The 144179-nt window shown below is 42.2% G+C and overlaps 2 protein-coding genes across 4 annotated transcripts; one reads left to right on the plus strand and one right to left on the minus strand.

Moving 5' to 3' along the window:
• Positions 1–628: 628 nt before the first annotated feature.
• LOC139460727 (centrosomal protein of 112 kDa-like) lies at positions 629–64851 on the minus strand. 3 transcript variants are annotated; one of them, XM_071242204.1, is made up of 13 exons: positions 64693–64851; positions 32653–32808; positions 31742–31864; positions 31004–31185; positions 29243–29339; positions 21801–21957; positions 18215–18413; positions 16609–16876; positions 14571–14712; positions 13170–13187; positions 5943–6025; positions 4086–4179; positions 629–2085 (listed from the first exon to the last, which is right to left on the minus strand). In XM_071242204.1, exons 2-13 carry the CDS (start codon positions 32794–32796, stop codon positions 1919–1921), a joined length of 1674 nt encoding a protein of 557 aa, XP_071098305.1. In that variant the 5' UTR covers positions 32797–32808; positions 64693–64851; the 3' UTR covers positions 629–1918. The 3 variants fall into 3 exon arrangements, with proteins under 3 accessions (XP_071098305.1, XP_071098306.1, XP_071098307.1); XM_071242205.1 differs by having other exon boundaries at positions 64689–64851; XM_071242206.1 differs by lacking the exon at positions 13170–13187 and having other exon boundaries at positions 630–2085.
• A 9389-nt stretch (positions 64852–74240) lies between these two features.
• On the plus strand, positions 74241–135137 carry LOC139460729 (alpha-1,3-mannosyl-glycoprotein 2-beta-N-acetylglucosaminyltransferase-like). Its single transcript, XM_071242207.1, has 12 exons — positions 74241–74387; positions 115364–115516; positions 124570–124696; positions 125726–125846; positions 126124–126238; positions 126612–126750; positions 127889–128023; positions 128926–129016; positions 130237–130341; positions 131639–131729; positions 132466–132636; positions 133338–135137. The coding sequence occupies exons 2-12, from the start codon at positions 115415–115417 to the stop codon at positions 133449–133451; spliced, it is 1311 nt and encodes a 436-aa protein (XP_071098308.1). The 5' UTR covers positions 74241–74387; positions 115364–115414; the 3' UTR covers positions 133452–135137.
• The last annotated feature ends 9042 nt before the right edge of the window (positions 135138–144179 follow it).

A 144179-nucleotide genomic window follows, 5' to 3' on the forward strand; every position in this document is an offset into this window, starting at 1 on the left:
CTTCCAGGCTCGATCGTAGCGCCACCAGTGGAAACTGGACTTTTATATTCAGTTAATTCCCTTGCCTCGGGAAGATGTCCCAGGACAGCGGGCTGCGGAATTTGTGGTGATAAATGGGTTATAACAGTGAGCAAATATTTCAATAAGCAAATGACTTCAAGCATGTAGAGTTAGAACTCGTACACAATATAAACAAGATATACAAAACAGTCAAATAAAAACTTTTAAGGAAAGACATTGCATTCCACGGACGGACTTATGATATGATATGAATTGATAGTTTAGGCATCTATGACGTGTTTCAAACAGAATACTGTGTTTCTGATAGCATAAAGAAGATAACATAAATGCTTGTTGAATTGGGCCTCAATAGTAAACAAGACGCATCAGCGGTAAACAAGACGCATCAATGGTAAACAAGACGCATCAATAGTAAACAAGACGCAACAATGGTAAACAAGACGCATCAATGGTAAACAAGATGCATCAATGGTACACAAGACGCATCAATGGTAAACAAGACGCATCAATGGTAAACAAGACGCATCAATGGTACACAAGACGCATCAATGGTAAACAAGACGCATCAATGGTAAACAAGACGCAACAATGGTAAACAAGACGCATCAATGGTAAACAAGACGCATCAATGGAAAACAAGACGCAGAGAATGAAATAACTTAGGGGGAGGGGAGTTAGATATTTCATTACAACTTCAATCTTAACAACAGTAAAAAAAATAAATAAAATGTAATGTTTAAGATAAAAAAATTCTCTCTCACTACTGGTGTTATTCAACCTTGTATATATCGTATCACATAAAATCGTATACACATATATATATATATGTATATACAGTAAACTACGGTTATAACTCAAATATCACACACACACATACACGCACACACACCAGGATATGAAATCACTTAAGATATCAGCCGTGTCTTCAAACTGTGCTTAATAAAAATGACCCTCTTTTCATAAAATAACGTATCATTGCTATACACTGTTAGAATTCAAGATTTAATTAATATTATTAACACACACAATAGAAATACGCAGTAAATATAAAATAAAACGCAGAAAAATCAATATAACATCCGTGTCAGCAGCTATTTCAAACTGTGCTTACAGAGGTGACCCCGCTCTTGTATAACGTATCAGTGCCAGGCATTGGTGAACTCATTCTCACAACACGCGAAGGTATGAAACTACTTAAAGGCATTCGTATCAGCAGTTTCTTCAGTCTGGGCCAATAAGCGTGACAGAAAGAAAACAAAAAGGGCAATCATCACAAAGCTACAATGGCAAACATCACAAACATCATCTCATCTACACACCTTTATTTTGACTGTCTTAATCTTTGTGTCCAGATGGCGCCACTCAGCCATGATAAGAAAACACTGGATAGTGAGTGAGTTGGGTTTAATGCCGCTTTTAACAGTATTCCAGTTATATCACATCGTGTCAGCTTAATGTGGGAGGAAAGCCCGAAGTGATGCAGGTCTCAGACGTTTACCACTTCGGTGAAACCAACGAGCACGGGTATGGTGCTGACAAACCTAGAAACATAATCGGGGCGAACCGGGATTCGAACCCACAATCATAGGTTTCTGGCGTGCCCAAGGGACGCAACTCTGCCCAGCTAATCGCGGCGCCTTAGACATCTGGGCCACCCGTGCCCCCACGAGACGTCTCAATTGCCAAGGCATTAGCCCAGAAGGAATTACTACACGGGGACTCAGATAGGACAGACAGGCACAGGTTATAGGATACTTGTTGTCTTCCATTATTCAAACCTTAAACTGCATCCCAGCTAAAAATGGAAACCCGTTTCGTCTTGGTTTTATCACAGAACTACCAAATCAAGATAAAACAAATGTGAATATGTCAATGATTTGTCAACGGCTAGTCTTTTTTAGTTCTCCTCTTGTGCATGCTGGGCCTCCAACCGCCTGCGGCGACTCCTGCGGGCCTGCAACTTTTCCTGCAAGCCCTGTTCCATCCGGGCTTTGTTCGTCTGTTGAGCCTTTGTAAACTCAGTCATTTCCTGTTCGTGCTGTTTCTTCAGCTCAGTGATGTTACCTAGGCAACAGATGCGAGAGTTAAGACATATACTGGTTAACATAGAAAGAGTGATTGAGTATAATTTTACAACGTTTTAGCAATATTCCAGCAACATCACCAGAAATGTGTTTAACAAATTGTAGCCATGTAGGGAATTGAACCCTGGTCTTCGGCGTGACGAGCGAACGCTTTAACCACGTGCCTACCCTACCGCTTAGAAAAGAAATAGCAAACAGTCGGCCTGACTATCGAGTTCATGTAGGCGTTGTCTTTCAGCAGAGATTACTCAGGATTAAGGAAAGGGCTTCGTCGCTTTTGTTTCCAGGGATAGGGCCTTGATCAAGGCTCGTGGTTAAAGCGTTTGCTCGTCACGAAGGCCTGGGTACAATGTACGAGTCCATTTATGGTGCACCGCACCGAGATGATGGAATATTGCTCAAAGGTGAGTAAAGCTATACTCACGCACCCACCCACTCACTCACTCACGCACTCACTCACTCACTCACGCACTCACTCACTCACTCACTCACTCACTCACGCACTCACTCACTCACTCACTCACTCACGCACTCACTCACTCACTCACTCACTCACTCACTCACGCACCCACTTACTCACTCACTCACGCACCCACTTACTCACTCACTCACTAACTCACGCACTAACTCACTCACGCACTCAATCACTCACTCACTCACGCACTCACTCACTCACGCACTCACTCAATCACGCACTCACTCAATCACTCACTCACTCACTCACTCACTCACTCACTCACTCACGCACTCAATCACTCACTCACTCACGCACTCAATCACTCATTCACTCACTCACCCACTCACCCACTCACCCACCCACCCATCCACCCACCCACTCACTCACTCACTCGGTGGAGGGTTAGGGTGAGCATAGTATGTCACAACTGTTACATGTAAACGGTTGAATATGGTCTCATGTCCATTATATCTGATAATGTTGGAATTTGTTTCCCATGTACCATGTAGGGAATCGAACCCGGACCTTCGGCTGACGAGCGAATGATTAAACCGTTATCCTAACCGGTCTCCACGTGACTGACATACGTAAACACAGCCAGTTCCGACGCTATTCACGTGCATATTGCACGCAACCTCGCATTCTTAAGTTAACTCGACAAAGCACGTCTTACGCCTAGCGATAGATTCCCTAATCACGTACTGATTAAACACTTTTGTTTTGCCATTCAAAGATCTAGGCCCGTGTAAAAAAATAACCTTAGCGCTGAGCCGATCGTAACGCCAATACTTTAACACAGATTTAAAATAATCCCTGGGTCCGTTCCACAAAGTTATCGCAGTGCTTAGGTGATCGTAACTTTAACATAGACTTACGACTGTCGTTGAGCGTCGATCGCTTTGAGAAAACGGAGCCCAGTCTCGTTAAAATCAGATCTTTTACTCTGACACGATACCTCTCAATTAAAATTAGATCCCGCCACCCTGAGCAACCTTTGAATACCCAATCAAAATGAAGGTCGCGTGAGTTCTTGAGCCAATCAGATGGCAGCTTTCTAACTCGGCTTTCTTTCGTTACAGCCTCGATTCAGAATGTCGATTTTAGCACAAGAAAACCACCACAGAACACAAATATACCCCAAAAGTAACCCTTTTGGGTGGAGATACCTCGGCGCTCAGAAATAACAGGATGCGTAACATACTCATAATGTAATTGCGCGGTTTTATTGTTTTTTGCATTCGGAAAACCCCGATTATATTCGTTTTCGAGATACAGAAATCAGATAAGTTCGTCTGAAGGCTTCGCTCTGTAGTACAGAGAATTCACAAGCATCGACGCTGATTGGCTAATGAGAAAGTTTCCCTGACACGACCCCCTACAGAGTTGTCCCCAGTTCTTTGTAAAACAGAGTGAGGCATCCTATAATTGTTACCGAGTTCGATCGCTTTTGGTTCATAGGCTGACCTGATTTGGCAGAAATTCTGCCAATTGGATTTTTTAATTGCAACCAACAACGTACTTACCGAACAGTTCATCTTCAGATGGAAGAGGGGCGAGTTCATTCAGTGGCAGAGGGGTGGGAGGTGGAGCCTGGTCAGTCGCAACGCCAAGATTGTCCTGAAACAAGAGTAACAATTGGTACCGAAGATCTGAAAGTTATTAGACACTTCTGAAGAAGGATGACAGACTGAGCGTTGCCCCATCACCCGTGAATACATACATCCACTTTGCGATGTCATCACTAGTAACCAACCAATCACACCAAGACTAATGAGTGAGTGTGTTTGGTTTAAAACCGCTTTGAACAGTAATCCAGTTATATCACGGCGTGTTAGCTTGTCATTACTCGACAAATTCAAAATAATTATATATTGTATTGAGTTTCAACAAAATCAGTAAATGCGCTATTTTGTGGCTGGATTTCGGGTCCATCACTTGATTGTTGCCTGGCAAGTGTACCACCAGACAATTCAGACTCGATTATTTACAGACCGCCTTCATACAGCTGCAATATTGCTGAGCACGGAGTTAATCAACAAAGAAATATAAATCCAAGATACATTCTACATCAGTCTGCCCGACAAGATCCAATCTACATACGCAAAAATATAGGACCACCCTGTCCTCCACGATACAATCTACATGTTCTCAGATGTAGGACCACCCTCTCCTCCACGATACAATCTACATGTTCTCAGATATAGGACATGCCTGTCCTCCACGATACAGCTACATGTTCTCAGATATAGGACCACCCTCTCCTCCACGATACAATCTTCATGTTCCCAGATATAGGACCACTCTCTCCCCCGCGATACAATCTACATGTTCTCAGATATAGGACCAGCCTGTCCTCCATGATACAATCTACATGTTCCCAGATATAGGACCACCCTCTCCTCCACGATACAATCTACATGTTCTCAGATGTAGGACCACCCTCTCCTCCACGATACAATCTACATGTTCTCAGATGTAGGACCACCCTCTCCTCCACGATACAATCTACATGTTCTCAGATATAGGACCACCCTCTCCTCCACGATACAATCTACTTGTTCTCAGATGTAGGACTACCCTCTCCTCCACGATACAATCTACATGTTCCCAGATATAGGACCATCCTCTCCTCCACGATACAATCTACATGTTCTCAGATATAGGACCACCCTCTCCTCCACGATACAATCTACATGTTCTCAGATATAGGACCACACTCTCCTCAACGATACAATCTACATGTTCTCAGATATAGGGCCAGCCTGTCCTCCAAGATACAATCTACATGTTCTCAGATATAGGACCACACTCTCCGCAACGATACAATCTACATGTTCTCAGATGTAGGACCACCCTCTCCTCCACGATACAATCTACATGTTCTCAGATATAGGACCACACTCTCCTCAACGATACAATCTACATGTTCTCAGATATAGGACCACACTCTCCTCAACGATACAATCTACATGTTCTCAGATATAGGACCATCCTCTCCTCCACGATACAATCTCCATGTTCTCAGATATAGGACCACACTCTCCTCAACGATACAATCTACATGTTCTCAGATATAGGACCACACTCTCCTCAACGATACAATCTACATGTTCTCAGATATAGGACCATCCTCTCCTCCACGATACAATCTCCATGTTCACAGATGTAGGACCACCCTTTCCTCCACGATACAATCTACATGTTCTCAGATATAGGACCACCCTGATATCAAAGATGCAATCTATATGTGCCCAGGTATAAGCTCAGCCTGTCCTCCAAGATACCATTTACATGTGCCCAGATATACGACCACCCTCTCCTCCAAGATACAATCGGCCCGTGCCCAGAAATAGGCCCAGTCTGTCCTCCAGTGTCCTCACCTTATCCCCGCCGACCACCTCATCAGGCTGACTGACGGCTGTCTGTAGCTCGGGTTCAGGGCCGTCGTCAAGCATCTGCAGATCTGTGGGATGAAACATACACTTAACACACTGAATCTGCAGATCTGTGGGATGAAACGTACACTTAACACACTGAATCTGCAGATCTGTGGGATGAAACCATACACTTAACAAACTGAATCTGCAGATCTGTGGGATGAAACGTACACTTAACACACTGAATCTGCAGATCTGTGGGATGAAACCATACACTTAACACACTGAATCTGCAGATCTGTGGGATGAAACATACACTTAACACACTGAATCTGCAGATCTGTGGGATGAAACGTACACTTAACACACTGAATCTGCAGATCTGTGGGATGAAACGTACACTTAACACACTGAATCTGCAGATCTGTGAGATGAAACGTACACTTAACACACTGAATCTGCAGATCTGTGGGATGAAACGTACACTTAACACACTGAATCTGCAGATCTGTGGGATGAAACATACACTTAACACACTGAATCTGCAGTTCTGTGGGATGAAACATACACTTAACACACTGAATCTGCAGATCTGTGGGATGAAACATACACTTAACACACTGAATCTGCAGATCTGTGGGATGAAACATACACTTAACACACTGAATCTGCAGATCTGTGAGATGAAACATACACTTAACACTTAACACACTGAATCTGCAGATCTGTGGGATGAAACGTACACTTAACACACTGAATCTGCAGTTCTGTGGGATGAAACATACACTTAACACACTGAATCTGCAGATCTGTGAGATGAAACATACACTTAACACACTGAATCTGCAGATCTGTGGGATAAACGTACACTTAACACTCGTTGATAAAAGTGGCAAAAATCCTCGGCAAGCCTCGGAATTTTTCCACTTTTATCAATTCGTGTTGATATATTTGATATCAAAAGACACTCGGGTGAGATTCTCTATGTACCACTAGACATAAACTCGTGGTTTACAAATGCAAACACGAACACACAATGCCATTTTGAAAGTGGTCAAATGTAACACATGTTATATTTTGGGGATAACACTTTCTTAGCAAAGTACAGATTCTTGTGGAGGCCTCGGCGGCTCAGTGGGACTTTACGTGCAGTTGAGTAGGTGCCTCACTCTGTGAGTGTGGGTTATTTACATTTCTCCCTTAATCTTGAAAAGTCAATTCAAGTCACAATGCGTGGTTCAATTTGAGTACGTAAACACCACACTGGTTAGTGTGTTGGTTGTGATGTGGACCAAGGCGTATTTAGGACAATGATGGAAGGATTTTCAAACACAAATGGTTTCAACATAAAAAGACGGAATCTGATGTGGTAAATTTTCTCTCCAGAATGACCATCGTCGAGCCCTGTCTAATGGTTTGGAAGGAACACGGCTGCTGCTTCATGACTCGAGACTCGTTAATTGCTAATAAAGAATAATAATATTACACATATTTCTAAATCATACAAACAAGTTGCATCTGCAGGCCTGCATTTGAAGCAGGTAGCCGCACCCGCATTACAAGCAGGCAGACGCACTCAGTTTCTGGAACATGCATGCCATGTAGACAGGCGAAAGTGAACAGAACCAAATGCGGACATTCAATAAAACAAATAGGTTTGTGAAACAGCACTCAATAAAACTTAAGCACGTGGACATCCTGACAAACAAGACGCACTCATTGTAGTACAAACGACACTGAACCAAATGCGGACACTCAATAAAACAAATAGGTTTGTGAAACAGCACTCAATAAAACTTAAGCACGTGGACATCCTGACAAACAAAACGCACTCATTGTAGTACAAACGACACTGAACCAAATGCGGACACTCAATAAAACAAATAGGTTTGTGAAACAGCACTCAATAAAACTTAAGCACGTGGACATCCTGACAAACAAGACGCACTCATTGTAGTACAGACAACACTGAACCAAATGCGGACATTCAATAAAACAAATAGGTTTGTGAAACAGCACTCAATAAAACTTAAGCACGTGGACATCCTGACAAACAAGACGCACTCATTGTAGTACAGACAACACTGAACCAAATGCGGACATTCAATAAAACAAATAGGTTTGTGAAACAGCACTCAATAAAACTTAAGCACGTGGACCTCCTGACAAACAAGACGCACTCATTGTAGTACAGACAACACTGAACCAAATGCGGACATTCAATAAACAAATAGGTTTGTGAAACAGCACTCAATAAAACTTAAGCACGTGGACATCCTGACAAACAAGACGCACTCATTGTAGTACAGACAACACTGAACCAAATGCGGACATTCAATAAAACAAACAGGTTTGTGAAACAGCACTCAATAAAACTTAAGCACGTGGACATCCTGACAAACAAGACGCACTCATGTAGTACAAACAACATTGAACCAAATGCGGACATTCAATAAAACAAATAGGTTTGTGAAACAGCACTCAATAAAACTTAAGCACGTGAACATCCTGACAAACAAGACGCACTCATTGTAGTACAAACAACACTATATTACGGTGGAACAGCTCATCGTCATGTTGAACAGCATTCAAACACAGACGCAAGCGAATAATCAAAGATCACTCGACCAAACGGACGTATGTGAAACAGCACTCAATCAAACACACACGAAAATCAAACAGCACCCAATCAAACCCACATGGCACTCAATCAAACACAGACGTATGTGAAACAGCACTCAATCAAACACACATGACACTCAATCAAACAGTGCATATCAAACAACACTCAATCAAACACAGACGTATGTGAAACAACACTCAATCAAACACACACGAAAATCAAACAGCACTCAATCAAACCTGAATGGCACTCAATCAAACAGTGCATATCAAACAACACTCAATCAAACACAGACGTATGTGAAACAGCACTCAATCAAACAGTGTATATCAAACAGCACTCAATCAAACAGTGACGTATGTGAAACAACACTCAATCAAACACACACGAAAATCAAACAGCACTCAATCAAACCCAAATGGCACTGAATCAAACAGTGTATATCAAACAGCACTCAATCAAACACAGACGTATGTGAAACAGCACTCAATCAAATAGTGTATATCAAACAGCACTCTATCAAAACAGTGACGTATGTGAAACAGCACTCAATCAAACAGGCGTAAGTAAAACAGCACTCTATCAAACATCACTTCGTGTACCTACCACTCTCTATGCCTGTAGGAGAGAAATGACACCGAGACGATCAATACAACTGTTACAACAACTAAACTCCACCTCCATATCAATGGGAGTATTTAATCATCATTGTCAAACGCATGCGCTTTTTGCACAAATAACCATACAACAGAGAACAAATCTCTCGATTAACCCATCCCGAAGAATCTCAATGCAACAAACAACAAAATCAAAGGCACTGTAAGCGTGTTCATGCAGGGGAATAATTTGAAATTCTACAAATGAATAATATCTCCAGATTCTGAAATGAAAAGACTAAAAACGCATACAGCACAATAAGGGCTCGCGGCTGATGCACTTGCCTTGCAAAGGTCAAGCTCACCTTCCGCGAACGCCTGCTCTTATTACTATTTGATAGTGGTTCATAAACACATATGTATGTTACAGACAGAATCGCACAATTGAGAGTAATTTAGCAGGGATTACTTATGAATCATCTTTCTTAATTCTAAAACAATTTTCATTCGGGGAAGATTTACAAGAAAACAAAAAGTGTAATATAAACAAAGTGTAATTCAAACGAAAAATGACAACTACGTTTAAATGTGAAGTCCAGAGCTCGCGATAAGCTGCGTATTTGCGTAAAATACGCATTCAATAAACTGAAATACGCAGACAAATCAAGTCCTTGTGTATCAAATACGCAACAAAAAACTATATACACTATATTGAAATAAAATTAATGCGTATATTACAACTTTTAGATAAAACAATTGCGTATCAGGTGGGTAAATAAACATTAAATACCCTTAAAAACTTGTGGATACCCAATCAAAATGAAATCCCTGGTAAAAAAAAAAAAATAACCAAAAGTTTATCTATAGCTCTGGAAATCAAAGGGTTATTTCTGCTGACTATGCTGATGTACACAGGAGGTGTCTTATTTACTGAAATTTCATCGGAAGAAGAAACCTGTCCTCCATACTTTAATTTACCTCCTCATTTGTGCTATTTTGGATCGGAGGATCAAAAACCAAGTAATTAAGAACTGCCTTGGTATATTTCACCAAACACCACCACTAGAAAACGTTTTAATACATTTACGCCCAACAAGAACGAAAGTAACACATAATATGTCATCTGTTGTGTAAATATTATGGAGACAAGACATGCAGGCGTACATCGAGGATGTGGCAATGCTTTGAATATATTGACATAAAATGGAAAAGTGGGTGTCGACAGGACAAAGGTGGGCGTCGACAGGACAAAGGTGGGCGTCGACAGGACAAAGGTGGGCATTGATAGGACAAAGGTGGACGTCGACAAGACAAAGGTTGACGTCGATAAGACAAAGGTGGGCATCGACAGGGCAAAGATGGGCATCGACAGGGCAAAGATGGGCATCGACAGGGCAAAGATGGGCATCGACAGGACATAGGTGGGCATCAACAGGGCAAAGCAGGGCAAAGGTGGACGTCGACAAGACAAAGGTGGACGTCGACAAGACAAAGGTGGACGTCGACAGGACAAAGGTGGACGTCGACAGGACATAGGTGGACGTCGACAGGGCAAAAGTGGGCGTCGACAGGACAAAGGTGGGTATCAACAGGGCAAAAATGGGCATCGACAGGACAAAGGTGGGCATCGACAGGGCAAAGATGGGCATCGACAGGGCAAGGCAGGGCAAAGGTGGACGTCGACAAGACAAAGGTGGGTATCAACAGGGCAAAAATGGGCATCGACAGGACAAAGGTGGGCATCGACAGGGCAAAGATGGGCATCGACAGGGCAAAGATGGGCATCGACAGGGCAAGGCAGGGCAAAGGTGGACGTCGACAAGACAAAGGTGGGTATCAACAGGGCAAAGGTGGGCATCAACAGGACATAGGTGGGCATCAACAGGACATAGGTGGACGTCGACAGGGCAAAGATGGGCATCGACAGGACATAGGTGGGCATCAACAGGACATAGGTGGACGTCGACAGGGCAAAGGTGGGCATCAACAGGACATAGGTGGGCATCAACAGGACATAGGTGGACGTCGACAGGGCAAAGATGGGCATCGACAGGACATAGGTGGGCATCAACAGGACAAAGGTGGGCATCAACAGGACATAGATGGGCATCGACAGGGCAAAGATGGGCATCGACAGGACATAGGTGGGCATCGACAGGGCAAAGATGGGCATCGACAGGACATAGGTGGGCATCAACAGGACAAAGGTGGGCATCAACAGGACATAGGTGGGCATCGACAGGGCAAAGATGGGCATCAACTGGACATAGGTGGACGTCGACAGGGCAAAGATGGGCATCGACAGGACATAGGTGGGCATCAACAGGACAAAGGTGGGCATCAACAGGACATAGGTGGACGTCGACAGGGCAAAGATGGGCATCGACAGGACATAGGTGGGCATCAACAGGACAAAGGTGGGCATCAACAGGACATAGGTGGGCATCGACAGGGCAAAGATGGGCATCGACAGGACATAGGTGGGCATCGACAGGGCAAAGATGGGCATCGACAGGACATAGGTGGGCATCGACAGGGCAAAGATGGGCATCGACAGGACAAAGGTGGGCATCAACAGGACAAAGGTGGGCATCAACAGGACAAAGGTGGGCATCAACAGGACAAAGGTGGGCATCAACAGGGCAAAGATGGGCATCGACAGGACATAGGTGGACGTCGACAGGACAAAGGTGGGCGTCGACAGGGCAAAGGTGGGCGTTGACAGGACAAAGGTGGGCATCAACAGCGCAAAGATGGGCACTGATAGGACAAAGGTGGGCATTGATAGGACATAGGTGGACGTCGACAGGACAAAGGTGGGCGTCGACAGGACAAAGTTTGGTGTTGACAGGACAAAGTTGGGCGCCGACAGGACAAAGGTTGTCGTCAACAGGACAAAGGTTGGCATCAACAGAACCAAATTTTGGCGTTGACAGGGCAAAGCAGGGCAAAGGTGGGCATTGATAGGACAAAGGTGGTCGTCAACAGGACAAAGGTGGTCGTCAACAGGACAAAGGTTGGCATCAACAGAACAAAGGTGGGCGTTGACAGGACAAAGGTGGGCGTCAACAGGACAAAGATGGCGTCAACAGGACAGAGGTGGGCGTCAACGGGACAAAGGTGGGCGTCTACAGGAAAAAGTGCGTGTCGACAGGACAAAGGCACCACCCATCCCTCCGGATCCATCGGTGCGTATGATACAAGTCGTTGATATGGTACTGGGTGACAGGAGATGGCGTGTTGTAAGGAACAGGTGCGCTGGAGAGACTGTACAACATGTGAAATAAACGATTGCATAGAATATGAGAAACGGCCATTGTCATTTCGACATTTTCTGGGACATTTTTAACAAATTTTGCGGGAACTACTTGAAAATAGTAAATTTGTTAGGTTTTACAAACACCATTGTTCGTTGGGCATCCTGGATGTCCTGACATTTGATATTCCATGCAATTGTTTCGTGAAGACAACGTGATGCACCATGCAGATATTCCATGCAAATATTTCGTGAAGGCAACGTGATGCACCATGCAGATATTCTATGCAAATGTTTCGTGAAAACAACGTGATGTACCCTGCAGATATTCCATGCAAATGTTTCGTGAAGGCAACGTGATGCACCATGCAGATATTCTATGCAAATGTTTCGTGAAAACAACGTGATGTACCCTGCAGATATTCTATGCAAATATTTCGTGAATACAACGTGATGCACCAGGCAGATATTCTATGCAATTGTTTCGTGAAAACAACATGATGCACCATGCAGATATTCTTTGCAAATGTTTCGTGAAGACAACGTGAAAGACCATGCAGATATTCTGTGGAAATGTTTCGTGAAAACAACGTGATGCACCATGCAGATATTCCATGCAAATGTTTCGTGAAAACAACGTGATGCACCAGGCAGATATTCCATGCAAATGCTTCGTGAAAACAACGTGATGCACCATGCAGATATTCCATGCAAATGCTTCGTGAAAACAACGTGATGCACCATGTAATACATACCTTCCAGCTCTTTCAAATCTGTTGTCAAATGTAATGAAGCCAGTCAAATAATGCCAGTGTGTACACTTGTGTCATGCATTGTACACTCCTAATGCGTGCCTGACTATATCACAGTTGGAAAAATGAAAACATTTACGGAACACATGCCAAGTGTTTGCATATTGACATTCCGCTGACTCGGTGTTCAAAACTAGTAAGTGATACTATCCCCGTGAATACACATCCAGTAATAATAAGCTATGCATACCAGAGCTCATGTTCACTTTTCTTGATGGAACATCTGACACGCACAAGATTTTGATATTTACATGACAGAAATTACAACCGTAGTTTAGAAATTACTCATTATTAAACAATGGTAAAGACATTTACGTTGGGAGAGGATTTGTGTCATACTTTTGTAACTTTTGATATTTGCATGACAGGAATCCAAAAAGATATGCAGGCGATTGAATACTGTATTGGTATTTAACCGTCTTTCCAATTTAAACTGGGGCGGTCGGGTAGCCCAGTGGTTAAAGCATTCGCTCGTCACGCCGAAGACCCGGGTTCGATTCCCGACATGGGTACAATATGTGAAGCCCATTTCTGGTGTCCAGGCCTTGATATTGCTGGAATATTGCTAAAAGCGGCGTAAACCCATACTCACTCACTCCAATTTAAACGGATTTTGTTGGGCTGTGTTTGAACACAGTGGCCTCTTTGCGTGACAGAGCATTGCTAAAACAGTTGACAGTACGGGACTTCGTGCTCACTTAATCACGTGATTCTACCACGAATTTTGAAAATATTATATTCTGATTGGTCAACTAGAGTTTTCAAATCACAAGGGCCTCCCCTGATTGTAGAAGTTAATTTTACGGCCGCACCTCCACCAAAGCTAACACATATCGCTAAAAATCTCTTTCTAACTGTCAGTAGGAATTTTAAAATAATGGTTTCTACAAAATAGGCTGCAACTAAATTCACAGTATGTGTGGCAAGACATTCTTGGCAGAAGGTGCGTTTCGTTCCAAATTTATATTACCACCGTCGAACTACAGATACCCCAGCATAATCTTGTGTAAACAATTTAAAATGATATTAAATTTCAAATGAAAATGACAAATATAAAAATGTAAATGTCATAAAATCATAACAAATAAAAAATATAAATGTTCTCTGGGACGGAAACACGTTAATGTCTCTCTTTTTTTTCTTGAAATCGAAACTTTTAATCATCGCATTGGTCAATGATAACTAATGACAAAGCATTAACCGAAAACAGAATTATATAAGAATTATGTTTTTTTAAACCAAAGCACATATAATGTTTTTGAACACGGAGAAGCATGTATGACTGTAATATGATAATACATCCTTAAATCTAAATAACAAAGGTGTTGCTAAGGGTATATTTACCTCCTTCACTGAGTTGATCACCCATCTGGTTACCGACCATTTCTTTTATGAGTCGAAGACGTTCCCGACGCAGCTCGGAGCGTTTATCATTCAGCTGTTTCCGCGTCACTTCAAGATCTCTATTTATTGTGTTCTTAATAACCTGAAAAATGAGACAATTACCGATAATGTACGTCAAGAACTACATCAATTATTGACAACGTTTTCTATGTTGTACTCGCGTTGTAACATAAACTGAAATATGATGAGGCTGTTTGGTTGTCTTCTCCTTGTTATATCAGAGGGATGATATGTTCAAGAGGGGCGCAGTTACCACAAACAATATTGTTGTCAGATTATAGGATAATCAAATGTCCAAGGTATTTTAACTATGTCTTCAACCTTGACAAAAAAATAGCGGAAAAGCTTTTCCATGCCGACCCGACGGTTATGACAACTTGTTCACTCTGATGCATTTCTCCCCTTCATGGTGAGGTGACTGAACATTTCATTTGATTCTTTAGAAATGAATTTGTACGATCACTCTCAAACATCTGTATTTCGGAATCAAGTTAAGAAACAAATGAGATGTGACAATACAGCTTTAAACTGCCAGGCAAAAGAAAATATGGCTAAAAATTAAACAAAACAAGAAATGGCTATTCGATTGTGATGTACTTGATACGGGTATCGTAGTTGTGTATTGGACCTTACGTCTGCAGTATCTGGCGACTGTTTTCATCCCAGTAAGTTAGGATAATGAAACAATGAAAATTAAACAAAACAAGAAATGGCTATTCGATTGTGATGTACTTGATACGGGTATCGTAGTTGTGTATTGGACCTTACGTCTGCAGTATCTGGCGACTGTTTTCATCCCAGTAAGTTAGGATAATGATTGTAACATTTTGGTTAAATTCAATTTTCAATTTGTCTTTTGCCCGGCAGTTTATCTCAATATTGGGCCGGGAGCAAGAGAGTACAAAGTGTAACAGACCAAGTATCATAATCGGGGTGAATCTGGGATTCGAACAACGACCATCGGATCCAGACATGGCTAAGGGAAGCGACTCTTTTGTGACGTACAAGTGTGATTTAGCTTAGACTTTAACGTCACGTAGGCATTGTTTCAGCCAACTAGCGACCTACACTACCCGGCAAAAGAAAGTACACACATGGAAATCAGATTTGACAAAACAATTACAAACGTTATCAAAACGTTACTTGGCTGAAAACAGTCGCCGAAACACTGCAAACATAAGGTCCAAAACACAACTATCATATACCATATAACCATTTTCTTGTTTGTTTCGTTTTAGCCACCGTCAAACGTGGGTGTATACTTACTTTTGCCCAGCAGTGTATATAGCAACCTACGGAATGAATACAACGCTCCTTAACGTCCATTGGGTCATTGAGTCAATGTATTATTTCTGAAGTTCTCGTTTATTGGACATAAACTGCCGGGCTAAAGAAAGTATACACTTGAAAATTGACACAGCTCATTAGTGTGTACTGTGAAATTGCAACCCCCATTAGGTGTCGTGTGCACGTCACCTGTTGTGAAATTCTCATCGATATAATTGATGCATGTATTATCGCCTATGATACCCATATCAAATACATCACCATCGAATAACCATTTGTTGTTCGTTTCATTTTAACCACCATGAAACATGGGTGTATAGGTGTCATATCTATACTTTCTTTGCTCGGCAGTGTATTTTAAAATAGAATTGTACCATGCACCGAAATTTCAATCTGTCTTTAAACCCATGATGATCCGGGGTAGAATAGGTCTTCAGCAACCCACCCTTGCCGTAAACGACGACTATGCTTGTCGTAAGAGGCGACGAACGGGATCGGGAGGTCAGGCTCGCTGACTTGGTTGATGAATGTCATCGATTCCAAATGCGTGGAATGATACTCATTATGTCAGTCACTGGGTTGTGTGGTCCAGACTCGATTATTTACAGACCGCCGTCATATAGCTGGAATGTTGCTGAGTGCGACGTTAAACAACAAACAAACAAACAATCTGTTTTTAGCATCTACTCACGCTCTCAAACCACTGCAGGAGGGCCGCTGCTCTCTTGTGGGTCGTACTGTAGCACTGATACGCATGTTCGTGACGATCGTGCGACATCATGTCGACGTAGATGTTGACGTAGGCTCGCTTCATCGTCTGCATTTCTTGCTGGTCGCAGTAGGGGAACTTGATGTTGCTGAGGTAGCGCTGAGCGTTCTCGATGTTCTGGGTGGCGGCGATGAGGTTGTTCCGGCATTCCGTCACCATGTCGTATTTCTTCTTGTTGCCATTTTGGTCGCTGGAGATAAGAAACGTCCAACTCATTGGAACTGGTGAGTGAGTGAGTGAGTGAGTGAGTGAGTGAGTGAGTGAGAGTGAGTGAGAGTGAGAGAGTGAGGGTCAGCTTAATGTGGGTGACGGTGTAACTCGCATTCAACATTATTGCACTTATTTTATAGTGTGTGCGTGCGTGCGTGTTATTCCGGACTGATGCCGATTTCATAGTGATAACCCGTGCTGCAGTTGAACATGGATAACAACAAGTACCATATTTTAACGTCTTTTGATATGACGCGGGGCGGGGTTGGAAACACGACCTTCCGTTCTATTCACTGGACCACGGGAGCGGTCGCTTGATGTGGCAAGACAGTCCAAAGTGATGTAGACTTTGACTACTTTTGTGAAATTTACGAGTACCAGAGTTACACCGACAGGTCAAGGATTATAATCGGGGCTAATTTGGGACCGAAAGCTACATCTAGCACCCTTGAAGCTCAGAGACGCAACTCTATACATCGTTTAAGGGCGCCTGTGACGAGTACCTCCAAGATCTACAACGGAAAACTCGTGCTTAACTGTAGGGGGTTCTCCATTGGCAAGGATCAAAATCGGGTTCAATCTGAGACTTGATCCTACAACTCGCACCCTTGATGCCTTCTAGATCTACAACGACATATTTACTCGTACTTACTTTCAGGGTGTCTTCGGTATAGACAAGGATCAGAATCGGGGTAAACGAGGATTCGAACCTGAGTTTCACGGAAGGGACTTACTTCACGGGCATCTTCGGTATAGACGAGGATCTTTGGGTAAAACCAGCGTTCGAACCTTAAGGTTCACGGGAGGATACTTTACTGGTATCTTGGTCATAGACAAGGAATCGGGGTAAAACCAGGATTCGACCCTTGAGGTTCACGGTAGGGACTTACTTTACAAGTATATTCGGTATAGACAAGGAATCCAGGTAAAACCAGGATTATTATTAGAAGGATTCGAAACTTGAGGTTCAAGGGAGCGGCTTTCTTATTGGGTATCTTCGGTATTGACCAGGATCTCAGGGTAAAATCAGGATTCGAACCTTAAGGTTCACGGTAGGGGCTTATTTTACGGATATTTTCGGTATAGACAAGCAATCGGGGTAAAACCAGGATTATTATAAGAAGGATTCGAAACTTGAGGTTCAAGGGAGGGGCTTACTTATTGGGTACCTTCGGTATTGACCAGGATCTCAAGGTAAAATCAGCATTCGAACCTTAAGGTTCACGGTAGGGGCTTATTTTACGGGTATCTTTGGTATTGACAAGGAATCGGGATAAAACCAGGATTCGAACCTTGGGGTTTTACGGTAAGGGCTTACTTTACAGGTATCTTGGGCACCTCCGTCCACCTGCGGACAGCGAAGGCCATCTGGTTACAGGCATGCTGCAGGAGGACCTGGCCGTTCTTCCACTTGTACTGCGCCACCTGGATCCTTCGGGTGCGGTCATCCAGCTGGTCCACCTCCTTCTCCAGGACGTTCTCCTTGTCACTGCCGTACGCCCCGTTGAACATCTTCTCTGTAGGGGCACGCAATGAACGAGGCAAGTGAGTGAGTGAGTGAGTTGGGTTTAACGCCGCTTTTAACAGTATTCCAGTTATATCACGCGTGTTAGCTTAATGTGGAAGGAAAGCCCGAAGTGATGCAGGTCTCAGACGTTTACCACTTCGGTGAAACCCACGAGCAGGGGTATGGTGCTGGCAAACCTAGAAGCATAATCGGGGTGAACAGGGATTCGAACCCACGATCATAGGTTTCTGGCTTGCCCAAGGGACGCAACTTTGTGAAACATAGGAGTTATCAATGGAGGGAGTATTGTGTTATGCCGCGTTTAGCAATATGCCAGCAAAATCAAGGCGCGGGTTACCAGAGATGGACTTCACACAATTTGCTCGTGAACCTGGACCTTTGGCGTGGCGAGCCGCCGGTTTAACCACTAGGCTACCCCTACGCCCCGAGAAATAAGTTTGTTTGTTTGTTTGTTTGTTTTTCAACGCCGCACGCAGCAAAATTCCAGCTGTGTGACGGTGGTCTGTAATCGAGTCTGGACAAGACAATTTCAGTGATTGGCATCCTGAGCATCGATCCACGCAATTGGGATACATTGACATGCATCAACCAAGTCAACGCGTCTGACCATCCGATCCCGTTAGTCGCCTTTTACGGCAAGCATTGGTTACTGAAGACCTGAACGTTATAGAGTTTTCAGTAGGAGTATGGATTTACGCCGCTTTTATCAGTATTCCATCAATATCAAGGCGGGGGACTCCAGAAATGGACTTGACACAATTTACTCTTGTGGGGAATTGAACCTGGTCCTTGTGCGTGGCGAGCGAACGCTTTAACCACTGGGATACCCCGTCGCCCCCTGTCAGTGAGAATGTATGGTTCAAACTCCATCGTATTATTGAAACATGCTGATCTAGATATGTGTAAAACATCGAAACATTGTTGCAAACGCACTAACGTAAGGGTGTAATGCATTCACCCCGCTCACCCTACTACACCCCCTTCACCTCGCTACACCCCGCTACTCCACGCTACACCACGGTCACCCCGCTCAACCTGCTACATGCCGCTACACCTCGCTCACCCCGCTCACCCCGCTACACCACGCTCACCTCGCTACACCCCGCTACTCCACGCTACACCACGGTCACCCCGCTCACCTCGCTACACCCCTCTCACCTCGCTACACACCGCTACACCCCGCTCACCTCGCTACACCCCGCTACACCACGCTCACCTCGCTACACCACCTTCACCTCGCTACACCCCGCTACTCCACGCTACACCACGGTCACCTCGCTACACCACGGTCACCCCGCTCACCTCGCTACACCACGGTCACCCCGCTCACCTCGCTACACCCCGCTACTCCACGCTACACCACGGTCACCCCGCTACTCCACGCTACACCACGGTCACCACGCTCACCTCGCTACACCACGCTACACCACGGTCACCCCGCTACTCCACGCTACACCACGGTCACCCCGCTCACCTCGCTACACCCCGCTACTCCACGCTACACCACGGTCACCCCGCTCACCTCGCTACACCACGCTACACCCCGCTCACCTCGCTACTCCACGCTACACCACGGTCACCCCGCTCACCTCGCTACACCCCGCTACTCCACGCTACACCACGGTCACCCCGCTACTCCACGCTACACCACGGTCACCCCGCTACTCCACGCTACACCACGGTCACCCCGCTCACCTCGCTACACCCCGCTACTCCACGCTACACCACGGTCACCCGCTCACCTCGCTACACCCCGCTACTCCACGCTACACCACGGTCACCCGCTCACCTCGCTACACCCCGCTACTCCACGCTACACCACGGTCACCCCGCTCACCTCGCTACACCACGGTCACCCCGCTACTCCACGCTACACCACGGTCTCCCCGCTCACCTCGCTACACCCCGCTACTCCACGCTACACCACGGTCACCCCGCTCACCTCGCTACACCCCTCTCACCTCGCTACACACCGCTACACCCCGCTCACCTCGCTACACCCCGCTACACCACGCTCACCTCGCTACACCACCTTCACCTCGCTACACCCCGCTACTCCACGCTACACCACGGTCACCTCGCTACACCACGGTCACCCCGCTCACCTCGCTACACCACGGTCACCCCGCTACTCCACGCTACACCACGGTCACCCCGCTCACCTCGCTACACCCCGCTACTCCACGCTACACCACGGTCACCCCGCTCACCTCGCTACACCACGGTCACCCCGCTACTCCACGCTACACCACGGTCTCCCCGCTCACCTCGCTACACCCCGCTACTCCACGCTACACCACGGTCACCCCGCTCACCTCGCTACACCCCGCTACTCCACGCTACACCACGGTCACCACGCTCACCTCGCTACACCCCGCTACTCCACGCTACACCACGGTCACCCCGCTCAACCTGCTACATGCCGCTACACCTCACTCACCCCGCCTCACCCCGCTACACCCCGCTCACCTCGCTACACCCCGCTCACCTCGCTACACCACGGTCACCCCGCTCACCTCGCTACACCCCGCTCACCTCGCTACACCCCGCTACTCCACGCTACACCACGGTCACCCCGCTCAACCTGCTACACCCCGCTCACCTCGCTACACCCCGCTACTCCACGCTACACCACGGTCACCCCGCTCACCCTACTACACCCCGCTCACCCCGCTACACCCCGCTACTCCACGCTACACCACGGTCACCCCGCTCACCCTACTACACCCCGCTCACCTCGCTACACCCCGCTACTCCACGCTACACCACGGTCACCCCGCTCAACCTGCTACACCCCGCTCACCTCGCTACACCCAGCTACTCCACGCTACACCACGGTCACCCCGCTCAACCTGCTACACCCTGCTACATGCCGCTAAACACCGCTACACCCTGCTACATGCCGCTAAACACCGCTCATCCCGCTACACCACGGTCGCCCCGCTACACACCGCTACATGCCGCTAAACACCGCTACACACTGCTACATGCCGCTAAACACCGCCTCACCCCGCTACATGCCGCTACACCCGCTACACCCCACTACATGCCGCTAAACACCGACTAACCCCGCTACACTTCGCTACACCCAGCTCAACCGCTACACCCCACTCACCCCGCTACACCCCGCTACACCCAGCTCACCCAGAAGGTCGTCCTGCTCGCCGTACAGTCCGTTGATACCCTGGACATCCTTCTCCAGCTGCTGCACCTCGCTACACCTCGCTACACCCCGGTACACCCAGCTCACCCAGAAGGTCATCCTGCTCTCCGTACAGCCCATTGATACCCTGGACATCCATCTCCAGTTGCTGCACCTCGCTACACCCCGCCCCACCTCGCTACACCCCGCTACACCCCGCTACACCCAGCTCACCCAGAAGGTCGTCCTGATCGCCGTACAGTCCGTTGATACCCTGGACATCCTTCTCAAGCTGCTGGACCTCCTTCTCCAGTGTCGCCGCCTGGAACCTGATTCCCTCCAGCTGCTTCTGGGCGACCTCCTGCTCGTTGACGGCCTCCAGATACTCCTCCTGCACACACGACACGACGACAGTGTTATACTCAGTTATACAGCACGGATATCGGTGTAGAACCCTCTGGGTATACGAGTTACTCCTCACTGATTGGCTAATACTCTATTTTGGCTGAACGCTTATCAAATTCGCGTAACGACACCCGGTTCGTAAACAACATGGCATTTTGTTCGAAGCAAATGTAAGTGATTTGAGTGATTTGAGAGATGGACCTGATTGGTCAGTAGTAGGGACATAGAAGGGACATAACTCGTAAGCAATAGCAATTGGATACGCCACGATCGGGCCACGACGTTCTTGCCTAGTTCGGCAATGGTGGAAACTCAACTTTTACAGTCAGTTAACTCCCTTGCTTCGGGAAAATGATACCATGGTGAATAAGCGGTTCACAAGTGTACAGCATGCAGCTGAACGTGCTCACGTGCTCTTGAACATGCTGACTGATTCATGTGTTGTTTGTTTGGTGTTTAACGTCGCACTCAGCAATATCCCAGCTATATGACAGCGGTCTGTAAATACTCGAGTCTGGACCAGACAATCCAGTGACTGACATCATGAGCATCCATCCACGCAATCGGGACCGATGACATGTTTGAACCCAGACAGCGAGCCTGACTACCCGATCCGGTTAGTCGCCTCTTCCGACAAGCATAGTCGCCTTTTAGGGCAAGCATTGGTTGCTGAAGACCTATTCTACCCCGGATCTTCACGGGTCTGATTCATGTGTACGGCCAGCAGTATCTATGACGTTGGACAAAAGATCGGAACGTCCTTAACACTGATGTATTCTATGACAAACAAAATGACGACATTCGTATTTACGACAGTTCACAGTACACCAGTCGATTCCATATGTCTATGATTGTAATTGCAAAGAGTGAGTAAGTTGGGTTTAACGCCGTTCTCAACAGTATTCCAGTTATATCACGAAGCGATGCAAGTCTCAGACGTTAGCCCTTTGGTGAAACCCAAGAGCACAGGTTTGGTGCTGACAAACCTGGAAACATAATCGGGGCGAACCGGGATTCGATCCCACGATCACTGATTTCTGGCGTGTCCAAGGGACGCAACTCCGCACAGCGAATTGTGGCACCTTAGACAACTGGGCGACCCGCCTCCCCGTAATTGTAAAGAACATTATAAAACGAAACTTTCACTGAAATGAAACTCGTAGGTAAACATGTGTCCTATTTATTTAACGTCTGGTCCCACTTGACTAAAGCTACGTAAGCCTGTGTATAAATAACGACGAAAGCCATGGTGGCTTTCTGAATGATGGCCTATAAATGATTTCAAAGGAACAAGTTTTCACAATAAACGTTGCTATGGCTCTTTATTTAAAAGCAAAGATGACAGCCTGTGTGCCATATTGAATTTCTAATTCAAAGGCTTTGTTTGTACAAGGAGGGGAGAGAGCGTCTAAGATTATTGCACTTAAAAAGCGACGTGCATTCACGTTTGTTTGGCTGCTTGTACTAGACCGGACTGATGCCGAATTATAGTGCTAGATCACTGAGATACCATGCCGCCGTTTAACATGACTCCGAGGCGACCAGTCTTTGCTTTAGACCCTTAAAGCCGAGCGCAAGCAGAGTAACAACAAGTACCATCTTTTAACGTATTTTGGTATTTTGGGATCGAACCCCGGACCTTCCGCTCTCCGGTCGGACGTTCTACCACTAGACCGCGGAGGCGGTCTCTACAATAAGAGGAGAGTTTGAGGGAAGTTTTATGTGGTTTAACCTCGCAGTAAAGAATATTTCACTTACATAGCGACGTGCATGTGTGTAGCTGCTTGAACTGTAGTTAGGACCTTTACCGGTTTTACAGTGCCAGCCCACTGAGATGCTATGCCGCAGTTTAACATGGATACCCTACGCCGAGCCGACCAATCCTTGACTCAATCCCTGCCGCCTAGTGGTTAAAGCGTTAGCTCGTCACGCCGAAGATCCGGGTTCGATTCCCGACATGGAATATTGCTAAAAGCGGCGTAAAATCTCACTCACTCACTCACTCACTCAATCCCTGCCAAGCAGCAGGCATATTTTGACATCTCTTGTTATGACGCGGCAACTTTCGCCCCTTCCGACAGACGGTCTATCAACTACACCATGAAGGCGGTTCGTGAACGACAACGACGACTACCGCGGGGAAAGACAAGTGAGCTCAACACTATAACAGGATAATCTTGATGCAAGACATCAACACGGCGGCAAGAAATTATCTTAATTAAAATAGCCAAGAAATTAAATTTAAAATAAAACAATGTTCCTTAAACCAATACAGGCATGTTCAAAACAATATGAACGATATCGGTTTTAATGACGCCCTCTTCACATCTTACACAATGTCTTTGACCACTATGCGATTACCTCCCTTTCATACTGAATTTGATGAACACGGTCTATCGACAGTAAATGAGTGCATTAGTCTATTCAGGTCAACTGTTCGAATGAACTGGTACGTGGGATGTCTCCATCCAATTATTGCCATAATCTTGGTAATAAACGTCATGCATTTCAAGGCTTCAATCAAAATAAACCTGAACAAGCATCAACATATTTGGAATTTTAAGATAAGGAAGATCAATTATGTACGGAAACCTTTTGGGGCCAATTGTTTGGGTTTTTTGTTGTTGTTTTTTCTTGAAATTTCAAAATATTAACTTGAAATTTTCACTTATTATCTTGAAATTTTCACTTATTATCTTGAAATTTCCACTTAATAACTTGAAATTTCAAGAAAAAACAAACAAAACAAACAAATGGCCCTAAAAGATATCCGTAGCTATGAAAAGTTATAAAGAATTGTTTAAAAATAGCGTGTACTTTTTTATTTAGTTACCCATAAGCCACAGAGACATTTCAGAAAACTCTTACACATAGACCACTGCTTACTAAGGCTGGTGAGCCAGGTTCACAGTATTCTATGTTGTGTAGGGTGAGGTAGGTAAGGTGAAATGGGGTTTAACGTCGCGTCCAAGATTATTGCACTTATATAGCGACGTGCATGCACGTGTGAGTGTGTGGCTGCTTGTACTAGTCCGGACTGATGCCGATTAATAGTGCTAGCTCACTGAGATACCATGCGGGAGTTTAACATGCATACCCTACTCAGACACAGTATACTGACTCCGAGCCGACCAGTCCTTGTTTTAGCCCCTTAATGCCGAGCGCGGCCGGGTATCGAACCCCGGACCTTCCGCTCTCCGGGCGGACGCTCTACCACTAGACCACGGAGGCGGTCGTAGAGTGAGGACAAGCAGCCATAGGTAACTATAAGGTGAAGTGCCCAGTACGGTTGTAATTCATGCAGATCTACCCTTGTTGGTTGAAACGTAAAAGAAGTATCATCCTAGGGTACCCAGTGTGTCATATCTCCATTCTATAATGATAAACACATTCGTTTCGGAAGTGACGTCACCAGCTACATCTCTCGTCACTAACTTATCACAACCTTTATCTCGAACATCGGCTTATTAGCAACCTTTATCTCGAACATCAGCTTATTACCAACCTTCATCTGAAACATCGGCTTATTACCAACCTTTATCTCGAACATCGGCTTATTAGCAACCTTTATCTCGAACATCGGCTTATTGGCAACCTTTATCTCGAACATCGGCTTATTAGCAACCTTTATCTCGAACATCGGCTTATTAGCAACAACCAACATTTTGCCTCTTCTGAACGCAAGTTCGACATAGACCAACATTCGAAATTGCAGTCTCGTCCGACTGAACACCCATTGAATGCATTTTATATTTAAATTATCTTTTAGATTGAGAAAATGTTTTTTTGAGTTGTTAGACACGTCTGCTACAAGACGTCCGGGCTGTATCTGAGACGCAATAGCGAGTCGGGAAGGGAGTCGAATGATGATATCGCCGATTCTTTCAAACATGAGTGAGTGAGCGATTATTGTTTTACGCCGCATCAGCAACCTTGCACCTATTCGCGGCAATCTTTCAAACGTGAAGAAACGACGTAGTGTGATTCTTTGTCTATTTTTATCTTTTAATGTTTGTTGTTTGTTTGTTGTTTAACTCCGACCTCAGCAATATTCCAGCTATATGACGGCGGCCCGTCAATAATCAATTCTGGACCAGACAATTCAGTGATTGACAGTATGAGCATCGGTCTACGCAACAGGGATACGATGACATGCATCAACCAAGTCAGCGCGCCTGACCACCCGATTCCGTTAGTCGCCTCTTACGACAAGCATAGTCGACCTTAAAGTGAGTAATAGCAATATTCCAGCAATGTCACTCGGGGGACTGAAGAAATGGGCTTCACACATTGTACCTGTGCCGGGAATCGAACCCAGGTGACGAACGAACGATTTAACCACTAGGCTACCAGACCATCCCAGCCGACTCTAAAGACAAGCATGGGTTGCTGAAAACCAATTTTACCCCGGGTCTTTACGAGGGTGGGCGCGACTGTGTCCACGCACATGCACACGCACGCACGCACGCACATATATAAAATAATAATAGAATGAAGATATAATACCCTGACCAACCGAGGATGAGTAACCACATTCGTTACGCCATGCATTAAACATGTGCTGTGGAACATAGCAAAGAGTGTCACTTTGTTGACAAATATAGCGAAAGTCTACTTAACAGGTCTGGGTTGCTTTGGCTGTGTTGGAAATATAAATATAATATTAAAGTAATACAACATGAGGGTGTTGAAGACAAGGACCTGTTATGATAACATCTTCATTTTTGGCATCTACACCATTCAGCTGACGCTATGGTTGCCAAGGTAATCCTGAGTGAGTGAGTTGGGTTTAACGCCGCTTTTAACAATATTCCAGTTATATCGCGGTGTGTCAGCTTAATGTGGGAGGAAAGCCTGAAGTGATGCAGGTCTCAGACGTTTACCACTTCGGTGAAACCCACGAGCACGGGTATGGTGCTGACAAACCTAGAAACATAATCTGGGCGAACCGGGATTCGAACCCACAATCATAGGTTTCTGGCGTGCCAAAGGGACGCAACTCTGCACAGCGAATCGCGGCGCCTCAGACGACTGGGCCACCCGTGCCCCCTGGTAATCCTGAACATCAACAAGAAATAATACAGTCAAACACCGTTGTGTCGAAGTTGAAAGGACCTACGTAAATACTTCGAGTTATCCGAAGTTTGACAAAACCGAAAATGATAAAGAAAGAAGCAATACGCAGAAACTAAGCTTTTACTTCGAGATATCCATAAGTTCGACACAACGGTGTATGATTGTATTTGCCTTTCCTGTCTGGTAAACATATAGTCATACAAACACAACTATTGATACTGTGTCGCTGTGTACTGAAACATGTTTCATTCGTATCATCTGGTAGAAAGAAGTGACATTGATTATGACGAAGTAAACCACATATTCAGGGTTCTTTTGTTTAAAAGTTAGATAATTGGACTGTACAGTGTTCTTCCAAGCTCTAAATGCCTAAAAACATTACATCAGGGAGCAGTGTGAAATTTGCTTTCGTATAAAAATCTTAATTCCTTGAGTTTTGGTTGGTTTCTTGTTTAACGCTGCACTCAACAGTATTCCAGCCATATCACGGCGGTCTGTAAATAATCGAGTCTGGACATGACAATCCAGTGATTAATATCATGAGCATCTATCCACGCAATTGGGATCGATGACATGCATCAACCAAGTCAGCGAGCCTGACCACCCGATCCCGTTAGTTGCCTTTTACGACAAGCATAGTCACCTTTTACGGCAAGCACGGGTTGATGAAGACCTATTCTACCCTTGAGTTTTGGAGTGTGCTGGCAGAGGTAACAGGCCTGCAAGTTTTCAGCTCGTCAAAATCAAATTTTCAAAGTCCTCGAGTCTGTCGCACCACAAACATTGTGAAGTAAGATTCGCGATACCAAAGAATTTCTGAACGGATGTCAACCGTTTCACTCATTATTGGTTTTTCATTTCCTTGGGAGTTGGGTCGAGGGATCAAACACTTACGGAATTAAGTTTCATATGCTAGATAATCTTTGAACTGCTCCCTAATGTATACACAGTTTGAAGACAAGTCTGACTATGTATACTGCACGTTCATCTGGACCTATCACAATTCTGATTGTGCCCCGTGAAGATCCGGGTTAGAATATGTCTTCTGCAACCCATGCTTGTGGTAAGAGACGACTAACGGGATCGCTGACTAACGGGATCGCTCTCTTGGTTGATGCATGTCATTGTATCTTGATTATTTACAGGTGACGTGAGGTGAAATGGGGTTTAACGTCGCGTCCAAGATTATTGCACTTATATAGCGACGTGCATGCACGTGACTGTGTGGCTGCTTGTACTAGTCCGGACTAATGCCGATTCATAGTGCTAGCGCACTGAGGTACCATGCCGCAGTTTAACATAATGACCCCATTTAGACACAGTGTACTGACTCCGAGCCGACAAGGCTTTGTTGAAGCCCCTTAATGCCGATGATCAGACAGGGTAACAACAAGTACCATGTTTTAACGTCTTTTTCGTATGACGCGGCCGGGAATCGAAACCACGGAGACGGTCGATTATTTACAGACCGCTGTCATTTAGATGGAATATTGGTGAGCGTTAAACAACAAACAAACAAACACATAATCCGCCTGTAACCAGAGGCTCTGGGGTTGCATCCTGCTCCGAATCCCAAAGGGATAACACCAGGGAGTGGGGGTTAAAATGTTGTGTATTTAACTCGACAGGCAGTTATGTCGAACACTGGTATGGGTGAGTTAGTGAGTGAGTTTGGATTAACCCCACTAAAAATAATGTATTATAGTTCAGTTACAGTAAACTACCTTTATAACGAACACGCTTATAACGAACTGACGGATATAACGAACTAACTTTTTTGTCCCGACTATTTGCTGTAGTTATGCTGTATATATGCTTATAACGAACTACGGTTATAACGAACTAAAATTAGTGGTCCCTTTGAGTTCGTTATAACCGTAGTTTACTGTATATCACGGCGTGTTACATTTATGTTGAAGGGAAAGCCGGTAGTGATGCAGGGCTTAGACGTTTACCACGTTGGTGAAACCCACGAGCACGGGTATGATACTTATAAACATAGAAACATTATAAGGTTGAATATGGGATTCGAACCCAAGATCATAAGCTGTGGCGCCTTAGACGTTTGTGCTTTCAGTGTGTGCCCCAGCACTATGGCTGATGTGTGTACCAATGTTCGACAGATGGCAGACTTGACATGACACAACAGAGTCATCTATTTAACACTATTATTAAACAGCAACAATGTATTTTACCTGTTCCTTGGACATTTTGGCATCGAATGTGGTCTGGTCCATGATCGCCTTAACGCTGGGTTGGTTCATGTTGTCCACATCAGCCTTCTCCTTCTCCCTGTACACCAACATGGCGGGTATGTGTTATAAAATCAACACGACATCCGTCAATATTCATCGATTATCCACATTAATAACTTGATCCTGCACAGTATGACAACCATTGTTGTGATTCTCTTTCCATACACAGGGGCGGTCGGGTAGCCTAGTGGTTAAAGCGTTCGCTCGTCACGCTGAAGACCCGGGTTCGATTCCCGACATGGGTACAATGTGTGAAGCCCATTTCTGGTGTCCCCCGCCGTGATATTGCTGGAATATTGCTAAAAGCGGCGTAAAACCATACTCACTCACTCACTTTCCATACACAAACGAAACTACATCATCTACACTGCCGGACAAAATAATGTACACTATTGAAAATTTGATGTGGCCCAAAAAATTATAAACGTTATCAAAACGTTACTTGGATGAAACTGGTCGTCGAAACAGCGCAAAATTTAGGTCCAAAACATGGCTATGCTACCCGCATTATACCCAAATACATCACCATCTAATAACCATTTCTTGTTTGTTTCATTTAAGCTACCATCAAATATGGTGTATACTTTCGTATGCCCGGTAGTTTACCTTTCAACAATGTTTCCTGTTTGGGTGAGTGAGTTTGGTTTAACGCCGCTTTTAACATTATTCCAGTTTTATCGCGTCGTGTCAGCTTAATGTGAGAGGAAAGCCCCAAGTGATGCAGGTCTAAGACCTTTACCACTTCGGTGAAACCCACGAGCACGGAAGGTGCTGACAAACCTAGAGACATAATCGGGGTGAACCGGGATTCGAACCCACAATCATAGGTTTCTGGCTTGAACAAGGGACGCAACTCTGCACAGCGAAACGTGTCGCCTTAGACGACTGGGCCACCCGTGCCCCCGTTTCCTCTTTTGAGGAGTGCATGAGATGTATGGTGGCCGAGAGGGGACATCGCTTTCTCGCCGTCAATTATGGCCGCGAGAAGGCGAGAAAGCCATAACACGAGAAGAGAAAACGATAACATGAGACGTGAAAGCGACACCACGAGGCGAGAAAGCGACACCATGAGAAGAGAAAGCTATACCAAGAGATGAGAATATCGCTTACTCGTCTCGTGCTGTCGCTTTCTCGCGGCCATAATTGAAAGCAATATCCCAATAGGCCTCCACAGCGATGCACAGTATTTCAGTCATGTGAGAGGAGAGCTGGGTGCACGTCTCAGACGTTTACGACTTTGATGACACCGACCAGCATGTAATAGTGCGTACAAACCAAGAAACATAATCAGAACGATTCTTGCATTCGAACCCACCACTATCAAACAATTCTGGCAAGTCCAAGGGACGTACACCTTCTGATAAGCCTCATGAAGTGAGCACGGGTGGCCCAGTCGTCTAAGGCGCCGCTATTCGCTGTGCAGAGTTGCGTCCCTTAGGCACACCAGAAACTTATGATCGTGGGTTCGAATCCCGGTTCACCCCGATTATGTTTCTAGGTTTGTCAGCACCATACCCGTGCTCGTGGGTTTCACCGAAGTGGTAAACGTCTGAGACCTGCATCACTTCGGGCTTTCCTCCCACATTAAGCTGACACGCCGGGATATGACTGGAATACTGTTAAAAGCGGCGTCAAACCAAACTCACTCACTCACTCATGAAGTGTTTCTCCACGCGACGTCCTCCAGGATATATTACTCACACTTTCTGACAAGCCTCTTTGTAGTGTTTCTCCATCTGCTCTACCGTGACCTTGATATCTACCAGTTGGTCCCGCTTTATCTGGAAAGTGCCTACAGAGTTCATGGACTCGTGTTCCCGGATCCTTTTCTCCAGGTCGATATATTTCCTGAACATAGCCATAATGTCCTCTTTAGAGTTAGCCTGAAACATTAAAAAACAGGATATACTCGTACCTCTATCCGCTGAATGGTTTACCGAATACATGATTTAGTTGATCCAAAATGCCCCGGAAAACGAATTCAAGGATTTAATCAGTCTTGATTATCCGACGAAACAAGTTCCAAATCAAAATAGAGGTGAAAATTATATGAATGGATCACTGAAAATCAGTGATGACACCAGGTGTTCGCGAAACAAATGTGTGCTATAAGGTTCTTGAAATGCAGAAATTCAAATTTTCGTATCCCAGACCGCTATCCCATACTCAATATCACCATTTTATCCATTAAAAAAAACGTCAATGCAAGAGAGTAACCCGTCTTAATTATCCGTAAAATCAGATTCCATTTGGAGTAAAATAGCTGTAAAAATTATGTGAATAGATCGCTGAAAATCAGTCATGACACCAGGTGTCACACTAGGTTCTTTGAGGTTAAGATGACATTTTTGTTCATTACGACCGGTACAAACACACAACACCGAAATTTACGCGGAACACATTTTCGTTTGTTATTTTTGCAGGGTTGCGCAGGCTGACCTGTTGTTGCTGTTGTTCTTGCTGCTGCTGCTGCTGTTGTTGTTGTTGTTGTTGTTGTTGGAATGCTGCTTGTTGTTGCTGCTGTTCCAGACGACGGCGCTCTTCCTCTTGCTGTGCAGCCAACTGTATTGATAAAAATATCATTACATTACTAACACAGGTTTACATAAAAGACATCCTCGATTATCCAGGGATTTACATTCCCATTAAGGGGCGGTTGGATAGCCTAGTGGTTAAAGCGTTCGCTCGTAACACCGAAGACCCAGGTTCGATTCCCCACATGGGTACAATGTGTGAAGTCCATTGTTGGTTCTCCTTCGCTGTGATATTGCTCATATATTGCAAAAAGCGGTGTAAAACAATACTCACTCACTCATCTCCATTCTGGTGTGATAAATACCTTGAACACATTCACGACCAAACTTTAGTCTCGGAATTGACGTCACTATCTCAATCTCTTTCATCACTAACTTAGCACACAATTTCTCTCGCTCATGAGTGTCATTTGATTGGACGGCTGTTCTTGACGTCACGTAATTTAAATCGGGCTCAAAACGTAGCTGTAGTATCGAGCGGACCGAGAGTGGTGAGTGTATGTCGCCTGACCTTGCCTTGATGGTCGAAGGGCGGTCGGGTAGTCTAGTGGTTCAAGCGTTCGCTCGTCACGCCGAAGACCCGGGTTCGATTCCCGACATGGGTACCATGTGTGAAGCCCATTTCTGGTGTCCCCCTCCGTGAAATTGCTGGAATATTGCTAAAAGCGGCGTAAAACCATACTCACTCACTCACTTGATGGTCGAAGTAATGAGTTCAATGGCATGGGAATTCTGGGAGTAAATATAAGGCCACCGGTGAGGCCGTTTGCCTTATGGTATTTTATGAGACACGGAACGGGTGTACATTGTACTTACAATTTTAGGGTCGTGTGCCGGCGTCTGTTGCTGTTGCTGCTGTTGTTGCTGTGGTGGGACGTTGGCGACGGGTCTGTGGGCTTGCCTCGGATACCCTTGGGTCGGAGGGGCGTGGCTGGCTGGCGATGATGTGCTGCACCCCATAGTAAATCGGTTCTGGAACACACAAACCACCGGTTAAGTTACGTAGAACTGGCCTAAGGCGCCCGTAATCGTGCAGAATTCATTTAGCGTATCCCCGTGGCATAGATCGAAGCTCATGATTTCAATCACTGGATTGTCTGGTTCAGATTAGATTATTTACAGACAGGCGTCATATAGCTGCAATATTGCTGACTGCGGAGTTGAACAACAAACAAAAACGAAAAATAAGCTGCAAATGGCATGGTCACCTAACTGACCCAGATATTTCTTCTTGTTTTTGAAATACCTACGTGTATTATCAAGCAGATAAAATACAAAAATTGAAAAGACGCCCACGCCCACGCCCACGCCCACGCCCACGCCCACGCCATCGCCCACGCACACGCCCACGCACACGCAAACACACACACACTGATTTATTTGACACCCATCCACTCAAGCACTGTGTGCAGAAATTCAAATATTCGTCTCCCATACCGCCAATCCCATACTCAATATTACCATTTTATCAATTCCAAATACATACAACGTCAATGCAAGAGAATAACCAGTTTTGAGTATCCGCCAAACAGATTCCATTTGGCGGAGGGGCGGTCGGGTAGAAGTGGTTAAAGCGTTCGCTCGTCGCGCCGAAGACCCGGGTTTTAGATTCCCGACATGGGTACAATGTGTGAAGCCAATTTCTGGTGTCCCCCGCCGTGATATTGCTGGAATATTGCTAAAAACGGAGTAAAACCATACTCACTCACCCCCATTTGGCGGAACGGGCGAAATTAGGTATGAAAATTATATGACCACAGAAAGTCACCAGGAGGACATTAACGCATATATGTAAGATTTTAGGCACATGGCTCCGTATATTATCGTGTCTAATGTGACTACCAGAATTGCAGGCACACAGCTCCGAATATACTCCTGCCCATCAGGGGGCAAGGTTGGCCCAGTCGTCTAAGGCGCCGTGATTCGCTGTGCAGAGTTGCGTCCCTTGGGCACGCCAGAAACCTATGATTGTGGGTTCGAATCCCGGTTCGCCCAGATTATGTTTCTAGGTTTGTCAGCACCATACCCGTGCTCGTGGGTTTTACCAAGTGGTAAACGTCTGAGACCTGCATCACTGCGGGATTTCCTCCCATATTAAGCTGACACGCCGTGATATAACTGGAATACTGTTAAAAGCGGCGTTAAACACAACTCACTAACTCACTCCTGCTCATGATGCTTGCGCGGTGATAGCATTAACTCTTCCCAGGGTGCCATCCCAAAGTGTAGATTGACGCGTTAATTCTTCGTTTACATAGTCTGATATACAGCCCCTGACTGACACGTACATCGGAACTCTAGCTTAAGAATTGATTGGAAACAGACAGGGGATAAGATACCCCCACCTCTGACCCCAGTCGGCAGGAAATGCTGACAGTGCAGTTTTGTCAGATTTTATTATTCGTGTCTAGTATGTTTGAACTGTATCTCGATCCCAGGCAGTGTAATCAGAGAGGGGGCAGCTTTGATATGGACCTCTATGGTTGTAACAGTCTGCGGAGTACCGGGGGCCGTCATTAGATCTGGCGCGCTGGGAACACTCGTACACTATATTGTATTACTGAAATCAATATTTCGGTTTTATATTGCACTTCCTGGTGTACGGCCTGGTCGTTGGGATCTTGTTCCATAACAATTTTTATAAAATGGCATAAAATGTCGTCGTTATCATCATCGTCATCATCTTTATTATTGTTTTAACCAACATCATCGTCGTCGTCATCATCAGCGTCGTCAACAACATCATAAGCATCATCATCGTCATTTCAGATTTTGATTATCATTATAATCATCATCATTACAAAACACCATCGTCATAATAAGATAAACCAGACGAACCAGTGATTGATATTATGAGTAACGATCCACGTCGCTGGTGTACGATCACACACAAGGTGCTGGACAATCTTTTAACTATTTTTTGCAACTTTGGTTCTACATAACTGTGCGTGGTATATATACATGGCATTTTTTGCACTATTAATTTATCTAGATTTTTAAACAATTGTCGGAATTTCACAAGATTTGGATCATTAAAGTAGTACATGTATACATACATGCATACATACATACATACATACATACATACATACATACATACATACATACATACATACATACATACATACATACATACATACAGTAAAAAGCAACTATGCTTGTCCTAAGAGGCGACTAACGGGATCGGGCTCGCTGACTTGGTTGATGGATGTCATCTCATCCCAACTGAGTGGATCGATGCTCATGATGTCAATCACTTGATTGTCTGGTCAAGACTCCATTATTTACAAACCGCCGTCATATAGCTGGAATATTGCTGAGTGCGGCGTGAAGCAACAACCAACAACAGTGCAGTACATATAAGTAAAAAGTGGTATTCATCCTCTCTATCTTGGCTGTTACACATTTTACATAATCGATCTGAATTTGGAGCCAATTTAATAACTTTATTCAAATAATATCAGTTCAGTTGAGTGTACCGATGCTCTGTGATTATAGTTACCCAGGCATCTCACATTCCATACAAGGTGTGCAGACAGAAATAGAGTATGTTGGAAGGCAAGCACTTCCACTTTACTCCCTCCCCCCCCCCCCCCCCCCCCCCCTTCCACGAGTCAAGGACAGGCCATGGCTGTGTGTGAGTACACTGGGTATAGTAGGCAAACACGAGTCATTCAAAGCCTTCTCACGGGAGAAGGACTACACCCATGACTACATTGAACAATGACCCGTACAGCCTCATCCGAGTTGACACACCCACAAGACTTCAGGTGATGAATTTGTCATCCTCATCGTCTCTGAAGGCAAAATGAGGGACTGTCTGGAGGAATTGCGATTGTGTCGCGTTGGGGTCTGTGGAGTGTCTGATGTAATTCAGGGAGCATTTGATGGGGGAAGTGAGATTGTGGCTGGTATCAGCGGGTTATTTTACCGCTTTCACAAAAGAGCTCTCTGTCTTAGCACAATTTGTGTCGTAAGTAAGATAGCGTCGCGAAAGGTTTACGGCAGTTTCAAGAATAGCTCTTATAGCAGTCGTATTTTTGTCGTACATGGCTAAGATTTGTCTTATCTTAGACAGCTTCGTGAATAGGCCGTCAGGTTTTCAACAAAGACAGTCGTAGCGCTATGGCGAGCGTAACTCAAAGACTTTAGCATAGACTTACGACAGTCGTAGCGCTAAGGCGAGCGTAACTCCAAGGCTTTAACATAGACTTACGACAGTCGTAGCGCTAAGGCGAGCGTAGCTAGAAGATTTTAACATAGATTTACGACAGTCGTAGCGCTAAGGCGAGCGTAACTCCAAGGCTTTAACATAGACTTACGACAGTCGTAGCGCTAAGGCGAGCGTAGCTAGAAGATTTTAACATAGATTTACGACAGTCGTAGCGCTAAGGCGAGCGTAACTCCAAGGCTTTAACATAGACTTACGACAGTCGTAGCGCTAAGGCGAGCGTAACTCCAAGGCTTTAACATAGACTTACGACAGTCGTAGCGCTAAGGCGATCGTAACTAGAAAATTTTAACATAGACTTACGACAATCGTAGCGCTAAGGCGTAAGTCTATGTTAAAGCATGGGAGTTACGATCACCTTAGCGCTAGACTGTCGTAAGTCTATGTTAAAGCATGGGAGTTACGATCACCTTAGCGCTAGACTGTCGTAAGTCTATGTTAAAGCATGGGAGTTACGATCGCCTTAGTGCTACGACTGCCACAAGTGTATGTTAACGTATTGGAGTAACGATCGCCTTAGGGCTACGACTGTCGCAAGTGTATGTTAACGTATTGGAGTTATGATCACCTTAGCGCTAGACTGTCGTAAGTCTATGTTAAAGCATGGGCGTTATGATCATCTTAGCGCTAGGCTGTTGTATGTCTATGTTAAAGCATGGGAGTTATGATCATCTTAGCGCTAGACTGTCGTAAGTCTATGTTAACGTATTGGAGTAACGATCGCCTTAGGGCTACGACTGTCGCAAGTGTATGTTAACGTATTGGAGTAACGATCGCCTTAGGGCTACGATGAGACGTGGCCCTTGTGTCAGGTTAAGAAGGTATTTGTTGGAGACTCTTACAATGTCTCAGGTACGACTTGTATCTGGCCAAACTTGGCGACGTATACATTTGGCCGAGTGTTTGTTAGCGACAGCAGAACCGCTGCTGGCTAGGCACTGCTCGATAATACAACACAGACAACATGATCATTGCCGGGGTAATGTTATAATGACCGACGTGAGAGATTTATGGCACATTCGATATTTAGTTTAATGTCCAATAGATAGGATTACTAATAGTGAGCGACGTGATTTTATTATAAATCATTAATCAGTGTCGGGTTGGGGAGTCGTATGTCGTCCATTGTATTAAGAGCGATTGGATATACCCTAGGCTGAATCCATTACTCAAATCCACGTTGAATGTGAATCCACCGTTATAGGTATGTGAAATTCACAAAATAATCAACGAGACGGTGAATAAACATATACTTACTTACATACATACATACATACATACATACATACATACATACATACATGCATACATGCATACATATATTCACCGTTTCGTTTATTATTTTGTGGTGTGTGAGGTGAAATTCGGTTTAACGTCGCGTCCAAGATTTTTGCACTTATATAGCGACGTGCATGCACGTGTGTGTGTGTGTGGCTGCTTGTACTAGTCGGACTGATGCCGATTTATAGTGCTAGCACACTGAGATACCATGCCGCAGTTTAACATGAATACCCCACTCAGACACAGTATACTGACTCCGAGTCGACCAGTCCTTGTTTTAGCCCCTTAATGCCGAGCGCCAGACAGGGTAACAACAAGTACCATCTTTTAACGTCTTTTGGTATGACGTGGCCGGGGATCAAACCCCTGACCTTCCGCTCTCCGGGCGGACGCTCTACCACTTATTTTTTTGAGAATGTCCTATATATATATTCTGCTTACTCCCGTTTCCCTAATAACAATGATCTCAGTCTTACAGTTACATATGTCGTCTGTCTAAAGAATTCAGGTTTCAAATAAAATAATCTGAATTCAGACAGTTCCTTGCCTTGAGAAGTGATTGGTATTTATGTAGCGTCTGCTGATTTGATTTTCAAAACTGGTATTTAGAGATAACAATATAATATGAAATATACAATTTCTGATGTAGCTAACGATATGTGCACGTGTACAAACTAAAGTTTGAAGTCAACGAGTGAGTTGGGTTTAAGGCCGCTTTTAACAGTATTCCAGTTATATCGCGGCGTGTCAGCTTAATTTGGGAGGAAAGTGATGCAGGTCTCATATGTTTACCACTTGGTGAAACCCGCGGGGGCGGGTTTGGCACTGACAAACCTAGAAACATAATCCTGGAGAACCGGGATTCGAACCCATAATCATAGGTTTCTGGCGTGCCCAAGGGACGCAACTCTGCACAGCGAATCACGGCGCCTTAGACGACTGGGCAACCCGTGTCCCCGTGCCACTCATGCCCCTTGTAGTCAACTATAAAGATCTTCAGCACCTTTTATTGCATATTTTTTTAAATGTCTCGCCAAATGATGTTGTTGCTTGTTGTTTTAACGTCGCACTCAGCCAGATTCCAGCCATATGACGGCGGTCTATAAATAATCGAGTCTGGACCAGACAATCCAGTGATTGACATCATGAGCATCGATCAACGCAATTGGGATATGATGACATGCATCAACCAAGTCATGCAGCCTGACCACCCGATCCCGTTAGTCGCCTCTTACGACAAGCATAGTCGCCTTTTTACGGCAAGCAATGGATGCTGAAGACCAATTATACCCCGGATCTTCACGGGTCTCTCGCCTAGTGAACACGTTCATCATGGCAATATCGCATTCAGTTCCACACTGTCAGCAATGTTGCGTAGTAAAAGACGTGTTATTTTAAAAGGAGATATGAATATTTAGTGGTCTGGTCAGGTAACTAATTTTAACTATTGTTTCCTGAATACAATATTATTAAAACCACATCAGCTGACCTCTTGTTGAAATGTGTGGCCCGGTCAATATCAAATATCCATGTCAAACAAACCCCAGAAATTACAGATATTCAGTTGATACCAACCAATACTCACGTCATAAGTAGCCATTCTTGCAGAAATATATAACATCATTGCTAGAGCATAACTAGTCTCGATTTCCCACCGAAACACATTCCATTGAGCGTAAAATCCAAAATATGAAAATTATGTGAATGGATGACTGAGTGATTTGAGCGTGGATTGAGTTGGGCGTCCCACACTGACGTTTAATCGAAACTCGTCATTTATTCGAGGAAATAGGATAATAAGACATAAATAACTAATTAAAATTACTGACAATAGTGAAACAAGCAAAGAAGATGGAGGTTAAGTTACAGCAACATAAATCGTCTCTCAATATGTCAAATGTGACGAATACTGTTAAGCTGTACAGCAATATGTCAAATGTGACGAATACTGTTAAGCTGTACAGCAATATGTCAAATGTGACGAATACTGTTAAGCTGTACAGCAATTTGTCAAATGTGACGAATACTGTTAAACGTTAAAATCAGTCAGTGGAGGATAATTTGCTTTTCTTGTCAAATTTCTTTTTCTCATCGATTTTCTCATCACAACATAATTTAATATTTTTTTGAGTGGCGCAGCCTCGTGCAGATCGTCATTTTTTTCACGTCAGGCATTTGATTGGCATTTAGGAGTTGGAATGACATGAAGACATGAAACATTAATGGACAGTAACTTCGATATTGTTTGTAACGACGTATCATGTTGCTCTCTCTCTCTCTCTCTCTCTCTCTCTCTCTCTCTCTCTCTCTCTCTCTCTCTCTCTCTCTCTCTCTCTCTCTCTCTCACATACACAAACTACCAGTTGTCGGACTTTCATTTTTGTGGAAGCCTCGGTGGCTGAGTGGGTTAGATCGCTGACTTTGAGTGCTGGCGATTAGGTGCCTCACCCTGGCAGGTGTGGGTTCGAATCCCGGACGGGACTCAACCCATGAAAGTACTAGAATCTGTACTTTACTAAGAAAGTGTTAACCCAAATATAACATTAGTTATATATTCCATAAGCCTATCAAATTGTCCCCTGGACATAACTGGTTCCACTGTTGATTCGCGCAATGTTTAGCGCGCTTAGGTAGACAATATCCCAGTCAACCTGGAACAGGACCTACGCCAACTCCTAGCTATGCATAAGTAATGACAACGCACATTCCCCTAAACTAACTGTGGGTCACGTCCATATGACGATACGACAATGCACATTCAGGGCGCGCGGTATGAGAATCATCCAAGGTCAGCATTAATGAAATAATCACTTTCATTTGGTTGACACTGAATACAATGAGGCAAGACATAAAACCACATACTTCTCGTAAAGAGTCTGTGGAGATGGGACACCATTGCTTTAAAGTGCAACTCGGCTGTTAAGCGTGATATCGATCCGGCCATCATACAGCAATACGGCGGTATTATAACATGTTTTTCACAAAGCCTGTGAGTGTTCCTTGCATAACAAGTATGGAGAGCAATGGTCGGGCCATGCAGACTGGGACACACAGCAGATCTGGAGAAGGCCGGTCATTAATTACTGTAAATCTTGAAATTAACGCGAGCGTGAATTAAATGCGAAAAATGAGAGGATTGTCCTGTAAACCTGACAGAGGACATTTCTTTAGATATAAATGCACTGATGCTTGAGAGGAGGGGAGTGTCGCATTCATATTGAGTCGCATTATTTGACTCATGGCCAGCGGTCGCATTCTTTTGGAGACGCATTAATTTCACGATTTACAGTATTACAGGGGTGGGTGGGGGTTGGGGGTGACAGTGGGGTCGGGTGTATATGATGGGTTAAAAGATATTTTTTTATGTACCAATGAACTGAAAATATTTCCCCTCCGCTAATGCATGTCTTATTTTTGGACGATCCTACCCGAAAAGACAAAATACAAAAACACTGTTGTATTATAAAATGTGCATTTTTCATAACCTTTCCCAAATATATTTTTTTTCTGTGACCCTCCCATAGTGACTGCCATATGTTTGGTGACCCTCCCCTGAATCCCTCTGACCCATCCCCATAATATATTACGGGTCACTGGGAGTGAGTGAGTGAGTTGTGTTTAACGCCGCATTTAACAGTATTCCAGTTATATCACAGCGTGTCAGCTTAATGTGGGAGGAAAGCCCGAAGTGATGCAGGTCTCAGACGTTTACCACTTCGGTGAAACCCACGAGCACGGGTATGGTGCTGACAAACCTAGAAACATAATCTGGGCGAACCGGGATTCGAACCCATAATCACAGGCGTCTGGCGTGCCTAAGGGACGCAACTCTGCACAGCTAATCGCGGCGCCTTAGACGACTGGGCCACCCGTGCCCCGGGTCACTAGGAATACAGACCTATTGTGTAGATTTTTTCTCGATTCAGATTATCGTATCAGTTGTCTTTTAAAGGAGAGAATGATGTTTAGTATCTGCCTTATTCCAGTTATATCACGGATAACGGTAAATAATCGAGACAAAACAGACAGACCCCGGACAGAAAGCGTGAAGTGAGTGAGTGAGTGAGTGAGTGAATGAGTAAGTTGGTTTAATGCAGCTTTAAACGGCATTCGAGTTACTTCACAGGTGATTGTGATGACAAATCGAGATCAGGGCGAACCGGGATTCGAACCCATGATCATAGGTTTCTTGCTTGCCCAGGTCCCGTGAAGATTCCGGGCTAGATTTGGTCTTCCGCAACCCATGCTTGTCGTAAGAGGCGACTTACGGGGTGGGGTGGTCAGGCTCATTGATGCATGTCATCGTATCCCAATTGCGTGATCGATGCTCATGATCACTGGATTGTCTGGTCCAGCCTAGTGGTTAAAGCGTTCGCTCGTCACGCTGAAGACGCGGGTTCGAACTCCCACATGTGTGAAGCCCATTTCGGGTGTCCCCCGCCGTGATATTACTGGAATATTCCTAAAAGCGGCGTAAAACCAAACTCACTAATTTTTTTTATATGATAATCGGCGTGTGTAGCAGTGAAAATTGAATTAGGATCACACAAAAAAAGGAAAAACCTCATCGAGTTTCATACTTGTCTAAGAGTACCTGTACATTGATCGAGTAATACATCAGGGCCCAGTTAAAAGACGTCGCTACTATGCCGCTGTAATGGCTCATCGACCCAGGACAGCATCGTTATGCAAGGGAACATAAAGGCTTAGTCTGCTTCCGTGTTGAAATACCGATAAACGTCACGATGAGGCGCCGGCAAAAGTCCGTAGTCTATTATGATACACATATGCAGACCGCCTCCGTGGTCTAGTGGTAGAGCGTCCGCCCGAAGAGTCGGTGTCAGTATACTGTGTCTGAGTGGGGTATTCATGTTAAACTGCGGCATGGTATTTCAGTGGGTTAGCACTATGAAACCGGCATTATATTAGTCCGGACTAGTACAAGCACATACACACACACACACATGCATACATGCATGCACGAAGCAACTTAAGTACACCACTTTAAAAAGACCCATTTCACCTCACCTCACGTCTTACATAAAACAATCGTATGTCATGTCTTGCTGATAAAACAATCCATCTCAAACAACTATACAGTTTTCCCCACAATATTAAATGATCGGCCCCCAAAACCAGACACACGCTGCTGTTGAACGACACATCAATTCGCAGTCGCCCTTTATATCAACGCCGGTAACTGAACACAGCGGGGGAACATTCTCTATTGAGAAATTAGCGCAGGCGTATTAAGCCGGGTTATTGGAGGTAAAGTATCACGTCTGGTGCACTGCCGTTACAACGTCTGGTTTGGTGTGAAGGCTAGAGCAATAAAGGGATATGTCACTTTAATCAATACGAAGCTAATGTATGACTGTCCATACAGCTGACGGCCCGAGGAAACTTTACCCACTTAAAAATAAAATTGCAAAATTTAAAAACACAAGTTAAAAAAATCAATGCAAAACAAATCGTCCAAACACAACAATGCTCTTTGCAGAAAGTGGTGCACGTCCACGACACCGTTTAGTAGAAAATGCGAAAAAGTGACAAACATACCGCTTGAGCAGCCGAAACTACACGTGCAATAAGGGTATATTTATTACACTCACACTGATGAAACGCCACAGAAATACCACAACTGACACCCGAACAACGCGAGCGGGGTCTGGGTATGGTACAGATGGGAGCCACCTATGCCTACATTACTGGAGCTTTAGTTGCTCCTGTGTTGATGCAACGTTACAGACAGATCGGGCAGACATCAAACATGTCAAGAACAGGCAGACCCAGGGTAACTACGCCCAATGAAGACAGGTACTTGCGTACTTTGTATCTCCGGATTTGACTCATAACAGTGACGTCTTCAACGACGAATGCCTTAGGGCATATATTTAGTAAACAGACAGTGTCCAGGCGACTCAAGGCGCAAGGAATTGTGGCTTACAGACCTTACACAGGACAGTTTTTGACAGCGTAATATCGTCGTCTGAGACTGAGATAGGCCCGGGCTGTACTCTGACAGCTACGTGACTGCAAAGTCAGTAAATCTGATCACCTAAACCTGTTAGTCGCCTCCTCTAAGCGTGGATTGCTGAAGATTCTGACTCGGATCTTCACGGAGAGATTCTCATAGGAGGAACCGATCATTCTCCAGAACGTTCGACAATGAAGATTCATGCATAATATTTAAAATAGTGGCTCAGCATTAACGGATAAAAATTTCGAAAATCGAACGACCATCGGTATATTACCCTGCTAAGTCCAAGGATTGGGCACCTGCAATAGAATGTAAATTCTTAATACATTTCGTCGCTTTTCAACCAAATTGATTCGCTGTTGCGTAACTAGGTTTGATTGCCTCGCAGTGCTTAACCTAGATACAATTGGTCCGGTTCACATGTACTCGGAGAAGAATATATAAATTGTATTAAACTAAATTTCTGTCCTCCGTAACCACCTTTATAATCTAAAGAATAGACAGAGCCTCTTCTGTTAATAAGCTTTCTGCACATGACTGGTTCTCCAAGTATGTCACGTCACTCAACATTGGCAGCAAGACATACAAGACGTGTTATAAATAAAGTATATTGATTCACGGTAGGTTCAAGCACAAGCACACATACAGCTATATTTAAACGGGGTGCAGAGCCCGATGAATGCAAATAATCTATTCGGGAAGTAAGTAACATATGTATGCCAATATTTGGTCAAATAATTGTTATTTTTGTTGAAACGTGTCACCGAAGGATTCATTTATATGATATTCGTTTCTTCTAAATCTGGACACGTAGAATATAAATGGAAAGCGCCTGTTGATATCAGTGGCCGTCCGTGGGAAAGGGGAGAGATGAGGTGTTAATAAAAACAATTGTTCCAGAAAATGATGTTAAAACCTAATTTCATCCAACACCCAACCCAAAGAAAATTCGCCTCGGGTTGTAAAAAGTAACTGAAATATTTTCACCAAATGCCTTGAATGTCTTGTCGTTCCCCTAAAGTTGACTGCCTTGAAGCAGTAAGAGATAAACATGTGGCTTTGACAAATCTCCAAACACCAAACACAACCCCATCACACAACATCACCACACACAACCCTACCACGCACAACCCCATGATACACAACCACCCCACACACAACGCCACCACACACAACCCTACCACGCACAACCCCATCATACACAACCACCCCACACACAACGCCACCACACACAACGCCACCACACACAACCCTACCACCCACAACACCACCATACATGCACAACCACACCACGCACAACGCCACCACACACAACGCCACCATACACAACCACCCGATACACAACGCCACCACACACAACCCTACCACCCACAACACCACCATACATGCACAACCACACCACGCACAACGCCACCACACACAACCCTACCACACACAACGCCACCACACACAACCACCCCACACACAACGCCACCACCCACAACACCACCATACATGCACAACCACACCACGCACAACGCCACCACACACAACGCCACCATACACAACCACTCGATACACAACGCCACCACACACAACCCTACCACGCATAACCCCACCATACACAACCACACCACACACAACGCAACCACACACAACCCTACCAGGCATAACCCCACCATAAACACCCACCCCACACACAACGCCACCACACACAACCCTACCACGCATAACCCCACCATACACAAACCACACCACACCACACACAACGCCACCACACAACACCAAACACAACCCCACCACACAACAACACCACACAACAACACCACACACAAACTATTTGTCTGTGTTCTCCATACTTACACAATGCGTCCCACCAACAGTACATTATCATATATACAAATGGGCATTGTTATCGACGCGAGATACCATTCCGAGAAACTTCGCGTAAGGGTCCGATAAATATGCAAATGAGGCCAACTAGCAGGACCTACTTTAAGAAACGGTATAGATGCGGCGCCAACTTAATCCAAAAGCATTGCATAACTTTACACAACAGTTAATCAAGGTTTCTGCAAGACGCTTGGCACTATCTTGTCGGTTCACTCAGGCAAAGCAGTCCCCTAATTAAAAACTTTTGTAAATGGCAATATGTTTTAAACATGGATTATTTTACGAAAGACATGACATGATAAAAATCTTAGTATCCTCGTGTTTCCGTATCGTAAATATCATTTATTATATACTGAGAAAGTGTGAACGACTGAGTTTTCTGAAGTTGAGAAAAGTGATATTTTCAGTGCAGTGAACATAACACTTGATATTTCACTGCAGTGAACATAACGCTTGATATTTCACTACAGTGAACATAACGCTTGATATTTCACTGCAGTGAACATAACGCTTGATATCACTGCAGTGAACATAACACTTGATATTTTACTGCAGTGAACATAACACTTGATATTTCACTGCAGTGAACATAACACTTTGACGGAAATATTGTCATATAAGAGCCACCTCCACGCAAATTGTCTCCCTTTATCTTAAGTGTCCAGCCCCTATACAAATTGTTGACCTCCTTTTGACGTTAGTCCCACATCGACAAGGCAAAATAATGAAAGATGGTCATTTATGGAGTTAATATCCCTTCTTGCCGTTTTTTTATTCTCTCGAAACTGTTTCTTATTAAACAAGAAGTATGTATTATGTTCGCCAAAGATCGCATAATACAATTTTATTCCTAATATGATATTTACGACACGGAAACATACTTGGCTGACAGTCTCCTTATCCCTACAACGACCAACGATAATCCTGTACGATCTAATTTCCGTACAGAATATTCAGTCAAAATATTCCATTTGATTAAGTCGCGATCTTAAATTGTATGGATCCACTCGCGCCACATTCCTGGATAGTGAAGACAAGGGGGCCGTGGAGAGAGAGAGAGAGAGAGAGAGAGAGAGAGAGAGAGAGAGAGAGAGAGAGAGAGAGAGAGAGAGAGAGAGAGAGAGAGAGAGAGAGAGAGAGAGAGAGACTTGGTTGTTGCATGTCATCGTATCCAAGTTACGTAGATCGATGCTCATGGTGTCAATCACTGGGTTGTCTGGTCCAGACGCATTTATTTACAGACCGCCGTCATGTAGAGCGGCTTTAAACAACAAAATACCAAATAGTATGTATATACTAGCTCCTTCATCATATGAACACCTAAGTATATAATCCCAAACGTTGTGTTGCTCATAATAAAGAGGTTGACATCCATAAATTCTCTCCCGTAATATTGACTTTGCTGTATCTGTAAGTATACAACGATAACGCCTGGGATTAACTAGTCTCGATTATCCACCGAAACCGATTGAACGGAGCAAAATAGCGGTGAAAATTATATGAATGGATCACTTAAAATCAGTGATGAGACCAGGTTTTCGTGAAAAAAAGTAAGTATGTAGCAACCGCCAACAACTCAATTTGCATAAAAAGAAAGTATTCCTGGCACATGGTGGCGGTCTGTAAACAAACCAGACAATCAAGTGATTGATGGACCAGAACACCCAGTGACGACGCATATAAACATGTTCCTGATAATGATGACTCGTCATCAACTCAGGTGCCTGGGCAGCCAGCATCAGGTGTGTTCGTCACCAACTTATGTGGCCTGTCAACAATGTTCCATTTCTCTCTGAAAACTCTGAGTTTTTAGCATCATTCTTATCGGGTGTGTTCGTCACCAACTTATGTGGCTTGTCAACAATGTTCCATTTCTCTCTGAAAACTCTGAGTTTTTAGCATCATTCTTATCGGGTGTGTTCGTCACCAACTTATGTGGCCTGTCAACAATGTTCCATTTCTCTCTGAAAACTCTGAGTTTTTAGCATCATTCTTATCGGGTGTGTTCGTCACGAACTTATGTGGCTTGTCAACAATGTTCCATTTCTCTCTGAAAACTCTGAGTTTTTAGCATCATTCTTATCGGGTGTGTTTGTCACCAACTTATGTGGCTTGTCAACAATGTTCCATTTCTCTCTGAAAACTCTGAGTTTTTAGCATCATTCTTATCGGGTGTGTTCGTCACCAACTTATGTGGCCTGTCAACAATGTTCCATTTCTCTCTGAAAACTCTGAGTTTTTAGCATCATTCTTATCGGGTGTGTTCGTCACGAACTTATGTGGCTTGTCAACAATGTTCCATTTCTCTCTGAAAACTCTGAGTTTTTAGCATCATTCTTATCGGGTGTGTTTGTCACCAACTTATGTGGCCTGTCAACAATGTTCCATTTCTCTCTGAAAACTCTGAGTTTTTAGCATCATTCTTATCGGGTGTGTTCGTCACCAACTTATGTGGCCTGTCAACAATGTTCCATTTCTCTCTGAAAACTCTGAGTTTTTAGCATCATTCTTATAGGGTGTGTTCGTCACCAACTTATGTGGCCTGTCAACAATGTTCCATTTCTCTCTGAAAACTCTGAGTTTTTAGCATTATTCTTATAGGGTGTGTTCGTCACCAACTTATGTGGCCTGTCAACAATGTTCCATTTCTCTCTGAAAACTCTGAGTTTTTAGCATCATTCTTATCGGGTGTGTTCGTCACCAACTTATGTGGCCTGTCAACAATGTTCCATTTCTCTCTGAAAAACTCTGAGTTTTTAGCATCATTCTTATAGGGTGTGTTCGTCACCAACTTATGTGGCTTGTCAACAATGTTCCATTTCTCTCTGAAAACTCTGAGTTTTTAGCATCATTCTTATAGGGTGTGTTCGTCACCAATTTATGTGGCCTGTCAACAATGTTCCATTTCTCTCTGAAAACTCTGAGTTTTTAGCATCAGTCTTATAGTCGCTTTCAGCAATAGTCCAGCGATATCATGTCGGGGGATACCAGAAATAGCCTTGATACATTGAATCTTAAGGTTTTTTTCTCCATAAAGGTCTCCACAGGTGGTACAAGAGCAAATAACAAAATATATCATTATTATTCATTTGCCTGACATAAGAATGGCTATTATGATTTATGAATATATATTTATGATTTAACATTTTAATTCTTTAAAATTCAAAGTACAAAATAGCGTTAAAATGTAAATATGTGTTTAAATTTTTTAATATTTTTGTGGTACAATAATCTGTAATAATGAAATGCTTCACAGCGAAAATATAATGAAACTCGTCTGCAGCGGCGGAAGAGTCATATAAAATACACAATGGGGAATAGAACCCGGGCCGTCGGCCTGAGAGCGAACGCTTTAACCACTAGGCTACCCCATGCCACCACAGACTTGTCAGCGTACCCCGACGGCGTAGATCATTGCTCATGTCAATCATTGGTTTATTTGGCCCTTGATTATTTACAGGCTGCCGTCATATAGTGCCGTGTCATACAACAAAACATTCGTCACCACTCGACCCTTTCCGTAACCTGCAAGAAGACTCGCCCCCCTATCGATGAATGTCATCTGCGAAAATACGACAAAGCAATCACAATGCGCGTATGATTTCGAGTTCTTTGTCAAATAATCCCTCAGAAATAATTATTGATTTTACATATGTCTTGCATCTAAAAATATACCCAAGACACAGTTAAATGTGTTCAATCATACTGTATAATTCCGCACGACCCGATGTGCTTTAAATTGCACCTGAAATATATATAATATATGGGGAAATGCATGAACCATTACGCAACGAGTTGACAATTGTTTTAGGTATGCCCGATTGCGCTAAGACGGAACCCGGGCGCAAAAATGGCCATGAGAGGGGCACGAGTCGCTATTCGGCTTGTCCCGGAATAACACGAGTTGGTCACGAGTTATGACGTTAATAATTGCGTTGCCAAACCTACATAATTGCAAATGGTAATTTCGAAAGGACGTGAAGAGTTGTAGCCAAATATTTATATGTCCTTATGGAGCCCTGTGCAGAAACCAAAACCATTCTGTGTTCATTTCACAATAGGAAATCTTGAAAGGAATTTGGCGGCCATCTTGGATCGTGACTAAAGTTGTTTTCTTAGTTATGACAAAGCGTCCGACCATGCTCAATTCTGTGTTTATGTCATCTGTTGAACAATATAACCTGTTATATCCCCCACTACTTAGCGATCAGCGAATAATATCACTCGACCCCAGTGTCCCTACCATCGTTTGATCCATACTCGATTATGTACACTCTGACATCAAATAATTCAGAGAGCGGCGTGAAACAACCAACAATCAAAAACCATTCTGTGTAATATACCAATCAATACCAGTTCTGCGTGTTCGCGCCACTAATGAAGACCCGTCTGCTATAAGATACATCATTTATAGCACGGGCCTGCAAAACCGCTACCTCCTTACCTTAAGTGCTTTAACCCTGCATGTCGCAATGTCCACCACCAGTCGTGATACAGAGGATGTTTACAGAGAGACGACGGCGGAATGAGGGGCATGGTTATCATCGTCAGCCATAGCAACATAAGTGGACAAAACGACTATAATGTGCTCTTAAATCTGGTGATGGGACTGTAGCGATGAATTACTTAGCTGATGTATTTGTTCCTGTGTAATCAATGAGTTGCCCTTTGATGCCAATGCAAGGGAATGGTTGGTTGGTTGTTTTTTTGTTTAACGCCGCTCTTAGCAATATTCCAGCTATATGACGGCGGTCTGTAAATAATCGATTCTGGACCAGACAATTCAGTGATTGACGCCATAACCATCGATCCAAGCAATTGGGATCGATGACATGCATCAACCAAGTCAGCGAGCCTGACCACCCGATCCCGTTAGTCGCCTCTTACGAGAAGCATAGTCGCCTTTAAAGACCAAGCATGGGTTGCTGAAGACCTATTCTGCCACGGATCTTCACGGGTCGCCAGGGAATGCATGTAGGAATAAGGCTTTATTCCGATTATATTCAATTCCTGTGGTGAAGACGAGCACCAGATTAAACATCTGATATCGGAATTACTTTTTTTATGATGCTGAATTGCGTTCTGTCTAGACATACGTTTTTTTATTGAGTGAACTGGATTCAGAAGCTGCTCTTTATCACAATCTTACAGATATTGTATCGGCCCTGTGGGAACTGGGGCAGAATAGGTCTTCAACAGCCCATGCTTGCCGTTAAAGGCGACTATGCTTGTTGTAAGAGGCGAATTACTGGATCGCGTGGTCAGACTCGCTGACTTGCTTGTGTCAGCTGTTGTTTGTTTGTTTGTTTGTTGTTTAACGCCGCACTCAGCAATGTTCCAGCTATATGACGGCGGTCTGTCAATAATCGTGTCTGGACCAGACAAATCAGTGATTGATGTCATGAGCATCGATGTGTCACCCTGGGATATCGCAAAGCAGAAAACATATGTTCTATCAATAGATTCATTAGAATGTTTATTATTTTTAACGAACACGTCACTTGGAGGATGCTAACCAGAGCACCGCACCCCAGAGGTTCAGTAGGTATGGACTCAGGTCAACCGACGTATAACGTAAATCAGTGACTTGTGCTAACATTGGTCAACCAAGCTTATCTTGGATTATACCTCATCAACAGGGGTTCACCAGGATCATCTAGGGTTTTGAGGTGAGGTGAGGTGAAATGACGTTTAACGTCGCGTCCAAGATTACACTTATATAGCGACGTGCATGTACGTGTGTGTGTTTGTGTGGCTGCTTGTACTAGTCCGGACCGATGCCGATTTATAGTGCTATCTCACTGAGATACCATGCCTCAGTTTAACATGAATACCCCACTTAGACACAATATACTGACTCCGAGCCGACCAGTCCTTGTTTAGCCCCTTAATGCCGAGCGCCAGACAGGGTAACAATAAGTACCATCTTTTAACGTCTTTTGGTATGATGCGGCCGGGGATCGAACCCCGGACCTTCCGCTCTCCGGGCGGACGCTCTACCACTAGACCACGGAGGCGGTCTCTAGGTTTTTGAAATCGAAAGAAAGCAGTATGTATCCGATATTCTTCAATGAAATTTATCTTTTGATTGTCGGTATTGATACAGAACTTCGGTGACTTGGTTGATTGCGTATCACTGTACCCTGTAGCCCGATAAATGAGGGATTTGCTAGGACGTCGTTAGTTCATGATAAAGACCACTTTAACATATTCTAGCTTCGTGCAGCGCGTAGGTATTCCGACTCCGAGCAGACCAGTACTTGTTTTATCTCCTTAATGCTGAGCGCCAGGCAAGGTAACAACAAGTACTATCTTTTAACGTCTTTTGGTATGATGCAGGATCGAACCCCGGACCTTCCGCTCTCCTTGCGGCCGCTCTACAACCAGACTAGCCGCACACGCACGCACGCACACACACACGCGCGCGTGCATTCATTCGAAACATAAGCGCAACAATTTTGAACGCGCCGTTTAACCCCACTTCACCTTACCTCCTTTCACAGAAAAATTGTTTTGAAACATTGAAAACATTCTGTCTCTTCGTTTGTGTTGAAGAATGATGTTCACGATAGTTGTAGAGCGGAGATCTCTGGATAGTACGATGACCGGGACCGAAATCACGGAACGTATGTAATTCAATAACAGGGCGGACAGTATACAACATTGCGCAACTCTTTATAGTAACCGCGTATAGTTACCGCATGTAGTTAACGAATGTAGTGGTAAATATACACATATTGCAACATACATCAACGCACCACTGTCGTCCTGATTTGAAGGGCTCCTATCACCCCACAGTGTGTAGGCTGTTGTTTGTTCGTTTTTGTTTGTTTGTTGTTTAACGCCGCACTCAGCAATATGCCAGCTATATGACGGCGGTCTGTAAATAATCGAGTCTGGACCAGACAAACCAGTGACTGACATCATGAGCATCGATCCATGCTGATGTTGAGGGGGAAATTGCAATTGTTATTACCGTTAATCCTCCACCTACTATATATGCTGTACCATGTTTATTATTCAGCCTTATTTGACAACGGTAATTGTAAATAAAAGTCGCCATTACAGTAAATAACAAGAGTTTGCCACTAACGTGGCTATATCCCCGGCCCCTGTGGCAGAATTTATGACATAATTAAATCTAAACAAACCCTAACCTTTTTTTAACCGAGGTGGAACTTGTCATGGAAATTGTAAAAAAAGAAGAGTTTGGAACCTAAGTCCATCTTGTTGCCATGGAAACGTAAATAATACAAATTTCTTAAAATTCTAAATAGCAAAAGGCACCAGTTCAGCATGTAACTGACAAACCTGCAGAGTTTCGTGAAAACATATTGAACGGTTTATGAGTTAAACTCCGGAAACGAACACTACCTCACAGAACCTAAGTCCATCTTGTTGCCATGGAAACGTAAAAAATAAGAATTTCTAAATAGCAAAAGGCACCAGTTCAGCATGTACCTGACAGACCTGCAAAGTTTCATGAAAACATATAGAACGGTTTCTGAGTTATGCTCCGGAAACGAAACGTGACGGACGGACGGACGGACGGAGCCCGTTTCTATATTTCCCCGCCAACTTTGTTGGGCGGGGGATAATAAAGACGTTGTTATCCATAAATTGTGTCTACTTTGTCATCCGTCAACTTGTAGTAATGACTGTCATATAATTTAACCCAGCATTCTTACAGGGCTGTAAGAAGCTCAATTATGCACATATAACGTGACCTTCCACTGTGATCAGCATGTTCAAAAGTAAATCCCTCATATATTAAACAAAAGAACAAGTATCCATTTAGAAAGACGTTAATCAATAAAGATTCGAATCGTCTCAGGTCCCATTACATAAAGTATGGGCGAAAGTAATAGGATGACGTCATAGAAGGATATAAATCCTGATAATGCACTGTCATATACCCATCCTGTATCGATCACTAAACCTGAATGAAATGTGACACCTGCTCTTTTGGTACCTGCGTTTGCTTTTATCAATTGTTATAGTTAATTCACAGCTTGACTGTGTTCGCCATCTGTGTTCACCATCTGTCGTACATTGATACACAGCAGGAAACAGGCTTATGTTCTGTCTCACTCGTACAATAAATGGCCTGTTTCTGTTACACCCAAAATGCAGTGTGACGTTGCATTATTGTCTGTCATTTTGACAAATATATCCAATATAGACCATGAAAGTCTAATACTTGGCAAGTCCAGATAACTGCAGTATCTGAAAATGAAAAGAGTCCCTGGGCTCCTTTCTATATTTTAAATAACAAAATTTATCAACAGTTTTTTTCTTTCTGTTAAATGTTTCATTTGAGAGACTAGATGTTAGTATAGTTGCATTACCATTGGAAGGTAATTGTGACTTGAATATTGCTGACATCAGCTTCAACATCTGAAGCATTGTGCACAGCCCATTGGCGCCACTTTTGTCTGGTAATTAATGAAGGCACAGACTGAATTTTGAGCCGCTCCATCAGTATAGCAGCTACAGTAAACTACGTTTATAACGAACACGCTTATAACGAACTGACGGATATAACGAACTTACTTTTTTGTCCCGACTATTTGCTGTAGTTATGCTGTATATATATGCTTATAACGAACTACGGTTATAACGAACTAAAATTAGTGGTCCCTTTGAGTTCGTTATAACCGTAGTTCGTTATAACCGTAGTTTACTGTATATCATAGCGGTCTCTAAATATTGTAGAGATGAAATGGAGTTTTAAGAATAAGAGATTATTGCACTTAAACTGCGACGTGCATGCATGTGCGTGCGTGCGTGCGTGCGTGCGTGCTAGCGTGCGTGCTAGCGTGTTTTGCTGATTTTGATAGTCCGGACTTGGTCGGTTTCATAGAACTAGCCCACTGAGGTACCATACCGCAGTCTCACATGATATTCCACTCAGACACAGTATACTGACTCAAGGTAACATCAATTACCATTTTGTAACGTCTTTGACGTGGACGTTGATAGAAACACAGACCTTCCGCTCTCCGGACAGATGCTCTATGCACAAGACCACGAAGGCAGTCCTGAAAATATCGAGTCTGGGACGTGCATTAACAACGGCCCCGCCTAGAGTGTTTGGGGGCATGGGTGGGCCAGTCGTCTATGGCGCCACAATTCGCACTCCTGAAACTTATGATTGTGGGTTCGAATCCCGGTCCGCCACGATTCTGTTTCTACCATACCCGTGCTCGTCGGTTTCACCAAAGTGGTAAATGTCAGACCTGCATCACTTCGGGCTTTCCTCCCACATTAAGCTGATACGACGTGTCAACTGGAATACTGTTCAAAGCGGCGTTAAACCCAACTCACTCTCTCTGAAGGCGTTTATGTTTTAATTACTATGCATACGGATCCGTAGATCCAACAGTGCACAAATGTGGCATACGAATAGATTTTGAGGATGATCTCCTTTTTCTTCCAATTTTAGTTCTTAAAACACGTGGTTCAAGACAGGAATCGATGCAACAGTTGACTTGAAATTAAAGGAACTTCATTTTGCCACAATCACCCCAAATTCATTATTTCATAAGTGTTATATTTTTTATTTTGACCAATAAATCTATTGTTTGAGGGTCGGTCGGGTAGCCTAGTGGTTAAAGCGTTCGCTCGTCACGCCGAAGACCCGGGTTCGATTCCCGACATGGGTACAATGTGTGAAGCCCATTTCTGGTGTCCCCCGCCGTGATATTGCTGGAATATTGCTAAAAGCGGCGTAAAACCATACTCACTCACTCACTATTGTTTGTAAACCAGGGCTCCCTAAACGAATATTTTAATGGCCTAGGCTATTGATAACGGCAGGACATTTAAGAGTGAAGTTTAACACCGGCTGAGGTCATGTGGCATGGAACGGCAAGAGAGAGTCATAACCCAGGTCTTCCACGCTGAGATAACCAGGCCTTCTTCTTCAGAGCAATTGTCTCTTCCGGTATTTACAGTCACTTCATAGGGAATCTGTCCAAACGATCACTTTACCATTCATATCACATTGTTATCTTTCTATAATTGTCTGTGCGTGCTCTCGGGCTTGCGTGTGTGCATAGGCGAGCGTGGGTGGGTGTGCTATCGCTGAAACGACCGACTGACAGTCGTTCAACCCTATACGGAAATACGCAATCAACAAAGTACACACAGAATCGGGGTGTCAATGGACCGACCATCTAGTGTTTCGGGGGCAGCATGGGACGTTCGCTAGACATTGGACGTGTGTAGTGGTAAAATATACACATATTGCAACATACACCAACGCATCACTGTACGATGGCCGGGACCGAAATCACGGAACGTATGTAATTCAATAACAGGGCGTACAGTATACAACATTGCACAACTCTCTCTATAGTTACCGCATGTAGTTACCGCGTATAGTTACCGCATGTAGTTACCGCATGTAGTGGTAAATATACACATATTGCAACATACACCAACGCATCACTGTCGTCCTGATTTGAAGGGCTCCTATCAACCCACAGTGTGTAGGCTGTTGTTTGTTCGTTTTTGTTTGTTTGTTGTTTAACGCCGCACACAGAAATATTTCAGCTGTTTGACGGCGGTCTGTAAATAATCGAGTCTGGACCAGACAATCAAGTGATTGACAACATATACATCGATCTACGCATTTGGGATAAATCAACATGCACCATTCGATCCCGTTAGTCGCCTCTTACGACAAGCATGGGTGACATTGGAGATAAAATACCGGGAAAAGAAAGTATACGCCAATGTTTGATGATGGCTTAAATCAAACAAGAAATGGTTATATTGGATGGTGTGTGTATTTGATGCGGGTATCATAGTCGGGTTTTGGACCGTAAGTTTGCAGTGTTTCAGCGACTGTTTTCAGAATTGTACCGTTTTGATAACGGTCGTATTGTGTTGGTCATATCTAATTTGTAAGTGTTTACTTTCTTTTGCTCGGTATCAGTCATCTCATGTATCTGTTCCATAAAGGAAAGCAATTATTGCGTGGTGTGTCCGTTATTTCCAACGAGGCTCACATCCTGGACCAAGTGGTTGCCATAGCTTTATTATGAGCCGGACCGCCTCCGTGGTCTAGTGGTAGAGCGTCCGCCCGGAGAGCGGAAGGTCCGGGGTTCGATCCCCGCCGCGTCATACGTAAAGTCGTTTAAAGATGGTAGTTCGTTATAACCGTAGTTTACTGTATAATGAAGATATACCAGAATGGATAATCGGGGATAGGAGGTTCTAAACTGGATCATTAATATGTAAAATATCCAAATAAATGAAGAAGTTGCACCTAATAATCTCTTCTCACACATGGTCGGTTCCTATTTTCAAATAAATCAAGGAAATTCGAGTTTTGATACGCCTGAATACACGTATTGCAACTTAGAATAACTGACATTTACAGATTTCTGCCTGATTTTGATATGCACTGACACTGTGTTTAAATGGTTTTACGGCCACCGGTTCCATGGTACGACAAATCCTATTTCATCGCTTTGCATTACGTCAGCGTGGGGTACAGTTCTACCGCTGTCGCACTGCAAGATTGCGTCAAGTTCAGACCAAATTGTGTGCCATCCTTTCTGGGTTTAACGGTGTTTTAAGTGGGTTTTGTTTCAGGCACTTCATCGATTGATTGAATGAGAGGAGATAGCGGTGTTTTACCATGTTATCTCCCATAGAGCATGGATACCTGTTATACGCACCAACTTGCAATGTTTTATTGTACAAAACTTTATCAAAAGTGTTTTTTTATTTCCTGGAATGAGATATTTCGCTCACATATGAATTATGAATTTAACCTTCTTGGCGATAGAAGTAAAGAAATCTCCTGGTTTATAAAAGATCGATAAGCGTTCCAAACAGACTCCGCACCGCGATATCAAAATTAACACATTAACAATATATATAATGCACTAGTGAGTGAGATTTGTTTTACGCCGCTTTTAGCAATATTTCAGCAACGTTACGCGGGTTCCCAGGGTACCCAAGTGAGGAATCGAACCCGGGTCTTCAGCATGACGAGTGACAATTGGGCTACCTCACTGGATCCTATATATTCACGATCTTTCATTGTGTATCGATATCCGTACTGTTTCTCACACTGGTGGGGGCGGTCGGGTAGCCTAGTGGTGAAAGCGTTCGCTCGTGGGGTAGCCTAGTGGTTAAAGCGTTCGCTCGTCACGCCGAAGACCCGGGTTCAATTCCCCACATGGATACGATGTGTGAAGCCCATTTCTGGTGTCTCCCGCCGTGATATTGCAGGAATATTGCTAAAAACCATACTCATTAATTCACGCTCACATTGGTGTAATTATACTTATATATATACCCGGATCTTCACGGGTCTTTTTCAAAGGAATACAGATTGTTTGTGATGCAAACTTACTTCCCCTAACTGACTAGGCACCAGATCTGCGGCATATACTCAGATATCTACAGTATCCTCAAAGTATTTCAAAAGTGTTACTACAGTATCCCAACAATATTCCATTAAAATTCCAACGTTATCCCAGGACATTCCGCCAGTCTCTTTACATTAAAACCATTATGAGATCCGTGAAGATCCGGTGTAGAATAGGTTTTTAGCAACCCATCCTTGCCGTAAAAACGACGTAAGAGGCGACTAACGGGATCGGGTGATCAGGCTCGCTTGCTTGGTTGATACATGTCATCGTATCCCAGTTGCGTGGATCGATGCTCATGATGTCTGTCACTGGATTGTCTGGTCCAGACTTGATTATTTACAGACCGTCGTCATACAGTTTGAACATTGCCGAGTGTGGCGTTAAACAACAAACAAACAAAACAAACAAACCTTTGAAAAATCCACAATCCGCTCAAAACTGACCTGCTGTTTAATGGATTGTGACGCAACTGTAAACAAGATAGAGCTATGCGGTGGAAGAGTACAGTGTCTGATGATATGATTTCCACACTCACAGGAGTATATAGCGGTGCAAAAAGAAGCATGAATTAATTATGGCTTTGTGGAATCTCATCACAATTTACGATGGATTCACGTTACGATGTTTCCATATGTTATTTCTGTAAATATTAGCGTCGAAAATCACTTACAAAGAGATTATTGTGCGCCTGATCGCATCATATTATGTTTGTCTAAACTATTGATATGTCCCGGGCGAGAGCGAGGTGACTACTATCAGTGGAGTGGAGGATTGAATTGTAAGCCTGCTCTGTCCGCGGGTCCCAGTAGGCACCGAGGAGAAGCAATAGAAATCCGAAACACGAGCAGTGTGGATGAATTTATTTACTACTTACAAACACCCGATATCTTAATGTTACTAAAGTTTATCTGCCATGGCTAGGGGTGTCACGATAAATCGAAATATCAATATATTGCTATTGGTAACCACTTAAAGTCAATAAATCGATTGTTAAATCAGTTTCAGATTAATAGTATCTATTTCAGTTAGGAATATCGATAGTTTCGATTGTATTTACCATGTGAATAAAATACATGCAATGCTGTTCAAATTTGTTTTTCCTTTGATCATGTGTGATAGTAATTTACATATGGTAATGTGGAAGTTTATTTTTCTTAAATTATTAGGGGACTGGTCTCCCCTATGGTGCCTAAGTATTAGAATGGAGTGATCCAAGAAAAGTAGAAAATGGTATTAGCATGGGGCACACGGTCCGGACCATGTAGGGGAAGGTTAAGAAAAAGAATCATAGGCTCAATAAATAAGATTAACGAGAACAAGGTCCTCACCTTGTATACGTCACTAGGTAGTGTTTATTTAATCAATCATGGGTTTAAGAAATAGTATCAGAGGCTAAAAACTAGAACGGGCCGATGTGACAGTCGTTATAGAAGCAGAAATGGCCTACGAGACACTAAAAGACTCATAAAAACAATATTTTATATATATACACACCACATTTGATAATAATTATGAAAATAACATTCATATTATCCCTCGTACGAGCATCCCATATACACACAACCACATCCATTCCCACAACCAGTCCTTCCGTCACAGCAGCTTACTCAAACAACTCAAACACACACAAACAAGACTTAAAGTACATCCGCACCAGACCACTACGCAGTCTTGCTTGACAACGGTATAAGGATCTACAGTGAACTACGTTTATAACAAACACGCTTATAACGAACTGACGGATATAACGAACTTACTTTTTTGTCCCGACTATTTGCTGTAGTTATGCTGTATATATGCTTATAACGAACTACGGTTATAACGAACGTTGTTTTCACATTCCGCCGTGATAATTATACCAGGACTATTGTTGACACCGGCGTTAAACAACATTCCCTCAGTCCATTCTATTTGTTTGTTTGTTGTTTGTTGTTTAACGCCGCACTCAGCAAAGTCATTCTATTTGAATTGTATGTTTGAGAACAGTTTGAAATCAATATCACAGCTTGTCATCATTAACATCAAATCCAGGTATGAGATTATTACTGAAAGCCTCTAGAACCAGTTTTTGCTATTAGGAAAACAAAGCGTACATGAGCACATTATATAAAGTAGGGGATGTAATATTTATTGCGTTTATTGATCCAGAGATATGTAATAAATACTACATCCCCTACTTTAATTTTATTTTATCTAAGTTGTATTACAATGAGAAATAATGCACGCGCTGTGCCTCTGTGCCAGGACTATAATTAGTGAGATGAGGTGAAATTGGGTTTAACGTCGCATCCAAGAAAATTGCACTTATATAGCGACGCGCACGCACGCACGTGTGTGCGTGCGTGCGTGTGCGTGTGCGTGTGTGTGGCTGCTTGTACTAGTCCAGACTGATGCCAATTTATGGTGCAAGCTCACTGAGATACCGTGCCGCAGTTTAAGAAGAATACCCAACTCAGACACAGTATACAAACTCCGAACCGACCAGTCTTAGCCCTTTAATGCCAAGCACCAGACAGGGTGACACAAGACATCTTATAACGTCTTGTGGTATGATGCGGCCGGGGAATGAACCCCGGACCTTCCGCTCTCCGGGCGGACACTCTACCATTAGACCACGGAGGCGGTCACTATAACTAGTATCGAAGTGATACGGCACATAACGCTCTGGCAATAACAACGATACCAACCACCGTCAGAATCGAGCATTTTTAAATGCCATGGTAGAAAAAGGAGATAAACATATTGGAAATTTGAAGGCGTTCGTTTCTAAATCTAATATACACTTTGACTACCTCAGATTTCACAGTACAGAATCCTAGTCCCCAAATTGTGTTCATTCAAGCGTATTCATTTAATAATCAATTTTCATGCGTTTGCGTTACGTGCTTTCTTAAATAATGGTTACAGCGTTTGCTTGTCACACTGAAGACTGTTTGATAGGTCTGGTATATAGCCAAAGGACGATTGATACCATATTGGTGTTGCGTTAGAATACGCGAGCATTTGGGATAAATATGAAACGTCAAACAGATTTCATTGAGCGTAAAAGGCAAATAGAGGTGTAAAACATACGAATGGATCACTGGAAATCAGTGATGACACCTGGTGTTCGTGAAAAGGGTAACCATGTCCTGCCCTACAGGCAGAACCCACCACTCACACAATTTGCATAAAACAGTATATAGTAAACTACGTTTATAACGAACACGCTTATAACGAACTGGCGGATATAACGAACTTATTTTTTTGTCCCGACTATGTGCTGTAGTTATGTTGTATATATGCTTATAACGAACTACGGTTATAACGAACTAAAATTAGTGGTCCCTTTGAGTTCGTTATAACCGTAGTTTACTGTATTGTTGTTGCCAGACAAAAACCCGTTATGGTAAAACATTCAGTTTGTTTTCTCTGATACATGAAACTCGGAATAGAATTAAGATGCAATCAACAATTATAATCTAGACTAGTGCACCATGATAAGAATAGTATGCTGGGAAAACACCACCTGGACAAATATGGCACGGAATAAGATATATATATCGTTTGTCTTCAAATTAAAAAGAGTTAAGGACCACATTTCTTTCATATTACTGTAGTTAATCTATCATGCCTTCCTGATTAGCAATAGTAATATGAAAGAATCGGTGGTCCTTAATGGGTGAGTGAGTGAGTTAAACTTTAACGTCGCATCGCCTTAACGTTTTGGGAGTTTTTACGCTACCAAAACCTAGTTTTATCTCCTCATTGAGGAGATCCGGCTTCCATTACAATCATTGTATGCTGAATACTTTAACATACATGTAGTTACCAATGGCCAAATGATTATTACAGACACGTAAAGCAGCTATAACGCCTACGTCTATCGTGATTACATCGTCCGTGCACGTGCGGGTTTTATCCCGATGTAGATGTTAGACACAGCTGATTACACAAACCGAAATGTACACCTACAAGCCATGTCACCCCAACTTTGTCTAATAGATCGATCATCGTAATATGATATAATCCACACGTGGACGATCAAATATACAAAAACATGTGTACGTGGCTTTCTATGGCTAAAATGATATAGATTTAGAACCTTAGACAAAGAATGAAATATATCTTAATTCTTAGTTGAATGTGTCAAAACATAAATCACTCTCCTGAAATGTACGTTACTATTGGTAACGTATTTTTCACAACAGTCAACACGAATGAAAGTCTCCTTTGTGACAATCAGTTTCAATGAGCTGACATAAAACAGCAACATATTGATGCGAATTAATCACACACTCTTCATTAGTTTTATGAACTTAATCATTCAAACTTACCTCAGACAAGTAAGTAATCATTGCCGATTTTTAGGTATTTCGACGCTTAAAGCCGAATGATTTGTCTTGCTAACACTGTTACCAAGGCCAAGCAGACGACAGGAAGCACATAGCCTGCTTTGAGTAAAGCTGTATGCATAGTTTCGTTTTCTTTGGTAACGAACATTTTGGTAAAGTATTTTTCAAACTATGCTTCTATATGATACAGTACGGTAATTTCAAGTAGTAACAACAAGCAACTCACTTCAGTTTATTGTCTTATATTCATATGAATCGCTTCAGCAACCCATGCTTGCCGTAAAAGGCGACTATGCTTGTCGTAAGAGGCGACTAACAGGATCGGGTGGTCAGGCTCGCTGACTTGGTTGATACATGTCATCGATCCCAATTGCGTGGAAGGATGCTCATGATATTAATCACTGGATTGTCTGGTCCAGACTCGATTATTTACAGACCGCTGTCATATGGCTGGAATGTTGTTGAGTGCGGCGTTAAACAACAAACCAACCAACATAAATAATTTTCATTAATCAAAATGGTAAGATAATTAAGATGTCAAGGTTTGGTACAACTATCAAAACCAGTTTAGTACGGAACGTTTTCTTATCAACGCTCATGTCGAAAACGTTCTGGTATGTTCTTACGTGAAACTATCATCATGTGTTTCACGATAGTAAACAATGACTTAAATGCATGAAATGACGAACACTAGATGATAATATCTATTCCAACAATTTACCAATAACCATTTACTTCTGATGGTAAGATTTGATTTATCCGGCTCCGTGTTAAGTTTGCGGTGCGTATTCGGTGCTGTTCTCAGACCCTAGATAATAAATGGAAAAAGAAATCCAAATCAAGTCTAGAATGACTTGGCAAGTCTAGATTGCCTCAGCTCTATGGAAGCATTGTTCTGGGCTCCATTTGGACTTTCATTCCTATTTTGTCGGTATATTGTTTTATATACGATAATTTTATTTCTGGGACAAAAATAGTTTATATAGGGAGGGGTATATCAGCGATAAAAACTAAGTGTTTAGTACACAAGTTCTCATAATAAAAACATATAGCAAAACACTTGAAAATGGCAATTTCTATAGTTCTCATGATACCTTAACTATTGGGCAGTTTTGCAAGGACAAAAGGACTGGTGCTAATTTCTAACGCTGAATATGTTTATCAACCTTTTCAGTATGTGGCTACCTATTCAAATACGCGTAGGATAGTGACTTTGAAATAATTCCCTTGGAATTCCCAGGCATTCGCTACGTGGACGGATTGAAACTAGACACATCATTTTCCGCAAGAGTTACCGCACACGGGTCCGCACTAATGGAATCACCGTCGTTAAAACCCCACAGAAAACGCAACCGGGGCAACAGCTGCGGCCAGATAAATGTAACCTTAGTTTATAAGTATTGGCTAGAGAGGACATATCTGGGTACTGTTAGGTAATATGTATAACAATAGTCACTTAGTGGTTTAGGGGCGGCCGGGTAGCCAAGTGGTTTAAGCGTTCGCTCGTCACGCCGAAGACCCGGGTTCGATTCCCGACATGGGTACAATGTAGGAATCCAATTTCTGGTGTCCCTCCGTGATATTGCTGGAATATTGCTAAAAGCGGCGTGAAACCATACTCACTCATGTTGGATTAATGATCGCCATGATATGATTGACTAACCTTAAGCATCAAGATTGAAACTAGAATATCATTTTATTATAAAATGTCCATTTTTTTCATGTCATATTTTTGTGACCCTCCTCGTATTCCCTGACCCACCATGCTATAGCAAATGACAAGTGCCTTATATGTAACATAAGCTATGTGTGGTATAAAGGTATTTCCTATGATACTGTATACCATTATATCATATACGTGTATACATAGTTTCGTTATCAGTAATTGTACACTTAAGTCTGGAAAGATTGTCTTGTACTTATTCACATTCATGCCCTAGTACTGTATTATAACGGACGTATAAAAGGTGATTTTTGTTTGTTTGTTTATTTGTTGTTAAACGCCGCACTCAGCAATAGTCCAAGCTAAAAAACGGCGGTCGGTAAATAATCGAGTATGGACCAGACAATCCAGTGATTGACATCCTGATCATCGATCCACGCAATTGGGATACGATGACATGCATCAACCAAGTCAGCGAGCCTGACCACCCGATCCTGTTAGTCGCCTCTTACGACAAGCATAGTCGCCTTTTACGACAAGCAGTTAACAAAACATTTGTCTATCGGTACATCACATACAGAGTTTAGTTATCAGTAATGGTAATTAAAGTCAGGAAAGAGTGACTTGTACTTATTCACAATCATGTCTCAGTACAGTATTATAACGGATATAAATAAGATGCGACTTAAACAAAATATGTCTGTCGTTCTGTCGGTATGTCCTAGTAACCATACACTCGTTAATATGTGAATTTAATAAACAATATACTTAAAAAATATATATATTAAACAGACACTCAGGTTTCAAATCCTAAAGTCATCTCACGAACAGAACCCTGGGTTAAGGTCAAGGTCGTGTATAGCGACAGGTGCGTCACGAATACCTCAATCCAGACCTACCTAAATTTACAACACATCGAAATATTATCAAGTTCAGATCGATTGTAAAAAGAACAGATATAATCTCCATTTATTCAAACCAGCTGTTATCTAGTCGACAGAATACAAATCGGCACATTCAACACGTTCTATTTTCAATGGCTTATCGACCGGAACTCGACCCGTAGCAGACGACACAACGCTAGCAAAAGACAGCTCACCTACCTGGACAAGATTGGATGCTCCAAGCTTGGTTTATCCGAAATGTGTTGCTAATTATCCAAGACGGGACGTAAGAAATGAAGTTGGGTATTTAATTCGAGCGCAGAAGCCGATCGTACACGGTGTTTACATGTACCCGCTCATTGAAGCGTTTGTTATGGTGTCGCTAGTGCGGGGATAATACCTCGTGACGTCATCTCCATGGCAATTACAACAACAAACTGCTCCCGCTGTTAAGTGACATCAATATCACGGCCACATGAGTTCAACGAGCGGATTTATCTTTAGAAATAAATATTTCGTAATAAACATGCGATTTCATAAGAGTGTGAATATTTTGGGGCTGATTGATACTAACGTTGGTACCTATAAAAACTGTGTCAATGTTGGTCTTTGAAGGTGTTCTTCATAATAACGAAGTTGACAATCATATATTCTCTGCCTTGTGTCAATGTAATTATTGACTTATCAAACCGGTTTCTTTTTTATTCTTAGAAGGTTTAGGGTAGCCTTGTGGTGAAAGTGTTCGCTCGATCGTCACGCCGAAGACATTGGTTCGATTCCCTACATGGGCACAATGCATGAAGCCCATTTCTGGTGTCCCCCTCAGTTAAATTGCTGGAATATTGCTATAAGCGGCATAAAACCTTACTCATTCACTCACTCACTCTTTATATATTCGCACGTTTGTTTGTTGATTTAATTTGTATTTTGTATGCAAGTGTGTGCGTGTTTTGCGTGCGTGTGTGTGTGCGTGTTGGGGTGTTTATTAGGTCATGCCGAACAAGCTATTCATCGCCTTTTTATATCCGGACATTAATAAATTTATTATTAACATGGCGATTTATGTAAAGCTTTATTGAACTGTATTTATAACTATGTCGATACCCGACAGTTGAGTTATCATCATGCTACAGTGTAATTGCCTGGTAATCGTGAGGTTTTCTTTTGGCTCATGTTTTCGATTAGTTGAAATAGAACAGCTGTATTAAGGGAATCTCTAGACTTCAATAGTTAAGGCATATTCACTATGCATGCTTAGCAAACAAATAGCGACTGCGTGTCTGGGTCAGCATAACTGGGTTTGTTTTTTGTTTATTGTTGTTTTCTCGACACTTAAAGGTTGTGGTTGTCTCGACATTTAAAGGTTGCGGTTGTCTCGACATTTAAAGGTTGTTGTTTTGTCGACAGTGAAAGGTTGTGGTTGTCTCGGCATTTTAAAGCTCTGGTTGTCTCGACATTTTAAGGCTGTGGTTGTCTCGACATTTAAAGGTTGTGGTTGTCTCGACATTTAAAGGTTGTGGTTGTCTCGACATTTAAAGGCTGTGGTTGTCTCGACATTTAAAGGCTGTGGTTGTCTCGACATTTAAAGGCTGTGGTTGTCTCGACATTTAAAGGCTGTGGTTGTCTCGACATTTTAAGCGTTAAAGAACAACAAACAGAGCATACAGCGACGTTTCGATGTAGATTCTGACAGCGTTATCAAGCTGGAGAGACTACAACCAAGTTTGTTTGTTTGTTTGTTGTTTAATGCCGCACTCAGCAATATTCCACCTATATGACGGCGGCCTGTAAATAATCGAGTCTGGACGAGACAATCCAATGATTGACAGCATGAACATCGATCCACGCAATTGGGATCGATGACATGTATCAACCAAGTCAGCGAGCCTGACCACCCGATCCCGTTAGTCGCCTTTTACGACAAGTATAGTCGCCTTTTACGGCAAGCATGGGTTGCTGAAGACCTATTCTACCCCGGAATCTTCACGGGTCCTACAACCAACTGAAGGGATGTATATAAACATGCTAAGTTGTGAAAAGCAGATTACTTGAACAAAAACAGGTTATGGATAACAAGCAGCATACAGCAAATGGACGAAGGTGGATTACGGTCTGAAATAGAGAATCTCATCCGAGTGTCTTTTGATATCAAATATATCAACACGAGTTGATAAAAGTGGAAAAATCCGAGGCTTGCCGAGGATTTTTGCCACTTTTAACAACGAGTGTTGATATATTTGATATCAAAAGACACGAGGGTGAGATTTTATTTATCATCCAACATCATTCTTTCAACTTTTTCAATTTGTAGACAGTAATTAGCAGTGTCTTCAGTGTAAAAAGTACTGCAAACAGCTTCAGTAGCAGAGCCATTAGTGATGTCATTTGATTGTGACGTCATGGTAACCAGTGATGTCACAATGGTCTGCAAAGCATTGTGATGTAATTTCATTGCAGCGATATCTACAGTGTAGATATCGCTTGATCTCATCCAAGCGATATCTCCTGTGTGAGCCAGTTTTGGATGATAATAACAAATACCACACATGTAGTGAAGTCCACAGGTTATGAAGTCAGTTCAGTAAGGATGGGATTTGAAAGGATTAAAAGGTAGCGACAAGCTGATTATACTAATTAAAATAGTCTATTGCTTGATTAGATCTTCATAGACAGAGGAGATGTAATACCCTTGATCTCTGTGGATCAAAGGTTTGTGACGACGGATTTCAATAGCTTCTCATCGAGTTTTCAGTGAAGTCCTAAACTTTGGTTGGGAGGATTTGGACTTCGTCAAACTGAATTTGATGGCTAGGGAATTTGTGCTGGTGGTCTGAGAGGACTGATTTGCTGTCAGCGTTGGCTGTTGAAGTCTTATGTTATTTGATGCTGGTGTCTGCTGGGCGGGAGGTTTCACCAATGTTCGAAATCACCACAGTCGCAATTAATCTTATAGATCACACCTTGGGGGGGGGGGGGGGGGGGGGGGGGCTGCTAGTTGGAGGGAGGGTCGCGGCCATTATCTTGGAGGGTGGTACGGATAGATGGTGAAGATGGTATCGATGCCTGTTTGGTGCTCAAATAATCAGCTAGTTTGATGAGAAATCTTGCCAGTGTAGGGCAGGGGGATGCTGATTGGATGGATTCTGGTCGACCCGTGAGGGTCCGGGGTAGAAAAGGTCTTCAGCAACCCATGCTTGCCGTAAAAGGCAACTATGCTTGTCGTAAAAGGCGACTAACGGGATCATGTGGTCAGGTTCGCTGACATGGTTGATGCATGTCTTGACCCGTGAATATCCGGGGTAGAATAGGTCTTCAGCAACCCATGCTTGCCGTAAAAGGCGACTATGCTTGTCGTAAGAGGCGACTAACGGGATCAGGTGGTCAGGCTCGATGACTTGGTTGATGCATGCCATCGTATCCCAATTGCGTGGATCGGTACTCATGATGTCAATCACTGGATTGTCAGGTCCCGACTCGATTATTTACAGACCGCCGTCATATAGGTGGAATATTGCTAAGTGCGATATCGTCTAATGTAACACATAACACGAGATCAATGTAATGCTGGTCATTTAGATTTCCATCAGTGACAACTACTTACGTCCTCTGACGGCAACATATCCCTCCCTAAACCATCACACTGCTTCCGCCAAACCGTAAATCTGAATAAAACACACAACCACAGGTCGGAATCTCCGTGTTCTCGCGTCCATTCAGTGCCGCTGGAATTGCTCCTATAAGAAAATAACTCACGTTGTCAGTTACGACTTGTCAACGTCGAATTTGGAGCGCCGAACGTCAACGCCGAAGCCGGTGCTGCCACGTCAACGTCATTCCTCTGAATGTTCGACAGGCCCCGATACCGTGCTCTGGAACTCGGCGACGTGCGGTGTGACGAATGATGACACGTCCAAGAGCAGTAATTTAGGGCCGATGACGTCTCAGTAACGAATCTGTGACGTAGGTGCAAGGTGAGGAGATAGCGGGCCTCAATGGCGGCTGTGACGCGGAGTCTTCCCCTTCATGGCATGTCTGTAGTTCTGCCAGTCATCCTGTCAACAACAACAACTTGGTGATCGTCGTTTTACTACAGTGCATGATTCTTGAAACGTGCACGTAACTTGCCCCCAGGACACTTATTACTCTCTCTCTCTCTCTCTCTCTCTCTCTCTCTCTCTCTCTCTCTCTCTCTCTCTCTCTCTCTCTCTCACTCTCACTGGCTCTGTCATTGATCCCAATTGCGTGGATCGATGTTCATGTTGTTACTGGATTGTCTGGTCCAGGCTCGATTACTTAGAGACCGCCGTCATATAGTCTCTCCAGCTTGATAACGCTGTCAGAATCTACATCGAAACTTTGCTGTATACTCTGTTTGTTGTTCTTTAACGCGGCACTCAGCAATATTCCAGCTATATGACGGTGGTCTGTAAATAATGGAGTCTGGACCAGACAATCCAGTGATTGACATCACGTGGTAGGGATCGATTACATGCATCAACCAAGTCAGCAGTAACACCATCCCGTTAGTCGCCTCTTACGATAAGCAAAGTCGCCCTTTGCGGCAATCGTTATATGCAACAAATCGGAAGTTGTTATACATAAAGTTTTGCCGCTAGGGGAGACTGACGGGGTCGGGTGGTGAGGCTCGCTGACGTTTTTGATGCATGTCATCGTATCCCAATTATGTAGATCGATGCTTATGATATCAATCACTGGATTGTCTGGTCCAGACTTGATTGTTTACAGACCGCCGTCATATGGCTGGACTATTTCTGAGTGCGGCGTTAAACAACAAACAAACAAACAATTTTGACAGGACTACGATTAGCTAGATATGAGACTAAAGTTTGCCTTGAACCGCTGAGTAGGAGCGTTTTGCAGGACGTGATGTTCACATGGAGAGAGCTGCACGAGAAGGATTGTTTTCAGAATAGCTCCAGCGTCCCTAGCAGTGAGGTGCGGAGCCGCCATGTCTGTTTAATGGAGTGCTTATCTCGCGCTTAATGAAACAGAGGCGTTGTCGAGAAAAACACGCTTTGCGATGAAAAGATCTGTTGATTTGGCTAAATTAGCTGAGTAGGTGTTACGCTGCATCCGTCGTGGGTTCAATTTCCGGATGCTGTCCGATTATGATCCTCGTATCGAGGTGAGGTGAGGAGAGGTTGGGTTTTGATATCGCGTTCAACATTAGTGCACTGATACAGTTCGTGTGTGTAAATGGCTGGGGTCAACTGCAGTATTTGGGTCCCTTTGCAGTATTTGGGGTTCTCTTAGAATTTGTAAAATAGTGGGGGTTCGCCCCCATTTACCCCCCTTTTTCACTTAAAACATTCCACAGCGTTCGGTGGGGTACAAAAAATGGTGGCCTATTTTCCTCTCGCTTCGACCGTATATAACGAAGTGCGCATGCGTGGAACGTTTTTTATTTGACAACTTCCGTAAACACGTAGAAACGTTCATTCCGAAGTGGGGACCCAAATACTTCAGTCTACCCAAATGGCTGTCAGTGCCTGTGCGTGCGCGCGTGCGTCCGTGCGTGTGCGCTAGTTCCGACTCACGCCATTGTTATAGTGCTATAACCCACGGAACAACCATGCAGTTTAACATGGATGTTTAAAATGTTTAAATAATCATACTCCATGTACATTAACAATAGATTTTCAGATGAGTGTACACAACCTTATTGTCGTTCGTTGACACATCTGTGAAGGGGGGCGGTCGGGTAGCCCAGTGGTTAAAGCGTTCGCTCGTCACGCCGAAGACCCGGGTTCGATTCCCGACATGGGTACAATGTGTGAAGCCCATTTCTGGTGTCCCCCGCCGTGATATTGCTGGAATATTGCTAAAAGCGGCGTAAAACCATACTCACTCACTCACTCACTCGTTGACACATCTGTGAAGGGGGAGGTCGGGTAGCCTGGTGGTCAAGTGGTTCGCTAGTCACGCTGAAGACACGGGTTCGATTCCCAACATTGGTACAATTTGTGAAGCCCATTTCAGGTGTCCGCCGACGTGATATTGCTGGAATATTGCTACAAGCGGCGTAAAACCATTTTCACAAACTCACTTCTGTGCAAGTATCCTGTTTGTGGGTTCGAATCCCATATTTTCCCTGATAATGTTTATAGGTTCATATGTGCCATATCTGTGCTCGTCGGTTTTACCAAAGAGGTAAACGTCTGAGATCTGCATCCCTTTTGGCTTCTCTCAAACATCAAGCTGACACTTAAGTGTACATAATATATACAGTAATAGGTTTATAACGAACACGCTTATAACGAACTGACGGATATAACGAGCTGATTTTTTGGTCCCGACTTTTTGCTATAGTTATGCTGTATATATTCTTATAACGAACTACCGTAATAACAAACTAAAGTAAGTGGTCCCTTCGAGTTCGTTACAACCGTAGTTTACTGTATTTACTCACTCACTGAATCACATGTATTGTCTATTTGTATTTTCCCATGAGCAACCGTTGGTTATTTCTGAAATGATACGACTGGTTTGATAATCTGCTGAGACAGGATATATGACTTTTATGCGCAGACGTATAGAAAAGTCGGTGGAATATGTTTCCATATTACTCACAATCAAACTCATGCGTAATCACTCGCCCCTTTCAGTAAAGTACGATGCCCGTGGGGGCACGGGGTGGCCCAGTCGTCTAAGGCGCCGCGATTCGCTGTGCAGAGTTGCGTCCCTTGGGCATGCCAGAAACCTATGATTGTGGGTTCGAAGCCCGGTTCGCCCCGATTATGTTTCTTGGTTTGTCAGCACCATACCAGTGCTCGTGGTTTTCCCCGAAGTTATAAACTTCGGGCTTTGCTCCCACATTAAGCTTACACGCCCTGATATAACTGGAATAATGTTAAAAGCGGCGTTAAACCCAACTCACTCACTACAATGCCCGTGAAGATCCGAGGTAGAATAGGTCTTCAGCAAACCATGCTTGCCATAAAGGGCGACTAACGTGATCAGGCGGTCAGGAACGCTAACATGGTTGATGCATGCCATCGTATCCCAATTGCGTGGATCACTGGATTGTCTGGTCCAGGCTCGATTATTTACAGACCGCTGCCATATGGCTGGGATATTGCTGAGAGTGGCGTTAAACAACAAACAAACAAACAAACAAATCCTACAAGGCTATTCGTCACCACTCGTCCTTTTCCTTAATCTAACATTAGGCCTTTCAGCCGTTGGCTTCCGTTCTATATATCAGTGTATTCACAAAAGCCACAGTTATACACAACGCTTGATTGAACATGTAGGCTGTTCACATATGTATAGAATGAAACGGCTTCGTGTAGGATAATAATTTATGTGAAGATATCGAGGACTTTCCTTTTATTTGAATATGCTTTCTACGGTGGCCCATAAGGGACATGGAGTCTGTTTTTCAATATTTTGATGTTTCACTTACTTTTATCGTAACCTTTTGCAAATTAACACAATTTGTCATACAAATATGTGATAAATCATGTATAAAAACAACCGAAAACATGGAAAGTGTACTTTCAAGTAGCTATTGAGTCGCTGAAATGTGAAGCAAAAACAAAAACGAAAAGGTCAAAAACTAAAATGAAAATGTCAAAAACAAAAACGAAAATGTCACTTTTCAGCGATTCAGTATCTTCTTTAAACATGATTTATCACATATTTGTATGACAAATCGTGTTAATTTGCAAAAGGTTGTGACAGTAAGTGAAATATCAAAATATTGAAAAACAGACTCCATGTCCCTTATGGGCCACCGTAGCTTTCCTCCAAACGTGGTGAGCCATTCGTCACAGACCTTGTGCTCTAATTTTCAAGGATTCGAACACAGCATTAGCGGGCCGTGGCCCGCACGGGATCGGGTGGTCAGGATCGTTGACTTGGTTGATACATGTCATCGTATCCCAATTGCGTGGAACGATGCTCATGATGTCAATGACTGGACAGTCTGGTCCAAACTCGATTATTTACAGACTGCTGTCATACAGCTGGAATATTGCTGAGTGCGGCTTTAATGCAACAACAAACAGAGGATATAGCGACGTCTCTATGTAGATTCTGACACCGTTATCAAGTGCGGTGTTAATGCATATCGCCGTGCTGTCAATACCATTGTGTTATCAGTATCATCGTATTGTCAATACCATTATGTTATGAGTATCATCGTTTCATCAATACTATTGTGTAGTCAGTAGAATCGGGTTGTCAATAGAATCGGGTTGTCAATAGAATCGTGTTGCACCAACAGAGGAACTATGTCGCGCCATTACTTCAACGAATGCTCTTCTTATTTTGAATTATATTTAATAAAATAGAAACTGTTTGAAATTGTTTTAATTAGACTTCTTCCCACGCATTTACAGTTAAACAAAAAGATCGATGATCGGAATTATTGTCGATGGGAAGAAATATTGAGGATTATTGACATGGAAACTGTGTCATTGATAATATCTTACACAGATTATTTTGATGAAATAAAGATATAATTTACCGAAGCAGATTTGGTTTTTTTATCATTGCCGAAGACGGCAAGCAACTGATTTTGTTATGTCTTAAATGTCCACAAAGTTATCCATGCATAAATGTGTCACAACTCACCGACATGAACTATGTTGTTTTGTCTCTGAGCTTTTTCATATTTGCTCAAAGTTACTTCTCCGATATTTATCGATAATTGGTCGTGATTTAGTTAACGATTATCGATATCGATAGCCAGCACTATAAGAGACCTTTACATACAGGAAGTAAGTAGGTATGCAAACTGATGTGCATGTAAATGAAGGCTGGACTAAACTGGTAAGAAACTTGAAGAAACTGGATCTGAAACGTTCAACTAGACAACCGTACGCCCAGTATGCATATAAACGACGGTCTGTTCAATTACAACGTTCCCGGAAGAGATTTGCATTTAGACAGCAGCACAAATGCCAAAGTGTGACTGTACATCGGAAATGTGTGTGTACATTACCAATCAGTTATTTATGTACATGCAATTATTAGAAATGTTAATAGAAATGACAAATTACCCCCACCCCATCCAAAAAAAAGCACAAAAAAATAAAAAAAATAACCCCCCCCCCCCCCCCCACACACACACAAAACAACACCAAACAAACAAAACAACAACACCAAACAAACAAACAAACCCCAAAACAACAACGCAGAAACAAAAAAGCAACACAAGCTAGACCTGTTTAAGAAAATGTGATACACATACCTAAACTGTGTGTGAAATATCGTCTATACAACAAGCTATCAATAAATTATCATTCATTTTCTTAGTGAATGTTAAATTAATACACTATGTACAGGAACATATTACTAGTACACGTTTTAAAATACGTTTCATACATAATAATCTTCTCAATAGTATTGTGAAAGATCATTATGAAAATTCATAAATATAAGAAATATATGTATTCCAGCACCCGTTTACGTGTACACGTCAAGTGTCTTTCATCCAGTTTATTGACCGACAAACTTATTTTAGTCGACACGCCCCCTACCCTGTCACACCCCTTTTTTCGTGCAAACGAGGGAGAATAATTGTTAATAAATGTCAACTACAGAAAAGCATAATTAACGTGTTAATAAACGGTAGATATTGTTTTATGAGCTAAAGTATGTTACAAATGCCATAACATAAAAATTCCCAAAGTGTGACATGCCCAAATATCCATGTCTTGTCGTTGATGTAACTGGGGTGAGACGTTTTCTTGCAATAACTGCTCCCTACCGGAAGTGCCCTCATCAAATGCCACATTTTCATCATGGCGGATGAGAGTCGGTGTAACAGATAAACCAGACAATATTTTACTGTTTGCTCGATTTCCTGGGTATATTGAACATCCAGCCTCAGCCGTTTTGTCGACATTGCAACCCTCGACTGCACATTATTGACTTTTACAGTACAGGTAAGTCAGTTTTACCTACTTTTAGTGAAAACATTCGCCGGATTTCATGTTCCAGCGAGCCTCCGTGACCCATGACCTAGACTTCAGTGAGTGTCATTATGAGTGCCTGTGTACACTGACAACACTGCACAGTGATACGTTGTATGTATATCCAACACGCTCTGCGGTCATGTTTTTGTTGAAATAATTTTAGTGACGTTTGGACAACGGAAGACATCGATAGCTATGTTTATTCCCTTGAGGTAGGCCTAGAAGTAGTCTATTGCTGCACCAGTAGTGCAGAAATCTAAGGCCTCAGAATTCACAGAATTATGAAAATGCACTTGTTTTATCATGTATATAGTCCATATGGTTCAAGTGTTAGAGATAAACGGTTATCTATTAAGAGGTGGTCATTTTGGCACTATGGATACAACACCCACATGTGCGGATACAACTTTTTTGAAAAGGTGTGGGGGGTGGGGGGGGGTGGGTGCACAATTAAGATCTATTTATTGTCTTTGGTGGTAATTTATACAGAAATAAAGATTTTTTTCGAAATAAAAAGCGGGGGTGGGGTGGGGGGTGTGTGAGATGATGGGTGTGGGGGGGGGGGTGGGGGGGGGGGGTTTGCACCCCCTCTGTATCCGCCCATGACCCATGAGTTACAGTTGCAAACCCCTACACAGGTTTTGGGTGATTGCTTTTAACTGTGTAGAACTCATATTATCGTGTACCCCTCAAGGCTCACTTCATCATTCAAACAGTTGTGGGCCAATTGTGAACAGTAAAACATGTCATTCCGTGTGATAACTTCTTGCTGGATGTTCTTATTGATTAGTTGACTTGGAAATAGTAAACGGCAGCCTTCGAAATTCATGCAGTCCGCTAGCCCGAGATTACTAAACTGCGCGAGTAAAAATCAAATGATGCTTGTCCTGATTGACTGGTTGCATTTGGGGGCTCTAATTCTTAACCAGTTCTCAATACTTCAATTTTGTTACAAATTGGAACTGAAAAGAATTGACAGAAAATGTGGCATCTTTGTCTCAGTTAAGCAAGACTAGATACAATAAGGACGAGTGGCATTAGGTTTAATTAAAAAATTAAATATTAGGCTGAAAATTTTGAGATTAAAGTTTGTACACCAGGATATGTGACCGTGGGTGGGTGTGTCTTGTCCCGAGATGTCACTATGTGTGATGTGTGTGTGTTTGTGTGTAATAAGTAATGAGGAAATGAGAGAAAATGCCAGTAAGTTATAAACATGATAATTATTATTTGATAATCTCATACTTTGAAAACCAATGCAAATTTGAAATAGTTATTGAATTGTTAATATTTTCCATTGCATATTAACTAGACCAAATTATCATATTTACAGCAAGCCTTGTAAATGATATGATTTGAATTACTGTACTCTATTGCTATGGTTGTCAATGATACTGATGCCTTTCTACCAGTTGAGTTTGAAATAAATAGCCTATCATAGTGAGCCGATATCATGCCTCTTTCATGTGCCAAGTTATATTGATTCCTGGCGGTGTCTTGCCAATGCCCAGAATAAAATACCATTTAGCATGTTTAGATCAGAATTATTCTTTATCGAGGTCTGCTTCAACGAAGACAAGAGTTGGGTTTTTTTTAAGGCAGAAAAGTGAAGGTTTCTCATCTGTCACAACCCACCAGTTTTTATCCATGTTAACTTGGTCACATGGTTTTACGTCCTGAGGTAAGAAATCAAAAACTGTTTAATTGTCCTTAAACAAGAATAACACTAAAGGTCTACTTGTCGGGGATTAAATGGCTATTTGTCTGACGTTTAATGGCCATGGTGTATTTCAGGTTTAAATTGCAATTTTGTGAGGATTTCATTCCTGTTAGAATAGTTCCAGAAATCCATGCTGGTCAGTGTATCTCATAGTGAGGCTTGGTGACTCAGAGCTACAGATAAGCAGCATATTTCCATAAATTTAAAAATATCCCCCCACCCCCCCAAATAATAAAACAACTACTTTCAATTAAATTGCGTACAGAAACGCATGCATAAAATGAAAAACTCAGATTATAAAAACAGCATGTGTAAACGCCCAATGAAGCTTTTTCAGCATGCATACAAAGGAGCTTATTTCTGAAACACAATTACGAGCTAATTTACTTTCCGAGTCAAGCCTATATATTTAGAACAGTTATCTTGGTTATGTACATCTAAAACATTATTTCATTTTTTTTAAATCTTAAAATGTTCACTCTTTTGGGAATATACCTAAAAAAGTGATGCATAGATGAGTGAAAAAGTATTGGTTACCCAATGAAAAATGTAATAACCCAATTAAAATAGAAACCCTAGAGTAGGTAGAATATTTCTGTGTGCTGCGTTAAACAACAAACAAAGCAATTTATGTTCGTTTTAGTTTTCTGAATTTACTTTTCGTTTTGCTATCACAATGATCACCCCTCTTTGCATTGTTTTTTTTAAAGAGGATGTTTTTAAAAAATCGGTATAATTCTCAGTAACTTGGCATATGGTAGATTTCATGTATATCAACTTATCATGAATTGGATACAGACAGGTGACATGAAATTTATGATGCATATATGAATAAATAATGTTCCCGTAACCATGGTAACAACAATGTAATATGGTTATCTCTGTTGGTTAATCAATGTTCTTGGCTATCTGGCTTAATTGTGTGTTCTGTGTAATGTAAATGCAATCTCAAACTGATTATTAAACACAGTGATGCAGGTCTACATAACCATGATAACAGCTGTGCCTCTCCCCCCCCTGGATAAGATGTGATGCATCAATTTCAGCAAAATACTAATACCGTATTCGACGTAATAAGCGCCCCGCTCTAATTAGCGCCCACGGCGATATTTGCTAATGTATTGGCAAGTGAACAATCCCAATCAGCACCCCTTCCGATTGATCAGTGTACACAAGACTTATTTATTCGTGTATAATACGCACTCGTGTGTTATATCACCCTTATTTATGGGCAATTAAATTCTTGAAAAATATATCTGTCATATGTAAACATTTCAGGCTGTTAGCATAAACCACAAAATTTACGATCTTTCAAATCAAAATATTATTCTAATAAGCGCCCCCTATCTCTAATTTTGAGAGCGCCCTGGGCGCTTATTACGTTGAATACGGTAAGTTCAATGCAAAAAAAATGATAACATAGATGATCTTATCTGATGTATATTGATTCACTTTGCCTGGGACGGATAACTATAATTTATCAATTAACATGATTGAGCATGATTAAGTGAGTAAGTGTGTTGGGTTTAATGCCAGTTTTAACAGTATTCCAGTTATGTCACGGCGTGTCAGCTTAATGTGGGAGGAAAGCCAGAAGTGATGCAGGTCTCAGATATTTACCATTTCAGTGAAACCCACGAGCAGTGATATGGTGCTGACAAACCTAGAAACATAATTGGGGCGAACTGGGATTCGAGCCCATGATCATAGATTTCTGGCGTGCCCAAGGGATGCAACTCTGCACAGCGAATCACGACGCCTCAGACGACTGGGCCACCCGTGCCCCCCTAACATGATTGAGACATAGAGAACATCCTGACCTTTAGCACTGTAGCTCAGGGGTAGAAATTAATTTGAAATGTTTTCTGACCTCAACATGCCCAATAGTGATGACAGGGATAAAAATGTATTTGTGACTATGCTTGTCGTAAAAGGTGACTATGCTTGTCGTAAAAGGCGACTTACGAGATCGGGTGGTCAGGCTCGCTGACTTGGTTGATGCATTTCATCCTTCCCAATTGCGTGGCTCGATGCTCATGATATCAATCACTGGATTGTCTGGTCCAGATTCGATTATTTCCAGACCGCCGTAATATAGCTGGAATATTGCTGAGAGCGGCGTTAAACAACAAACAACCAAACAAGTCAGTTCCTGCTGTATTCAGTGGTATTCCGCTGTCAATTTTTTTTAATGAAAATTCATTTTTTGTAAATTCTGCAACTAAATTTTTATCATTCTACACATAATTCTGAAAACGTTTTAGTTTAGTTTTCGTGAATTTCATATTTTTGCACATGTGTGACGTGTGGCAGGTATTTCTATGTTACCTTTTCCACGGCTAGAATAGCTTATTGAAGTTAATCTGGAGATCACTAGTGTAAACATACAGGCATGCATTTGCAGTAAGCAGTAACTTCACTTCTAAACAAAATAAATATCCGTTTACATTAAATAATTGTTCTTGTTATGGATTCCAAGTAAATCCTCTGTCCTTCCTGATATTAAATATTTTAATGTCTTTGACAATACTTTTGAAAACCGAGTCAGATGGCATCATTTCCTGCTGTATTTCGCGACCAAAAAAATAAAAATTATATGATCAATTTTTGTAAATTCTGCTACCAAATTTTGATAAATCTGCAAACTGTTAAGCTTGGTTTTCGTGAATTTCATAGTTTTGCACCTGTGTGGCTCGTGGCAGGCATTTCAATGTTCATGATGTTACCTTTTCCACGGCTATTTTCGGTAAGCAATAATACATAAGTCAACTTCACTTCAAAAAGAAATATAAAATCAATGTGCATCAGTGTATCGTCCCATCACTATCAATTTCCATCTGTTTTCTCCAATCTAGTTTCAAGAGAATATTTATCACAGGTTTCATATTGTAAACAACGTCAACTATTTTGGAAGGCTTAAGATTCATCAATAAAAAATAAAATAAATCCGGGAAATAGTAACGAATGTGGGGCTTGTGGATCGGAACTGCTCATTTGTGATATCACTAGTCCTTGAAACGTCGGAGACCTGCATCACTTCTGGCTTTCCTCCCACATTAAGCTGACACGCCGTAATATAACTGGAATACTGTTAAAAGTGACGTTAAACCCAACTCACTCACTCACTGGTCCTTGACATTACACACTAGAATTATTTTCAAGCGCTTGTACAATGTTGTAATCATGGTAACAGTGTTGCTGCTGTTTGAATGTACGGTACTAATTGTAGTCATTTTGACAGGAGACAGTTGCTATGTGACTTTGTAATATATTATGGGCGCCTATATAGAATTTGGTGGCATTGGCTACCAAATTAGTCTCTAAAAAGAGTGGGGAACAGTCGGGTAGCCTAGTGGTTAAGGCTCGTCACGCCGAAGACCCGGGTTCGATTCCCGACATGGGTACAATGTAAGAAGCCCATTTCTGGTGTCCCCTGCTGGATACTGCTGGAATATTGCTAAAAGCGGCGTAAAACCAAATTCACTCACTCACTCCAAAAAGGGCGGGTCAGATATGTGGATATGTTTCATGGGACTTAGATGGCATTTGCCCTTTCTGCTGTTTGAGCTCTGTATCCGTTGGTGATGGAGATGCTGATTGAATGAGTACACATGCACTTACCTCCCTGGTTCCCGATTACAAATGAGATCACTGAGTACTTGTGGATATTACACCGATTAGGCTCTGCTAGGCGTTTACAAGTTGGTAGTTCCTAGCATGCCTAGAGACAAAGTTGTAGGGATTTCATGTTGAGTGTTTGGCGTAATGTTGCGATACGATATGATAATGAAGCAATGCTCTCCAGATATGGTCTGTGTGTCCAGGTAGGCAGTGAAGAGGGGTGATTAATCCTGAGTTGTGTAAACTTGTGTGATTGCCTGATTGCAGTCATTGTTGTTGCATATTCTGTCTGATTACAGTTGCTTGTTCTTATTAGATGACAGTTGATTGTGTTGATTAACCCTGTGTGATAACAGTTGATTGTGTTGATTAACCCTGTGTGATAACAGTTGATTGTGTTGATTAACCCTGTGTGATAACAGTTGATTGTGTTGATTAACCCTGTGTGATAACAGTTGATTGTGTTGATTAACCCTGTTTGATGACAGTTGATTGTCTTGATTAACCCTGTGTGATAACAGTTGATTGTGTTGATTAACCCTGTGTGATAACAGTTGATTGTGTTGATTAACCCTGTGTGATAACAGTTGATTGTGTTGATTAACCCTGTGTGATGACAGTTGATTGTGTTGATGAACCCTGTGTGATGACAGTTGATTTTGTTGATTAACCCTGTGTGATAACAGTTGATTGTGTTGATTAACCCTGTGTGATGACAGTTGATTGTGTTGATTAACCCTGTGTGATGACAGTTGATTGTGTTGATTAACCCTGTGTGATAACAGTTGATTGTGTTGATTAACCCTGTGTGATAACAGTTAATTGTGTTGATTAACCCTGTGTGATAACAGTTGATTGTCTTGATTAACCCTGTGTGATGACAGTTGATTGTGTTGATTAACCCTGTGTGATAACAGTTGATTGTGTTGATTAACCCTGTGTGATAACAGTTGATTGTGTTGATGAACCCTGTGTGATAACAGTTGATTGTGTTGATGAACCCTGTGTGATAACAGTTGATTGTGTTGATGAACCCTGTGTGATAACAGTTGATTGTGTTGATTAACCCTGTGTGATAACAGTTGATTGTCTTGATTAACCCTGTGTGATAACAGTTGATTGTGTTGATTAACCCTGTGTGATAACAGTTAATTGTGTTGATTAACCCTGTGTGATAACAGATGATTGTGTTGATTAACCCTGTTTGATGACAGTTGATTGTGTTGATTAACCCTGTGTGATGACAGTTGATTGTGTTGATGAACCCTGTATGATAACAGTTGATTGTGTTGATTAACCCTGTGTGATAACAGTTGATTGTGTTGATCAACCCTGTGTGATAACAGTTGATTGTGTTGATTAACCCTGTGTCATGCAGTGTCGAAGGGGGTGGGGGATCATGGGTGGCCTGTTTTCTGAGGCACTCAATACAAAGTTGCGTCCCTAGGCATTCACCCTAATAATGATTCTATGCTTGTCATACCAGGTCCATGCTCGTGGGTTTGACCAAAGTGGTGATGTCGCTATAATCTGCATCATGTTGACACTCTGTGATATGACCAACATGTTTGATTCATCACATATATATGCATCAGTCACCTCTGTGGTCTGCTCGGAGTGTACAAGGTTGGTGGTACAATCCCGGGGCATGACTTAATAAAATACATAAAAGGATCATATTTGTTGCTTTCCTCTCTGGTGCTCGGCATCAAGGGGCTAAAACAAGGGCTGGTCGACTCGGAGTAAGAATACTGTGTCTGAATGGGGTATCCATGTTTAACTGCGGCATTAAGCATTGAGGGTCTAAAACAAGGCTTTATCGATACGCCACGATATGGAACGCAAATCTCAAGTACAGCGTTTCTTCGCTATTGTGCCTTTCAGTAACTTGGTTAGAGCGCGGTAACGCATGGCTCCCAAAAACGTACTTACATTTTTAATAAGCTCAGGTTTTTACACTGACAAATGTTTTTTTTCCCCATCTCAAAAAACATTATCAGCTGATCAACGCAAGCACATAACACCGGAAATACCAGTCAGCAAAACCGAACTGAAGTACACAATTCAATACCATCATTATACTATCTTGTTATTAAAACGTGTTCATTGTATATCTGGACATGTGTTTGTAATATATTTTAATAATTTTATTCAAAATTTTATTTGATATTGTTTTTATTGAGTTAGGTGAAATCGTGTGTCACACACACACACACACACACACACACACACACACACACACACACACACACACACACACACACACACACACACACTGCTATATATATAGTTATAGTTATATATAGTTGAAGTAATCTTGAACTCAAAACATTCACAAAACATCCACAAAACATTCACAAAACATCCACAAAACATCCACAAAACATTCCCAAAACATTTGTTTTGTGAAATACCCTCATCATCTTGTCTCAATCTCCAGACAGTTCCATTGACCTATATGCACCTACAATATTTCACTGTACCATTTTTATTGATTTTGTGGCTATTGTTGAACAAAGACATTAAAAATTCCATATTGTTCGTGATAGCATCGTGTTTCAGACTTCCAGTGTATTCCTCTCAGACAAGTACATGTTTCTAAATTCGCTTGCTCGAGAACGTTTTTTCTTGATTTTACCATGTAGCATCATAATGGTAATGAATGGCCCAGAATGGCCATTATTTGATTGGTCAGTGAAAAGCAGTCCCGAGCCGTCGATATCGCCTCGTATAGTTTGCTCAACCCTGCCTTTGTAAGCATCAATAAAGCAAGGATCCCTTTCTCAAATAGTTGGCAATGCATTTACATATGAAAGCCATGGACTACTTTCTCCCAGGGTTGATGGTATTACAGCCTGATTGCCAGCGCCACTTGAGACACATCCTTGCAGGTTTTGTTGTAATAATGATGGGGATATAGCCCCTGTGATGTAATGGAATAGATGTGTTCAATGGTGCCCTTCTGCTTTCCATATTATGATACAGTTACATTCAGACATGAATAGGGATCGTCTCAAAAGCAAATAGTGCAATTTGCTCTTTGGAGAGTTTTATTTTGTGTTGTATCGATGTATTAAGGATTACTTTGAGCATGTTGAGTAATTTTGAGCATGTTTCATGTTTTAATTTCAAATTCTACTCTACTCTTTGAATGAAAGGGATTCTGCCAACCCTAAAAGAAACATGAAATTAAAAAGTAATGTCCCACCTGTGAAAAAATAAGTCCACAATTTCAATGTAAAGCAATTCTGTGTAGAGGGTTTGCTGTCTGATAGTGGCCGGTCTCCCAAACCTGAGAGAATAAATTAGAAAAGATGTCCAACCCAAGTGTAGAATGATTTGGCAAGTCTAGATTGCCTCAGCCTGATAGACTGACATCTAGTCTCTGAAATGAACATATCTTACAGAAAAAAAACCAGTTGTTGAATTGTCTTAAAAATATAATACAAAGGAGCCCAGAGACTGTCTTTATTTTTAGAGTAATCTAGACTTGCATGGGCTAACTTGGATATTTTTGTTTCAGGGTCTGTATGACAGACTATCAGCCTGGAATTAATGATTGTTCTGGGCTCCATTTAGATTGTATTTTTGTATTTTGTAGATATATCTTTATGAATAAGATAAATATTATTTATGACTTAATGTAAGGCACTTTATCATCAAAACTGGCTCAATCAGGAGATATCACTTGGGTGAAATCAAGCGATATCTACACTGTAGATATAGCTGCAATGAAATTGCATCACAATGCTTTGCAGACCATTGTGACTTCATTGGTTACCATGACGTCACAATCAAATGACATCACTAATGGCTCTGCTACTGAAGCTGTTAGCAGTACTTTTTACACTGAAGACACTGCTTATTACTGTCTACAAACTGAAAAAGTTGGAAGAATGATGTTGGATGATAAATAAAATCTCACCCTCGTGTCTTTTGATATCAAATATATTAACACTTGTTGATAAAATCGGAAAAAATCCTCAGCAAGCCTGGGAGCTTTCTCACTTTTATCAACTCATGTCGATATATTTGATATCAAAAGACACTCAGGTGAGATTCTCTATATATTGCCAGGGTGCCGTTGTACAAAACAACCTTAGCGCTACGATTGTCGTAAGTCTATGTTAAGGTATGGGAGTTACAATCACCTTAGCGCTTAGCGCTTAGCTCTTGAACAACGGAACCTGGTCCACAATTTGCTGGGTACAGCTGTCAAACCAGACAATGAACACAATCAAGGAATATAACAGCTGTCATCATTCTTACATCAATAAGCATAATAACCGTTTCATTAGGTTATTCTTTTTCATTGTATGTCACCAAGTGTTACTATATATTATTCACATAATGCAAAAAATATACAATAAATATCTGAGTTTTATTCAACATATTCATGGTAGGTAGATGTTGGTGACAATGCAAGTCAGGTCCTGGCCAATCTTATTGACATCAGATCTTAGTTCTCGCTGCCGCTAAACAAAGCAATCTCATTGACATCAGATCTTAGTTCTCGCTACCGCTAATCAAAGCAATCTCATTGACATCAGATCTTAGTTCTCGCTACCGCTAAACAAAGCAATCTCATTGACATCAGATCTTAGTTCTCGCTACCGCTAAACAAAGCAATCTCATTGACATCAGATCTTAGTTCTCGCTACCGCTAAACAAAGCAATCTCATTAACATCAGATCTTAGTTCACGCTACCGCTAAAAAAAGCAATCTCATTAAAATCAGATCTTAGTTCTCGCTACCGCTAAACAAAGATCTTAGGACATCCCATTACGGGTCACGTCAGAACGACCTTTCGCGAATTTTGACCGACCAATGAAAAGACTGACAATGAATAGACATTAGCCAATCAGAAGGCAGCTTTCTCAAGCTTTACGACACTAGTTTCAAACTGGCGGCTACGCTTCGAAACATATCTTGACGTATTCTCAATTAAAAAAATTAAAACTGATAAGAAGAACATTCTAGAATGGCTTATAGATGGCCTAGATTGTATGGATATAATCATAAAACCTGTAACTGTCGTTCGGAATACCCCGTGTTAAATATTTCGTGGTTGCATGATTAGAAAACACATTCTGATTGTCACTTTCATGATCTGGTTGGATGAAAGGTTGTTCTGATGTGACCCTTAATGGGATGTCCTCAGATCTTTGTTTAGCGATAACGAGAACTAAGATCTGGTTTTAATGAGATTGGGTCCTGGCTTTTGTCTGCTCATGTCGACTGACCCTCATGTTATGCATGGAAAAACACTGTAACCGTCTTGACAACTCTGATTGATGATATAATCTTAAGCGACATGAAGTTGTAGCTCGATCATTTTATTACTGTCTTCGCTTGGGGTATTTGACACAGAGTTCCATCCATGGTATGACCCTGAATATGTAGAGGGCGTCATGGAAAATGATAACTACAAAATTCTTTGGAATATGCCCATGTATACAGCCTCAGACCTATCCAGGCCAACAAACCTGATCTAGTCCTTATTGACGAATCCAATAAATTCATTTATATTGTTGAATTTTTTGTCCCCTTTGACACTAATCATGCTAATGTGATTGACAAGATTCAGGAAGAAAATGGCATATATGCGGACCTCGCTTTCGAAATGTCACGCTTGCATCCCAAGTACCAAGTTGTCTGACTCCCCATTGTTCTCGGTGCCTTAGGTTTGGTACCTCCCAATCTGTTGACTGACATTGGGAGAGTACCCAGGTTTGCTTCCCAGAACACATCCCTTCTGACACTCTGGGTAATGCAGAGGGCTGCAGTGTTGGGAAGTCTTCACATTCTCCGAAAAGCTCTAGCCTGGTTTGACAAGGCAGCGCTTCCTGGGAGAAGTCCCATTAGCTGTCTGGGCTGCGTGTAGAGGGGGCAAGGGCACTGAGCTGATGATGAGCCTAACCAGCCTGACTGCCAGTATCACCCAAACCCTCTTTGCTTCATTTTTTATTTTAATCTGTACATAATAATTATAGAAAGTTGCACTTGTAGAGCGGGTCTTCCATACAATTAGTTGCTCGTATCGTGTTTCAGTATATTTCTCTCAGACAAATACATGCTTCAGAATTCTTTTGTTGGAGAAGGTTTTTTCTTGATTTCACCGTGTAGCAGCGTAATCGTAATGAGTGGCCCAGAATGGCAATTATTTGATTCGTCAGTGAAAAGCAGTCCCGAGCCTATTACTATGATAATAGTTGCACTTTAAGCGGATCTTCCACACAATTAGTTTGCTCAGCACATTTAATCATGTGCACTGCCAGTGATCCCTTATCAGCAAGATTGCAAACTGCAACACTACAGGTGTGGGAGATTAGATTGGCCTACCTCAGCCATATGTTCCAAAGACGTCCTAACTACCGCCCGCAATAAGCACAAATTATTACTGCCAAATTCGAAGACAGCTGATGGCTTTTCAGTTCAGTTTAGAATGGGACCTGTGAAGATCAGGGGTAGAATAGGTCTCCAGCAACCCATGCTTGCCGTAAAAGGCAACTATGCTTGTTGTAAAACAAGCATTCTTATGACGTCAATCACTGGATTGTTTGGTCCAGACTCGATTATTTACAGACGTCTTATAGCTGGAATATTGCAGAGTGCTGCGTTAAACAACAAACAAGCAATCAACAAGCAGTTAAGAATGGAGGCTTGTGCATCTACAGATATAATGAGTCATTGTGCTATTTGCCATCATGCTCCATGAATACGGTTTGGACCCTTTGGAGATTCGGGGTTAGAATAGGTCCCCAGCGACCAAATGGATAGGATGGCCAGACTTTGACTTGGTTGATGCATGTGATCGTACCTTGACGGCATAGGTCTTTGCTCATAACAACAATCACTGGATTGTCTTGCCCAGACTCGATAATCGACCCTTGGCTCAATTGCATCAGTTACAAGTCGGACAGAAGCTGAAAACAATAGGTTACAATAAGTTACAAAATATGACAAACCAATCAGAATGCGTGTATGATTTCAAGTTCTTCGTCAAAGAATTCCTTCGAAATAATTTTTGATTTAACATATGTCTTGCATCTAAAAATATACCCAAGGCATAGTTAAATGTGTTCAATCATACGGTATAATTCTGCATGTCCAGATGTGCTTTAAATTGCATCTGAAATATATATAATATATGGGGAAATATATCATATGTGAACAATTACGCGATGAGTTGACTGTTTGACAATTATTTTAGGTATGCCCGTTTGCACTAAGACAGAAACCAGTCGCAAAAATGGCCATGAGAGGGGCACGAAACGCTATTCGGCTTGTCCCGGAATAACACGAGTTGGTCACGAATGGTTGGCTCAGCTCGGAGTCAGTATACTATGTCTGAGTGGGGTATTCCTGTTAATCTGCGGCATGGTGTATCCGTGGGCTAGCAAACAAAACCAGCATTAGTCCGGACAAGGGTAGTCAGCCACACACAAGATTAAACCTCATTTCTCCTCACCTCAAACACTTTTCATTGTTTTAATTCAAGGATGATCTGTCTAATTCAATATGACAGATTCTATAGTTTTCATTTTTCCATTTATGAGATGCTCCCGTCTGCTCTATCGATTTATCATAGAATTTTGTTGCCGTCCTTTTTTCGCCTGTAACAAAAAACAAACTGAAACGGTATAAATCTCATCCGCTGATCAAGTGGAGCCCAACCATACACCACTCTTATGAACTTTCAGTCGCCCTCGTTGTGGCTTATTGATCTGTTTGTGCTGTTTATTGCATCAGTATTTCTCAAGTGACACACTGACACTGAACATTACAGAAAAAACACCACATGATTGAAAATGTTCAAATATTTCTTTCTGTTTGAGATGGCCCGTGTTTAGGTATTGATCTGTTAGGATGCGTGTATGAATCTTTGTTTTCTGCTGTGAGTGAGGTGTGTTACCAAGGACTCGGTGTAAGGAAGCGGTTCCTCCTGTTAGGAGGCGTGTATGAATTTTTGTTTTCTGCTGTGAGTGAGTTCTGTTACCAAGGACTCTGTGTAAGGAAGAGGTTCCTCCTGTTAGGAGGCGTGTATGGATCTTTATTTTCTGCTGTGAGTGAGGTGTGTTACCAGGGACTGTGTAAGGAAGCGGTTCCTCCTGTTGGAAGGTGTGTATGAATCTTTGTTTTCTGCTGTTAGTGAGGTCTGTTACCAAGGACTGTGTAAGGAAGCAGTTCCTCCTGTTGGGAGGCGTGTATGAATCTTTGTTTTCCGCTGTGAGTGAGTTCTGTTACCAGTGACTCGGTGTAAGGAAGCAGTTCCTCCTGTTGGGAGGCGTGTATGAATCATTGTTTTCTGCTGTGAGTGAATTCTGTTACCAAGGACTCTGTGTAAGGAAGCAGTTCCTTCTGTTGGGAGGCGTGTGTGAATCTTTGTTTTCTGCTGTGAGTGAGTTCTGTTACCAAGGACTCTGTGTAAGGAAGCAGTTCCTCCTTTTGGGAGTCGTGTGTGAATCTTTGTTTTCTGCTGTGAGTGAGTTCTGTTACCAGGGACTTGGTGTAAGGAAGCGGTTCCTCCTGTATCCGTCCTATGATAGTATACACGTGTACAGATTAAGGATAGCAAACAGGATAGTACACGCAAGGATAGTACATGAACAGGAGAGTACACGAACAAGATAATACACGCAAGGATAGTACACGAAACAGGATAGTACATGCAAGGATAGTACACAAACAGGATAGTACACGCAAGGATAGTACACAAACAGGATAGTACACGCAAGGATAGTACACAAACAGGATAGAACATGCAAGGAGAGTACACGAACAGGATAGTACACGCAAGGATAGTACACAAACAGGATAGTACACACAAGGATAGTACACAAACAGGATAGTACACGCAAGGATAGTACACAAACAGGATAGTACATGAACAGGATAGTACACAAACAGGATAGTACACACAAGGATAGTACACAAACAGGATAGTACATGAACAGGATAGTACACACAAGGATAGTACACAAACAGGATAGTACACACAAGGATAGTACACAAACAGGATAGTACACGCAAGGATAGTACACAAACAGGATATTACATGAACAGGATAGTACACAAACAGGATAGTACACACAAGGATAGTACACAAACAGGATAGTACACGCAAGGATAGTACACAAACAGGATAGTACATGAACAGGATAGTACACGAACAGAATAGTACACGACAGGATAGTACACGGCAGGATAGTGCACGACAGGATAGTGCACACAAAGATAGTACCCGACTGGATAATACACGACAGCATAGTACACGACAGGATAGTACATCTGTGAGGATGGAGGTAGGTACGATTAGGTACTGTATTTAACAGTGGTATAATGGGAAGATGTTATTCTTTGCCTTAAAGCAGAATGATTGGGTTCATCACAGCCGATATGTCAATAGGATGGAGGAGCGGTGGTTTGATACTTTGACATCTGATGGTTGATCAAGCAGTGTCAAGGATTCTCTCGCAGTCAGGGGCATGTGGCAGTGTCCGGTGACATTTCTATTTGGTGGTCACACGGGCCGGAAGCAAATGGAAATTCCGGTCCTGGTTAAAATATACTGGTCCCTTGATCACTAGTAAAAGATCTAGGACTATGTACAACACCTATTTTCGAACAGACTTGACAGTGCACGTGTCCTACCTTGTGGTCATGTGAAGTACTGTACACCTGTCAGGACATGCCGTCGGGATTCAGAATCATGGTGCCCGTGTCATGATGAAAAGGAAGAGTAAAATAGTATGAACACTATAACGGGACAAACGTTCATATTTTGTGAATAGGTTTGAAAGTTGCATATACTTTTTGATTTTTGTTGTCAGAAAGTTACAGAAAAGATATTTTTAAAACTACTTACGTATTCTGTTTTATACTAACTCCTCGTAGATTCTAAAGTGATTGTTTTGCATTATTTCTACCGAATCAATATGCTATTTGTCTCTTATTTTTTCAATATTTATAATGTCTGAATGCGGACAGGTAACTTTGAACAGGGGAAGGCAACATTTATGAGTCACCCATCCGACATTCTTGTTGGGTTTGGGGCGGTCCGGTAGCCCAGTGATTAAAGCGTTCGCTCATCACGCCGAAGACCCGGGTTCGATTCCCAACATGGGTACAATGTGTGAAACCCATTTCTGTTGTCCCCCGCCGTGATATTGCTGGAATATTTCTAAAAGGGGCGTAAAACCATACTCACTCACTCTTGTTGGGTTTTAGAATTATTTCAAACACTGGCTGCAATTGGCTGGGTATTCTGTATAATAAGGTGCATTTGTGGCACTGTTGTCAAAAGTGTTGCAATTAACAGGTCTGTCTGTTGCAGCCTTATACTTTTTATTGGCCTAACTGGAGATTTTGTCCTAAGAAATCAACAGCTTGTCAATCAATCTGATGCAATTCACCTTAGCGACATGTAAATAAAGTTCCTACGAAGCCTTAAACATGTGTTGGTTGAACTCAGGCTGAGATATGAGGACCTCAACCCATGATGCTTGTAATCAATATTGACTCTAACATTGGGCATGGGAAACTAAAAACAATCAACCTTAACTGTCAGAATTGAAATTAGCATTGATCCAGGACAGAAAACAGTCAGATGGCTAGCTCATTACCATGCAGGCAGCTGGGGCAAACTTTCAAATTCAAATACCGTATGTTAATAACGGTGAGGGGGGCACGTCTAAGGCGCCGCGATTTGCTGTGCAGAATTGCGTCCCTTGGGCACGCCAGAAACCTATGACTGTGGGTTCAATCCTGGTTCACCCTGATTCTGTCTCTAGGTTTGTCAGCACCATACCTGTGCTCGTGGGTTTCACCGAAGTGGTAAACGTATGAGACCTGCATCACTTGGGGCTTTCCTCCCACATTAAGCTGACACGCCGCGATATAACTGGAATACTGTTAAAAGCGGCGTTAAACCCAACTCACTCACTAATAACGGTGAGTTGTGTGATCTACCGATCACTTCGCATACGATTTCGCCGAAATTAGTGTAAACATTATTATAATTATTGAATGAAATTTAGAATATAATTTATATATATTGCAAACATTAGTCCAGATATACAATGAATTATTTTTTTATTACCAGATATTATCATGATTATAATAATAGGATTAAATTGCGTACATCAGTTCGGATTTGTTGACAGGTATTTCCGGTGTTACATGATCGCGGTGATCAGCTGATAATGTTTCCTGAGATGGGGGAAACATCTTATCATTGGACAACTTGAGTTTATTGAAAATGTTAGTAAATTTTGGGAGCCATGCTTTAGGTTACACGCAACCAAATGTTTTCCCATAGACTTCTATAGTAACGTTATGATTTTTTTAAAAATAACTAAGCATTCAGCAGCTATTACCTGTACGTGTGTGCACAGTTTGGCCTTAGAGCAGCAATAAAAAAAATAAAAATGACTAGCTTAGCCAGCTCCTTTTCCGAGTACCGGAAGCTAAACACACCACCCCCAGTTTCGCACCAAATGTCACCTACTTGAAAATAGCTGTGGTCACATTCAGCATAAGTCATCATGTTGAAAAAGACAGTACTAAATATAGAAAAGCATGGTCAGTTTTAATAACTGGATGGATGTACATTTGAAAGACATAAAAATCTTACAGAATATCCTCCAATCACAGCCTGCAGATATCTCTCGATCTGCACTGAAGGCTCCCTACGAAAACCGCACTCTCCAAACTGGTACTGATTTGGTGTAGTAGAACCTTTACGGTCACGCGCTATAACTGAGTTAGCGCTATATTGAAGGGTGCAATAACGAGGGAATTTTAACATTGTACTATGAATGCTTGGTGTTATGGGTACACTGCAACTGATACACTTTTCAAACGATACTTATTGAAAAGTGTTCAGGTTTATTGGGTAGAAGATATGCAGGGTTTTACCTTGACTTACACCAGTGGGGTCCAGGGACCCCAATAATGAACTTTAAGGGTCCTTTCAGGCAAGATGAGGGTCCTGTAAACAATGGTAAAGTAATGAAATGGTGTAGCGACTGTACGTTTAGATAATTACTTTAGAGCTTGGAATAAATCAATAATCATGTGGACAGTGGTCATAATTGATGCAAGACACCCATTGCTGCTATTGATGACGCTGTGAATATTGTTGTGCATCCCTGGAGATGCAGTATACAGTGAACTTTGTTTATAACCAATATGCTTATAGCGAACTGGTTTTTTTATTCAGGGCCATTTGCTGTATAAATGTTGTATATATCGTATTCGACGTAATAAGCGCCCAGGGCGCTCTCAAAATTAGAAATAGTGGGCTCTTATTAGATTATTATTTTGATGAAAAAAAACAGTTAAAAGATAAATTTCATGGTTTCTGCTGACAGCCTGAAATGTTTATACGAGAGATATATTAATTGCCCATAATTAAGGGTGCATATAACACATGAGTGCGTATTATATGTGAATAAATAAGTCTTGTGTACATTGATCAATCGGAAGGGGTGTTAATTGGGATTGTTTACTTGCCAATATCTTAGCAAATAGCGCCGTGGGCGCGTATTAGAGTGGGGCGCTTATTACGTCGAATACGGTATGCTTATTATGAATTATGGTTATTACGAACTTAAACTAGTGGTCCCTATGAGTTCGTTATAACCGTAGTTTACTGTTTTTGTTTTCTGCATCCATTCTCTACTTACCCCCCCCCCCCCCACACACACACACATTTTTACTTCTGTATATTCAGTTTCGAGGGTCAAGCCAAGAATGAGTGCCTGTATTGCATACATGCGTATTTAATTCTGGCCATGGCATTTAGTTATAGCCTTCCTGACCATCCATCTTTAGGGACGTATCAATTGCCTCATCTGCCTGCACTTAGCATCAACTGCTGCTAGACAAGGGACTCTATTGAGGCCAGTAAGGGACCTGGGCTTGAGTGATATACTGTATTCTACGAAATAAGCGCCCCGCTCTAATAAGCGCCCACGACGATATTTATTAATATATTGTCTTGTGAACAATCCTAATTAGCCCCCCTTCCGATTGATCAATGTACACAAGACTTATTTATTCATGTATAATATGCACTCATGTGTTATATGCACCCTTAATTATGGGCAATCAAATTCTGGAAAAATTTATCCGTCGTATATAAACATTTCAGGTTGTCAGCATAAAACACAAAATTTATCTTTCAACTTTGTTTTTTTCCCACCAAAATACCATTCTAATAAGAGCCCCCTACTTCTAATTTTGAGAGCGCCCTGGGCGCTTATTACGTCAAATACAGTACTCAGAGATGTGTGTCTAACCATGTTAACCTATGGCTGCACTATGCAGCCCATCCAGGGGACCCCTGCATTGTACATGCATAGCTGCTAATCTGCAACTGAAACAGCAATACAATTTCCTCCTTAATTCATTCAAGAAATAATAGGCCAATGTATAAAAAAAATATTATGACTAAATTTTCATAGACACTAGACCAGTGAAAATTCGGGTTAGAATTGGTCTTTAGAAATCCATGCTTGCTGTAAGGGGCGACTATGCTTGTCGTATAAGGGAACTAACATGGGCTAAAACAAGGACTGGTCGGCCCCGGAGTCAGACATACTGTTGCTGAGTGGGGTATCCATGTTAAACTGCGGCATTGAGCATTAAGGGGCTAAAACAAGGACTGGTCGGCTCGGAGACAGTATACTGTGTCTGAGTGGGGTATCCATGTTAAACTGCAGCATTATAAGCATTAAGGGGCTAAAACAAGGACTGGTCGGCTCGGAGTCAGTATACTGTGTCTGAGTGGGGTATCCATGTTAAACTGCAGCATTAAGGGGCTAAAACAAGGACTGGTCAGCTTTGAGTCAGTATACTGTGTCTGAGTGGGGTATCCTTTTTTAACTGTGGCATTGAGCATTAATAGCCTAAAACAAGGACTGGTCGGCTCGGAGTCAGTATACTGTGTCTGAGTGGGGTATCCATGTTAAACTGTGGCATTGAGCATTAAGGGGCTAAAACAAGGACTGGTCAGCTCGGAGTCAGTATACTGTGTCTGAGTAGGGTATCCATGTTAAACTGTGGCATTGAGCATTAAGGGGCTAAAACAAGGACTGGTCGGCTCGGAGTCAGTATACTGTGTCTGAGTGGGGTATCCATGTTAAACTGTGGCATTGAGCATTAAGGGGCTAAAACAAGGACTGGTCGGCTCGGAGTCAGTATACTGTGTCTGAGTGGGGTATTCATGTTAAACTGCAGCATTAAGGGGCTAAAACAAGGACTGGTCGGCTCGGAGTCAGTATACTGTGTCTGAGTGGGGTATCCATGTTAAACTGTGGCATTGAGCATTAAGGGGCTAAAACAAGGACTGGTCGGCTCGGAGTCAGTATACTGTGTCTGAGTGGGGTATCCATGTTAAACTGTGGCATTGAGCATTAAGGGGCTAAAACAAGGACTGGTCAGCTCGGAGTCAGTATACTGTGTCTGAGTGGGGTATCCATGTTAAACTGTGGCATTGAGCATTAAGGGGCTAAAACAAGGACTGGTCAGCTCGGAGTTGGTATTGTGTCTGAATGGGGTATCCATGTTAAACTGCAGCATGGTTTCTCAGTAGGCTATCTCACACACAATCACACGTTGCTATATAAATGTAATAATTTTGAACGCGATGTTAAACCCCATTTCACCTCGCCTCAGTTTATCAGCATGTAAGTTCTAGCCTCCATCGTTGTAAGCAGGCTGTGAAATTGAAACGTCCATCCCCAGACATGTTCTTTTCCCCAGTGTCCAAATCATGTGCATTTAATAGTTGGCTTGTCATTTGGTAGATGGTCGTATCAGGGGCTTGATTGCATTGTCGCTCTGGAAGCGGGAGCTCGGCGTAGCGTGAAATTGTTAAGACTTTCCTGAGCTATGATCATCAGATGATATACACTTGTGGATTGGCTGTTTGATTGGCGATGAGACCGAAGCTGATATGGTGAGACTGATAGGGTGAGGCTGAAACTGATGTGGGTGAGATTGAAATTGATATGGGTGAGATTGAAACTGATGTGGGTGAGATTGAAACTGATATGGGTGAGATTAAAACTGATATTGATGAGACTTAAACTGATAGGGGTGAGATTAAAGTTGATATGGGTGAGACTAAAACTGATATGGGAAACTGATATGGGTGAGATTAAAACTGATATTGATGAGACTAAAACTGATGTGGGTTAGATTAAAACTCATATGGGTGAGATTAAAACTGATATGGGAGACTGATATGGGTGAGATTAAAACTGATATTGATGAGACTAAAACTGATGTGGGTGAGATTAAAACTGATATGGGAGACTGATATTGGTGAGACTAAAACTGATATTGGTGAGACTAAAACTGATATGGGTGAGACTAAAACTGATATGGGTGAGATTAAAACTGATATTGATGAGACTAAAACTGATATGGGTGTGATTAAAACTGATATGGGTGAGACTAAAACTGATATTGGTGAGACTAAAACTGATTGGTGAGACTAAAACTGATATGGGTGAGATTAAAACAGATATGGGTGAGACGGAAACTGATATTGTGAGACTGTCCCCGTCATTAGAGTGGGGTTGTTCTGTGTCATATTTCCCTAGCTGTTGGTATTAAAAATGCTGAAGTTATCAGTATTCTTCAACAGTGGAGTTTATTCAGGATCCTTGTACAAACAATTAGTCCTCTCCAAACACACAATATTTAGTCAGCTGTTGAGAGTTTTTTGTTCTCTTTGGAATGATATGTAAAGTTGACCTTAGTATGGGCGCTTATGAAGACTGGTATAGAAGTAGGTCATGGGTGCTTTTTGGAGCCACGTGATTAATACTGACTAGGGTATTTGATAAGCTCTTATTCAGCATTAGGCTATTTCTTTAGCAAATACCAAAGTTTGTATTGCAATTGGTATGTTTATATCGTTTAATGTGTATCTGTTTGCAAGCAACTCAAAATCATTGTGGTAATGGGGAATTGTTTTAATATTTTACATAAATACACAGAACCCGTGGGGATTTACCGGGTCAGATTTGGTCCCCAGGAACTTGGTCATAAGGGCAACAAATGGATGGGATAGTCAGGCACAGTCATCTAAATAATATAAACTTGTTACCATTGACCATTGTTGACTTAGTCATGTTATTTGGTTGGTTTGTTGTATAATGCCGCACTCAGCAATATTCCAGCTATATGACGGCGGTCTGTAAATAATTGAGTCTGGACCAGACAATCCAGTGATTAATATCATGAGCATCGCTCCACGCAATTGGGATCGATGACATTAATCAGCCAAGTTTAGAACCAGCAATCACTCTGTACCTGTTGAGAGATGATGGATAAATTTACCCGATGTTGAAAGGATCTGTGCACTTTGTAATACTGCTGTCACTGACTAGTTTCACTATCATGTCAAGCCTAAATACCATTAACTTCAGCAATTATTTTGTATTCCTAAAGTCTCAGTGTGAAGAAACTTCAGCAGAGTGAGTGAGTGAGTGAGTTTGGTTTAATGCCGCTTTTAGCAATATTCCAGCAATATTACGGTGGGGGACATCAGTAATGGGCTTTACATGCTGTACCCATGTTGGGAATCGAACCCGGGTCTTCGGCGTGACGAGCAAGCACTTTAACCACTAGGGTACCCGACCGCCCCAAGAAACCTCAACATTTTTGTCTCATGTAGACTTAAAACATTCTAGTGTATACTCTCATACTCTTACTTATGCGAACGGTCTGTTATTCTAATGACATTCTGAGGGCACGGGTGGCCCAGTCGTCCAAGGCGCCACGATTCGCTGTGCAGAGTTGCGTCCCTTGGGCACGCCAGAAACCTATGATTGTGGGTTTGAATCCCAGTTCGTCCCGATTATGTTTCTAGGTTTGTCAGCACCATACCCGTGCTCGTGGGTTTCACCGAAGTGGTAAACATATGAGACCTGCATGACTTCGGGCTTTCCTCCCACATTAAGCTGACACGCCGTGATATAACTGGAATACTGTTAAAAGCGGCGTTAAACCCAACTCACTCACTCACTCTAATGACATTCTTGTGTTCATGGCCATGTACCACTGTGAACATCTTCCCGAGGCAAGGGAGTTAACTGTCTCCACCCGTCCAGTTCCACCCTTGCCGAACTAGGCTGGTATTATGGAGTTACATTTTGGCTCGACTAATGAGTCTATGCATAGTCCAATCAAAATGGCACACAGAAATCAAAATCCTGTTCGTAAACTGTCAAGCAGATTTCGGTCGATTGCACGATTTGCAAAGCATGTGCACCACTAACTCGTCAACAGATATTTTCTGAATCTATTAATGTTTTTTAAACAAGGTGCTCACGTGATTTGATGCATTTCGTGATGTTAAACTAGTTTTATGACGATATAGATCTTGATTATCGATCAGATCGTCTTGACTGGGCGCCGCCGTTTTGTTTGAAACAAATGCAAGTGATACGAGAGGTAGAATCTGATCGGTTCATAGGAGAGGCATAGAAGGGACATAACTTGTAATAGCCACTGGAGGCTCTCCAATCGAGCCCAGGAATTCCAGCCTGGTTCGGCAAGGGTGGAAACTGGACTTTTATAGTCAGTTAACTCCCTTGCATCGGGAAGATGCACTGTGAGTGGTTAATTATGGAAAATAAGCAATGTCAATGTTGACATCAAGCCAACTCAAGCCAGCAGAAGTCAGTGTTTAGTATCATAAGCCCAAAGTGACTCAGTTAACAACAAACAGTCACATTTCAGGACACATAGGTCAGACCTCCAAATAAGCTGTGTGTTTGTTTGTTTGTTGTTTAACGCCGAACTCAGCTATATGACGGTGATCTGTAAATAATCGAGTCTGGACCAGACAATCCAGTTATCAGTTTTGTGAGCAACAATCTGTGCCATCAGGGTGCGATGACACGCTGTCAACCAAGTCAGCAAACCTGACCACCGATCCCGTTAGTCGCCTCTTAGGACAAGTATAGGTTGCTGGAGACCAATTCCAACCCGGAAATGTGACGGACAGTCTTGGGAAGTGAGCGAGGTCAGCTTCTTCACAAAAAACGGCAAATCTCTGTCTTCTGCTGCAGACACCCACGGCGCTAATTATGGTAACTACCAGTCTCAGACTGGCTTGTCAGGTGTTGTTTAATTGAAATTATTGTAACGTTATATACATTGTAGCCCTGCGTCTCGCCCCTGTGGCCTTTCCAATAATACACTTGATTCTTTATACATCCAGAGTTAAGAGTCTCTGGAATTCTCCTGGTATCACAATCACTAATAAAAAATTCTTGTGACTCTTTCTTGTTGAATATAAAATGTGTGTTGATATTCAAGCAGGAATAGGACAATGCCATCCGCCACTATCCAGTATAGTAAATCTCTAGTTTGTTATGATAAATTCCCCATGAAGATATGGGTTATTATTTCCATATTTGTCATATTTAGAGGTGACTAACAGGATACAGGAAGCACAAGGTCAGACACATAGGCCCAGATTCCTGCTAAAATACAGGAAGCACAAGGTCAGAAACATCGAACGGCCAGATTACTGCTAAAATACAGGAAGCACAAGGTCAGAAACATCGAACGGCCAGATTACTGCTAAAATACAGGAATCACAAGGTCAGAAACATAGGGCCAGATTACTCCTTAAATACAGAAGGCACAAGGTCAGAAACATAGAACGGCCAGATTACTGCTAAAATACAGGAAGCACAAGGTCAGACTTATAGGTGGGCCAGATTCCTGGTAAAATACAGGAAGCACAAGGTCAGAAACATAGAACGGCCAGATTACTGGTAAAATACAGAAGGCACAAGGTCTGACACATAGGGCCAGATTACTGGTAAAATACAGGAAGCACAAGTTCAGAAACATAGGGCCAGATTACTGCTAAAATACAGAAGGCACAAGGTCTGACACATAGGCCCAGATTCCTGCTAAAATACAGGAAGCACAAGGTCACACACATAGAACGGCCAGATTACTGGCAAAATACAGGAAAATATGCTGGGCCTCATAGAAAGGATATGTAACATTTCCTATAGTTTACATTCAGTTTACTCACGTTTCTATTTCAGTCAAGGCTTGCCATAGAGCATGAACCGATGTAGATGCTATTGCTAATATCTCCATGCTGATGTCGCCGAAGCTGTTAGTACAAACAGTGCAGAGTTGTGTCCCTTGGGAGTGCCAGAAACCTGTTATTGGGGTTCAAATCCAGAAAAATCCAGAAAATGTTTGTTGGTTTGTCAGCGCATTCCTCCGACATCCAGCTGGCATGCTGTCATATCACTGAGCTACTGTTCAGAGCAGAGTTAAACCCGACTCACTCACTCTTGCCACAACCAGTGGCCCCCTCTGAAGATCTGGTTAGAATAGGTCTACAGCAACCCATGCTTGTCGTAAGAGGCGACTAACAGGATTGAATACACAATGCCATGATGAATGTCATATTTGGGATAACACTTTCTTAGTAAAGTACAGATTCTAGTAGATTTTGGGGTTGAGTCCCATCTGGGATTTGAGTGAGGCACCAATTTATGCTTGGTTGAGGGGTACACAAAGTATGTGATCTAGACTACCAGTTGTCGGACTTTCATTTTTGTGGAAACCTCATTAACTGAGTGGGTAAAAATAGATCGCTGAACATGTGTGCTGGCGATTGATGTCAGTCACTGGATTGTCTGGTCCATACTCCTGGTGTTTGCCACTATAGCCTCATTTAGGAAGTATTGCCACCAGCACCTCTCGGTAATTTACAGAGCTTGGAAGTCAACAACCAGTGATGATGTCTTCTGGTTGCCCTGTGGGGTTGGTTGGTTGGTTGGTTTGTTGTTTAACGCCACACTCAGCAATATTCCAGTTATATGACGGCAGTCTGTAAATAATCGTGTCTGGACCAGACAATCCAGTGATTAATATCATGAGCATCGATCCACGCAATTGGGATCGTTGACATGCATCAATCAAGTCAGCGAGCCTGACCACCTGATCCTGTTAGTTGCCTTTTACGACAAGCATAGTCACCTTTTACGGCAAGCATGGGTTGCTGAAGACCTATTCTACCCCAGAATCTTCATGGGGACTCTGCTTAGAATTGGCTGACACTAATGGTTCAGGTAGTCAGGCTCGGTGACTTGGTTTACAGCAAGTTATTGTACCCTAATGGCATGGATCGTTGCTCATGATATCAATCACTGGATGGTCTGGTCCAGTCTTGTTTATTAACACAATTTTTCTAACTAACGAGTGAAACAACAAACGTTATCATCAGTGAGAAGACAGATGGGAATAACATCAGTTTCAAAAACCGAATACCCTGCCTATTGGGGAATCGTTTCAGATTAACGCACATTGGCATTATTCGATTATATCTCGAGTTCAATAATGAAACACGAAACAGAATTAACACTCTGTGCAGCAATGTGAGCAGAACATTTACAAAAAATAAAGACATTAACATTTAAGATGATGGAGTTTCAAAGTGCAGATGAGCAAAAATCTTTCACCCTCAAGGTTTAAATGGAACAATTTCTCAAGAATCAGCTGTGAGTTTGTATTTTTGCCGAATCAGCAAAAATGGAAACCAAGCTACAAAGAGCTGTGGCATGGTCGGTCTAAATGCTCACAGTTTGAATCAGCACTCTTAGCTTTTCTTTTAATTGCTTTTCCTAATCAGCTGGCCGTTTTGCAACTTCAACTAGGCGTCTATTTATTCCTTCTTGCCAACTCTGTCATGCTGGTGCGTCGAGGATGGTCGGACGAGCGGCCCTGAGAGGAGCTGCCATTACTGATCAATGGTCGTAATTTGTTTAAACTTCACCAGTCCATCCCTACACTGGGAAACTGGGTCTGTTTGGTCATCGGAGGAGGAGGTTGGAGGTTGCGTAGCCAGTTTGGAATTGGAAGTTTGGCTGAGTTTCTGTGATGAGTTTTGGAACAGTGTCATTGTGAATGAGTGAGTGAATGAGTGAGTGAGTGTGTGAATGATTGAATTTCAGTCATCAATGTTACAACCATGTCGGCAGTTGGAGAAGAAATAGGGCAGAATCTTACACGAGTGTCTTTTGATATCAAATATATCAACACGAGTTGATAAAAGTGGGAACTCCTTGGCTTGCCGAGGATTTTTTCCACTTTTATCAACTCGTGTTGATATACTTGATATCAAAAGACACGAGGGTGAGATTTTATTTATCATCCAACATCATTCTTTCAACTTTTTCAGTTTGTAGAAAGTTATAAGCAGTATCTTAAGTGTAAAAAGCACTACTAACAGCTTCAGTAGCAGAGCCATTAGTGATGTCATTTGATTGTGACGTCATGGTAACCAGTGACGTCACAATGGTCTGCAAAGCATTGTGATGCAATTTCATTGTAGCGATATCTACAATGTAGAGATATCACTTGATCTCACCCAAGCGATATCTCCTGTGGGAGCCAGTTTTGGATGATAAACGACTTTATGAAATGAAATTGCATCACAATGCTTTGCTGACCATTGTGACGTCACTGGTTACCATGACGTCACAATCAATTGACATCACTAATGGCCCTGCTACTGAAGCTGTTAGCAGTACTTTTTACACTGAAGACACTGCTTATTACTGTCTACAAACTGAAAAAGTTGGAAGAATGATGTTGGATGATAAATTAAAATCTCACCCTCATGTCTTTTGATATCAATTATATATTCTCTATTTGTGCAACTAGGAGTTTAGTAGCTGAGCCCCCCTGCAGCATAAAACCTCCCTACTCTACTTTCAGTTTTGCCACTATTTTGGGGACAAAACTATTCACAAAGCCTTGATGTCGTGTTGGGTATTCAGCTGTACTCTCACAATTCCCCGTAAGTGTGACGTGTGGTGTGTGGTGGGTGTTGCAGGCAGTGTACTGTACACCAGCCTCTGAGTGGCAATGTGTGATGTGTGATACTGTGCAACCAGTGCTTGACACTTGTGTCACCTTATAGACAAGTTGGATGATAAACTGGTGTTTTAGAGCAGGGCAGGTCACGACCTCGCAGCTCACTTGAACACGTACATCTTGCAATGATCTTGCCTGGATAGACTTGCAGCCAGTCTTTCCCTGTTGACCAGTTTCAGATGGCCAGGATGAGGTGTCTCATTCCATACCAATCCAGCTCCACTGATCCAGTTTCCAGACTAACACTTAGTCAATGAAAACATTCTGCTGTTTTCAAGGAATTTTCGATGGAATCAAGGAAACTTAGTTTAGTTTGATCTAGACTTGGCTAGGCTTTTATTAAAACAATATAAATTCCACAGTGTTGGCACAGGACTGTCCAGTTCCACACCAACAGGGATGTATCTAGGATTTTAAATCAAGTGAAGGCGGTCAGGTAGCTTAGTGGTTATAGTGTTTGCTCGTCATGCCAAAGACACAGGTTTCGTTCCTGACATGGGTATACAATGTGTGAAGCTATTGCTAAAATATTGCTAAAAGCAGCATAAATCCATACTGACTCGCTCACTCTAAATCAAGTGTGTTTGGCAGACAAATTACAAAAAAAAAAAAATATTATTTTGTTCAAAATTGGGAACTCTTAAAAGTTTTTTTCCCCCTGAATTCTGAGATATTTTAACATTGCAACAATGTTAAAATAAACATTAATGCTAAAATCTTCCTTGGTCCTTTCATTAGTGATGGGAGAGTTACCTCTACAAAGCCATAATATTAATCATAAATATTTCAATACGATATATTTTTAATTCCAATTTGGGAATTTTTACTGACATTTGCTGCAGACTTTGGGACGAATATCGGCCTCTGCAAAGCCTGCAAGGTCAAGTTTTTTGCTGAGTTGTAAGTTTTGGCATGGCTGCCTCACCCTTCACAGGTGCTGGGACGTGATGGGAGTCAGTTTGTCGAGTTCCCATCAATTAGGAATTGATTGTTGTGTGATTGCCCTCATATAGATTCTGTCAGGCAGACGTCTATGTGGAGCAAATTTGATTTCCAAGTGAACTGTGGGATATCCACTTCCTTGCTAACTTGATTAAGTGTTTCGATTTAATTATCAGGGGAGGACCTTAAACACACTGTTGATTACAGGAAAGAGCCTAGTGCCCTAGTTTAAATCTGTCTCACATGCCGGGTTTGAACACGGAGATAGAATGTTTTGGACATTTTTGATGGCAAGAGTCATTGAGTCCATGTTTGTTTGTTGTTTAATGTCACAAGCAGCAATATTTCAGTCTGTTAATTATGTTAATTAAGTCTGGACCAGACAATCCAGTGATTGATATCATGAGCGTCGATCTTCGCAATTGGGATACGATGACATGCATGATCCAAGTCAGAGACTTCTACAGAGTCTGACCACCCGATCCCGTTAGTCGCCTTTTACATTGGACCCATGAAGATTCCGGGGTAGAATAGGTCTTCAGCAACCCATGCTTGCCGTAAAAGGTGACTATGCTTGTCGTAAAAGGCGTCTAATGGGATCGGGTGGTCAGGCTCGCTGACTTGGTTGATACATGTCATCGATCCCAATTGCGTGGATCGATGCTCATGATATCAATCACTGGATTGTCTGGTCTAGACTTGATAATTAACAGACTGGAATGTTGCTGCATGCGACATTAAACAACAAACAAACAAGCCTTTTACTTTGGTGCACAGGTGCATCGTGAGTTTCCATGTGATGATACAATAAACGACATGTTTTTTCTGTATCGATAGACAATACCCTTGCAAAAATAAATTACTTACTACTCATTTGATAGCTTGCTGAAAACTAATTCTAACCTGAATTTCAGTCCATGTTGTCTAAAACGAGTAAAATTTCAGGACTAGAGGCATTTACTTTCGGATGTCCAGATGCTGTAATTGGAGCTCTATGGAGAGCTAGCGATACGGTCACTTTGATGTGTAAGATATATTGTCTTGCACCTCTGAATAATTGTCACTGTACCCGTGAAGATCTGGGGTAGAATAGGTCTTCAGCAACCCATGCTTGCCGTAAAAGGCGACTATGCTTGTCGTAAGAGGCGACTAACGGGATCGGTAGGTCAGGCTAGCTGACTTGGTTGATGCATGTCATCAATCCCAATTGCGTGGATCGATGATTATGATGTCAATCACTTGGCTGCCTGGTCCAGACTCGATTATTTACAGACCGCCGTCATATAGCTGGAATATTGCAGAGTGCTGCGTTAAACAACAAAAAAACAAACTGTTGTAGTAGCATATCTATATAATTATGTAAAACAATGCGTAAGGCACACCGAAAGGCTTGCTTAAGGCCAATGCACGATTTCAGAATATGCGTGTTTGTTTGTAAACAAGTCTGGTCACGTGATATAGGAATTGTGTATGGCAGTGCATGGTGTTATGTTAAGCCACCACTGTGCTGGAGTGTTACAGCCCATATTGGTTTAGGGGGAAGATTGCTGACTGAGGTGAAAAACCTGGTTGACTTTGTTTAACATTGTTTAACATTGTCTAAAGGCCAGGGTTTTTTACAATCTACCCACTTTCAGCAAAGAAGTCTTTTCTCTTTGTACATTGTTTATATGGTTTTTGTAGTGGCTTTCGTAATGTCGACATTTCGTACCTTTGAAGTTGTTTGTTTTTATATCTCTGATCCGTCACTACAGATGGCAACAAGGGTTATGTCTTATACTTTCTTTGTTGTTGCTGTTTTTTTTACTTGAGTCAGTCGATCTGTAACCATGGTAACCTTAAAATTATTGTTTTTTAAAAAGTAACAGTCGTGTCAGGCAGTGACTTTTGACTGTAATGAATTTACATAAATCAATATTGATAATCTTGTTTAAAAAACTTCAAAAGTTTGATGCTTTGAAAAGAAATATATTGTCCTTGTTGCTCTCCAAGGCATATAATTGGTCTGATCTGTATCATGTTAGTGGAATGAATTTTTTGTCAAAAGAATTGCTACAAGAATAACAATATTGATTCTGATCTTCGCTTTCTGCAACAAGACAAAGTGTCATTTAGAGAAGGAATCAGAGCTCTTGTATACAGCCCCTACAAGGGATTTTCTTACTAATTGAGTAGCTTTGGAAAAATCTAATCCATTTTCAAACGTAGGGTCAGTTTGACATGGACTGATGTTAATATGTTTGAGTTAATTTGTATTCTCATACTGACACGCCCCTTGTGGATTCTGGTTGGTTGGTTTGTTGTTTAACGCCGCATTCAGTAATATTCCAGCTATATGACGGCGGCCTGTAAATAATCAAGTCTGGACTAGACAATCCAGTGATTATTATCATGAGCATCGATCCACTCAATTGGGATCGATGACATGTATAAACCAAGTCAGCGAGCCTGACCACCCGATCCCCTTAGTCTCCTTTTACGGCAAGCATGGGTTGCTGAAGCGCTATTCTACTCCGGAATCTTCACGGATTCTGGATTACAACTGGAGCGCATCAACCTATGCTGGTCGTGAGGCGACATAATAGATCGAGTGGTCAGGCTTAGTGACTTGGTTGGGTGCATGCCATTGTACAATGGCGTGGATCGTTGCTCACAATATCGATCACTGGATTGCCTGGTCCAAGCTTGATTATTTACAGGCTGACATTATGGCTGGAAAATTGCTGAGTGCGGTGTTAAACATTTAACGTTATATCAAGATATTGTTTCAGTCACACCAAACAATATTTTTCTCTGAAAGGACGCCCCAAACTATTATATATTTTCATAACATAGCATGTCAACATGGTCAGGTGAACAATTAAGTATTTTTTTAACCCTAACTGAAAATCATGTTTTTCGAGTATTTGCAGGAACAAATTATTTTCGATACAAAGACTTTATTATCCCAAGGGAAATTCATATTGCCCAGTTGATCAGTACTAAAATATGAAAAAAAGATATTAAAATATGTACATTAGAAATTAAGACATTTACTGATATAACCAGGGTTATAACTTAACACTGGCCCGCTAGTCCGGGGCTAGTACAAATTCCAGCAGGCGAGTACAAATTTCCACATTTCCCCATTGTTTTAACATCACATTTACAAGCACATTTTATTTTTCCCCGGCCTGTAAAGCTTTTCAGTTTAGTTCTAACCCTGATGACTATGATCGATTGAGTAAAAACATGTAAATTATTTAACACTAGAAAATCGAACACTATCACAGTTACCAGGAACTGTATTTTTAAATATATGTATTTATATCACAGCAAGAGTAAACTTTAATGATTGGGATAATGACAGAATAAGATTTGTGTACAGCGTACAGTTAAAAAGTATAATCATTTATATAACAGATAATCATTTAAAAGTCTAATTCTGGCTGGTATGAGGGGGCACGGGTGGCCCAGTCGTCTAAGGCGCCGCGATTCGCTATGCAGAGTTGCGTCCCTTGGGCTAGCAAGAAACCTATGATTGTGGGTTTGAATCCCGGTTTGCCCTGATTATGTTTCTAGGTTTGTCAGCACCATACCTGTGCTCGTGGGTTTCACCGAAGTGGTAAATGCCTGAGACCTGCATCTTTTGGGGCTTTCCTCCCACATTAAGCTGACACGCCGTGATATAACTGGAATACTGTTAAAACCGGCGTTAAACTCACTCACTACAGCTGTCAGAACAGCCTGGACAAGAAAGTCAGCCTGTAGTTGATGAATAGAAAGGCAGCCATGCTGTTGGATATGTTGGCAGAAAGAAAAGGCATTTATATTACAGTGTCCCGTAAAAAGATGGTACATGTTGTTTCCCTGTGTGAGTGGTGTATTCATGTTTAACTGCGTCATGGTGTCCCAGTGGTGACTTGGTTTCAAAATATGCCTGTTCCTCTAGCAGTAAATAGGTACCCAGCAGGATGTGATGGTAACCTGACTTTTAACCTTCTTGGGCCTCACAGGCAGCTTGGTTTGTATACTGCCAAGGGAGCTGAGAATGAAAATCGAGTTTGATCTCAATTGACTGGGGTTATTATGTAGAGCTTTGAGCAGGCTTTAGGGTGTGGTTATTGTTGTGGTGATGATGATGATGATCATCATGATCATCATCATCATCATCATCATCATCATCACAACAATAACAACACCCTAATGCCTGCTCAAAGCTCTATTGCCTGCTCAAAGCTCTATTATTATTATTATTATTATTATTATTATTATTATTATCATCATCATCACTGCAACTCCATATGCTAACATCAGAATCTACTCAAAATGAAATCAAGAGATAGTCTGGAGCTCGTCAACATTTGATCCTTGGTGTCAGTCAGTCAACGCTGTCTTCAGTTTACTTGGCTTGTATTACAGGCAAGAAAACAGGAGATATTTTATCCGACATCCCCGGTTGCCTGCAGCGTGAATCGGTGAATGACGACACATTCTGTTAAAATCTTAGAAGCAAAAAGCTTTGCAGTTTTTAAGGGAACTCATGAACACCAGGCGATGAAGATGAAATTGCATTAAGAAGTCATCAGTTGCCGATCGGGTAATGAATGATGAATGGGGCTGAAATCAGGAGAATAAACCATCTATAAATGACGTGAGGTAAAGGTTAACAGACCCAGTTCATGCAGATGTCCACCAGTTAACACAGACAGGCCATTCCCTCGTGTCAAACTTTACAGAATCAATTACGTTAACCTCGTCTCCACACTTATCTCCATCTCTCCCCCAATTCTCGTATTTGCTGCATCAATGGAAGCATGACGTGAAAGACATGATTCTGCTATGGAAATTCCACCATTTTGAATATTGAGACTTAACCATTAGCGATATGAAGCAGTCTGCTCCCTGCCTGGTTGTCACGAACGCTGTGGCTAGAATCAACACTGCTACTATTTGGCTTTGATTCTACAATTCAAGAGCCGGCCATCCCCGACGATTGACTCCCTTGGAGATGATGAGAAGTAGGCTGAATGGGCCGAAACTGCCGGGCTGATGTCATGAATTCTCGCACTAGTTTGTGTTTCATAAACATTATGACTCCACCATCGAGGGACTGAGTATGGTGAGTGTGTGTTCGCTGTTGCGGTGCTGATGTTTCTTGCTGATGTTGTTGAACCTGTGGTGTCACTGATGCTGCTGTAATTGATTCAGAGATTGAATGCAATGTGATCTTTCTGACAGAAAATCGGTATGTTTCTTCTCTATTTCCTGTTCCTTTTACTAAGAATGGTATGGAGAGTGTTTGTTTTGCATTGACTGGAAGCTGTGGCCGTGGCTTGGTGTTTGAAAGTCTGGAATGCTTAAGGCTCCTTGACATCACAGACTGAGAGTGTGGGCTCTCTTCATGGTCGTGAGAAGCGGCACAGAATCTAATGGTTCACATGGAGTGTACCATTCCTTGAGTGTACCATTGCTTGAGTGTACCACTGCCTGAGTTTAACATTGCTTGAGTGTACCACTGCCTGAGTGTACCACTGCCTGAGTGTACCACTGCTTGAGTATACCACTGTATGCGTGTACCATTGCCTGAGTGTACCACTGCTTGAGTGTACCACTGCCTGAGTGTACCACTGCTTGAGTGTACCACTGCTTGAGTGTACCACTGCCTGAGTTTAACATTGCTTGAGTGTACCACTGCCTGAGTGTACCACTGCCTGAGTGTACCACTGCTTGAGTATACCACTGTATGCGTGTACCATTGCCTGAGTGTACCACTGCTTGAGTGTACCACTGCCTGAGTGTACCACTGCTTGAGTGTACCACTGCTTGAGTGTACCATTGCCTGAGTGTACCATTGCCTGAGTGTACCACTGCTTGAGTGTACCACTGCCTGAGTGAACCACTGCCTGAGTGTACCACTGCTTGAGTATACCACTGTATGCGTGTACCACTGCCTGAGTGTACCACTGCCTGAATGTACCATTGCCTGAGTGTACCATTGCTTGAGTGTACCACTGCTCGAGTGTACCATTGCCTGAGTGTACCACTGTATGAGTGTACCATTGCCTGAATGTACCATTGCCTGAGTGTACCATTGCCTGAGTGTACCACTGCTCGAGTGTACCATTGCCTGAGTGTACCACTGTATGAGTGTACCATTGCTTGAGTGTACCACTGCTCGAGTGTACCATTGCCTGAGTGTACCACTGCCTGAGTGTACCATTGCTAGAGTGTACCACTGCCTGAGTGTACCACTGCCTGAATGTACCATTGCCTGAGTGTACCATTGCTTGAGTGTACCACTGCTCGAGTGTACCATTGCCTGAGTGTACCACTGCCTGAGTGTACCACTGCTTGAGTGTACCACTGCCTGAGTGTACCACTGCTTCAGTGTACCATTGCCTGAGTGTATGTACCACTGCTTGAGTGTACCATTGCTTGAGTGTACCACTGCCTGAGTGTACCACTGCTTGAGTGTACCACTGCTAGAGCGTACCACTGCTAGAGGGTACCATTGCTTGAGTGTACCACTGCTAGAGTGTACCATTGCTTGAGTGTACCACTGCTTGAGTGTACCATTGCTTGAGTGTACCGCTGCTATAGTGTACCACTGCTTGAGTGTACCATTGCTTGCATGAATCATGTTGATAATCTGTGAGATTAACAGGTTTTGAAATTGATTTTTGATCAGTATTATTAATTTTGAATGCGACATTAAACTTACGTAACCAAAACTCGCCATTTCTTAGTCTCATGGTATGCAGTTATTATCTGTCAGGGCCTCCTCCATGGGTGGCCTTTCTTAGCTGGTCTACCATTAACCACACCCATGCTGTTTGTTGCTGTTGTATATGAATCTTGGCACCTTAGGGATATGAAAAAGACCACGTTCACCTTAATCGCCAGTGTCATCATGGTCACATCACAATGGTCTGTAAAGCATTGTGAAGCAATTTCCTTGTAGCGATACCTCCTATCGCCAGTTTTGGATGATATATATATATATATATATATATATATATATATATATATATCAGACTGATCACATTTCAAAATCAGTTCACAGTGGAAACTAAACTCAATTGACTAAACATGAACTTAGCTTGCAATCAACTAAACGTGAAATCTCCTTGTAATCAACTAAGCGTGATAAGGAATATAAATGTAATAAGATACAATGAAATGAATTTGAAACTTGAAGTGAAGTTGTTGTTCAATTAGCCTATGTTTACAATGTCATTGGATAACTCTCTCAACTATTTCTATTCTTTTCTTGTGTATACTATTCTAGTTCACTATTTCTGTCACTTAGAGACATGGAAAAAAACGTGCAGCTTTTCGCTTCAAGGCAGAGTATAAGTGATTTATTCTCCATCTCAGAAATCCATGTGCAGCCTGTTTTGTTCATGGTGGGGTATAAGTGATTTATTCTCCCTCTCAGAAATCCATGTGCAGCCTGTTTTGTTCTTGGTGGGGTATAAGTGATTTATTCTCCCTCTCAGAATTCCATGTGCAGCCTGGTTTGTTCATGGTGGGGTATAAGGGATTTATTCTCCCACTGAGAAAAGTATATCCCAGCAAGGCAGGATACATACTGGTAGTAGTTTATCAATATGTAAAGTGGGAAATGAAATAATATGAAATGAATTTTTCGTATTCCAAATGCTATGATAAGTTACACTTAAGCATGTTAAGATATCTCATGTGTGATATGTGACATAACATGAGCATGATGAGATGATATGATAAGGTGACAAAATAGGATGTAGAGCTAACCTAAGAGCAAAAAAGTAACAGCAAGAGCTAAGGAATAAGAGCAAGAGTTAGGAGCAAAGGGAAAGATGTAAACAAAGTTTTTAAGAGTAAGAGCAAGACGTATTATCCAGAGTAAGAAGAGGAGTTGGGGGGCACGGGTGGCCCAGGTGGTCCAGTCGACTAAGGCACGGCAATTCGCTGTGCAGAGTTGCGTCCCTTGGACACACCAAGGCCCACTTGCACAAAGCGATCTATGTTAAAGTGTGGGAGTTACGATCATCTTAGCACTAAGATCGCTTTGTGCAAGTGGACCCTGAAACCTATGATTGTGGGTTCGAATTCCGGTTCCCTTGATTATGTTTCTAGGTTTGTCAGCACGATACCCATGCTCGTGGGTTTCACCGAAGTGGTAAACGTCGGAGACCTGCATCACTTCGGGTTTTCCTCCCACATTAAGCTGACACGCAACGATATAACTAGAATACTGTAATAAGTGGCGTTAAACCAAACTCACTCACTCACTAGTAGTGGAATTGTGAAATATAGCTACAAGCAAGTTTTAAGAGCAAGAACTATAGGTACAAGAGCTGGTGCAAGAGCTATAAGTTCAAGAGCTGGTGCAAGAGCTATAAGTACAAGAGCTGGAACAAGAGCTATAAGTACAAGAGCTGGAACAAGAGCTATAAGTACAAGAGCTGGAACAAGAGCTATGAGTACAAGAGCTGGAACAAGAGCTATAAGTACAAGAGCTGGAACAAGAGCTATAAGTGCAAGAGCTGGAACAAGAGCTATAAGTACAAGAGCTGATACAAGAGCTATAAGTACAAGAGCTGGAACAAGAGCTATAAGTTCAAGAGCTGGTGCAAGAGCTAGCATGGCAAGAGTTACCCTGACCAGACAATTAAAACAGCGAGGAGCAGAGTAATCCCATGGCTTTCTCGTACTATGCAGGGGCTTGTCTATATCACCTTCTTACTGCCCCATTGTTGCCTCATTGTCGTTAACATGTTCCAGAGCCATTTGCCTGGCTCCGGATGGTGGCAAATTAATACAATAGTCAACTCAACCGAATAAAAAATCCTTTAGCGTGTAATTTAACTATTTTGAGGTAGGGAAGTTGGTTTGAAGGATATATACCCAGGCCCCAGAAGTGTCTGGTGTAATGGGCAAAGAATACGTCCCAAATTGAGTTAGCGATTATTTGGCTTTCCGTCATGCGCTTGCAGCATCTTCTTGTCGCGTTCTGATGGAGAATCAATACAGGATGCACATGCTACTCCGTCCCACCACGAAACTCGTCAACTGCCTCGGCAGGAATTATGAATGGGCACACGTGGCTCGGCATTTCTACAGGACTAATGAAGTTATCAATTTCATGATGCTCAGCACTGGTGTCGCTCACTTTACTTACCCATTCAGGGTTTGTTTAGCTATTGGCCAGCGTGTGTTAAATGCTGAGCAGTGTTGAATAATTTATTGCCTCTTCGGCGTCCGACCAGAGGGAGATTCTCCCTGGGTTCAGATCTGTTCACGGAGCTGCTCTGGGCACTTGTCTGAAATGATGTTGAGGACAAAGTTTCCATACTGATGATTGCATGTTCAGAATTGGAGCCTCACAGGCGGGAGAAAACCTGGTGGGAATTGGGGGTTGGATGAATATGGGAGCTTGGCCATGGTTCCTCATGACGAACTTACTAATGGACTGCACTGAAGTTTTTTATACGTTAATTTACCTGATTGATGATAACATTACATCATATTTTCAATTGTTCTGTCAGAAATGAATAATTCTTGTGAATACCCTACCTCTATTACATCATTGCCATAAATTCCTGTTTATGCTGAGAACCACACTACAATTTTTTTATAAATTTTCAACAGACGTCCTCTTCACTGCCAACATATCTAATAGTTGTGAGGGAATCTTCTCACTTCTTTCCTGTGTGTCAAGATGACAACAAGGAAAGATTTTGTTGCATACATCTGTACACATGATTGCTGTTCCACACTTACAAGCACACTAGATCATCTCAAGCTTCACTAAAGACAAGCAGTGAGCAGTTCTACAAGTTCAATTGTTCTGTCAGAAATGAATATTTCAAATTATAAAAAGGCAGAATTTTTAAATGAAGTTAAAGGAGCCTGTAGCAAGTCTAGGTCCAAGCTTGTTATCATTCTGGGTTATTACACTAGTTTGTTTGTTTGTTGTTTAATGCCGCACTCAGCAATATTCCAGCTATGTGACGGCAGTCTGTAAATAATTGAGTCTGGACCAGACAATCCAGTGATTGACATCATGAGCATCGATCCACCCAAATGGGATACGATGACATGCATTAACCAAGTCAGTGGGCTTGACGACCCGTTAGTCGCCTCTTACGACAAGGATGGGTTGCTGAAGACCTATTCTAACCTGATCTTCACTGGTTTCTTGTCTTATGAGAAGGATGGACTTCAGATATGTAATTAGTTCCCAGTGACTGATGCAAATAAGACTGATACAAAGGCATGACGATTCATTATGACTCCGATGAAGTTTCAGTATTTATTATCTGTGGCAACATCCCATAACTACATAAGGGGGTGATGGGGTAGCCTAATGGTTAAAGTGTTCGCTCGTCATGCCGAAGACCCGGGTTCGATTCACCTCATGGATATAATGTTTGAAGCCCATTTCTGATGTCTGCTGCCCTGATATTGCTGGAATATTGCCCAAAGCGGTGTAAAACCACTCACTCACTCACTCGCGGCTTGGGGTGTTGCTCATAATATCAGTCACTGGTTTTTCTTACCCATAGTCCATTATTTACATTTATTGGTTGGATTAACGCTGAATGCGACATTAAACAACAAACAAACCCGTGAAGATCAGAGGTAGAATACTCACTCACTCACTCACTCACTCACTCACTCACTCACTCACTCACTCATGTAACTACATAACTACATAATCTCCTAAGAAGATTTGAAAACATTGGGCGTTCTTAACTTCTTTTGAGTAGTATATTTACCGCTGGTACAGTCTCCATATTAAAGCCTTCAAAACTTATTGCAGATAGTCGCCTGGCCTTGCCGATAAACACCAAGTTCAATCTGTGCCATTTCGTGAGTTCACCCAGCACAAATGACTTTACACCAATGCGTCCCCACTGTGTAGACGCTCCCAATCATGTTGGCAATCAGACGGTGTTTAATCAGACGCTTGATGGCTATCAGCTTCAGCAGCCATGTTGCAGTGTCCATGCAGCTTGCTCGGCCAAGTCACATCAATAATTAGAAACCTCCTTTCTGTGATTACGTACAGCAGACAACTTATTTGTTGATTAACCTTAAGCATGTTTTGTGTCGGAGGTGAAAATAATGCTGAATGTGATGCTAATTTTCACCATGTACTGGGAGAGTTATTTCCCCTTCTTTTTACTACTTTTTTGTCTGATTGTGTTATTGGATCATAGTAACTCGGGGGCATGGGTGGCCCAGTCGTCTAAGGCGCCGTGATTCGCTGTGCAGAGTTGCGTCCCTTGGGCGCGCCAGAAACCTATGATTGTGGGTTCCATTCCCGGTTCGCCCTGATTATGTTTCTAGGTTTGTCAGCACCATACCCGTGCTCGTGGGTTTCACCAAAGATAAATGTCTGACACCTGCATCACTTTGGGCTGACACGCTGTGATATAACTGGAATACTGTTAAAAGCAGCGTTAAACCAAACTCACTCACTCACTCACTCTGAGACCTGCATCACCTCAGGCTTTCCTCCCACATTAACATGATTAAGCTGACATGCCGTGATATAAATGGAATACTGTTAAAAGAGCGTTAAACCCAACTCACTCACTCATTCATAGTAACTAGATCATATGGATTGTTATGGTTGGTGAGCACCCCGTTCCTTAAAGCAGGGTTAGAAATTGGCACTAGTCCTGTAGTCCTTGCCAAACTGCCCAGTAGTAAAGGTATCCTAAGGACTAGTAGAAATTAGCCATTTTTAAAGGTTTTGCTATATGTTATCATTATAAGGACTAGTGGACTGAAACTGTTAGTTTCTACCGCTGTTAAAGTGACCTCCATGCTACGATTCTTTTAAGTCAATGTGTAAGTTTGGGAGTTGTGATCATCTTAATGCTAAGGTCACTTTGTTGAATGGTGCACAGATGTCTGAGGTTTGGTTATTTGATTGATGGTGTGTCATGATCTGTGAGTTGCTTGTTTGTTTGTTGTTTATTATAGCTAAAATGGATAGAATCATCATTAAACCGCCTGCATGTTATCAGAAATGAGCGGGCCACTGTAACTTGATAATGCCATCATATTGCTTGATGACTGGCCATTATCAAGCCCGTTCTTAGGTGACGTCACAGGGTAGGGATAGGTGACGTCACATTCAATAGTGACGTCATCTGGTTTGTTCTATGAAGTTTCCATATTTGTAAACGTGGGTCAGTGGCATTCCTGTTGATTGCAGTAAATGTTTCAAAATTGATATTGTTGTTTCTTTTTATTTGAAAACAAATTCCATCCATTTTAGCTATAAAAAACGGTAACGCTCTTTTTTAGGGGATTATCATTTGCAGAAGCCCGAGGTCGTCGGGCTGTTAATGGAAGACCTCGGGCTCCTGCAAAAGATAATCCCCTGAAAAAGAGGGTTACCCTTATAATGCTGCTTTCAGCAATATTATTATTACAGCTATATGATGGCGGTCTGTAAATAATTGAGTCTGGACCAGACAATCCAGTGACTGACATCATGAGCATTGATCCACGCAATTGGGATACAATGACATGCATCAACCAAGTCAGTGAGCCTAACTACCCGATCCCGTTAGTCGCCTCGACAAGCATGATCGCCTGAAATGGAAGCATTTCAACTTATGTTTGCATGTCTTAAAATTTGAGATAAGTTTTCTGATTGTTTTTAGTTTACCAGATTTCACTGTTGACACAGCTTGCTAATTACAGCGCAATGTCTGATAATATGCGGTCCCTATTTTTCAGATGGCCTTGACCTCTAATTGATGTGCATGGCCGGACTGTGGGACGTCGAGGATGCGGCTGAAACGTACTCACCTGGTGACCGTCGTCATCGGTGTCTTCCTCTCCTGGAATATTCTCACATACTACATGCTGGTTTCTAAGCAACCAGGAAAAGTGAGTATACAACTTCATAGAATTGATAGACCGCCTCCGTGGTCTAGTGGTAGAGCGTCACGATCCTCGGCCGCGTCATACCAAAAGACTTTAAAAGATGGTACTTATCAGTGGTGGAATTGATTTATTTTTCACAACTCTGTGAAAATCATTTACACACCTGTTTATTTGTACAGTTTCGGCTGTTCAAAGCAGTAATTATCAATTGAAGGCAAGCGATTAAGTGGATGAAGTTAAGACACTTGTCCTCAATTTACACCCTCAATTAACCCTTCTTTGAGGTGCGACGACGACAGTGAGAGAATTCAGGCTAAATGCTTATTACGAACTGATGGATATAACGAACTGAAGCCCATTTCGTGTGTCTCCTGTCGTGATATTGCTTAAATTTTGCTAAAAGTTGCGCAAAACCACACTCGCTAGCTGGCTCACTTGCTGGCTCACTGGCTCACTCACTCACTCACTCACTCACTCGTGGCGTGGGGTGTTGCTCATAATATCAGTCACTGGTTTGTCTTACCAATAGTCCATTATTTACATTTATTGGTTGGATTAACACTGAATGCGACATTAAACAACAAACAGACCCGTGAAGATCCGAGGTAGAATAGGTCTTCAGCACCCCATGCTTTCCGTAAAAGACGACTATGCTTGTCGTAAGAGGCGACTAACGAGATCGAGTGGTCAGGCTCGCTGACTTGGTTGAAGCTTGTCATCGATCCCAACTACATGGATTGATGCTCATGATGTCAATCGTTGGATTGTCTGGTCCAGAATCCATTATTTACAGACCGCCGTCATATAGCGGGAATATTGCTCAGCGTTTAACAACACACAAACAAACAATCAATCTGGCCTTGAAAAATATGCTCTTTATATCTTATACATTGCAAAATTATGTTAGCCCACCTCCTATTTTAAAAATTCCTTGATCCGTTCTTGAAATTAAAGGGAGCCATCAAGTGGAGCCAAAAGGTTGGAAGTCCTAAAGTCATGTGACCTGCTCATGACATGCAATGACATATGGGTAGAAAACGTGAACACTGTTAAGATTAAGCAGCACTTGCAATGAGCACTGATTGGCTACCTGTAAAGCTCTGCATTAATTATCCCCCATGCAATCTTGCCAATATTTAGGAAGCAATCCTTTTGCAACAGACCTTTGCCCTGTTCAGTAGTGTGATTTTACATATGTATGATATTACCATAGAGTGTAATAACCTTTCAGCTTTGCACGTGTATTTTTGTAATAGTATTTCTCCGTGTTGATTAGTCAGTTGAAGGAATATGATGTCAGTTTGCTCCACTGCATACTGGGGATGTCACAATATGATATATAATGTGATACAAACAGTCATGTTCTAATATCAGCAAAAATAAAAGACACGCTTCACAAGGGGGAGTTATTAAACGTGTCCAGTCAACTCCTCTTCTATCTCTAAAATCACTATCAGAATTTCAGGAGCCATGTCTAAAATAATCTCAGCACATTCACTGCGTTTCATCAGACCCACCATAAACCTACTTCGTCACTTTACCTCGGTCCCCCGGAAACCCTGGAAGTGACACTTTTATTAATGGGTCACCTTCTACAGACCAACTAGCGCTGACCTCCCTCTGATGCCTCTCGCATCAATCTTTCCCCGATTTTCAAACTGCCTCTTGCCTACTGCTCTCAATCTCTTTAAATTTACCCGGAGTATTGATGAGCCATTTTATCCAGCTCAACCTTTCTACAGTGTCCCACAGGACGCTGCATTCTCCATTTCCATCATTAAGAAAGAAACCCAAGTTGCCTGTAAGGACGGGGCAGAAAAAATGAAGCACGTATCGCGTTTATAAACGTTGTGTCTTGTTCGTCTCCCTGGGAGGCAGTGAAGAAGCTTTGGTCCCTGCTAGGAGGGAGGTTGAAAAATGGAGGCTTTTTCAGGAGATTGTGGAATAAATCAATGACTTGCTTATTAAACACTCACGAAACAAGGCTTAGCGTTACGGCGGAGAGGGGCAGGCCTCGGGATTCATCACTTCTATGGGGACTTGGGTAATTAACCCTTTCAGAGATAAGTCCTGATTGTTGGAGGTAGAGGGGTCATTAGCAATGAAGTAAATCCTATCTGAGATGAGTTGGGGAGGGAGTGATGGCTGGAGACACGTTGTGGCTCCTCTGATAGACGTCTCCCAGGACTTGTTAATGTAGTGATGTCTAGAATCTGGCTTAGGTAGGTAGGTAGGTAGGTAGGTAGGTAGGTAGGTAGGTAGGTAGGTAGGTAGGTAGGTAGGTAGGTAGGTAGGTAGGTAGGTAGGTAGGTAGGTAGGTAGTGTGCTGGCTGGGGACTTGTTGATGCAGTGATGTCTAGAATCTGGCTTAGGTAGGTAGGTAGGTAGGTAGGTAGTGTGCTGGCTGGGGACTTGTTGATGCAGTGATGTCTAGAATCTGGCTTAGTGTGTCCAGATAGACAGACAGACAGACAGACAGACAGACAGACTTGTTCATGAAGTGATGTCTAAAATCTGGCTGAGTGTGACAGACAGACAGACAGAGCATGTTGATGCAGTCTAGCAGTCTAGAATCGCCCGTGGTAGAGCGTCCACTCGGAGAGCGGAAGGTCAGGGGTTCGATCCCTGGCTGCGTCATACCAAAAGACGTTAAAAGATGGTCAGTATACTCTGTCTGAGTGGGGTATTCATGTTATACTGCGGCATGATATCTCAGTGGGCTAGCACTATAAAATCAGCATTAGTCTGGACTAGTACAAGCAGACACACACACACTTGTCGCTACGCAAGTGCAGTAATCTTGAAAGTCACGTTAAAACCCATTTCACCTCAGACCATCTATCGTCATATGAGACAAGCTGTGATACAAGGAATCAACATTGTTGGAAGTAATGATTGCTCGGTAATAGTTGTCAACACACTGATTACTTTGTGTTCTGATTGCTCCAAATGCTTAGTATTCATTTCACTAACTCTAACTAATGAATAGACCATCTTGACATGATTATAGTGAGAAGACACAGCCATTGCTTTAGGCGTCTCTCTTGACAGCGTCCTCTTTTCATTAGGCCGCCCATAATCTGACTTGATTTACTCCGCCATGATAGCTTCCCATTAACACACTGCAGCCTGCAAAATCTCGGAAAGAATGACCCTGTCAGTTTCAATAAACTAACTTTTTCGAAATTAAATGCAAGCGCCAGGATTTAAGAGAAATTGCATGATTATTTAATAATACAGTAAACTGTGTTTAAAGCGAGCACTCTTTTGACGAACTGACAGTCATTACGGAATGTTTTTTCGGTCACGGTCAATGACTATTTTCTCACAGAAATGCTTATAACGAACTACGGTGATAACAAACGAAAATTAATGGTCCCTTTGAGGTCGTTATGACCTTAGTTTGCTGTAGATGTATTGTGGTGTAACTAGTGCTGTTGTGGAAGTGTATGAGTGAGTGAGTGTGTGAGTGAGTGAGTGAGTGAGTGTGTGAGTGAGTGAGTGAGTGAGTGAGTGAGTGAGTGAGTGAGTGAGTGAGTATGGTTTTACGCCGCTTTTAGCAATATTCCAGCAATATCACGGCGGGGGACACCAGAAATGGGCTTCACACATTGTACCCATGACGGGAATCGAACTCGGGTCTTCGGTGTGACGAGCGAACACTTTAACCCCTAGGCTACCCAACCGCCCCTGGAAGTGTATGACGGTACATGAGGCTATAAGATCCGAGGTAGAATAGGTCTTCAGCAACCCATGCTTGCCGTAAAAGGCGACTATGCTTGTCGTAAAAGGCGACTCACGGGATCGGGTGGTCAGATGTTCGATGCTGAGGATTTTAATGAAAACATTTGTCATTTGATTTTACATTTCATTATATTATGTTCAAATGCAAAATAAATTTCTAGCGAGAAACATTCATATGTTACAATCTAAATGGAAGATGTATTAATAAAACCCTGAATATTAATATAAAATCCGGCCACATTATAACATATTATATTGCAAATGTTCTTGGGATATTATCATGATTATAACATCCCTGTTTATTAGATTTAACCTGACGGGAGAACAATAGGAAGGCATCACTGGAGGTTTATAAATTCTGGTAAAGTGTTAGACATGATTTGTCTGTGCAATAAGGGTAGGGTAGCTTTCTGGTTAAAAATATAGCTCATCATACCAAAGTCATGGGTTTGATTCCCGGCATGGGGGTCTTGTGTGAACCCTATTTCTGGTATTCCCCACCATGACTTTCCTAAAAGCAGTGTGAAACGATGTATTTATTGTACTGATTCACTGGTGTGCTAGACTAACATTTAGTCTCTGAAATCTTATATTACACAATATCCTTCTTGACTCTAAAAATTAAAACAAAATTCCCTATGCTGATGTGGCATGGAGCTAGTTAGAGCTGGCTAGACTTGCATTTGTATGCATTTCTAGATTTAATTTTTTTCATAAAATAAATATATTCCACAGTCATGGTGCAGGACTACTGGCATGCCTGCCATATTTTCTAAATATTGTTGAAGACAGAATAATGTCGTAATCACAGAAATGTCGCTTTAAAATAAAATAAAACTGACAGATTCGAATTTGGCAAAGATGTATGGGCTTCTTTTAATTTTCTCTTTACCAGTTTAACTTTTGACTTACGACAGTTAAAATGCTCCGATCGTGGAATGGGACTCGAGGCAGGACCTCAGTACAGTGCTGGCCACGTGTCAGACAGGATGTCTTGACGTGTAATCCAATGATTTTCATTAACTGAACTCACTTTACTGCTGAGGTATGGGTGTTGTCTCTAGAGGGTTTGCAGGGCAATATCAGATGATTTATTGATTGGCTAAATGGCCGAAGTATTTCCTGCAAGCTTTTAGATAATTAAAAGTCATCAGTGGAACACGGCATGGTTGGTTCCGTCTTCCAAGGTGCTGTGCAGAGTTGCGTCTGCTGCCAGGCATGCTAGGAACCTGTCATTGTGGGTTTGAATCCCAGATTGGCCCTGGTTATGTTTCTAGGTTTATCAGCCTGTACTTGTTGGTTTAATGAAAGTTGTTGGTTGATAGTTTGTTGTTTAAAGCGCACTCAGCAATATTCCAGCTATATGATGGCGGTCTGTAAATAATCGAGTCTCGACCAGACAATCCAGTTATTGATATCATGAGCATCGACTCATGCAATTGGGATTGATGACATGCATCAACCAAGTCAGCGAGCCTGACCACCCGATCCCGTTAGTCGCCTTTTACGACAAGCATAGTCACCTTTTATGGCAAGCATGGGTTGCCGAAGACCTATTCTACCCCGGAATCTTCACGGGTCTTCATGAACGTGGTAAACGTGTAAGAGATGCTTGACTGTTCAAAGCGGCGTTAAAACAAACTGTTAATAATCCAGTAAGGTGGTTGGCAGCATCGCTTGCTCACTCACTCACTCACTCACTCACTCACTCACTCTAAATGACCGCCTCCGTGATCTAGTGGTAGAGCGTCCGCCCGGAGAGCGGAAGGTCCGGGGTTTGATAACCCGGCTGCGTCATACCAAAAGACGTTAAAAGATTGTACTTGTTGTTACCCTATCTGGCGCTCGGCATTAAGGGGCTAAAACAAGGACTGGTCGGCTTGGAGTCAGTACACTGTGTCTGAGTGGGGTATTCATATTAAACTGCGGCATGGTATCTCGGTGAGCTAGCACTATAAATCAGCATCAGTCCAGACTAGTACAAGCAGCCACACAGACACACACACGTATATGCACGTCGCTATATAAGTGCAATAATCGCGACGTTAAACCCCATTTCACCTCACCTCAGCTCACTCTAAATTTACATGTCGATGTATTTCTCACCAGAAGCCTGTGAGTTTATTCAGGGCCTGCAGCTTATAGCGAGACCCCTGAAGATCCGTGGTATTATAGGTCTTCAGCAACCCATGCATGTCGTAAGAGGCGACTTACGAGATCGGGTGGTCAGGCTCACTGACTTGGTGGAAGCTTGTCATCGAACACAATTGCGTGGATAGATGCCTATGATATCAATCACTGGATTCTATGGTCCAGACTCGACTATTTACAGACTGCTGTCATACAGCAGTAGAAACTAACAGGTTTGATCCACTAGTCCTTGTAATGATAACAGGTAGCAAAACCCTTAAAAATTGCAAATTTCTACTAGTCCTTATGATACCTTAACTATTGAGCAGTTTAGCAAGGACTATAGGACTAGGGCCAATTTCTAACGTTGTCATATAGCTGGAATATTGCTGTGCGGCGTAAAACAACAAACCAACCAAACTAACCTACCGTAATCGACGCAATAAGCGCCTCGCTCTAATAAGCGCCCACGGCGATATTTGTTAATATATTGGCAAGTGAACAATCCCAATTAGCACCCCTTCCGACTGATCAATGTACACAAGACTTATCTATTCGTGTATAATACGCACTCGTGTACAATTATGGGCAATTAAATTCTGGAAAATATATCTGTCGTGCATAATACACATAGACTCTTCGTTTGTATCATTTCAGGCTGTCAGCATAAACCACGAAGTTTACAATCTTTCAACTCTGTTTTTACTCTCTAAAATTATATTCTAATAAGAGCCCCCTATTTCTAATTTTGAGAGCACCCTGGGTGCTTATTACGTCGAATACGGTAATTGCGATCTCAGCAAGTGTGATTAAAGTGCCCTGTAGTATTCCCCCAAGTGAAACAGTTCCCTCATCATGGAATAGGCAGTATTTTCACCACAAAGATAATTATGGCAACACCATGTAATGTGTAAACAGTGAATATAAGGGACAAGAGATCTCTGCCAAGAGCACAGTCGATTGTACAATTCCGACTGTATCATGGGCATGTGTTTATGAATTACTATCAAATAGTGATGATACCAGGTGTTCTCGAAAAGACGAGCATATCCTGCTCCTCCGGTGGCACCCATCACAAACACATGCAAAGGCAAGTCAATTGTTCCTCTTAAAAAAAACAAGAGTCGTATGACGTTCTTTGAAATTTTGATAGAAAGCGCATGCTCGATTGTATCTCAAAAGTTGTAAATGTAATCACCAAAGGCTGGAGCTGCTGGAATATTGCTCGACTTGAAGGGAAAGTTGACAAGTGGAAGGTTGAATCATCCCTCGTTGTACAGCCTTGTGGAGAGTGTTTTGTCACTCTGAATCTTTATTCTTAGATCTAAATATGAAACAGATGAGGCGGTCTCACTGGTCTCCTTTATTTCTAGTTCAGCTAGGTGGGTAAATCAGGGGAAAAGAATTGGCTATTTGATGGTTATTGTACGATATCAGATCATATATATATATAAGGTTAAGCTTATTTATTATTTCTGTTTGACAATTGTGTGGATCAATGCTCATGATGTCAATCACTGGATTGTCTGGTCGGACTCAACTTTTAAGACTGCCTTCATATTGCTGGAATATTGCAGAGTGCGGCGTTAAACAACACACATACAAACAAAACAAACAAGCCTAGTGACCTAGATGCGTACATATGTGCTCACAGTACAGTATACATGGTATATCATGTGACATGTCGAGGAGTACACAAAGCCGATGTTCACAGATTACAGGCTAGTTACTGATGAAATGGGAGTCTAGCGATGACGGTCTGTGAGATCTCTGGCTGTGAGGTGTCCTGTGTCGTGTGATTAACAACAGTTAAGTAGGGGAGATCTTGTGTAACTCTAGAGCGGATGGATTGAGGCGTCATCATTGCAGGCATGTTTCAGTGACTGACTTGGTTTTGTTGGGAAGATGCTTTCTGATAATTGGGCAGAAATAGAGAATCCGACCCGAGTGTCTTTTGATATCAAATATATATCAACACGAGTTGATAAAAGTGGAAAAACTCTGAGGTTTGCTGAGGTTTTTTTTCTACTTTTATCAACGAGTGTTGATATATTTGATATCAAAAGACACGAGGGTGAGATTTTATTTATCATCCAACATCATTCTTCCAACTTTTTCAGTTTGTAGAAAGTAATAAGCAGTGTCTTATGTGTGAAAAGTACTGCAAACAGCTTCAGTAGCAGAGCCATTAGTGATGTCATTTGATTGTGACGTCATGGTAACCAATGATGTCACAATGGTCTGCAAAGCATTGTGATGCAATTTCATTGCAGCGATATCTACAGTATAGATATCTCCATTGACCCAAGTGATATCTCCTTTGGGAGCCAGTTTTGGATGATAAGAGCTGCTCTGCTACAGAATGGAGGCCATGTTGTAGGGATCGTATGCCCTGTGTCACGAGACCCGTGAAGATCCGGGTAGAATAGGTCTTCAGCAACCCATGCTTGCCGTAAAAGGCAACTATGCTTGTCGTGAGAGGCGACTAACGGGATCGGGTGGTCAGGCTCGCTGACTTGGTTGATGCATGTCATCGATCCCAATTGAGTGGATCGATGCTCATGATATTAATCACTTGATTGTCTGTCCCAGACTCTATTATTTACAGACCGCTGTCATATAGCTGGAATATTGCTGAGTGCGGCATAAAACAACAAACCAACCAACCCTGTGTCACGAGATTAGCACAGATAGCATGAGGGACTGGAATATTGTAATGGACTAATATGATGCCATGCTTGTTGCTATTCAGAAATAGTAAATGTATATTTCCTGTTTGTAGTTGGGGGCATGGTTGGCCCAGTCATCTAAGGCGCCATGATTCGCTGTGCAGAGTTGCGTCCCTTGGGCACACCAGAAACCTATGATTGTAGGTTCTAATTCCGGTTCGCCCTGATTATGTTTCTAGGTTTGTCAGCACCATACCCATGCTCGTGGGTTTCACCGAAGTGGTAAACGTCTGAGACCTGCATCACTTCGGGCTTTCCTCCAAAATTAAGCTGACATGCAGCGATACGACTGGAATACTGTTAAAAGCGACGTAAAACCCAACTCAATCACTCACTGTTTGTAGTTAGTTGACTCAACCCGTTTTACACTGTATTAGTGACCATGAAGAGACTTTGACCTTGACCTTAGTTATGACCTTGACCTTCACCTCATGACCTTGGTCTCTGTTTCAGGTCACTGATGTTCAAGGAAAAGAAGCTTTAGAATCACGGCTTGGTAAACTTGAGAAGGACTTATCAAGTCAGCTTGCAGAAAATGAGGAGCTACTTCAAAAGCTTCGCCATCTCAAGGAGGAGGCAGGTTAGCGCAGAGAGGGTTTATTACACTGTTCAAAGTGCCTGGGGCACGGGTATTTTCTTTAAATGACTATGGTTAATCTTTCAAGGCTGGTGGGTATTGCAATCATCCAGACCGCACCATGGTCTGGTGGTAGATCGCCACCCGGAGAACGGAAGGTCCAGGGTTCGATCCCGGCTGTGTTAACCAAAAGCCGTTAAAAGATGGTATTTGTTGTAACCCTGTCTGGCGCTCGGCATTAAGGGGCTAAAACAAGGACTGGTCAGATTGGAGTCAGTATACTGTGTCTGAGTGGGTTAGTTGTGTTAAACTGCGGCATGGTATCTCAGTGAGCTAGCACTATAAATCGGCATCAGTCCGGACTAGTACAAACAACCACACACACACGTGCATGCACGTCACTATGTAAGTGCAACAATCTTGGACGCGACATTAAACCCTGTTTCACCTCACCTCACAGTCATCCAATTGTGGGGGTTCTTCAGCTAGTTTTGAGTAGCATATTTCTAGTATGTCATCACTGTACACAAGCTTGTGGGTTCCCCATAGTGGCAACCATTTTAGACCTGAATCCAGGGATTTATCTGATACGTATTGCGATATATTGTGATATATTGCGATACATATTGCGATATATATTGCAATATCCGTATTGTGTTGCTTATTGCGATATAATGCAATATCTGTATTCTGATACATATTGCGATATATTGTGATATATTGTGGTATGTATTGCGATATATTGGGACATCTGTATTCTGATATGTCTTGCGATTTATTGCGAGCTATTGAGACCAAAGTGGTGCCAAACCTATGATTTCCCCTCTTGTCAAAGTCAGCATGGTCAGACGCTGCCATTTTGTAGTCATGGATACAGGGGAGATAACAATGTGACAGAAAAATCACTTCTGAGTCACTTGTCAATCACAGGATTGTCTGGTCCAGACTTGATTATTTACGGACCACCGTCATGTAGCTGGAGTGCGGTGTTAGACAACAAACGAAGAATGGGTTGTTTTTTTCGCCTTTCAGACCAGAGAAAAAATGTTCCGGTCAGAGATAACAAGGATGAGGCTCACCCGAACCAGATCGCCATCCTGATGATCGCGTGTGACCGGGTGACTGTTAGCCGCAGTCTCGACCAGCTCATAAAGTGAGGAACCAGGATATGTTTTGTGCTTTATTACCATGGTTATACATCTGGCGACCCCAAAAGTAGAAAAAAATATTCCAGTTTTACATGTTTTAAGGCTGGTTTTGTTATCTCAGAGCCTGATAAATATACTTATACAAATCTCAAATTTGTATCCCTGAGGTGATAACTGGTCAACAACTCATCAATGTAGGACGGTACTTCAAGGACTTGTGTGCGACTTTGCTAAAAGCGGCATAAAACCATACTCACTCACTCACTCACTCACTCGTTGTAGATATCGTCCACCTGGTGACAAGTTCCCGATAGTGGTCAGCCAGGACTGCGGCCATCAACAGACGGCGGATGTCATAGACGGATATGTCAAGAAACAACTTGTCAAACATGTCAAAGTAAGCGAGTCACATCCAATGGTCTGTACTTCACAGTTATATTTTTGTCGCTCACTGTCCTCTCATGAAGATCCGGGGTAGAATAGGTCTTCAGCAACCCATGCTTGTCATTAAAGGCGACTACGCTTGTTGTAAGAGGCGACTAACGGGATCGGGTGGTCAGGCTCGCTGACTTGGTTCATACATGTCATCGGTCCCAATTGAGTGGATCGATGCTCATGATATTAATCAATGGATTGTCTGGTCCAGGCTTGATTATTTACAGACCGCCGTCATATAGCTGGAACATTGCTGAGTGCGGTGTTAAACATCAAACAAGCAAACACTAACAATGTCAATCTTTTGTGATGCTAAAAGGCTGTATTTGTTTCAGCAACCTAATTTAGCCAACATCAACCTTCCCTGGCCACAGAAGAAGTTTGTTGGCTACTATAAAATAGCCCGCCATTACAAGTGGGCTTTAAACCAGATATTTATGGTCTTCAACTATTCCACAGCCATCATTGTAGAAGGTAAGATCCTCTGTCGGTGATGTTGTGGCCCCCATGGTTGAAGTGATGAGGTGGGGTTTCCAATTATCAGCTGGTCTCGTGAAGACCCGGGGTAGAATAGGTCTTCAGCAACCCATAGTTGCTGTAAAAGGCGACTAACAGGATCAGGTGGTCAGGCTTGCTGACATGGTTGATGCATGTCATCATATCCAAATTGCATAGATTGATGCTCATGTTGTCAATCACTGGATTGTCTGGTCCAGACTTGATTACTTACGGACTGCTGTCATATAGATGGAATATTGCTGAGTGCTGCGTTAAACAAACAAACATAAACAAACAAACATACAAACAAACAGTTATCAGCTGACAGAGCACACAGCCAGCATAAGTCATTCTAATACTGTCTTTGTTTGCCAGCCATGGAATCTGTAATCTGTAATCTGTAATCTGTTACTGAAGCTATCAGTATAGATGTAATAAATACTAACTACATCAAAACAGTGACTGAGTTTTAGCAGCCGGAGTGACAGTCAAGTGACTTTATGTTGTGGTGCATCGTCTGTCCCTCCAGTCGTCTGTCAGGTTGTTGCATCATTCAATTACTGTGTGATCCCCTTATTTTCTAGTGTCACTGCATTGTTTCACATCTTTCCTGAAACATCTTTACTCCAGTGGAGTTAAAACTGTGCTATGTTATGTTTAGCTTATCAATAACACTGGACATTATATGAAAGTAGACATCTGTCAAAATGAGATCAATGAGATCAATGCCCTCTGTCGATATTGCCAAAAGATACACAGGTATTCAAAACATAAAGAAACAGCTTCCATTTTTCAAGGGGGGCGGTCGGGTAGCCTAGTGGTTAAACCGTTCGATCGTCACGCCGAAGACCTGGGTTCGATTCCGGACATGGGTACAATGTGTGAAGCCCATTTCTGGTGTCCCCCGACATGAAACTGCTGGAATATTGCTAAAAGTGTCGTAAAATCATACTCACTCACTCACTCACTCACTCACTCACTTTTCAAGGTGTACTCTCAAGGACTTCACGTAAGGCTTCCCTCCACATTAAGCTGATACGCCGTGATAGAACAGGAATACTGTTCAAATACTGTGTTAAACCTCACTCACTCACTCACCTTTGCTTCATTGCAGACGATTTAGACATATCACCAGATTTCTTTGAGTACTTTGCTGCGACGCACCGTGTGATGAAGACTGACCCCATGTTGTGGTGCGTGTCTGCCTGGAACGACAACGGCAAGGAGAACATGGTTTCTGAGAACTCTGGTAGGTGGATGGGTAAACAGAACGTCAGGGAGACGTGTTTTCTTTCCAGGGTGCCACAGGGCACTAATAAAGGTGTTTTGTCGTGCCTTTTGGAACTAAGTGTGCCCACAAGAACAATACCGTTCAGTGTTGATAATTAAGCATGAAAGTCTAGGGGTCCATGTCATGGGGTTACAAACCTAGTGCTCCCTAGATTCACATACGTACCACAGGAGACTCCAAGGATCCCCGGATCCGTCCTTAAAGGGACAGGACGTCAACCATTCTGACGCTTTGTTTGTAAACAATAGCGGACAAGCCCCGATCTTACTCGTCTCTGCTCGTCTGATTCCGTCTCTGCCCAGTGATGACACCGTGGGTGGTGGCATATCACGTGACCGGACTTTACTCTTGTTTGTAACCAAGCGCACTTATTCTGAAATTAGAACAGACATTCCTTATACAAGTCTTTTGGTGTGCTTAACATATTGTGTTGCATAATTAGGTACACTTGGTTGATACATGGCATCGATCTCATTGGCGTGAATCGATGCTCATGATGTCAATCACTGGATTGTCTGGTCCAGACTCGATTATTTACAGACCGCCGTCATATAGCTGGAATGTTGCTGAGTGCTGCGTTAAACAACAAACAAACAAACAAATTAGATACGTATACTACACCTGTGACAGTGACGAGCATGACATTGTCAAAGGGGCCGTATATCACTAACTGTCTGTTGGGCTTTGATGACCGGACATGGAGTATTAATACTAAAATAGAAATAATTCTTCACGTTTTAGGATAGTTTCTCAATGAATGTTAACCATTTCATGACGTACGTTTATCTAGATGTGTAATCTATTTATCGCTGACTTCATGTCATGGACATTGGTCTGTAGCCTGATCCTTGTGTTGGCAGAGCTGCTGTACAGGACAGACTTCTTCCCCGGCCTGGGCTGGATGATCGAGCGAGCCACCTGGCTGGAGCTAGAGCCCAAGTGGCCAGACACGTGAGTCGGGGTAACATGTGAATCTGGGTGACGTATGAGTCGGGATGGCACAAGAGTTAGGGTGACACATGGGTCGGGATGATGTGTGAGTCGGGTGACATGTGAGTCAGGTGACATGTGAGTCGGGTGATATGTGAGTCAGGTGACATGTGAGTCGAGTGATATGTGAGTTAGATGACATGTGAGTCAGATGACATGTGAGTCGGGTGACATGTGAGTCACATGACATGTGAGTCGGGTGATATGTGAGTCGGGTGATATGTGAGTCGGGTGATATGTGAGTCAGATGACATGTGAGTCGGGTGATATGTGAGTCGGGTGATATGTGAGTCGGGTGATATGTGAGTCGGGTGATATATGAGTCAGATGACATGTGAGTCGGGTGATATGTGAGTCAGATGACATGTGAGTCGGGTGACATGTGAGTCGGGTGATATGTGAGTCAGATGACATGTGAGTCGGGTGACATGTGAGTCGGATGATATGTGAGTCAGATTACATGTGAGTCGGATGACATGTGAGTCGGGTGACATGTGAGTCGGGTGACATGTGAGTCTGGTGATATGTGAGTCAGATGACATGTGAGTCGGGTGACATGTGAGTCAGATGACATGTGAGTCGGGTGATATGTGAGTCGGGTGATATGTGAGTCGGATGACATGTGAGTTGGGTGACATGTGAGTCGGGTGATATGTGAGTCGGGTGACATGTGAGTCGGGTGACATGTGAGTTGGGTGATATGTGAGTCTGGTGACATGTGAGTTGGGTGATATGTGAGTCGGATGACATGTGGGGCGGGATGACGTGTGAGTTGGGTGATATGTGAGTTGGGTGATATGTGAGTCGGATGACATGTGGGGCGGGATGACGTGTTAGGTGACATGTGAGTCGGGTGATATGTGAGTCAAGGCAAAACGTGTGTTAGGCCAACATGTGAGTAAGGATGACGCGTGAGTCAGGGTGACACATGAGTCGGATGAAATCTGAGTCGGATGAAATGTGAGTCAGATGACGTGAGTCTGGGTGACACGTGAGTCAGATGACACGTGATTCAGGATAACATGTGAGTCAGATTACGTGTGAGTCAGATTACGTGTGAGTCAGATGACATGTAAGTCAGGATGGCATGTGAGTCAGATGACATGTGAGTCAGGGTGACATGTGATTCAGGATGATGTGTGAGTCAGATGACATGTGAGTTGGATGACATGTACTTCCAGGTTCTGGGATGACTGGATGCGGCACCCAGAGCAGCGGAAGGGCCGGGAGTGTATACGTCCCGAGATCTGTAGGACGAGTACGTTTGGCAAGAAGGGGGTCAGCAAGTGAGTACACCATCCACCTTGTTTTTCATAAACCAATTTCGTATCCCAGTAAAACTATGACTCATGTTTAGAATCATGGCATCAAAAAAATTCAACGTTCTTCACTGTTTCAAGTGGGTCTTCCAAGCCCAGTACGTCGACCATTCTAAAGAATTGTTGGTAAACAAAAGCAGATGACCCCCGAGTTTGCTCAGCTCTTTATTCTGCAAGAGAAGTTTCTGCTCTAGTGACCAAATTGCGGGTGTAGTCACGTGACCAGACTTATATCTTGTTTGTAAACAAACACACGTATTCTGAATTATGAACAGACAGGCCAAATGCAAACTTTTCGGTGGGCTTTTTGACATATCATTTTGCATAATTATATAGATATGCTATTACAACTGCTACAATGAGGTGCATGACAATATGAGAACGTCAAGTTACCAGACCAGATAAGATGGTGCCAGTCCAGAATTTTCTTGTCTTACAAAAGTGGCAAAGAAGAATTAACAAAAATAATGTTTAATGTTTGTTTCTTAATAAGTAACAAACTGGTTGGTTGTCAATTTAGCAACTTTATATCATTGAAATTTTGTTCGTCAAATTCCAAGTCATCCGTATCGGAAAACTCATATCAATAATTACAGAACAGCCAATAACCCAACGATATGGAACACATGCCCAATGCTAGGGCGCCACCACTTTGGTAATTTGACTTGAGCTCCATACACACAGTAGGCATCACATTTCTATAGGATACTTAGTTCATGCACTGTTATGAATAATACATCCCTCAAACATGAACTATATGCGTTCTGATGGGATCATTTTGAGCATTTGGCCTAAAGAGAATGAGGACAGAAACTTGATATCAACACACAGGGAAATGACTGCATGTGTATAACGTTTACAATTAATTTACTTACATTGAATTAAAACTAGAATGTTTATGTAATTTAGGGAATGAACGAATAGCCCGACCATCTGGCTTAGAACTTTTCAAAACTGACTGTGTGTCATCAAAATTGACTATCTTGGACTGTCTGGTAGGCAGGTATTTTAGACACTGATACACCCCGCTATGTTATCAGTATTTATTACCTACGACTGTTATCTGAACGGCATGGTTGACGTCATTTTAATCTTATTGTGATGTAAGGTCGAATGACTTCACACTCGAAACGATGTCATAGCTGAAGATTGTTGACGTCATTTGACAAATTGTAGTTCCGCTTCTTATATAATAGACCCATTTCACCTGACCTTATAATTGTTATGTGCACTGCTTGTTAAACGATGGTTTATTCTGTTTCAGGGGGTTATATTATGAGAAACATTTAAAGTTCATCAAGTTAAACCAGAAGTATGTGCCTTTCACACAACTAGATCTTTCATATCTGGAGAAGGTACGTGAATCTCTGGCTGGTGTCTTCGTGGGCATTTGTAAAAGGCGACTATGCTTGAATAACCATTTGTTGCATTTTAACCACCATGAAACATGGGTGTATAGGTTTCATATCTATACTTTCTTTGCCCGGCAGTGTATTTTTAAAATAGAATTGTAACCTGTACCGAAATTTCAATCTGTCTTTAAACCCGTGAAGATCCGAGGTAGAATAAGTCTTCAGCAACCCATCCTTGCTGTAAAAGACGACTATGCTTGTCGTAAGAGGCGACTAACAGGATTGGGTGGTCAGGCTCGCTGACTTGGTTGATGCATGGCATTGTATTCCAATAGCGTACATCTATGCTCATGATGTCAAGGGGAGGTCGGGTAGCCTAGTGGTTAAAGTATTCGCTCGTCGCGCCGAAGACCTGGGTTCGATTCCCGAAATGGGTACAATGTGTGAAGCCCATTTCTGGTGTCCCCTGCCATGATATTGCTGGAATATTTCTGGAATATTGCTAAAAGCGGTGTAAAACCATACTCACTCACTCATGATGTAAATCATTGGATTGTCTGGTTCAGACAGTTGTTTTACGCCGCGCTCAGCAATATTCCAGCTATATGACGGCGGTCTGTAAGGATGGATTCTGACAGGGATAGTAGTAGTGTAGGTTCATGAACATCCACTTGCTGAATTAACTGGCACCGTGATCAAAACGGTCTTTTAATTATTATTGTTGTTATCTTTGTGACAGGAGCGTTATGACACTGAGTTTGTAAAGCATGTGTACGAGTCCCCGCTGTTGTCCGTGGCCGAGGTCGTCAGTCAGAGCAAGAGTGATTACGGGACAGTCAGGGTGCAGTACAACACGAAAGATGAATTCAAAAGTCTCGCCAAAAAACTTGGAATCATGGATGATTTCAAGGTCAGTAAGAAATATTTTTTTGTGTTGAAAATCATTAACTTTGTAAACTCATCTGTGAATATCTCTTCACAATTGTGAAGAAATTGCTCTTGTGGTTTTATTCATAGGTTTTTGGAAACATTTTTTTGTCTTTTTCATTTTAGATTTCGCTTATAATTTGTTTTTAAAGGGATTCGGGGAAATACATTGTTCATTTTCTGGCCCAGACTAAATTCATTACAATGACCCCTGACCACGTTGTACCAAAAGATGTTGAAAGATAGTTGTTGTTACCCTGCCTGCCGATCGGCATTAACGGGATGAAACACGGACTGGTCGGCTCGGAGTCAGTATACTGTGTCTGAGTAGGGTATCCATGTTAAACTTTGGCATTGAGCATTAAGGGGCTAAAACAAGGACTGGTCGGCTCGGAGTCGGTATACTGTGTTTGAGTGGGGTATTCATGTTAAACTGCGGCATGGCATTTCATCTCATGGCTAGCGCTATAAATGGGCATCACTCCGGACTAGTACAAGCAGCCACACAAACACACATACGTACATGCACGTCACTATATAAGTGCAATAATCTTGGACGCGATGTTAAACCCCATTTCACCTCACTCACCCACCCACCCACCCACACACACACCCACCCACCCACCCACTCACTCACTCACTCACTCACTCACTCACTCACTCACTCACCCCTTCATGTTTCAGGCTGGTGTACCTCGAGCAGCTTATAGAGGCGTCATCAGCTTTATGTATAAGGGTAGGAGGGTCTTCCTTTCACCTCCCCCGAACTGGAGTCAGTATGACCCCAAGTGGAGCTGACCAATGACAGCCAGGGAGACTGCTGGACGCATCATCCAATGAAAACCACACAGAGGTGATCTAAGAATACCATGAACCAATCAAGTGCTGTGTTACATATTTAGAGTGTCTGTGAGTGAAAGGAGCGTATCCGAGGTTTCGAGTGGTGTCAGGGTCATGTTGCATTCATGACAGTGAAATGTATTTTAGTTGCTCAGGAGTTCCCACATCAAGACTACTTCAATATTGATTTTCCTTGAACCTAACAACAGCTTGTTCCTACAAGCCTTGTATACTATAGTGCACACGTGCATCCAAGCATAATGCACACATCCATAGGGGATGCAGTATTTTTGAGAATTTGGGGGTGAGTATTCCTAGTCCAAAACTACGTCGTATTCCCACTTAAGTGAGAAGCATTTTTTGTCAATTTGACTCCTACATTTTCAACGTTTCAAAATCTTTTAGACAAGACCTAAAATGTTGTGTAGAAGTGGAATATATTAATATTATCTACCGTTCACTATGAACTGAGTTTTGTTTCAAGTTTCCTGTGAGCTTCAACCATCTTTTTTCTATTAAAAATGAACGAACTCCTTTTCAACCACCTTCCTCAAATTCAGTCAACATTTTATTGTACCTGTATTCGACGTAATAAGCGCTCCGCTCCAATAAGCGACCACAGCGATATTTGCTGATATATTGGCTAGTTAACAATCTCAATTAACACCCCTTCCGATTGATCTATGTACACAAGACTTATTTATTTGTGTATAATATGCACTCGTGTGTTATATGCACCCAATAATAGGCAATTCAATGCTGGAAACATTTATCTGTCATATATAAACATTTCAGGCTGTCAGCATAAACCATGAAATTTACGATCTTTCAACTCAAAATAAGATTTTTCATCAAAATACCATTCTGATAAGAGCCCCCTATTTCTAATTTTGAGAGCGCCAAGGGTGCTTATTACGTCAAATATGGTAATACCTTTTTCACAAACACCTTGGTATTGATTTGTGTATAATACGCACTTTTTTTCATAATTTGTCAACTCCAAAATTAGGGGTGTGTATTGTTCACGAGAACCAAATGTTACCTCACTTTCCCCAGCCAAGCGTGCGACGATACAAGGAATGGTATGACAGGATATCACCGGTAGTTGATTCGACTGATGTATAAGCATAAATCATAACACTTACCTTTACTTAAATCGATGTTTCCAGCTTTTGAATGAAAATACAACTTCCTACCTAAACTTAATTCATAAAACTTTTCTAAAAAAGGTATATGCAGAGATCTTAGAATTACATCTGTTTTTTAATTAATTGCTGTTTTTAGAAGTAACATAACTTCGTATAACTCCACTGCCACAGGCTAATATGCATATCATGTGACCAGATTTTCTCATGTTTTTTACAAAAGCTGGAATCAGAACATATTGGCGCTTTACATATTGTTTTGCACAATTATATGCAACAACTGCAAACGTGAGATGCATGACGACATATATTTATACATCAAAGTGACTGTATCGCTAGCTCTCCGAAAGGCTTTGATGATAGCATGTGATGTAAATAAAGGAAAACAACACAAATGGAAATAATTTTTCATGTGAAATAAATTGATACAAAAAGAAAAGTGCGTATTATACACGAGAGATATTTTTTTTCCACAGTTTAACTGCTTGTAGGGAGCTGAGTAACCCAGTCGTCCAAGGCGCCTGATTCGTTGTGTAGAGTTGCGTCCCTTGGACACGCCAGAAACCTATGATTGTGGGTTCGAATCCCGGTTCGCCCCGATTATGTTTCTAGGTTTGTCAGCACCATACTCATGCTCGTGGGTTTCACCGAAGTGATAAACGTCTGAGACCTGCATCACTTGGGGCTTTCCTCCCACATTAAGCTTACAGGCCGCGATATAACTGGAATTCTGTTAAAAGAGGCGTTAAACCCAACTCACTCACTCACTAATTGATCATAATTAGGGTGTGTATTGTGCATGGGTAAGTACGATACTTTTTCTTCTTGAAAACAAGAATTCATTTCGTTGGGCCCAAATGCTTCATTGAATTATTGAATCCCTGTCTGGTTCCAGTGATGTACTGTGTTTATTTTTTACATTATTTATATATCCACACTTTCTCAGATTCATGTGAATATTGTCCTCTCTGACGTGTCTGTAACCATGGCGATGTACATTTTAGTTTCCCCTGATAGCCGTTAGTTGTTGGGGGAATAGTCTTCAGTTGAATGACAGTTGTTCATGTTTCATTCTCTTGAAAACTTCTTACGATAGTTCTTGAAATGCTGAAAGAAGGAAACCGAATCTGATTTAGATCAATGCTTTTTATCTTTGTGGGAAGGGTTGAGATTGTTTGTAAGGTTAATAAAATAAAAGAATTGGTTCTCAGGCAATGACTTTTGAAAATATAGTGCGGGTGGGCAGTTGTTTTTGTTTGTTTGCTTGTTGAAACTCCCGTATTCGACGTAATAAGCACCCGCTCTAATAAGCGCCCACGGTGACATTAGCTAAGATATTGGCTAGTGAACAATCCCAATTAGCACCCTTTCCGATTGATCAATGTACACAAGACTTATTTATTCACGTAAAATAAGCACTCATGTGTTATATGCACCCTTAATTATGGGTAATTGAAGTATGGAAAAATATATCTGTCGTACATAAATTTTTCAGCATAAATAACGATATTTATCTTTCAACTCAGTTTTTTTCACCAAACTAATATTCTAGTAAAAGCCCCCTATTTCTAATTTTGAGAGCGCCCTGGGCGCTTATTACGTCGAATACGGTATTATGTAACCAAACAAACAGGCAAATAGCCTCCCGCCGTAAACAAGCATACCAACTCCTATTACCACCATGACCGCAGTAAAGCAGTGCGCATGTAAAGGGAAGTAACTGCGTGCTATATTGGATCACTTTGATTTTAAGTGTTAGGATTTAAAAAAAAAAATTTAAGATGGAAATGAAAACAAAACGTGCGGCAGACTTTCTGATGATGCAGGTGGTGCCTGAGAACTAAGTCTATTAGTTTTTTAGCCCAAGTTTTCTTGTCTATGTTGAGTTTGGATTGTTGGTGATTTAATGAGGGATGACGTGATCAATGACAGGTAGAGGGGTGAAACGTCGGTGATATAGGACAGATGTAGTGCCTGCTGTGATGTGATGATATTAACGGATGCTAGTTTGGTCTAGAGTAGCATTTCAGATACTGGTATGCAGTTGTACCCATAGGCCAGACTTTTTTTAAAATTAGGTTTACGAATCCACCGACTCCTTAAAATTAAAAGTTGAAACAAATTTGAAAAATTAAAAGCAGGGTTTTTTATTCCAGAAATAATCAAAATATTTAAAAAAACCTTCTTTTTCTCTATAAGTAAATTATATAAAATACAATGATTAAAATCAGTTGATAATTTATTTTAAGAACATCAAAACACAACGAATTATGTCTTGCGAGAGGAAATAAAAAAATGTAATGGCCTAAATTTTTGGGCCCAAAATCTGACCCCCCCCACCAAAACAATTCTGGCATTGTAAGTACGTTACGCTGGGTTGGTTCTCTAAGACAGGGTAGCATTACTGGAGCGACGACGTTAGTAACCATGGTAACTGTGATAAGTCTTTGGTAATGTATTGGACATACGACAGTGGTAGTGCTCCGGCTACTGTAATGTTAAAGAGTACAACGTATGACAGGATTGCTTTGTTGGTCTGAGTTTTCTGAATCTGCTTTCATTTGTTGAATACACTCACCTTAAACTTGCTGTACATGACACGGAGCGTGTACTCCGTTCACTAAGGTTTGCTCAAGTTCTGTCGTTTTTGTATGCAAATGTTGACTAGAAGTTGGACCTCTATCACTCATCAGCTCGTTATAGTACATATCATGCAAGCAGTAGACAGTAGACAGTGGCTAGTGGCTCCTGTACATGGTTTATATTCTGTTCTGTACCAGAGCCCCGATTCACTAAACGGTAGAGCTGGGATGAGTCTAATTTTACTACCCGGGTACCCACCCCGCTATTACCAGACCCGACTGGGTACTCGCTGTAGGTCTCAAGAATGAGCTACAAAATGTCTGATTGGGTAACGTTTGACCGTACCCCTGTCAAAATAAATTTAGATACACGTATACTCCGATCTGGTCATGCATACACTGAAGTTGACTGAAGTTATATAATTATGCAAACATATAAAGCCAGAAGGATTGTGTGTATAGTCAGAAAGAAATTTGTCACTTATAGTGTAACCATAGAGTTCTAAATAATTTTTGCCATTACACAATAGAATCACGTGACTAACCACGGGTCCGGGTAGTCCTGTGGGTACCCGGGTCCTCCTCAGTACCCACCTGACCCGAGTACCCGTGTACCCGAGTACCCGAGTTACCTGTCCCAGCGCTACTAAACAACAACAAACATTGACCCTCCTCTATCATGTCATGTAGTGTTTTTTGGAGTTTTGTTTGATGATGAAGTTTGAGGATGTTTTGAAGATCATTGTTTGGAGAAAAGGATTTCAGTTTTAAAGAATTGTTGTGTGTTTTCTGTTTAAGATATTTGTTGAAGAATTCCATTTGTTTTTCCTGTGTTGATGGCTGAAGGTATGACAGACGTTGGTATCTGTTATTGTGCAAGAATTATTGATTATTTTGAATTTATGGTCATCATTAGAATAGATATTTCTTTCACGACCTTGACCTTGAGTTTGCGATTGAAGCGATGGAGGTGGTGACATCACTTCCTACACGAAGCTATGGTGGGGAGTCAGTGAATTGTAATTTATCATAACAGATTGGAGTCTTGGGGGCTCGATTCCCCACATGGGTACAATGTTTGAAGCCCATTTCTGGTGTCCCCTGCCGTGATATTGCTGGAATACTGCCAAAAGCAGCTTAAAACTCATACTCACTCACTCACTCAAGCCAGTGAGGTAAGATGTTTACATGTTCATAACGTTCATACAATACCAACACTAAACAGGAGACGGTGACCGGTACATTTTATGCACCAATTCTGTATGACTGTGTAAAAGATTGGCTACATGAAATTTATATTTATTTTATGTGAAGTGTTTGAAGTAAATGTACTAATAGACATGGAGGGGGAGGGGAGGGCGATAAAATACTAGCCCCAACCCCCTAGAATATAAAATGGTCAGTTCCTACTCGACATTACATTTTTCAAATTTGCATATTGCCTGATGCTGGGTACTAAAGTACTCACGGAAATGAAAAAAAACTGTTTTTTCGACTTCAGATCTTAAATAAATGCAGTTAATATACAAAATATGTAAATATTCAAACAACTAAATTAGTACTAATTGGGCCGTGGCACAAATACAGCGTATCAAATGTTTTTATGCATTTTTACACGAAAAAGTGTGTAAAAATGTGAATAAAAAAGACTCTTGTGAAACAGGGCATAACCAGGTGTAAGTAGATCAAGGTGACCTATGACACCTTGACGACAGGTGAGAACAGGTGCATAATGCCTATAGTCTGTTTCTGCGATGTCAATGTGGACTTAGTTATATTTTTGAATGTTGAAAGTGCCGACAAATTACCTCCTGTAAAGTACATTTTGTATTGTTCACGGAGATCAAACTAGCAAATCCAGACTAGTACTTTTCGAGTTGTTTTGTTATTTCGTATTTACAGCTATGTAACACTTTGTGTCGATTTTTAAATTGAGAAAAACAGTTTTGTTTCATTTCCGTGAGTACTTTGGTAGAGTGTGTCAGCACTGCTTGTGTTCTTGGGCCACTGAAGCAGCTTCTCTTCCTTTGTTTACCTTTGTTGGGTGTTCACCTGAATGTTTGTTGATGTGAACAGGACCTTTTCAATACAGCGTTGGTTATTCATAATCAGATTTTATTCAATTTTCATTAAGAGGGAACAGATACTGGTTTTGTAAAATTGGTTTTTGAAGGTTTGGATACCTCATGTGTACTATACTGAACAAAAAAAGTTACGGATCATAAATATTTGGGGAAATTTTTTATGAAATCTGTGGTCTTGTGGTTATTTGTTTATACACAAGGAGAGTTGCACCTCCCCGGGTCCAGTCTTTCCATATCTTGTATCAGGGATTCTGAAATAGTAATTGATTCTTGTCATGGGGATTCTGAAATATTAATTGATTCTTGTCATGGGAATTCTGAAATAAAAATTGATTCTTGTATTGGGGATTCTGAAATAATAATTGATTTTTGTCATGGGGATTCTGAAATAGTAATTGATTCTTGTCATGGAGATTCTGAAATAATTATTGATTTTTGTCATGGGGATTCTGAAATAATTATTGATTTTTGTCATGGGGATTCTGAAATAATAACTAATTTTTGTCCTGGGGATTCTGAATTAAAAATTGATAATTAAAACTTTAAAAAAAATGAATTGAGTGCTCAGTCTTCAATACAAAAATATATCCCCCCAAAATAGTCACATTCCCCAACTTATTTTGTTCAGTATGTTATATTTTCCAGATGATTCTGTTTTTCTTGGATACTATCTGAATTTTGTTGACAGCATCTGTGTGTCATGTTACTGGTTGGCCTTGACTGATTCAACTGTAGGCTGTAGAACCACCATATCACTGCCATGTTGGGAGGAGGGGTCACACGAACAGCCTAGTCCTTGCACTAGGGGGGCGGTCGGGTAGCCTAGTGGTTAAAGCGTTCGCTCGTCTCGTCGAAGACCTGGGTTCGATTCCCGACATGGGTACAATGTGTGAAGCCCATTTCTTGTGTCCCCTGCCGTGATGTTGCTGGAATATTGCTAAAAGAGGCGTAAAACCATACTCACTCTTTTGCTTACGGATTTTGACATTGAAAAATTTGGTTGGTAGGTCGGAAAAATATTGTACAGGATTTACTTGATCGTCTTACAGTGATGAATGTTTTTATCTTGGCCTCATTTGGGTCCTAAATATAATAAATCTAAAATCTAACTTGATGAGGCATTGTATTATTGGAAATATTTGTGTTTAAGTCATATGAAAATTTGTTGGGTTGTTTTTATTTGGTCAGGTTTTTTTATTGGAGCAGGGTAGTAACCATGGCGAATATGGTGTGCGGAATGTTTTGCAGAGTTTTCCGTTTGATATGAAGGGAGTGTGTTGTGTGATCTGATTAATTTATACGTGTAGCCTCTATTTGTGTTAATGATGAGACGTCATTCTTTGTGGCACAGATTTAACACTGTCAAGACTTCGCAGTTTTGTATACACAACGTTCCTCCAAACTTGTAAATACTTACGGCCGCTGTGTGGGGAGTAGCGACCAGACATTGAAACTCACGCTAGCCTGCTAGCCTGAGGCTACCAAATTGTGGTTAGGACAAGTGAAAACCCAATGATCCAGTCCTCATTGACTCGTAGCATATGAGGGCTGTAATTCTGAACCAGTTCTCAATGCTTTAATTTTGTTACAAATTGGAACTGACAGAAAACGTAAACAACAAACATTTCTGTTTCGTTCAAGAAGCACAAGCAGCAATCTCTGAGGGTAATGAAATAGGATTTCCACCGTCCTCTCGACTCGTCTTAAAATAACGAACTTCATGTATTTTGATCATCAAATAAGATGAAGCAGTGTTTGATTCCCAGTGATCAATGAACCCTGCACCATTCATGAAGTTTGTGCAAACCCTGCTGTTGCCTGACATTGAGACAATATGTAGCTCCGACATCCGCGAGGTTACGCCACGGGTCATACACGTTGTCAAGCAGGAACCATTGCCGTTTGGGAGATGTAATCCGAGCACTCATTGGTCGGACATCTCACTGTCATCCCTCCCGCTGGAACCAAGCCTTGCTTGATTTCTTTACTTGAAATAGCAACTACCCCTTCAATCATGTTCATAGGTGGTACGTAGTGCATACCAGACCGTGAAGTCGTGACTTGCAAATTTGTATATTGCGTATTAGCATCCCAACTATCGTGAGGAGAACAATTAGATTAGTACTTAGAAACATAACTTAATATATCTTAAAGGTTTTGTTAATCTCTGGCAAGAGATCAATAGATAGTTCTGTAGAATAAACCAACACATGCTACTCAAAAGAAGTTAAGAAATTCTGACTGTCATGGCAGGACAGATTAACCAGCGGTAGAAACTAACACTTTTAGTTCACTAGTCCTTATAATGATAACATATAGCAAATCCATTAAAGATGGCAAATTTCTACTTGTTCTTAAGATACCTTCAGTGTTGGGCAGTTTGGGAAGGGCTACGGGACTAGTGCCAATTTCTAACGCTGTTAACTATAGTCCTATGAAACAGTCATTTATGTGTAAGGTGACACAAAGTTGCCTTGTCAATAATTCAACACTTGACAGTTTCAAATTCCTATATAATGAAAATTCTACGACCATCTCTCTCAAGATATGTTTGATTTGGTGAAAATAAACATATAATGGATAATTTAATTTTTGTAATTTTCACAATTGCCCTATTAAATTCCATTTTTGAAATTAGCTTTGCCTTGCTTCATGACATATCAGTTGCATTTAGTTCCAGTGGTGCTCACTGAGGGCAGATAGATCTCACGTTATACATGTATCTGTTACTGTGTCGTCCAATATTCAGTTCTCATCCAGCCGTCTAATAACTGTTTACTTTGAGATTTTTTCAAAAGTTAGAATATGATGCTAAAAACCTCCTCCCGTTAAAACCAAATTTCGAAAACCTTGAAAGCGGTATCTTACATAGAGTTGATGCATGGTTGATGATGTTCAAAATAAATGTATTGGTACTGGACTTTTTGATAAATGTTTGAATCAAATGTCACGTGAAATGGATCCCATTAGTTTTACTTCCCATTCAGAATGAGGCCAGTTATCTACGCCACCACAGTTTATTTGCTTGGCACAGTTGTCTCCCCTGAGCATGCCATAATGCTTTGATCTTGATGTTTTTAGCTAGATTTGCCCCTAATTGTTTCTAGGTTTGTCAGCGATGTACCCGTGCGCTTGGGTTTCAGCAAAATGACAAAAGTCTAAGACATGCTTCACTTTCGGCTTTACTCCCACATTAAGCTGACATGGTTGATCGAACAGAAAAACTCCTTGAATAGTCATTAAGCCACATTCCCTCACTCTTCCAGGTTTTGTATGAAGGGTAGGTAGCTTAGTTGGTTTGCTAGTCACATAGGGTTTGATTCTGATCAGTACAGTTCGCAAAGCCAATTGTAGAAATCTTCAGGCATGTTATATCTGCTGCAGTAGTTGAGATGACACCCATCACATTAAAATATGATCTTTTACTACGATACGATACGATACGATACGATACGATACGATACGATACGATACGATACGATACGATACGATACGATACGATACGATACGATACCCTGCTGGGTGATCCGACAATCCTTCTGTAGAAGGTATGGTGATTCCAGAGCAAGCTTTGCCCGGCCATTCCAAATGAAGTATGAATATGTTCTTGAGCCAATCAGAATCAGTTTTAAGAATTCGGCTTCATTTATTTACAATCTTGGTTTTGGAAATTTTGATTTTAACAAAAAGAACAAACATTACATAGTATTCCACCACTGGGACTCAGAAACGACAGCGTATATAACATATCCACATCAATATGATTGTACGGCCTTTATTATTTACATTCGGAATTGGTCCTTTAACTTCATTTTTAGGTTATGTAGGTTTAGATGTAATATAGAAGTTGTTCATCCATAAATCTTATCCTCACTTATTTATTTTTAGGATAGAGAAATCAGATATGCTGGGGGGCGGTTAGGTAGCCTAGTGGTTAAAGCGTTCGCTCGTCACGCCGAAGACCGGGGTTCGATTCCCAACATGGGTACAATGTGTGAAGCCCATTTCCGGTGTCCCCCGCCGTGATATTGCTGGAATATTGCTAAAAGCGGCGTAAAACCATACTCACTCACTCACTCAGATATGCTGGTCTAATGCTTTGTCAATTGTGCTGATGAATGAGAGTGAGAGTATTGTATTGTACAGACACAGAACAACACTGTCTCTGCAGGTCGAGGGACCGTGAACCTACTCACAGCCAGGCTTGTGTTGTCATATCATATGTTCTTATGTACATAAGGGCTACAGATAATATTTTGAGCCATTGAGTATTTACTTAGAATGTATCAGTCACATCGAGTACTAATAGGTTTCGTAGGTATTCAATATCTTTTTTACCGCATCTATTGGGTATTTTTGCACCAATGAGTGGACATTTTTTTACAGATAATTCTTAAAATGCTGTTTCGGGTGGCTTATGATTTGTATCTGTGCTGCCAACTCACAACAGCCACATACATGTCTAGTTAACAGTAAGCGAGACAAATGTTTTTTTTTAATGCATTATTCACTGCAGTGGAGTTCATGCTTGTAGGGGCGGTCGGGTAGCCCAGTGGTTAAAGCGCTCGCTCGTCACGCCGAAGACCCGGGTTCGATTCCCGACATGGGTACAATGTGTGAAGCCCATTTCTGGTGTCCCCCGCCGTGATATTGCTAAAAGCGGCATAAAACCATACTCACTCACTCACTCACTCACTCACTCATTCACTCATGCTTGTAGGATGGCTGCATTTGATCAGTAAGTAGAGATCCGTCAGTGTTGGCACGTGGTCCTATGCACAGCGCACAGGTCACAAATTCGATGAAGTTAAGCAACGTCAGTCACAGAGGGTCCTTGGATGGGTGACTGCATTCACCAGCTTGGCTCCTGAGAGT

This window comes from Haliotis cracherodii, unplaced genomic scaffold (genome assembly GCF_022045235.1).
Source record: "Haliotis cracherodii isolate W230 unplaced genomic scaffold, xgHalCrac1.p SCAF_14, whole genome shotgun sequence".
Classification (NCBI taxonomy): Eukaryota; Metazoa; Mollusca; class Gastropoda; order Lepetellida; family Haliotidae; genus Haliotis; species Haliotis cracherodii.

Bases quoted from the DNA above. Each gene is read 5' to 3' on its own strand.
- LOC139460727 (XM_071242204.1), bottom strand. From the start codon at position 32,796: ATGGGGTGCAGCACATCATCGCCAGCCAGCCACGCCCCTCCGACCCAA. The intron at 29,340-31,003 runs GTGAGTAATATA...GTTGGTGTACAG, and splicing joins AAAGAGGCTTGTCAGAAAGT to GGAGAAGGAGAAGGCTGATG. The intron at 4,180-5,942 runs GTGAGGACACTG...CTCTTGTTTCAG, and splicing joins AGGTGGTCGGCGGGGATAAG to GACAATCTTGGCGTTGCGAC.
- LOC139460729 (XM_071242207.1), top strand. From the start codon at position 115,415: ATGCGGCTGAAACGTACTCACCTGGTGACCGTCGTCATCGGTGTCTTC. The intron at 124,697-125,725 runs GTTAGCGCAGAG...TTCGCCTTTCAG, and splicing joins CCATCTCAAGGAGGAGGCAG to ACCAGAGAAAAAATGTTCCG. The intron at 131,730-132,465 runs GTACGTGAATCT...TCTTTGTGACAG, and splicing joins ATCTTTCATATCTGGAGAAG to GAGCGTTATGACACTGAGTT.